Raw genomic sequence first — 144179 nt, forward strand, 5'->3', positions numbered from 1 at the left:
CCTTGCTGAGAGGTGCTCGCCTGCTCTCAGACTCACGCTGGCTGCACGTTTGGTTTGATGAACTGTTTTGTGCCAAAGGACCAGCCTGTGTAAAGCTTATGTGGGGCTTATTGCCTGTTTCACCATGTGAGGAATTTATGCCCACAGCAGCCTTATCATCTACAGATGTGGTTTCAGCATCTGTAAAAGCCCCTTATTGCTGGCAGTGTTAGAAACTCGCACACCTTCTATGCGTGACTGTTTTCTTTAGGTTTCACTTCAGTGCTGTGCTTTCCGAAGCGGATCATTAGCTTGGCTGGTTCTGATGTTCAGGGGTGAAGACCTGGCTTTCCAAACACGCAAGGTTTTGTGGCCAGTAGGTTGTTGTATCCAGGGGGAGTTTGCAAGTGAGGGGAAGAAGAAACGGATCATTTCAGAAAAAGAAGTTGTATGTTTTGTCCTAGATTGAGCTTTTGATGTGGTATTTGAATGCAAGGAAACACAAATGAGAAGGGGGGAATGAAGGAAATGTGGCAGGGACTTCCTTCCCATGTACTATTGAAAAATCAGTCTGCCTGAACTTGTCAGGAATGAGTTCAAGATGATGATGTTTCGTTTGAGAAAATGGCATAAACTAAATTTTTAAAGAAACTAGCGAAGTTTTATTAGCTCAAGGGGAAAGCTGATTTGCCCGTCTGATAGAAAAGAAAAGGATTTTTGAAGAGCCCCAACCCATTCTTCAGGCTGCACAGGAGCCAGACATAATATTCTGTCTTGGATAAACTTTGAGATCACTGGGACCAAATGCTCTGTTCTACTGGGTATACTGCATTATTTATTACATTTATTTCAGTGGCATCTATTTCAATTTATTGCATATGTATTTAAAAAGAAAACTGACAGCATTGTTAACCATTTGCTATTTTAGATACAGTTAAGCTCTGCAAATGTAGGTTATTTGTACAGTAGATAAAGCAATGAAATATGAGCATGTAAATTACTACTCTACTCTTCTGAGAACTTTTTAAAAGTTCTTTTTTTTGTTAAGGTTATATAGACCTAATAAAGCCCATTTTCCAGTAGCAAATATCTTGTATTTTTAGAGAAATCAAATGCTTGCTGAAAGTGCTGCATAATTGCATTGTAAAAACCAATGCAAAGTCACCTCAGTTGTAGTACCATACTGATTCAGCTGTGTTGCTTGCTGTACACAGCAAATTCTTGCAAGAGTCCATGTGAATTCAGTCTGACCTTGGACAATTACGAGGATTTCATGTGTAACAGCTTAAAAAGAACTAAAATTGTGTTTGTGAGATCCCAGCCGGAAGTCATGGGAATGACTAGCAACAATCTTTAGATCAGGCTTTTGATGAGAACTACTGCAAGAAAAAGAATTACATTAGACCTATGAAATAATAATCAAAGACTATAGTACACTTAGAATGTTCTCTTTTTATTTTAAATATACCTATTACAATAATTTTTAGGCTTATATAGAGCACTATTATTTACATAATTTAGTGTTTATCCTTTGGGGAGAATTCCAGTGCTCAATAAATAAGAGTCAGAGAGCTGCTTGTTAACCATCTTGGAATCAGAGTTCTGAAATATTAATTTCACATAAATGATGAAAGTCCTTGAAATGGTTACAGTTACCTGTAGTTTCATACAGTAGGTATCTTCTGACTGCTGTCAAATTTTGTTGAAAACTCTGAACATAGTTATAGGTAATCAGAAGAAAGTTGAACAACAACATCAAATTAAAAAAATAGTGAAAAACATCAGTGGTTGAACCTCCACATTTTTCAGATGCATCTCAGGGTGATGATATTCTTCAAAGGGAACAAAAAACCAGCTTGGTAGAATCCCTGTTATAAAATGTCTAGGTCATGGGGCAAAATATACAATCACTAATAAATAAAAAATACAGCTTTTTACAAGATCTCCTTTTAACATGGCATCTTAAAATGTGCCTGCAGGTAAGAATGGTTTTCATTATTTTTATTAAAATTCATTTTTCCATGGTTACTATTTCTTACACATGAATTTATGCATTATAGATATACTATATAAAACACATAAAAATTAAATTGTCAGTACAAGGAATATCATTAGCTGAGAACAAGAAGCAAGGGTTCCTATCAGATCCCACTCAATGCTATGCGTGTAAGCTCAAATAGACAAGAAGGGGACTTTGGTCCTGATCTTGTACTAAGAGGGTGAATGTGGTCTCATGTTTCTACATACAGAACTCACTATCTTTACTGAGATCATATCAGTCCTGTGTGTGTCAACCATCCCATTTTAATGTGACCCACCACAGAAAGCGGGTTTGAATCAGGACAAGCAGCTTGAGGGTTTTCCTCCTAATTCTATCAATATATTTTGGAGGTCAAGTCCATGGCACATTATGTGAGTGGCTGAATATCTATGACATTCAGCTATGGCACCCAGTTTTGTTTCCACAGCATACAGAATGACAGAAGGGAATGCAGCTCATAACTATGAGGCATTTATCCGAGCAAAGTAACATTATCATCATTATCACAGGATAGAAACTCTCATTTATTGACAGTGTGTCTGCTTGTTCAACAAAACATCTTCGATTTCAGTAGCATTACATTTTGGCAAAGAATAGTTTCTGAATTATCTTTGTTACAGTTTTGAGTCTCTGGCACACTTAAGACACCCACCCACCTATTCAAACAATATTTTAAAGCAAAATTAATGTTTGATATAAAATAACAGCTGTGTTGTAAATGTGGAAAAATAGTCTACAAAAAATAAGTATAAAAGAGATCTCAGATTTATGAATGTGTTTCTTATAAACAAGTCCAGGTGACTAATCTGTGTGTTAGAAATGGCCCTTGGTAGGCTGTGTCACAACAGTACATCACATTTTTCACAATTTACAATAACACAGTTAGATTCACAATGTGATGACACCTTATATAAGAAAAATAGTATTTTACAAACTATACATTTGGCATCTATTTTTAGATTTTTTTCTGTTTCTTTTCCAGTTCCTTTTTTCTTTTTCCTTTTTTCTTTTCTTACAAAATAGTGCAAAATTACAGTGCGTTAATAGAAGATTTTGCAAATCCTAATAAAAAGTCAATATATTTAACTGTTTTGTTCATTCACTGGAAACAGTTTGGCACATTAGGATTTTGTATAGATGGAAAAGCTTCTCACTTTCTTCATTTCAGTATATCCACTGAATCTTTAAAACATTAAATTGCACCAAGGGAGTTAACTTTCCAAACTTTTTAATCTCAGCTCTTAGAACGTGTGTGTTACAAAACAAAACAGCAATGGAAAATGCAGATTTTATGGTTAATTTATTTGCCAAACAGCATTTATCAGACTGGCTTTTCCTGTCACATTATAAAGAAAAGAATTGATGGGAACATTTTTCATCTGGTGACTGCTAAAGTGTTTAGTTACAGATTCAAAGTTCTATGGGAAATTTATCCAAACGTTATATATATGTAAGTGTGGTTTACCATATATCTGTCAAATTTTGCTATCATGCATGACCCTGTATCTGGATCCAAACAGGCTGTATCAAGTCAGGGGGATAAGGTTTCATCAAAGCCTGTTTTCCGCTGGACTAATTCATATAAAGAATAACAAACAATTGCATTTGCTGCCAATTCGCAATGATTAAATGATTTTCCTACTAATTATTTACTTAGGAATGTTAATGAAGAGTTCCCTCATGTATGAATATTTCGTTTGTACAGACTGGCACCGTACTTCAAAAAAATGCCAATACTCTTACTACTTGGAACAGCAAAGTCTTCTGCGTAATCATAAACGGGCATGGTACAGGCTGCAGGAGTGAGACCATCCTAAGCCACCCTGTGAGCATGCCGAGAAATGCTCAGAAGACGTCAGATGAGTCTCGGTTCAGTTCTTTGCCTCCTTGGCTAAAAGCAGGAATGAGAAACCTGACTGAGATTACCGAGTCATCTACTAGAGGTTCCCAAACAGCGATCTGGACCAACCTACTCATAATTCAGGCTATTAACCTGGAGGTGAAAGGCTCTCTGCCACATGAGCAAATCTCTGAACTATTCACTGCAGAGAGACTGTTGGTTTCAGTTAATTGCATAGAGAATACGGCAACGTAAAAGATTCCCAATTAATTACCTTTCCAATAGAGTAATGAAGTGACTTTTTCCAATATGAAAACTGCAGGGTGATGTCTCTAGGCCTAATTATTTCTCATGAGTTTGTGGTTTTATCATCTGTATCACTCTGTGGCATTTGTGCCATGAATTAAAATTACTACTGCATGGTTTATTTAATCAATTTCTTGGCATTTCTGTAGCTTTTATGAACATATCTAACCAGTATGAATTTTAAATTGATTCTCTAAAGGTAGAATTGTCTATAGCACTCGTTATCCAAGTATTAGAAAGGAAATATCCATGAATAAGAACGTTGTTTTTTACCCCAGACATTCCAGTCTAGGCTCATTCCTGTACTACTGGTATAGGAGTCTCCCAAATCACCTGCTGACTCCAATGGAAGATTTGCCTGAGCAAGGAGTGAAAGATGAAACTGAAATAACTATTTTGTATGAATCATATTGATGGATTTCTGACATGTAAAAATCACTTATATTAAAAACAAATAAACAAAACAGAACTGTCAGCCAATATTAATGAAAAAGCCCACCAACTAGTAGATAAACAAATACTTATCCTGGACTCTTTCCTGAATAATGTGCTAGTTTTGACCAAGGAAACACTTGAATATTTGATTAACTTTCACCATTAGGTTTAAATAGGTCAGAAGGCTCCTTGTCAGCCTGCACAGACACAGCTCTTGTTCCCACTTTGCACACACCGTTGTTCACTCCCATCTAGACTGAAACAAATATTTCCCTCCAAGAGGAAAATCAGGTATGTCTGAGAGTGACCCTCTCTAGGGCACACTCAGTCCAGGTTACAAGGATGCACGCATGACCAGGTTTTATGCTTTCTTCCTAGGACAGTCCTCGAAAAACTATCTCAGCAATCCTCAGCTCCTCTCACCTCCTTATATCACATGCAAGTTCACTCACCCCGTGCAGCAGAGGGAGGCTGTAAGGTGCAGTGCCATTGCTGTGTGGTAGCGTGAAGCAACGGTGGCACATAGAGTGTGCTGAAGCAGAAGAGTGGGGCCAAGGCATACTGGATATACGCTAAGCCAGTTTTCAGTGTAGAGTAGCCACTCCACTCACAGGATGGGCAAAAGAAGCCACACAAATTGGCCTTTGTTGGCTACAGGCTGTGCTCTTCGGCACAATTCCCAAAGGCAATACAAAACATACTCTTTGAAGCCCCAGTGCATGAAAGCAGTTAAGATGCTCTTAAATTTAAGCGTGTGCTTGAGTATCGTGGTCATATGCATGTGCTTAAGGTCTCTCTTGAATCAAGTCCAGAAAGTACTGTTGCATGAGGACATGAAGATTTACTTCAAAATCAAAAAAGAAAAGAAAGCAAGAATAAAGATTCTTGAATTCAGATAAGAACTATGACTAGCTTACTAACAGACTTCACTCTTCCCCATGAATGTTATATTTTAGCTAATAGAAGAGCTAATACAAGGCCAACAGGAGTCCCATGCTTGAATAATCTGCAACAGTTATTGGTTATTTAACTGAAGCTTGCTTGATTAGAGATGTGAGAAAATTACGTGGTGTTTGGTTTTTTCTTTTAATGCCCAATTTGAGAAACAGTAAGTAGCTGTTTACTGTGCTCAGTAGTGCCAATTTCCCATATCTAGCTCAGCCTGCATGTCCCCACATTCATGGTCTCTCAGTCCAACTTCCATTTTACTTGATCTGTTTCTTAAAAGAAAAATATGTTGCTGTCTGTCTCTCGCAAATTCTGTGGGCCTCGCTCCGGCTGCTTGTTCATTGTGGGTACAGCCTTCTTGGGTGGTAAGAGGTATTCAAAGAAACTGGCAACCGGGATTCGCTAAGGGATGGAGATCTCATACTGAGCAAGACCTGCTGTGGTCACCGAGTGTCTGTGAAATGAAAAGAAAGCTCTGCTTTAGAAGGATCTGCTGCCAGTTGCGTCTGATGTGTGTTCACATTCACTGGGGTAGCAATACACCTGCAGCCAGTATTTTATCTGTTTTGGGTCTTATTTTCCACCCAGAGAAAGGCAGTAATGTTGACAGCTCGGTGCATGACGGAGAGCCTAAAAGCATCCAAAAGAAGCCATTGTGAAAGAAAGAATAATGATTACTCACTGTCTTCAGTGACTGCCAAGTTAACTTGTGACAAGTGCATATGCAAGATTATTGTGGGCTGGCAAATAAAATAAACTGAATGCCTGAAATAAAACTGTTGAGAAAATAGTAAGAATTGGCGTGATTTCTCATCTTTCGTTTCTCTTTTCTTGTACAACTATCTTCTTTTGCCGGTGGTACCAAGGCTTAAATAATACAGTCTTCTCTGTTTTAACTAATTCCATGTCATTTGCCCTTCCATAATTAATTGGTTTTGCCCGTTCTCCTCCACAGCGATTTACTATTTGAGTCTATTTATGCTAGCTGTTCATGTAGGGTAGCCCACTGAAGGAGCACAGCCATCACAATGCTTAATGTTATATATAGACTGGGATCAATCTTCCGTGAGTCAGGTGTGTCGGTCTAGGTAGAGTGCCTTTACGCATGCATGGAGTCCAGATGTTTTACATCCATTGCTTTGCATCATTTACCACCTAGGCTGGACATGCCTGAAGATGCTTCATCTTCTGTCAGCAAAGCTCTTTATGGCCAGAACTGCTTAAGGCTCGATACCTGTAAATCACCTTAAAATCTTCATAAAATGGCTGGCTCACTTATGTTCCAGCCCACACACTTCAAGAATTTCAGTGAGGCATTAGGGTCATGTCTCTTGTTTAGGATTTTGTCATGATTTTTGGTCATTTCCATCTGCATTAGATTTGTCTACTGTTTTATTAATCTTTAACACAATTTTAGCAATTCATCCTGAATGCAAAGTATACAAGCCTTGTATGAAGAGAATAACTCTCTTTCCAGTTCCTGCAAAAGACTTTCAAATCACTTAAAATTCAGCACAAGATTAGCCATGCTGACTGTATCCAGTACTCACAGAGGTAATGCCATTACTTACAGGCTTAAAATTTAGTTTATATTTAAAAACTTTCCTGTATATATACTGATTGAGAATTATAGTAACAAGTCTTATTATTGTGCTTACTTGTTATTAACATAAGAAGTTATCGTCTGAATCTTGATGCCAAGAAACCAGTCTGATTTGACATAAGGCCTTGTAACACACAGCACAACTCCCACTATTGAAATGAGGAATGAAATAAGGGACTGTGCACGTTTACCAAGAGGTGAATGTACTTCCACTGAGATCAATGTAAAGAACTTCCAAATTCCAGCATCAAGGGTATCAGATTATCCAGCCGAAGCAGTGGCATATTCAGTGACTGAGAATTTCACAGCCTCCTGAAAACAAAAAGTACGATGTCCTATAGGACAGACTGTAGGCAGTAGCCACTTGCCTTCAAAATGATAGAGATACTACTCACATTACATCCATGTCAGGACTTTGTTTTTATAAGACTGGGTTTCTTTATATTGCATTAATTTGCAAAGTAAGCTCATCTTGTTTCGTTCTGGAATGCTGGTGAGGTTAGGAGGTTCACCGTATATTGCCAACTAGTTTTTAAGGACAGCAATAAATAGTATAAATAAATATCTGATCAGAAAACAGCTTTTGAAGCCTATAACCTTTCCTTGGAGTTTCCTGTTCTAGAAATGTAACTACAATAGTCTTACAACCTTCTGTGTTTCTTTTCCAGCCTGGGGTAAAAAAAGGTATCTGACAAATGACCTTATCTTTTGTTAAATGTTTATCATTGCTTATCCCTTATTCTCTTATTTCAGCAACGTTGTTGTCTGCAAGTTTAATCTTAAGTACTTGATCAACTACTTTCCTTGATCAAGGTCTTACACATCACATAAGCTGAAGTTTTTCCAGTTAAACTCTTTTTTTTTTTCGTAGAAGGTGTGATTTGTAACTTTTTGACCTGAAAAACCAAGCTGATTGGCTTTCACTTGATACCAAAAGATATCCATACATTTATGTCATTAAACCAACCTTGTACGTATGAATATATAGGGCAATCAGATATTTAAGACAGCTGAAAGAAAAAAGTAATAAAATCAAATGACGTGTTAAAAGCAGACATTTTAAACAATCATGACAATCATCCCCATTTTTGTATTTGCTATCAGAGCAAATTTAATACTTAGGAACCTATGTATATATTTAAATTTTGATAGCAACTGCTGCTCTTAAGAGTGCAAGAGTGCATTCGTTTATATCTTTCACATAAAATATTTTCAAAAAACAAAACTCATTAGCTTAATAACTTGAATGGTTGAATATGCCAGCCTGGTAACTTATTTACTGAATTTCAGCATATTTCTTTCAGAAAATAAAGTTTGGACATTTTGTTCCACATTTGTAAGCCACAACAAATTTTCCAGATACAATTACAGTTCAACAGATCTTTACAGAATTGAGGACAAAGTCACAACTATTCAAGAAATTATAGGAGAGAAATAGCTAAATTTTCTCAACAAGCTATTTATAAAAATCCATTATACCAGCTGATTTCAGTGCAGGAGGCTGATGTAATCAAATGCCTGTGTTAAAAATCTGTTTATCTCTGTATCAGTATAACACCACTTACAACCCTGGTTCCTGTAAACAATACTTGAGACACAATGAGACTTAAGGACATGCTACATTTAAATACACTAAAAAATTGGATGAATCTGGGCTTTGGTCACTAAGGTTGTTCATCTTTTCTACATCTGACTTCTTCATTCTTCTAAGGGTAAGAAAAGATATAATCCTAAAGTAATTTAATAGACCTATTGGTTAAGAAACATCTTATTTTTAGAAACAAAGACTGTCTACAGTTGTAATACCTTTTAAAAACTGTATTTCTAGGTTCATCACCCTTCAAAAGGGATGCAATTGATCACACTGGAATAATGGTAGGTATTGAACTTTACTGTGTTCTTAAAATGTAAGATGAACCATAAAAAAATTTACTGTCTTTTAAATATTACACACATTTCAGACTGGAACAGCAAATTATGTTCTTAAAATTCTCTCTGGCATTTAAAACTTGTGTCCTGCTTTTCCAAAGAGGTTAAACAGTAAATGTAATGTTAGAAATAAAGAAAAAAGAAGTGTTAAAAATGACTACTTTAAGTGTACAACGGGGACATATTTCACAGAAAATGTGGAAAACCTTGTTTAAAAATTATAGTAAACAATCAAATATTTTTCAATGCACATAATTAGTATGTGCATTGTAATTTAAAACTGAGTATTGATTACTGCTGCTGATGATCCTTTAAAATCTTTTACAAAATATAAATAGGATAGCCAAAAGAGGACAGCTGATAAACCATGACATAAGGTTCTCTTTTCCTTCTGTTTTTTTTTTTTTTTTTTCTCTTTTTCTTCTTTTTTTTTTCCCTCTTTTCCTTTCCTCTCCACTTGGACCGAAATTTCTTCTGGCTTCTTCAAAAAAGTGCACACGCACACGCACACGCACACACACACAAATTAATTCCAGAACCATGTTTCTAAATTTCCAATGGACTTGTATTCCTGGTGTCTTTTCACATGATCACAAGCAAGACATGCGTGTGATTCCCAGAACCTAGGAAGATGCACTGAGAAATCCTTCTTCCAGTTGAAATAACTAAGGTACATCTTGTTGTTTTTGTCAAGCATCAGAAGATATTCTGCCAGCTCTCTTGGGGAGAGAAAATCTTCCACGTGTATGAAAGAGTCTGCTGGAATGTAATTCTCATAGTTTTCTCTGGAAGGGCCCAGTACAACTGGTACTGATCCGGCCAGAAGAGCATTGTAAAGTTTCTCAGTAATGTAATCTTTGTGGATTGAATTTTCAAAGGAAAGGTAGAATTTGCAGGTGGAGATAGTTGGAATCAAGTTCTTATCATTGACGTAGTCTCCAAAGGCTTGTCCATAGGTATGGATTTCAATGTATTTGCTAAGCTCATTGTAATACTTGACTCGAGCGTGCTCAGGGTTCCAATTACTTACAACCCAACAGACCAAGTTTTCCTTACTTGGCACTTCAAATGTAAAGGAACTTGTACCGACCATCATGAAGCCATAAGGCACCTGAATATCTGAATCACGCCGATAAGTCAGGGTCAGGTTAAAGAGGTGTTCAATGCCACTCTTTTGTGGAGTATGAGTTGGAGACTCCAAGTTCATCCAAATCCATTTCTGGAATGGTGGCCTGGCTTGCTGAGGTAAATTAGTCAGATCCCAGCTAATGTCCCTGTGATGAATGAGAACAGCATGGGACCTGTTATATAGTGAGCGGTCAATAGTCAGATGGCACCCATGGATATTGAACATTGTTTGGCAGGATGTTAGATCGAATGTCTGACCAAATGGCCAAACCCAGATCAAAACAGTAGTCTCGTTAAGATTATCTGTTTTGGAAGAAAAGAAGCTCTTCATTTTCAAAACTGAGCTGGCTGATTCTATAGGACCAGAGATCCAGCTATTTGTTGGTTTGATATAAATTAGTATAAATGCCATGAAACAACCAAGGACAATGAAGATAATAAAAAATGGCCGGAAAATTCCTTTAGATGTCGATGTCATAATTTGTTCTGAGAAAAAAAAGAGAGGAAGAGAAAGAGAGAAAATAACATCAGGTATTAAATTACAGATATGTGTCCTGTTAAAGCAAGCAGACATCAGACAACAAAATGGGTAGAACTTCAATATCACTGAGCTGCAACCTGAGAAATTTCCTTTGAGTGGAGAGGGCATGGTTTCTTGCATGCTATTTATGACAAAGTATTGGATAATGCTGTTCTTCTCTTCACAATAACAACTAATTAACATAAATTAAATGAAGGATCTTAATGCATCTCATACTTGATATAAATCAGTATATATGTTGAAAAGTCCTTTTGCCTAGATCCTAGGCCTAGAGTTTAAGACACCCAAAACAGATAAAATTACTCTTTGATTCTGTCCTTTTGTCTGTGTAAAGGAAAACATGCTGCAGATTTGGTCCATTCATATCTGAGTGTATATATATGTGTGGAGGTTATAGGATTAAAGGAATGAAAAAGGAAGGCACTGGAACTTTTAATTCTGTAATCAGTAAGATTGTTATAAAACTAGTTCATGCCTGATGGCTATGTGGGGATGAACGTTCATGCCTTCTCCAGAGGACTTCTAAAATACCTAGGGAAGGAAAGCAGCAATAGAGGTTCTCAGCTCCTCCATATAGAGCCTCATGTAGTTACTACATAAAGAAAAATGAGTAAAAAGATGTCCTTAAAGGATTGATTATGTTTTTATGCCACAGCCCTGTGTTAAAAATTAGGAAAAGTAAAGATATGCTGCATCTTAAAAGAGAAGGCTCCGGGGAGGCCTTATTGCAGCCTTTCAGTACCTAAAGAGGGCTTAAGAAAGATGAGGACAAACTTTTTAGCAGGGTCTGTTGTGATAGGATAAGGTGTAATGGCTTTACATTAAAACACATTAGACTTAGACTGGATAGAAGGAAGATATTTTTTGTGCTTAGGAGGGTGGTGAAACACTGGAACAGGCTGCCCAGAGGGGTGGTAGATGCCCCATCCCTGGAAACATTCAAGGTCAGGTTCGACGGGGCTCTGAGCAACCTGATCTAGTTGAAGATGTCCCTGCTTACTTCAGGGGCATTGGACCAGATGACCTTTAAATGTCCCTTCCAACCCGAAGGACTGGAATCAATTCTATGATTCTGTGATCTTTGTGAGGTACCATTTTTTCCATGGGGAAAAAGGGGTGAGGAGTTCCTATAGTCTCCTTTGTCCTCTTTCTGGTTGTTTCTTCCTGACAGAAGTGATGATTCTCTTTCCAGAAGTTCTCTTCCATGTGATTCTTGTGAAACCTGGCAAAGTTAGGGATTACTTATTGCTAACATTTGCTCCTGAAAGTAGCCCTGAAACTCAGAGGTGTTCTAAAAATAAAAAGTTAACCACGTAAAGAGCAGTATGACATACAAGGGAAAAGGAGTGGAAGTTAGTTACCAAAAAGAATTGTCTGAATGTGCTGGCCTGCTCTGGAAGGGTAATTCTGCTGTGCATTTCAATGACTATAAAATTTGTCTGTCTTTCTTCTTCTGCATATTTTTCAATTATTTGAGGGTTTGTTATGTTTGCTAGCCATCTCCACAAATTTTTCTAAAAAAATCCCATAAAATATAGATATAAATATAAATATAATAAATATAAATAATAAAATAATAAAATATAATAAAATAATAAAATATAATAAATATAATAAATATAAATATAAAAATCCCATATAAAATATATAACATATATAAATATATCAAAAAATAAATTCATAGAAAGCAGAAAGAGAATTTCAAGCCTTTTAAGCCAATTTCTTAGCTCATCTCCTCTAACCTGTGAAATAAGTAGTTAAATTCAGAATGAAGACATGGTAGAATGTGATTCAGAGGTCCATTAATGCAACATAACTTTGCTGCTTTGTGAGTGTAAAAGCTAACGTGTGAGTGTAACACTACAGTTACAACAAAAATGTTTTCACGTTCATTGTTGAGGAAAGGAAAAACGGGGGAATGTCATGCTTAGCTTTACTCTAATATCGTATCTCGGGGAAAAAGGAATTTGTCGCAATGTCTCTCTTGTTTTGGGAAGGTAGATGGTCTTAATTCTGGTTTTAGTTATTGTGGTGGGTTAACCATGGTTGGTTATCAGACGTCCACCCAGCTACTCTCTCAGTCCCCCTCCTCAGCAAGACCGGGGGAGAAAAAAGGATACAAATCTCATGGGTTGAGGAAAGGACAGGGAGATCACTCACCAATTACTGTCATGGGCACAGACTCACCTTGGCAAAAATGAATGTAATTTATTGCCAATTAAAACCAATTTGGATAGTGAGAAACAAAGACAAAAGTTAAATTAATACCTTCCCCCGGCCAACTTCTTCCCAGGTTTAACTCTCTCCTTCATTCCTGACTCCTCTACCTCTTCCCTGCCCCCGAACAGCACAGAGGGATGGGGAATGGGGGTTTGCTGTCAGTCCACAATGGTTCCTCTTGGCTGCTCCTTCCTCCTCACACTTCTCCCCTGCTCCAACATGAGTCCTTCCCATGGGATGCAGCCCCTTCAGGAAAAAAACCCTCTGCTCCTGCATGGGCTGTCCATGGGGTGCAGTTCCTTCAGGGCATTTTCCCCTGCTCTGCTGTGGGGTCGCCCCCAGGCTGCAGTGTGGATATCTGCTCCACCATGGTCCTCAGTGAGCTGCAGGGGAATCTCTGTTCCAGTGCCTGGACCACCCCCTCCTTCTCTGACCTCGGTGCTTACAGGGTTGTTTTTCACATTTTTATTCCTGTGTTCGTCACTGCCTGTCCCTTTCTTAAATGCGCTTTCCCTGAGGCGCCGCCATCTTTGCTGTGGGCCTCAGCCCTGCCCTGGGGTGGGGTCCATTGGCACGGGCTGGAACCGACTGTGTCCGGCCCGGGGCAGCCCCGGCCTCTCCTCACAGAGGCCGCCCCTGCAGACCCCCCTGCTGCCAGTGCCTGAGCACGGACACACAATACAGTTGTATAAAATATAGTGGTATGTTGAGTCCGACTCTTTTGTCTCGGCCCCTTTCTTTTGGACGCAGTTTAGCAGGTCCTCTCTGCTTTTAGCAAGTGATCCTGGAGGGCGTTAAGGGGAGGAACTGTTGTGTCCATGGCTTTTCCACTTACCCTGATCAGTTTAAATTCCTCTGAAAGAAATCTGTGGTTTTACAGCAGCAACATCACACTGGGCTTTTTCAGCCTATGTTGATTTTTACTGGAAATATGTCTAGAGGGGAGTTGATGACCCATGAGAGCAGACGGCTGCTTCCCTGCCTTACCACAGTGAAAGTCAGAACGGGGTCTCCGAGGAAGAAGGGATTTAGGTTGAGCAGCTCTAGGAGATGAAGCTCAAGGGAAAAACAAGAGGCTGAGCCGATCTTCGTGTAACTCTGTTCTTCGTTTCTGTGTTATTGAAACCAACAGGCAGAGTAGGTATAACTTTTCACTGAACAGATAACACAAGCTGAGTTTGAACAATAGGTTGGGAAAGGTGTCTGTTCACAGAGACTGTTAATTTTCTAGGGATTGAAATGGATGAGAAATCAGAAAAGGACCTTAACATTGTGCCTTGTAACTTAGTTGCCCTCCAGTTAAAAGCCCTTTGACACAAGCCTCTCTGATAAGAATTATTTTTACACTAAGCTATTCTGCCAACTAATAAAAAATGCTGCATCATCACATGGCAATTCTTGCTACATAGGAAATGACCAGATATTATGTATTCTGTTCTCTGCTTGAAATTCTAGTGTGTCCACGGCTTTGTATTTGTGTAGGAAGCTTTTGAATAGTAATGCCAATGTGAGAATAAACACTTGCTGTTTCTGCTACCCAGAATAACAGTATTAGCATCTCACAACACTAAACAGATGAGTTTAGCTATTTTATCCCTTCCAGATCTGTTTCCTCACATTGGTTTCCTGCCCTGTGAGCTCATGTGTCCCCTACTGCTCCAGGATCATGGATCTTAGGTTTTGCCTTTCACCAAAACGCTAACCTACAGCCAGGATAGTCCTTTTTAGTTTTTCATCCTGAGGATTCAGAGAACTAACTGTTTATTACACAGACTCGTACATCCACTATGATACTTCACTTTGAACCTGTTACTAATGGGATGTTGGAAAATGTTTGTAAAAGAAACGCCCATTAAAACCTGGAATGAGAGGCTTGCAAGGAGGCAGAAGACCTGAGCAGACTTCTAAAGATACCACTTACATATACCCCAAGGAGCTGGACAGGATTTTGCCACAGAATCCTATCTTTCTATTCCCTTTTGTGGTAATCCAGTAGTAACTATTAAGATATGCGCTGGGAACAGCAGTAATTTTTCAGGATGAAGTGCTAACCTCAGAAGCAATAACTTCTGTGCTCCATAAAGCAGATTGAAGAACCTATGGAACAGACCAGCAGATTCTGCCTTTGTGGCTTTTGGGACTGAGTTCTGTACACGGTCAGGCAGCAGCACAGTGAAGGAGTGTGGTAAGCACCTCTTGACAAATACTATTTTCTTAAGAAGCAGCTTGTATTTTTTTGTTTGTGAACTAGAATTAATGGATTTTTTTTTTCACAATATTCTCCGATGTGGAATATTTTTCATATTTATTTATTTCCTTCTTCCCTTCTGTGCCCGAGATAACCATCAATCTTCTGCTGTGATTCTTACTGTAAAGGTGATGCTAAGGAGACATTTGTTACAAGACATCCAGCCAAGTAACCTTAGCTCACCCTTCCTCTTTCATGGTTTTCCTTCCACCACAGAAGCACAAATTTCCTTTTCGCAGATCCCCTCCCCCATCAACCTCTGGCATGCCAGACTCTGAAAAGAAAACTTAGTCAAAGAAATGTGTTTACTGAGACTTTTGCCAACTGGAAGAATTTGGTACTTTTGATAGTTTTGTTATAAAGTACATTTCAGAGTGTTGTGGTATAGCAAGTATTTTCTGGGTGCTTTTTTTCCAAGTTGCAAGTATAGTATTTCATCAATACAAGACCATTTTTCTCAGTACAAAACTTAGCAAGGCTCCTTTTTAAGTGCAAAACTTGGCATTCCATCCGTAAGCCGCTCCATTTAGTAGCAGCACAAACAGGGAGATAGGGTACCGGCAATGTTAACCCCAAGTACACCAGGCAAGGCTTGCAAAAATATATCTATTTTGTCATGTTCACTAGGAAATAAAATGGAATTTTATGGTAACTGTTTTATCATGACTTCATTCCAACAATGACTTCTCAATCATTCCAATCATTTTCTGGTTATGCAACACTGCAGGAGGGAGAAAATGTGACCTTTTTGGTCATTAATCCAATGCCCATTTCGCTGGTATATCTTTACACCAGTTTCTCTGGTATGCTCTCAAGGTTTTGTCAGTACCTCAAAATATATCACTCTTTCCAGAGGTATAACTTTCATTCTCCTAGTCTAGTACTGAGATTTTCCAAAAGAAAAGGACAGTATTTTAAAATTAAGCTGGAGCAAAGATTTTTGAAGTCATGGACACTGAATAATCAATAAAAAAATCACTTGTTACTTTTCTCATCTTAAAATTCGTAAGTGTTCAGGGCTAACTCTTATCTTCATCATCACTCGGTCTCAGGATAACTCAAGAAGGAATACTTAACAACATCAAGATAGTCTCTGAGGATCACTCCTGGGGTCAAACTGGGCATTTCTGGCACAGAAGACTGATTAAGATTGAGAAGCACGAGGACACTGAGGAAAGCAGAGGTATAAGTGGTAGTAGGCCCATTTAGAAGCAGACAGCTTGCTAGGTAGATACTCTATTAAAACTATTTATATATTAAGACTATTAAAAGGACGGTCAAATGCGGTAGGAACTGATAGGAATCACAAGCAAACAATTGTTATTGTTAGAAAAAAGGCTCATTTGAAATTGCTCTCTCTGTCCTCTGGCATGTTTCACAAGCCTCGGTCATGGCATATCTGCATTTGTGATAAGAGCTGTGTTTTCTTAGACCACGCTTCCAATTAGCTGAAACTTTTTCACCTGCAGTATTAAAAGAAAACCTATTGCCTCAGGATAGCCTGAGTGTGACTTCTTATCTCCAAGTCACTGCTGTGTGGACGTACCCCAGCCTGCTTTTGCTTTAGCGTTCTGAGACTGAAAAATGCTGCTTTTTATTGGAATTAACTTTCACCGCTCCCAGTTATGCCTCCTCTGTTGCAACCGGAATGGAGGATTTTTTCCCCCCACTATCCAAACATGGGCTTGCTTCCACGCCTTTCCATGCCTGTCCCACAGATTTCTGAAAGCAGCCTAGTATGAAAAGGCTCAACAGAACTGCATACAGTTAAAGGCTGAAAGCTGAATTAGCTGCTAATCTCAGACTGCATATTTTATTCCAGTGTTTGCAACGTTCTTTTTCTTCCCCTCTCCACCTCCTTTGTTTTCGGGTTATTTGTTCAGTTCCTCAGATTCCAGTTTTGTGTATTTGCACTTTTGAGAACAGTATAGAATCATTTTATTCAACAGTGGCAATTTTTATTTTGAACAGTTTTAGAAAAATGATCTAAGAGCACCCTCAGGACAGGTAGCCATTAAGATAGATTGCTTAGGGATGGTGCTGAACCTATTGCTGGAGACTGTTAAGAACAGGTTAGACAAGCACCGCTAAGCAAGGAGAGATCAGATTCTGCCCCTGGGTCCTGGGGCTGGGCTAAATGACCTCACTTGATTCCTTCCAGCCTGGTGCTCAGTGATAATATTAAACACAGATTCTTGTAAAATGCACCTAATAAAAACACAAGCTGGCAGTCTAAAACTGCAAAGAATTGCTGAATAAATGAATAAAACAATCCCCCATCTTGAAAGTTGTCTTGCAAACTATGAAACAGCCATACTGTACGCAGTGAAAAGGTGAAGCAAACTGAAAAATTGCACGTACAACCAAGAAGTCCCTATTTTCAAAGGCAAAACATAAAGCTTCCTGTCAATTGCTAGCTGGGGTACTGCTGCTTTTTTGAGAATCTCTGAATCTTGTCCCCTCAGGCCTTGCTGAGGAAAACCCTATTCTCGGCTCCCTTCTCTCAATTGCTGTGCAACACACAGCGTGCTGCTATGGCTCAGCAGCCCCCAGCCTTCCCCTGATTGTCATCTATCCTCTCCTTCTCCCCAAGGCAGTCACACACTGTCACTCTCCAGCTGCTTAGGCAACAGCTCAGTGGTTCCTTTCTGCGATCCAACTGTACAGAAAAAGGCATTAGCCAGGAACACAGAGTCTCTCAGAATAACAGAGAGAAATGGCTACAGCACTGCTGTTCATACTGCAGTGACCCTACCTCCACCCACACTGACACAGATGAAAAAAAAAAAAGAGAATCCTATCAGCAAGGAACTTTTCCAGACAATCTGGCATTACTGTCAGGACACCCCACTTCACACTGCAGCTGTGTTGCATTCTGATTATGAGCTTTTAGGTTTGTCTCAAAGGGAACATGAGTACTCTCCATTCCCTCCCTGGCACAGCTGGAAAATACATGCATGCAACGCTATCAGAAACCTCAGCAGCATTGCCAGCCTTGGTAACATGCAGAGGTGGGACCTTTTTTACCTTAACTTCCACGTCGGCTTGTCCACATCACAGCTAGTTTATGACTGATAGCGTTCTGTGAAAGGGGTTGTGGCTTTCCATGCTGTGCTAGCTACAGAAAAGGGAGCTCTTCACCACTGTGGCTTAGTAGCAAACTTTATCTGCCTTGCCAGGAAAGTGCTTTTTATCTTCCTGAAGATAAAGCTCATCCTAGCTATGAAGCACAAGCCAGTCCACACTTCTTTCAAAAAGCTCTGAAAAGGCTCTGCACGAAATGAAGCTGATCAAAGAAAAGCTGCTCCAGAAGCAAGTGGTCGCTTTCACCCTTCTTTCCATGTGGTTTGGGGACAGCAAACTGCTGTTCTCTCTGATTCTGCCAGAACTGCAGAAAGAGCTCTTCAGTAGCTTTGTGGCTGGCTTGTAAAACTGCAGCTGACCAGCTGAAATATGAATAACGTACCTGCACAAGCTATGTATTTGTAATGGCCACCAGCCCACCAGAAAGCCCTAGTAAACTCACCGTAGCTGTGAAAATGGTGTGGGCTAAGCCAAACAGAGATGAACCATGAAGTGGTAGGAGAAGAATTATAGGCTTTGCTATGCATGTGTGCTAAACTCCATATCCCAGAACCACAGTTGCTTCTGGCTGACTCCCTAGTATATAGTTCCCTAGTACAATGTAAAAATACCTCCCCATGCAAGGCAGCCAAATCAGAAACAGGAAAGAGCAGAGGATGCCTGCTTATAATACTGAACTTTTACTGTAGGGGACATTAATTCCGTGGCAAAGCAAGACTTTTGGAGCTCTAAGCACCAGCTGTTTGTGTAGATATGATTAGAGGTTGTGTGCAGTAGTTACATTGCTGAATCTTGCTGCATAGGCAAACTCAAAAATTTTAATTGGGACTGAATGTTGCTCTTTTTGCAGATACAACTGCATAGATCTGGAGGATTCTGCCAGCGGCAGCATAACTCCTGAGACAGCTCTGTAGCCTAGAAAGAAAGCCTGAGAGGCCTCTAAAAAATACCATAAAATCCTCATAATCTGATCTCTACTTAACATTTCACTTCTCTGCCTGCCTAGCACCTTTTCTTTAAGAAACTCATTATACCTCTGGGTTTGGGATCTGTACTGATGTAACTGTGGGTTTTTTTAGGATGCAGGTCAATGTTCTTGCTTTAATTTGCAAAGTCTTAAGTGCTATGGATACTAGCTACCAGAGAGACAGCAACTACCCTAGAGAGAAAAGCAAGGAACTGAAGTGCAATACGCTCTGTGGCTGAAAGGGAGAATGGTATTTATCAGTACAGTCAAAAGGAAACTGGAGAAGAGGGGTGATGGTTTATAGGGCTATTTTTTGGAAATATGTCCATATTCTTTGCAAATAAGACTTTTCTTTTTTTTTTTTTTTCCCCTCACAGGGTGGAAGGATGGATGTTTGTTTTAGAAATCCAGCCAACTGAATTGTATTTCTTGACTATTCTGAACAAAGAAGTAACTAAGTGTTGGTCAACAGGACTCATGATGGCCAAGAGTCCTTATCCAGGTTCTGTTAGTTGTTGTCTAAATGACTTGAGCACAGCTCCTCACTACTCTAGCTTTCATAAAAGAGCACCAGTGACTCAAAGCTTCAGGTTAGAGTCTGTGTATAGAGACTACAAATCCTTCATATCATGAAGTACTGAGTGCCAAAAATGGTGGTTGCTTATCTTCCCACCTGGGAAAAGTGCAATTCAAGTAAGTGATATAATGTAGAGCACTTGTGGGTGTAAGGACATGAGCACTAAATTAATGGACAATTGGCAAAATGGAAGAAAAACACAAATAATTTTCCCATTGTGCACCAACCGCTACGTTTTCACAGACTCACAGAATGGCAGGGGTTGGAAGGGACCTCTGGAGATCATCTAGTCCAGCCCCCTGCCAGAGCAGGGTCACCTAGAGCAGGTTACACAGGAACGCGTCCAGGCGGGTTTTGAATGTCTCCAGAGATGGAGACTCCACCACCTCTCTGGGCAGCCTGTTCCAGTGCTCTGCCACCCTCAAAGTAAAGAAGCTCCTTCTCATGTTTAGGTGGAACTTCCTATGCTCAAGTTTGTGCCCATGGGTGACTTGTGTTTCAAGGTGACTTGTGTTGGTAGTCCTAAACATTTTAAAGAAAGAGGTTGGTAGGTGTAAAGTACAAGGTGATTATAAGACAAGACTCTTAAATGAAGTACTTTGTCCTGCTGGAGCAAACAAATTAGTAAGTCACTATAAAGATTAGCCAAGTTTGGACACTGAAAACAAGAACAGAAGACTTTTAAGAGTCCAGCCCAGGTGGGTTCTTACTCATGCACAGAAAGAAAGAGCAAAATCCATACTAAGTAAATCCATACTACAAAGACAGAAACAAAAACTTAATCCCCCAAACCTAAAACATTCAATAGCAAGAATGAGAGCATATTTTAAACAGAAGTTTAGATAGTATATATATAACAATCCCTAAACCTCTCAAACTGCACAATTCCTCTGAGAAAATAAACTCTCAGTTGAGAGAAACCAGTGGTTAATTTCTTTGAGTGTCTCTTTGTGTACATAACAAAAGGAAGAGCAGAGAGCTTTAACTACTAGTATAACAAGTTGAGAAATACAAAGCTTAACAAAAAGTCACTGAAAAGACATTTTCTGTAGAAAAGAAAAAAAATTAAATCCTTCAGTCAAGAAATAGCGAATACATAAGAGGAATGGGATGAAGGAAAAATAGTCTGAAAAAAATCCTCCAGTAGTTACAAACACCTACATGTTCTAAGATGATGTTTTCTTGTTACTACTTACTGTCTGGGTTAACATATGCACCGATACCTCTGAGAGCAACTCTCAAGGTTAGAGTACAGGAATGAAGAATATTCACAGATGCTGTTGACTGTACATTGTACAAGGCAGATCACTAGTTAGTGCAGAGATCTTCATTTGAAAAGACTGATGTTATTTGCTATTCCTTAGCTTATTGTCTTCCTTTTATGCTTGTTAAGAGAAGTTAAATATTTGCAGCGTAAGTTAAAGCAGTTAATTCTGATGTTCAGTTACTGGATTTTACTGTCATACATTATTCTACTCTTATTAGAGCAGAAATTCCATAACGAATTAATAAAATTTTTACTACTACAGTAACAATTTAATGTAAAATTATTTACGATATCTTGGAAATACAGTTATCCAAGCAGTCTTTTTCCCATCTTAAAGTTTGCGGCCCATAGTCTTTCTCTGGTACAACCCTACTGTACATATTAAAACGAGGTATTTAAACAGGAGAAAGGAGTTTTCATTTTTTCCTGCTAAATAAGGAAGACTTTATATAGCCATCTTACTCAGAAAGTAACTTTCTAAAGAAAGTCATCAGAAATAGCTAGGAGGAAATACAAAGAAAAAGAGAGAGAGCAAGGGAAATAAATTGGAAAAGGGTAAAAAAGGAAGCTGGATATGAGGTCAGCAGCACTCTATTTAATTCTATATTCCTCTGCTTTAAGGACATTGCTGTAAAGAAAAATGATGGCAGGCAGTTGCCTTCGCTGCAGTCTGGGAATCCTTGCAGTTAACACAGCTTAATAAATGTGGGTAGGACTAATTTGATGGTGAGAGAGACCTGAGCCCCTGGTTGATTAGGCTACCCCAAATCCTGAGGAGCCCCCAAACCAGAAACAGGCACTTCTAGTAGAGATCAAGGGAAATGCTGGTTTCTGGCTCCGAAACTGGCAACCCTGAAAAACCTCTGTTCATTTGTCTCTTAACGCTGGTCATGCATAAGCTCTCCCTGTCCCTCTGCCTTTCAGGCTCCTGTGCACTTAGCAGCCTGGTGCCAGCTCATCCCCAGAAGGGGCTCATTCTTCACAGGGAAGGGCCACTCAAAATCGATAAACTAGCTGTTCCCCCAGCTCTCAGCCCTGAGGATGCAGATGTGCTTACAAGAGCAGACTCCATCTTAAATGCAGTGGTAGCAGCTGCTTTTCGTTTATCTGATTTTAAAGAAACAGGCATAGGATGATGTCCCTTTATGAAGCAATTGAAGCTATGGCCTATTAGATATGAATCCTACTTCAGCCTGAAGTGATTCAGACCTAGATATTTCCCTTTCCTTAAAGATGTCCTAGCTCTTAGGTGACAATGGCTGTCGATTTTAAAACATGTGAAGAGCTTTAGGACTAGAGGCGAAGAATCCTTTCCTCCTTATTGGTGCCTTAGCTGCTAATCGAGACACTACCATTTTCCCTTGACCTCTTTCTGTCTTTTGCCTATTGACTCCCTTATGATTTATGCCCAGGGGCACATCTGCAGCACTAGAAGGTGGAATCAGCTTCCTTCCCTGTGCAGTTTACAACCTTGTAAAGGGAAGGTGGCAGAGGTGGTTTGAATCTGCTTTGTAGGAAAGATCACAAACCCCAATCTGTATTCTGAGTGAATCCTCCTCTGGCTGTGTTTCAAAAGGTATAATTCCCTGATTCTTCATAAAAGAAAAGGGCCAACTCCCTGATCTCAAGGGACGATTCCCAGCACTGAATCCGGAGAATGACCCACTCCTTCAGAGCACTGGATGTACCTTGGTGAGGGATGGAGGAAGACACATTCCCGTTCTTATCTGGGCAGCCTCTTCCACTGCTTGTGCTGTGTCCCCCCACCCTTAGGTGCCTAACTAATTTCCCGTGTTAGGTAGGTGGTCTAGGCTCCCTAACGAGGCTTTTGGGCTAACAGCCAGCCTTGCTAACGCTCGATGCACAAGCTGGTTTCTGAGTGCAGCCTTTGGTCTGCATGAGCGCATGCAGTCAGATGTCACACAAAAACAAAGGGGAAAATACCACAAAGTTTCCCTCCCTGCCAAATTAAATGGGATTTCTGCCAGGATATATGTATCGTAAGTTGTCATAAAGGGGGCAAAATCAAAAGTAATAATAATAAAGTTAGGAAATCTTGATCTTACTGACCAGTATCTTGGTTTGATGAAGGACAGCACAGTTTTGCCAGGGCAATTAGACCCTACTGGTGCCTGCCAAGCATCATATATGGGTCAGAGAACAACGTGGTAGGAGGACTTCCCGGCTGTTCTACCAGCTTAACTTGAGTTTAGTTGTGTTGAATTTAAATTGTGTTAATTTAAGTGTTAATCACTTTCCATCTCATTTTCAACACCTATAGCATGAGACTAATGACATTTTCCCTCCTTTAATAAAATGCTCTAAAATCTACAAATTAAAAGTACAATACAAGCAAAATAAAATGCTGCTTTAGTAATAACAATAATTCCACTCCTGAAATGCCTTCCCTTAAAGAATCTTTTGGACTTTTACAAGCATTAATTAAGTTTTTATCACAGCACAGCCAGAAAATTATTACTGAAACTGCTTTATGGGGAGTAAAGAAGGGGTGGAAATGAAGTCCAAGAATGATAAAGTGATTCCTACAATATCATAAAGATTTTAACAGATATTTGACAATGGTGACTTCAATTTACATCAAAACAGTTGAGTCTGTGGGATAGAATATTTTCTTTCAAACAAATGTCACCAGAAACTAGTCATATGTTTATTCAGATCAGATATCTCTGCCATGTATCTTTGTTTCAAATTTCTGAAAACACATCCTAATCTTCTTGATTGTAGTAAGTTAGTAACGGGAAACAGAAGATTTAATCAGATTTAAGTCAATGACCCCGTGATCTGTACAATAAGAAAAACCACAACCCTTTTTCAGAACTATAGTCGAAGCTGTCAGCAAAGCTGGATTTGCTGAAAGACAAGAAATAGCAGAGATGAAATCTTGCTCACAGAAACACTGGAAAACCTTCTATTAATTTCAGTATGGTTAGGGTTTTGTTCTTTCAGTTGATTGCAGCAAGATGTAAGGAGTGAGAAAAAGACCTCAAAAGCTATTCCTCTGTGATTAAAGTTAACGTAGAAATGAAAAACCTAAGGCAACTCAGGAGACAGCAAGACAGATGTAAGTCAGAGCTCAGGGAATCTAAACACTGGAACAAGTTACAAATAATAAACACTCTCCCACATACACACGTATACACTGACACACGATATCTGTAACCTTAGGAAAGATTTAATCACCTATTGCAAGTGTGTCTCAGTTTTCACACCTGCAACATTTTATAAATATAAATATATACTTACATATATATATGCACACACACACATATATTAATACACACCATTTATGTGGTATTTGTAACACACTTAGTTTCTTAGATTCCCTGAAATGTGTCTTATCAGGTCTGCTTTATATTTCTTTGTTTCCATACCCTTACATACAGTTATATGTATGTAAGTTTATACACAAGCACACATATGCTTACGGATATATAGGAAACTGCTGCCCAGCCTGCTGGATGTGGGCAGAGGCAGTGCTCCTAATAAGATGTGCCACCGCTTCGCAATGTGACAGCCAGCAGGTGCAGAAGGCAATGGAGCGACTACTGCTGCCATACTGGCAAACAGGAGGGAGAGAAACAGAGCACGGAATTCACTGAGGCACCGAACCGGCGAGGGGTGGATGGGAAGAGAAGGCGGAAAGTGGAGACGGGGATTATTATTATATGAGAAAAAAAAAATCTTTTTCTTTCTTATATACCTTAACCCTTTTATGAGAGAGGACATGAAAGAAAGCATTGCTCTCAAACAGTTCCTTCAGCAAGAAGCACAGCAGCAAGGCTGAATCCTATAATTCTGAAGATTATTTACAGCATGAGATGCATGAGACCTCTGTATAAATATCTGGAGATGGGAAATCTGCCTTTAGACTTTTGGAAAAACTCTGGCAAGGAAGAGAAGGCAGTCGCTCACACTAGGATGCTGGTGAAATATGTCATGAGGGAATGGTGTGGATTTACTCAAGAATCTTTCCAAATAAGCAAGCAAGCATGTTTATTGACATAGCTGATATGAATAGAAAGCTTTAAAGATAAAGGATTCTTAAAATCCAATTTAGTTTTCATTCGTATTCTGTCCCTTTTTCCCATTTTCAGTGTCAGCAATCATTATCAGCTTCATTTTTATTACCAGTCAGTTTCTTTCAAGTTTTCTGTGCTTTTAGGTTTTGAGTCATGAATATGACAAATATGATAATTGTTTTCAACCAGCTATTTCTAGTGGATTAATTTTAACTGCCAATACAAAGGTCTAAGATTTATGTGTCTGTTTAAAAAAAAAAACAAACAACAAAACATCTAAGAACATTTTAGAATAAACTTTCAAAGGTTCTTTCCACATATCTTCTGTTTATTTTTGAGTTATTCTGTTCAGGTTCCTATGTCATGCCCGACACCTCAGCATCTGTTTTTGTTATTTATTGTTCTGAAATTATGCTCTGCAATGCCAAAAGGGAAGATTAAAATGTAAGTAGACTATGTGGGAATTTATTCTATTTGAAGTATTCTGCACTCATAAGGTGGTTGTTTTGCTCTGTTCTCCATGAGAGAATGAGAGGAGGATGACCGGAGTGCACACATCCAATTTGCTCCCTTAACACTGCTGAGACTAGCTGGGGAAGTGTATCTTCAGCAGAACTCAGCTTCTGTGTAGGACCAGTCTCTTACCGACCTGCTGCTATTGCGGGACCTTCAGCAATAGAGAGGGTTTCTTTCACAGAGCTTTATTTGCCCCGCAGACTGATTTGCCACTAGAGAAAATTTGGCCAAGTCAGAACAAGGCAGGCATTGCATGAGTATGTATGAAAAGGGAGAATTTTGTAACTCAGTCTTTGGTGTTCATTATGGGATAATCAGCAGGTGGCAGCTAATGTGTGTTTAGATAAATACACCGTATGTAATATACATATTAACTGAATTTATTTTGCTTCCTTTAAACAACTAGAACAAAAAAAAATCTTGTTTCAAACTGTTAGAAGCTAGAAATATTCGTCAGAAATCAAAGGTTGAAAACCTAGCCATGAGTCATTTCTACCTTATGTCAATCTGTTCAAGCATGTATTTGAAGTGAATTCATGATTTTATTTCTTGGATGGTGAAGGAGTGGCACAGAAAAGATGCCGTTACTGGTGGCAGCTGGCAGCAAAGAGGAAAACATACATAGCATGTTATAAAGTGGATGTCCCTTTATAAAGCCCAAGAACCATTTCAGGCTGCTGTAGCTCTGTCTGTTTCGGAAGCCTTGCTGCTGAATGCAGGAAGGGTTCACACTGCAGGACCCCAGGGTGGTCCAGCCCTCACCTTGGTTTGGAGCTGAATATCCTCATGAAGCTCTGGAGCAGTTTTGAAACAAAGCCTCTGACTACTTCTTGGAAAGGCAAATGGTTTGCGCGCACCTAAATCTCTTTAAGAACTGGACCAACGGACAGTGAAGGGAAGCAGTACGGGAATCCGTTTCAGAATTGCAATATGGGTCCAAAGCAGATCACTAATGCAGACAATGACCACAGCAACAAAGTCGTAAGAATAATTAACCTTGCTTGATGCTTTTTTTTTTTTCACTCTCAACAGCAAAATATGCCAAGACCTGGTATATTCGCCAAAGGAACAGAAATAACCTGACGTAGTAGTTGTGTGCCTAATGGTATATTAGCATAGTTACTGTATCTGTGAGTTATTTCTGTGCTTGGTTGTAGTTCCTAGTGAGCTCCCAATGACACCTTTTATTAGCAATTGATACAACAGATGAGGAGAAAGACTGTTTAAAAGGTGTCCTTTTAAAAATTGGGTTACTTTTGGTTTTCAGAGGTGTAACTACATGCAGAATACTTTTTCTAGATTCCAAATAATGTAACATTAACTGGAAAATACAGTTTTTCAGGTACTCATGAAATATTCAGAAAATGCCTTACAGTTTAAAGGAAAGTCTTCCTGCTTTAAGCTGTTTGTTTGAATGCCAAGCAAGCATTTATTCAATGTCCGTGGTGTAGGCATTTAAAGAGAAATTAAAAGATTACTTAACAGAACTTGTGTGTGATTGACAGATATTGGAATTTGACTGCACTTCTGTGTTATTTAAGATGATAACAAATGAAATGTTTGCATCCGGAAAAGCTGATTTTGGATGGATGACCTTTACTTGCTGATGAAAGTAAAATGAAATAAATTACATTTCAGCCTCTCTGAAGCTGGCGTATAATGCTGAACTGAACTGTAAGTATTTCACTAGGAGACTTCTAATAGGTTCTCAAAGATCTTTGCTTTTTTTTTTTTTCTAAATAGAGAATAAAATATGATAATCTCCCAGGAGACTTCTGGAAAGATACTTAAAATTGTCATTTTGTGCAAGGAAGCAAGACAGAGTTTTGCAGAGCTGATGTATTGATGGTATGATTGCTCTACCTAGATTTATTTTTCCACTGGGATTTTACATCACTGTTTTATTTAACTGCCACATATAAGGGAAATTACATAAAAGGGATAGTGTTCAGGCAAATGTGGCACAGCATTTAGGTTTGGAATACCTTGATTTACAAAACCTAAGAACAATAGAAATGTTTTCATTGCTATGATTGTTTGAAATGCACAGGAAAGAATTTTTTGTTTCTTTTAAAAATTCCTGCAGTTTATAAACCGTTGTTCGCTGCTAGTGGAGGACAAACTCTGGTTTGGACAGTAACTATAAATTATGGTGGAAATGTCTTTATTATTTTCATTGGACAAGGTGAATTAAGTGCCCTTTGTTTCCTATTCTCTCTCAATACATTGGTTCTCAAATTATTTTGGATTCTTATGCATTGGGCATAAAACTAAATTTTGATCTATGAAAGTTCAAGGAGACTTGATCACAAAATGTTTAATGTATATATGTATATTTTTGTCCATTATCAGGTTGTCAAAACAAGAACTTAAATCTTGAGAATGTCCGGTTCGTTAACTTTTTCTCAGGGATATTTTTTTGTCAGATTTTGAACAAATTTTCAGGGAAGCCCATAGTGGCTTTAATACCAGTGGACCTCATTAGGGAGGGAATGGTTTGAAAGATTTCAATTTTGCCTTGATAAAAATGATAACATTTTCAACATCACACAAATTTGCAGAGGACAAGAAATCATTCCAGTTATCAATTTATGATAACCTTAATGGCTGGAAGATTTCTCCTCCTCTGCCAAGCCTGGAGGACATACATGCTGTCACATGCTGTGAGGATGGGATATGACAACAGCATCACATCTTTCTCCTGAGCTGTACAACTGGATTACCTTTTAAAGGAAAGCAAGGGTGGAAGAAATACATCTCACCTTGATACAGACAGAGTGATTTTCCGTAGGAGACAATCCAGCAACTGTTGCTCTAGTAGCAAGCTCTCAGAGGAGCACCATGCTTCCCAGTTGCCCCTAAACTTTTAGGAAAGGGTACCTCGAAGATCTGTCTCAAAGGGCTTGCACCTGTAACGTGCACATGTGCAATGCTGCTGTGATACCTTATGAGAAGTTCAGTCTCCTCACTCATCCTATACTAGTCACCTCTACTCACAGCATGACCATGGTGAAAGCTTCATGATTCCTACTGAGAACAGCCTCAACCCACTCTTCTAACTGCTTCTCTCTTTTTTTCCCCCCTTCTACTGTTCCTTTTTCTTCAACCTCTGACCCTGTTTCCATGTTTACTTTGTTGCTTTTTGGGGCAATGTCACACCCTTTCCATTTCTCAGAATTAACGACAATTAGGGAAATATGGCAGCTGCAGCAACATCCTAACAGCTTATAGAACTAACCAAATAATACTGCCGCTGTCACTTTTCCTGTCCTTCTTTTTTCATTTAGAGGAAGCAGAGCATTCCTCTGCTCTTTTCTATGCATTTGCCTATTTTAAGGCAAATCAACAGAACTTTGAGTGTTCTTGATAGGGCCCAGCATGTTAATCCAACAACAGTTATTACATAAATGGAAACAGCTGGAATAAAGGTCCATAAGAAGATTGGGAGGAAAGCAACTGGAAGCGGTGCATTTTTTTTTTTTTCTGGCACTCTACCTCTCTGAGAGAGGGGAAAGATTGTCAGTGCTCAGACAACTAATGCTAGATAAGGAACTGGAAGCCTTAGGACTTCAAGTGTGTTCAGGAAAGGCAGGACCTCCAGACTTGCCCAGAGTAGAGGTTGCAGAATAGAGGCAGTTTCTTGATAGTGTTATTTGTCTGTTGAAGACATTTTATTCTATATACATGTCCTACTGTGTTATTTCAAATCTGTTTGGACTTGAAGAACCATGGCTTTACTGTGTTATTTGCTATGCAGAATTAATTTCCAAGCCTACAAGTGTGTACTTGACTAAGGGTGCTACAGTTACCTTCATGGAGGCATGGTACAGCATGTATTACGCATCTCTGACATTTCCTGAAGACTTCTTTCTTAATCTTACATGCATTTCATACCAGCCTCACTCTGCTCATTATTCATTACTGGAATTATTCTTTGTTCCCCAGCAGCAGACACTCCGAATTAAAAATGTCTGCAGGATCCAGATCACTGATGCCTTCAGGTGAAACCTTCGTCCTATTAATGAGCATGAATTTGGTTATAACACTGGTGTTTTGCATATGTTTTCTGGACCTATGATTGCAGGCTTCATGTAGATTACTGGGTAAATACCTCGTTTAGATTAGAGGCATTATGTTCTTCCAGCTGTGTTCAGCTTTCTGCTTCTAACCCGTGTTCCCTTCCTGCCCTGCTTCTCAGGTCTTCTGGAAGACCTTCTGGATGCAGGTGACAGTGCTGCCACCAAATGATGCTGCTCTGAACCACCAAGTCACTTTTCCCCATGTTCCTCAGCGTCCCTGTTCCAGAGCCCTGCTCTGGCCCGACATCCAGCTGACATGGGTCCTTCTCTGATGTTTAGTGGGACTCCACGCTGGCCCTCACTTTTAATATATTATTACTTTACCAATTGGGAATCACTGTTCTTGAAGTTTCCCTAATGGTTGGCCACAGTATAAATATGACCGCTAAGCTATCAAGACATCTATACTCCAAGCCAGTCAGGCTATAATGCCATAAAAAGCAGCATAATAAACAAAGCCACAGAAGGATATAGAGAATAACTGATACTAAACTGAATACAGCACACTAAAGCAATTCCTACTGTAGCTGTTGAAGAGAAAAATCACTTAGATAAAGCAAAGCAAGGGAGGCTTGGTAAATAAATGATACAGTGAAGGCAATGCTTAGCCCTCTGTCTTTTGACTTGAATGGAAAAGCCTCCTAAGCAGAATAATTCCAAATGGAGGGCTGAGGAGGGGTAACAGAAGGACTTTCTTCTAAGGGCAAAAGGATACTGACACATATCCCACAACTGTGGGTTTTCCTGGTCCTCAGTCATCAGCACTTTGCCTTTTGCTTTGCAGCTTTGAAAGCTGTTATTACTCCCTGAATAATAAGTCCCATTTTCTCTGTAATAACGGTGGCAGATGTTTGCTACTGTGCATCATAAGTCTGAAGGTATATTTCCATTGTAAATACAAAGTATGAAACCCAGTATTTGAATGTCATTCCCACAGCTCGACTAACGCTCTGTCACTGTCATTTTAGCATCCTAATTACATCAACATTGTCCTTTGTGACTCACACTGCAGATTTCCAATCAAAATGTCTCTGATGAGGGAAGTAGCATTATGGCAATCAAGCAGCAGAACAACATCTCTAAATAATCCTAGCTTGTTCAACATGCCAACTGCACTGTAGAACATAGATCTGAGCAGCTAAACGTGGCAGGGAAGTACACAACGCTGTGAACTGCTCTGGCTAAGATAGCCATTGAGGAGCAATTAAGTATGAGAATTGCCAGACTTCAGTGCACCTCACCCCTGGAATCCTGTAACAGTAACAATGAAAAGAAACAGCAAAACAATGTAATTTAGGCCTGTTAGTATCTTCCCTGTATGCTTGCGTACGTGCATATGAATTCACACACACAAAAATCCCCACACCATAGGCTTATTGGAAATGTTTTCACCGGTTGTTTTTTATTCGATTGCGTGGTAAGCCTAAACCCAGGAAGCCTTAGGTTCCTGCATACCACAGCACAGTGATTGCACAGAGCTTCTATTTTCCCAAGGAAATACATTTCTAGGAGTCACAGTGTAGAGCAAAGCTTGAAAAAGTAACTCTGTGTATTCCAAAAAATAAGATGAAAAAAACACAGCACTCATTACAAGAAACCTTATTACGGGGAGTTTCACTCTTTGGTACTTCCAATACAGTTTACAGAACTCACTTCTTGTTCTCTCGAGGCAGAGGACTTTTAATGCAGAAGGTTTGAAATAGTCTCAAAGAAATGTTCTTTTTTTTTAACCTTTTTTTTTTTTCTTTTGATGCTACACAGATCCAAACCATGACTGCAGACTACTTTGTGTTTGGAGCAAAATTATGCTGAATACACTTGGCTGCAATGCTTCATTAGGAACTGATTTACTGGTTTAGCAATTGAGGCCCAGAGCAGAAAAATGTTTGGGTGATATTCTCTTTATTTTGGAACTCATCAGAGATGTGGAATGGATATGGTCTGAACTGCTCTAGCTCTATTACTATCACAGGATGACTGCTATAATTTAGAGAAATTTGCCATTGATTAGATGCTCCTGTGCTGTTTTACTGCATGCTAGGGCTATGCTAGATAGCTGTGAAGTATTTTCCGCACAGTTTTGAGGGTTTTTTTGTTTTTCTCCTAAAATGATCCCATCCTCTGTTGAGTACTCCAGGACTAGGACACTGGTAAAACAAAGGCTCCTGCTTAGGCTTGTCTCTTCCCTCAGAATGGTATACAGGGTTGCCATTTGGTAAAGAAAACAACACCTGTGGTTTCCCAGCAACTCTAAAATCGCTGCCCCCCCCTGATAAAACATGAAGAAAGATGAATAACAGATTTATTTTGTGGTAGTGCAAAAAACCACGGAACTTCTATTCTGCTGGGGAAAGATATGCTGAAATGAAAAAAAACACTTTTGCAGAGCTACTTATGCTATAAACAGTGAAAAGTGTCTCTTTTCTTATTTTGTTCAAAAATTAAGCCAGGATGCTTACAGAACTCTCAGATAGGGGATGTGCTTTCAGGCAAGAACCTCATCCATCAGAACTGTCTGTTCAGAACAGGACGCTGATCTGCAGCAAGTCTTCCCAAATGCACATGTACTCCCCATTCACATTCTAGTGTCTTCCGCAGGTTTTCCTCTGATTCTCAATCTTAATACTTAATCAAGGTATCATTATTTAACATTGCTCCCAAAGGGCTGTGGACTGTTACAGCATAGGTTTGGAAATGCCGGTGTCTCTAAGGCATAGTTAGACAGAGCTGTTGCCTGTAAACAAGCATCTTTTTCAGAATAACTGTGGAAAGCATAATGACTAGGTTGGTATTAAATTTTGCTATGAATGAAAGATTTATCTTATATAAATAAAATCTCTCTCCAGACCAACAGGGAGAGGTTTATCTCAGTGTAAACTCATCTACACATTTAAAATACCATTTAATCTCTTTACATAAACAAGCACACTTTAGACTACCATGAAAGAGAAGCTATGATGGTAGTTTTGACGGGGATTGGCAATGAGAGCAACATTTGAGGAGGATACTCAAGAGTTTCAGTGTGATGACATTGTACCTGGTTTGCCTGAGGGATGGGACAGGTGACGGTGACACTGGCAAGTCAGATCTTATGCCTGATTTAGTTTACTCAACCATAAAATGGAGTTAAAGAGACTCACCTTCTTTGTACAGTATTCTGAAAGTACGTACAGAAATTATCATGTAACTAAGACCGGTTCCCTTGTACTGACTGAATCCTCTGTTAAGTGAGTAATTAGGATCTGTGACGGCTTTGGGCTTGCAAGTCAGCACAGATGAGATCCAGCAGACTGGAAAAATAAAAAGTGAAATGTGATCTATCAGATTACTTCCTACTACCAGTGTCATGTCAAGTGCACAAAGTTGGTTGTACTGATTGCAGAAGAAACTCTGATTTGCACCGCTGGTAGGTCCATATCATCAGGATATAGCCTTGGCATGTTTGCCCTCCAAATCAGCCCAAAGTAAGCCATTTTAGTTCAGATATCATGTGAGCACAAGCTGTAATCTGTCTGAGCTAATGTACCCAGCTTTTCAGCATGACTTCGGAAGGGCTGGCTGCACTGATACTCTCAAAACACAGCTCAGAGCAGAGCTGGTTCAGTTCTTGAGACTGGCCAGAGCAGTTGCACAGCATAGATCTTACACAGCATAGACATTGTGGCAGTTCTTACGAACCGTAGTTCCTTAGCACTTCTATTAACTTGTGCGAAAGGACAATGAGGTCAGAACTTTGCTCTGACCCACAGAAGGCACATACGGGTAATAATAACACATTGCACTTGTGTGCAAAGGCTTTGCCATCTGAAAGATTGCCATGCACTTTTTTTGATGGACAGCAAGCTATTTAGTAAAAACCAACCTCTATTCTGGTATGACTTGAATAGCTGGAAGAAGCAGTTCTTAGTCTCTAGATGATATAAAGAAGGGATGGATGGAATTGATGGACACAGAGGAAGAGCAGGGTAGGTAAATACACTCCAAGCTGATACGCAGTACAGCTATTATTTTTACATTTCCTCTCCTTTTGTATATCATATGTTTAGAGACTTTGTGAAAAGACAATCAATATGCTATAAAAAAAGCAAATGTTAACTAAAGATATATTCATCACAGGAAAATGACCCAATCTTTCATTCCATTTTCTGAAATAGAGGAGTAGGTAGTATCAGCAGTCTCTGTTCATCTGTTCATTACTTTCAGAGATGTTTCAAGTGCTTTTTAGCTGGCATGGATCTAAAAAAAAGTAACAACAACAAAAAAAAGACGACTGTGACAGTTATGCATAAATAAAAAAAATATGTATTTATGGAGCTCTGTCTCATGTTAACTCCTTACTGCATGTTACTGTTGTATTATGCCATTGTGGAAAGTTGGTATTAAGACACAATAACAAAGAAATATTTTTGGAAAGGATTATAAAGTTTCTGCTTGTGATGGACTCTACTATCCCCCAGGGAAAATTTACCCTTCCTTCCTTCCTTAGTTCTCTTCTCTCAGATACTTCCCCAGATCTTGGTTTCCAATTCAGAGCTATTTTTTATGACACACGAATTACAGCTGTGATCACAGGTAACGCCTTTTTCTGTATAGTAACTTTGAAATTGTCCTTTGCAAATCTGTAAGAATTGTAGGCTCTTTGTAGACTCATTGTTTTATAAACAGTCATAATAACAATAAGGATGAACAAAGCCCCTTATTTCTATTTTCTTCCAGAATCCCTCCTATATTGGAGCTAAAAACCAGAAGACCTAAGAAAAAAAATGATGTTGTGACAACCAGGTGATTAAATACTGGGGGTCAGCAAGTGTTTCCATTCTTCTCTGCAGAGACTTACACATAAAATTAGCTTTTTAAAGCTTCTTATATAGTATTTTATAAAGGTGTTTTGCATAGTATTTTGTAACAGTTTTACACAGAGTATAAGTAAATCACCGAATTTTAGACTAGAAATTAAAAAAAGGTAATTAATTTTCATGGAAATCCTCAGAAAAAAATTGTTAACTCTTACAATTTGTGTCTCATAATGATGGCCACATTGAAATTCCTCATTTAGTACATCCAAATGGTTTTGAAAACAGGTATAATTTAAGCTATAGCTATATATCTTAGCTTTCTCATAGAATTGTTCCTTGAAAAATGGAATGACTGAATTTAGCTTGCAGAATATGTTGAACAATTCTGTACAGTCCCAAGTTAAAAAAGTGAACTCAGTGAAATGCATTAGGCTCCTATTTGCAGAAGTGCTAAGGGCACACTTTTCAAAAGCACCCATCTTCTGTATGCTTTAGAAGTCCATCACCATTCTCAAAACTAACCTAGGCATTTTAATTTGGACTTCGATGTCCTAAAAGTTTGATATCTGTTCTAAGCTGGTTGTGTAATCTACTTCTCATATTAAAGGACAGAGATAGACATCCCAGTAAATAATTCCACTCATCGTAAGATAAATGTCTGGGAGGAAGAGTAGATGCTTATTTCTTATTTCCCCTTGGGATGTAGAGTCATTAATCCTCTTTTAGAGTCAAGTGGATAAAGCAAGGTCAGTCCTTTCTGGAATGGCAGGTGGGGGATGTAAGGAGCAGCTGCCTATAACACTGTTCTGGAAAATAGGAGAATCAAATCCAAATCCCTTCTGTGTTTGATCTGGTTTTCTATCTTCTAGGAAAGAGGCCTAACAACTAAGCTGTAAGGAGGCATTCAGAAATGAAGGTCTTTGTGCATCCCAGGGTGAAATTTAAATACTTGACTACTGTAGCAGAATGTGAACCTGAACAAAGCACTGTGGTTGTGGAGACAACCGTCCTCCGTCTGTGATGCATCCTAGAATATTGCAGCTTCACATGAGAGCATACAGAAGGTGTAAATCCCTGCTTCAAAACTTCAAACAAAATACGTTTTAACCACACCTTGTGACATCGTCCGTGAGTACTTTCACCTTTCCCTCTCTCCATGCTGACTCATGAAGTTCAGGCATGCTCCAAAAACAGTGATGGGGTCTGACTAGCTAGGTAGCACAGGGAAAACACATTTTGATGTGAGGATCCTAGCAGGGTAATGAGATACCCCGGGGCTTTGGACAGTTCAGTCATGGTAGAAAGCTACGTGGTTTCCTCAGAACTCAGGAGATCGTGGACTTTTGTGCTGAAGATTTCACTGACAAAAACTTGGATGCAGAAGTCTCCAGACATGTGAAGCCTACCTGGCAGATGAGAGGATGTAGTGCCTCACAGGGGCCTAAATGTTTGTATTTACGAACATGAAGTAGATGCCCAAGTTCCTGTGTTGTTTTGGTTTTAAAATCACTCATTTTCAATGACACTTTACTTCTTCCAGCTCTATATGACAAATTTCTGGAAATGCCTATAGGTCAAATGTTTTCCTTTTATGTCAGAGCCCAAAAATTGTGCTAACGTGCCAGGGGAATTTTTTAAAGTTTCTGGGCATTGTTCAGTGATTAACGTTCATCCCTTCAAATTATCCCCTCCCTACACCTTGAACTTGCTTTTGAAAATGAGATTTTACAAATTGTTGTATAAGGTGCTTTTAAAAACTACCCTCCCATTTCTCTAGAAAAAAACTAGTTTTTGTTGGTTCAAACAGTGCCTTAATTTTCATAACAACAGGTTTGCTTCAGATGTCATGGAGAAGAAATAATGAAGGAGAATAGAAACGCTAGTCGTTTAGGGCTTTGCTATGTTTGAAAACGGAATCCAATTAAACCCCCATATTTTCTAATCTTTGTCTGAATAAAGTTGCTGTGGGTGTTATTGGCTGTTTATACCATGAAAACATGGAGAAACAGCATGATTATTTTCAGATTTGTGTTTAGATTTTCTGCCATCATAATTGCATGAGAAAACTGCTTGAATGCATTCAATATTAAAATCAGCAAATAGTTTTTAAAGGAGAGAAGGTAATTCACTTCTTAATGATGCTTCTAATTTAAACTGCATGAGATGTATCATGAATGAGAGAGATGTTGCAGAAAAAGACTGTTCTGTGCCTAAAGAACCAAACTGGAAATCAGCAGAGTTTGATTTCATTTTCACATCCTCAGCAGACTTACTGTGTGACCTTAACCAAAGTATTTAATTATTCTGCTCCGCAGTTTATCTGTAAAATGGAAATAATGACAGTCAACTTGCTGAGAGGTTTTGGGGATTAATTATTTAATATTTATATCTTCAGATAGAATACAGATAGTGTTGCAGAGTATGATGAATGATTAACATTATTTTGCTATTACCAAGCTCTGAGATTATAGCCTGGCTATTTTGTTGTATGAAAATCTTCACTTTTTGTAGTCCTGCATCCGACAACCACCCTGCCTGAAATGTATTGAGCAACAAATGTAAAGTCCTTTTTTTGGCTCTTACATCTAATTAATGCCCAAATTACTCTCAGAAGTGGCAGAGAACAATAATGTGCAAGTGCACCTCTGTTGCTTGCACCTGCCAGTTCCACAGAAGGATGAGTAAAGGGTACTTTCCAGATGATGCATATTTATGACAATCTAATGGTTTTAAAAAAACCACCAAACCAACACAGAGCACATTGCCTGCAGCCTTAGCATGCAGGTCCTGGAGATTGAAAAAAAATAAAATACTTTCTGCTTGTGGTCAGAGCTGGAGAGTATGCTCATGGGCAACAGACAAGATTTTTTTTCAAGGTGATGGGCTCCTGAAGCACAGATCTGGCCCGCACAGCTGCTGAATCTGGCTACCTCAGAGACCATATGAAACAAACCTCTCAAGAAGTAATTAAAAGAAAAAGGTTGCATATATGCCCCAGAGGTGTGCCAAATACACTCTAATTGATGCTGATGAATTGATCAGAGAAATTACAGAGTAATATTCATGATGTACAAGTACTGCCATTTTGAATCAACAAGGAATTACCAACAAACGTCTTTAAAAGTTTCCCATGTAGTTCTATTCAATATACAGAGGTAAATTGTCTTTTTAATTCAAACACTTTCTTACTGTTCCTGCTCTTACTGCCTGAACTTCATGAGTTATTACTTTGATTTGGGGTGTACTGACAAAGGTCTTCAACTTCTTTAAATGTCTGAGGCAGCTGAGCAAGTTGAACTTCCCACCTGATTTATTTGTCCACACAAACTAGAAGAAGGTGGCATGCATCCTTTCTGGTATTGAAAGGAATGAGGCGTTGAGTAGGTGATCACTATCCCTGTGACCGTATCCTGAGGTGAGTCCTGCATACCAACGTCTGCTCCTGACCACAGGCAGGGCACACAGCGAAGCCCGAGATGGCTCACAGCTCAGCTGTGGTTTCTCCCTACATATGTGCAAGGAAAAGAGATTTTAACTGTAGAGCTGAGGCACGGTTTGAAGAACAAAGAGCTCACACAAATATTTTGGAGAAAAAAAAGGGAGAGTGAAACTCCATTCTTTCCTAGCAAGGCACCCAAGAGATTTAGAATTGACAAGAGAGAAATGCAATCATTTTATCTGTGCTATTCTTATATCTGAGGATGATGCCACTGAAAGGGGAGTATATCAACCTCATAGCTTAATAGGAAATTTTTACAAATGCATTTGATTCATGTCTTCGTGAACAATGAGGTCCCCTGTGAAAGGAAAATTAATTGCCTGAGCCTTGGGAGACCATCCACTGTGGCTTTTAACCCAGGGGTAATAGTCATGACTTAGCCTATGATCTTCCAATGACGCTAAAAGCAAAGATTACACTATGTGAAAGAAGCAGTCTGTAAGGGTTCCTGAAGCTTGAATAAACTGTCTAAATGACTTTTCTTATTTCCTCACTTTCTGTGAACTCTGTTTCTGAGTGTGGCAGTATAAACACACATAATTTTAAATACTCTAACCTATGCACATGACTTACAGGAAAGATCTTCCACCTGTAGCTTGAATCTCTCCCCATGGGTTATGTATCTGTATCAGCTCTGGAGTTGGAAAGTTTGTTTCTGAGTAGCCCTAGATCCTGCCTTGCTGTAAATAAGCACTGTTACCCCGACCTGCCTGGGGAAGTTTGTGTTTCTTGGTCTTGATGAGCAAATAGAAGTCCTGCTACTTCTACAACATGAAAAAGAGTAAAAGCAGGAGTAGCTCTGAAGCAGCTCAGTTCTCGTATGACTGCTACTCAGGGACAGAATCATACATTAACACAAAATTTCACTACTTTTTCCTCACATAGAACAGAAATAAATGTTTTGAGGGCAGCTAAACCCCCTACAGAGCCTTATTCCAACTCATAACAGAAAGAAAAGCCTGATCTGCCAATCCAAAATAAAAGTAACCCCCCCTCTGAACAATTATCTTAAATGACAGAACCAAATTTTCTGATCACGCTCTAGGTCCCAATCAATCACCTTACAAAATCTTACTATAACCTGACAGCATATATGAAAGGCAGAGAAATCAGAGGATAAAAAACTCTTAGGTAAATCTTCCTGCTCTTTACTTCTGGAGAACAAGCTCCTAGATGTGATGATCCCCAATGTGAATAAGTCATCCCAGGGCTAAGGTCTTTTTGTCCAGTAAAGAGAAAAAGGAATCCACATGTTCATGCAGAAAAGCCTAATATAATTATAAAAAGCATTTCCTTTAGCAGGGAGAAAAATCTAATGCTATCACACAAAATATGTAACAAAAAATAAAACCAGTGGATTAGGACATTTTCCTATCTATGTTTAATTTGTGCTCTGTGGAATTTGCATAGATGTGTTGTCATGAGCAGTAAAATGGGATGCAATGACATCAGAAATGTTCTATGCCTCGTCTGCACACTTATGTTGGACTCTATAATTTGAACTGGTATAAACAGGGCGCAGGGCAGTCTATATACACCTCTTGTCTCTTCATGTCTTCTCTACCTTCCTTCACAATAAGGATCTTAAGGACAGCATCACTAGCTAAGACATTGCAGACTACGAGGAGTTCTTTATTGGTCAACTGCCAACACCAAGCCAGGATCTAAATTCCATCATGCAAATAGGCTACTGCTAACATGAAATGAAAAAAAAAAACAAACACCAACCAAACAAAGCAACCAACCCAGGAAATATAATCTGCCCACAATAAGCATAGATTTAAACATAGTTTATAAAAGTGTTGTGGCAAATAAAATATCGGAATACAATAGTGAAGAAAGTAGTGAACAAAGGTTACTGTTTACTTATTTGGTTAAAGTGAAAATTTAATCTTTGTCATTTAAAGTGGTATTAGTAACATGCAAAACTATAAATAACTTATACAGTAATGAAGAAAAATAATGTATTTTAGGGATAGAATCATAATCTCTTCTATCAAGCTCAAAGAGAACTAAACATTTGTCAATATGAACATTCTTATATTCACAAAAAAATGATACAGGGAGGAAAAAAGTAGAGTTTCATATTATTGAATGACAGCTACGGACATCACAGCCACTGGCCATGACAATTGAGAATGACATATCTGAACCACATAATAAATAAAATCCGAAAGTGTTGGGTAATCTAAGAATGCAAAGAAAAAACCCCCCACTATTTCTGACTTACAGGTCAAAAAATTGAGAATGCCCTTAGGAGGACAAGATGCAGATACTTCAGACCAATATGATTATATTTTTAACACATGTCAATTATATTTACAGCCCTGAATACACATTTGCAATCTATCAGATTAATCTCACTAAGTAAGTGTCAGATGTGATTTGAAGCAACAGAAGGAAGCAATGCAATTAGAATACCAAAAAGGCACAACATGTTTAGCCCTTTTTTTCCATGCTGTTCTATCCAACTTGCCCATGTGTTTGTCACACCTCTCTGGTCTGAACTCCAGGAAAAACAACCAAATATGCAAAACATGAGGTGTCTTATTTTGTAGACTTACAGACTTTTTTTCCCCTCTTTCCCAGCTAGTTTGAACCCATTAAATATTTCAGATGTGGTTTAGGTCTTTTCAAACTTAAACAGAAGTTTCCTTTTTTTTTTGGTAAAGTTACAAATGTGAAAAAAGTTGATTTTTATATGCTTCATACTCACTGAAATATTTCTTTTAGTTCACTGTCATCGATTATCTCAGTAAATGCCTCAGCGTTGCTCTTGATTAGCCTCTGTTTTTCTCTGGATTATGCCACGTTCTCCTCCAGCAGTGAGGCCAAAGCCTTTTGAATATTCCCAGCTTGCGGCTGTGCAGGGCAAGGATTTCCACTGAGTGTTGTAACTTGCGTTAAAACTCTGTTTGCTCTGCTAAGGATACAGCTCGGCCTGTGCCAAATACACAGCAGGCTTTGGCGCACAGCTCCGAGAGATAACGATGATGCTGCACACCCTTACCTTCAATCAATTGAATAACTCCTGGGTTAGAACATTGATTAGATATGTACTTATAAGGCCAAAATTGTACTGCAGGAAAACACACTAACTTAAATTGTAATTAACGGCTACTACTTGCTACAGTGAGATTTCCCAGTGAGGGACTCTCCTGGATACCCTGAGCAGTTTCTTACAGAAAATATTGAAAATAGCAGAACAAAACCTCTCAACTCTCTACACTTACCGATGGCATTTTTTTCCACTCCCTCTCGTCCAACAGACTTTTCTCTCGGTGTCTCTGTTTACCACCTCAGGGAAATGAAAAGTGAGTGCGTGTGTTTGTTCTCTTTTGCTCCATCTCATATCGCATTAGCTCTCAGTCACCCACATTCTCATGATCTCTCAGTCTGATCTCGTCTAGGACTCGTACTCATTAACTCAGCTGAAACAACAGTTTACAAAGACATCACTAGTATAATGTATGTAGTACAGAGCCAAGGTCAGGGTTGCTTAACATACTCATTTGTTCAGGTGTTTTAGCCTTTCTTCCTGCAAGCGTGAGCTTGGGGACTGGGTTAGCAAGCTCGATGCGCTCAGAGATCATAAATGGAATAATTAAAGGTAAGTTTCTTCAACTGCAACTGCAAAACTGGCTTTTCAGACTGGGCTTTTAAGATTTTTTTTTTTGTTTGTTTGTTTGGTTTTTTTTTGTTGTTGTTGGTTTGAATACTTAATTTTTTTGTTTGTTTGACAATGCTAGCTAATATGTATAGGAAAGCCAGAATCACAGAATCACAGAATCACAGAATCTTAGTGGTTGGAAGGGACCTCTGAGATCATCGGGACCAACCACAAAAAAAAAAAAAAAAAAAAAAAAAAAAAAAAGACAAAAAAACCACACACCAACACCCACCTACTAAACTCCACACCCACAACCCCACACACAACACCCCACCACAAACAATAATCTTGGGCACTAGAGCATGCCCTGAAGAGCCATGTCTACACGTTTCTTAAATACCTCTAGGGATGGTGACTCCACCACCTCCCTGGGCAGGCTGTTCCAGTGCCTGACCACTCTTTCAGTAAAGTAATTCTTCCTAATATCTAATCTAAATCTCCCCTGCCGCAGCTTCATACCATTTCCTCTGGTCCTGTCGTTATTCCCTTGGGAGAAGAGGCCAACCCCTGCCTCTCTACAGTTTCCTTTCAGGTAGTTGTAGAGGGCAATGAGGTCTCCCCTCAGCCTCCTCTTCTCCAAACTAAACATGCCCAGCTCCCTCAGCCTCTCCTTATAGGACTTGTTCTCCAGACCCCTCACCAGCTTGGTGGCTCTCCTCTGGACACGCTCCAGCACTTCAATGTCTTTCCTGTAGTGAGGGGCCCAAAACTGAACCCAGTACTCGAGGTGAGGCCTCACCAGTGCCGAGTACAGAGGCACGATGACTTCCCTACTCCTGCTGGCCACGCTATTCCTGATACAAGCCAGGATGCCATTGGCCCTCTTGGCCACCTGGGCACACTGCTGGCTCATGTTAAGCTGGCCGTCCACCAGCACCCCCAGGTCCTTTTCTGCCGGGCAGCTTTCCAGCCACTCTTCCCCAAAATTTTAGAGGGCATTACATTATCTGAGAAATACTGAAATACATGTAAAACGTGGCTGTACTATAAAACATATGTGGAAAAAAGTAAGGTTAAGACTGCAAATGGAAGCTGTCATTTCCTGATGGCTCCAATCTATGCTGTTATATATCACCAGAAAAATTGTTACTTTTTTTTTTTCCCCTAATACCACACAGAGAAGATTTAGATCATCTGGAAATCTGAAATACTTTTCTGTATACAATATATTTTATTATGAATGCCATTAGTTCAGCGGAATTTATCTCACACTTTTCTGTTAAGAGTGATGTCTGGCTTATGTAATAGATAACTGACCGAGCCTACTCCACAACTGAGTTGATTTGGGTCATGAGGGTGCCTTGAAATTCTTTAATATTTTGCAAAAAAACCACGTGAGTACAGAACCCTCTCCTCTATAAAGGTGTACGGTTTTGGCTGGCTGGTATGCTACTTAGTTATAGTTTCTGAAATAGTATAGAAATAACATACCCTTTGTCAGGTTCCTGGAGGAACCCATCAGAACAGAAATTTGTATTTACACTATGAACATTCACATGCAGGTGGAAAATTTGCCACAAGGAGTATATTACCTGAGCGGAGATACAATAAATGACTGCAGCAAAAGATAAGAAGAAAGACAAAGGCAGCAGAAGTAATATCATGCATTTAAGTATGCATGTCAAGATTGCTTTAGAAAGCTTAAAATACACCTATATCAGCCATCCTGTTTCCTGGTGCATTCATATCAGAGTACTCTTTTTTTTTTTTTTTAATCTTTATTTAAAAAAAAAATTATTTCCAAACAGTGTGTCCTTAGATATTAATGGAAAAATTAACTTTAGGAATATATTGTAGCATTAAGGGGCTACCTAGGAGGAGCTTGAAAGATGTTTGCTACCATAGCAGCAAAGTGAATAAAGATGGACAGGTCCCAAGGTGATGTGCAATGACAGAAACACACAGGCTGACTCTGATGTGGGAGGAAACAGGGCAAGAAGGTAGAGCTTCAGAGCAGAGGCAAGCCTGCCACAATAACTGCCATGACTGTTTAGGCAGCTGTGTTTTATACGAGCAGTAGAGTGCAGTGAGGAGGCTGGTTAAAACCCCAAGAGAACAGATGAGGGCTTTAGCAGCAATAGCAGCAAAACACATGTAAACTCCTTTGGAGGAACAAGTGGCCGTAGATGGCCTTGTCATGGCAACAAAGGCAATGCTAAAAGGAGGAACTGAAAATTTTCTCTGGCACTGTTTTTTATACCATTTGGATTGTCCAAACATTCTGCAAGTACTGCCTTATGGCAATCCAGTCTAATGCTGAGAAGGGATGGGCCATCTGGGTAAGAGAAACATAGAGCATGTCTATGCCCCCACACTAAGTCAGTGTTCTCACTACTGCTCCTTGGTTTATTCCTTTTCTTTCCAGTGTACTTTCCAATTGTTCTCTTTAGCAAATATTTACCAGCACGGTCTTAAGTCTCTCCAGGATCATTTCTGTTTGCTCAGTGCTTGCTGAATTCCCCAAATGATCCAAATTCTTTAAATCTAATTGCATTATTTATTAGCTTAGTGCTTTTTGAGTAGACGACTAACTTTGCACATAGCTTCTGAGGTGTTAGAACTCGTGAGGATACTGTCTTGGCTGCCACGAGGGCTGGCATCCTCTTCCCTTTTGCAGCGTGGCCTCCACAATGAAGGTTCTCTCACCTTGACCCTTTTAATGAAGGGGCTTTCTCTACAGGATGTGTCCTCTCTGAGCACAGGTGAGGAGGGAGCTTTATAAAATGCATTTATACTCAACAAGTAGAAGTGAAAAGGCACATAATGCCAATCCCAGGGATGCTGCTTGTATGAATTATGTCTCAATAATTGCATTGCTCTTGAGTTAAATCATTTCCTTACCCATTTTTCTATCAGTTTTCTCCATCAAACCACAGGTACATTATCTAAATGCAAAATAGCCCTAAAATTACCCTAGCATACTACAATCCTTTCCCAAACTGAAAGTTTCCATCCGAGATTACATTTCACAAATCAGCTTTGCATCCTGCAACAACCCCGTTCTCTTCACTTTAAACATTAATCTCTGAGGTGAAATCATCTTAAACACTTTTTGAAATAAATCCTGCACAGGAGTTAAGTGTAATTTCTTCTGCTCTGACTTTGCACATAGCTTCTGAGGTGTTTTTTCTGCTCTGAATTCATATAAATCTTCTATGCATTTCTGCAGGCAGCAGAGTGGCCACTTTTTTCCAGCTTTTCTCAGCAGAATTATGTTTTTTCTTTCTGCAGTAGGTTGATTATAATCCAACTCTCATGCAATTTTTGTGATTATTTTTTCTAGCGAAAGGGAAAACTGGAGAATGGGAGAATACAGTGCTCAGTGTCACTTGTCTTAAGAACTAGAAAAGGGTTCAGGCAACTAGAGTTTAATGATGCAATGCCTAAAACTTACAAACTCAGAGCCAAGTATAATGTTTGCACTGGAAAGTGCACTGTGCTACTGAGAAACGGAGCACCTGGAGTGGCATTCACAATATCAAGTCAGGTGTCCACGTTCCCTTGAATGAATGGGACATCTGGAAGCCTACAGCAGGGATTTGCACCTGTCAGCAGGTGAAACACTTTGATGCTCAAGTCCTGAGGAGCGTGAATCCACAACTCCATTTCTGTTACAAGTAGGCTTCTTAAGGTGGTAGGTAGTCATGTCTCTTAAACTAGAATATAGACCCTGAAGCCCAGCTCCTGAACTTGTCTGACAAATTGGGTGTTGACTGATCTTCGCTTCCTATGATGGGAAGGGCAAGTGACTGTTCAAGTACAACACTCAATTGCAGTGTGTAGTCTCAGTAGAGTGTCCAAACCAACAAGCAGTAAGTCATTGTGGAAAGATGTTGGTGAGATAAATTTTCTTTTGTTCCCCACTGCAGCTTGTCAGACAACAATGTGAAAACATGGAGTCAGTTCAAGACCAAAGCCTGAAAGTCTTGTATCTTGTGTGTCTTGGGAGCACAGAGCTTTGTTTACAACATTCACCTGAGAAAGAGTGTGCTGTAGGTCTCCTGACAATGTGCTTAATTGTAGTTACTCGGGAAATACAGTGTTTGACCTGGAGATAACTGAAAGGATAAGTAAATTCTCCTTGTGTTGAGGAGGCGTAAAGCCAGCATAGTTGTGTTGCCTTAAAACATTAATCTTCAAAACAGGAGAAATCTTCTGCAAATCTTGGATACTACCTTGAGTTTAGACTTAGAAATGTTTTTTTTTCCCATTTGAACCTTCTGTGTGTTCACACTTAAACTCAGCAGAACTATTAATGAACTTAGCACTGAGTGCATGCAAAGTATTTGGATGGCCACGAACACAAAGTCAGATAAATGGTGATGTCTAGGTGCTGAGCAATGGAGAGGGGATTTTCAGTAACACCTATCCAGATAGTATAGACTTTTCTCCCTTACATTCTAACTCATATATACAGCTGGCATGGCTACTTTGGCTCTAAAAGACAAGGTCCCTAGCTTCTTCTGGTCTGCTGGGAAAGCCCTTCTCGTCAGGAAAGATTTTTGCAAGTCTTCTATCCCTTTTTAAACTTTCTCCAGCATCATCCAAGAAAACCTATTTGGTTTTGATTTTGACACTATGTTAATCCTCTTGATGGGAAGCAGGCTACCCGATACTTTCTAGAATGTGACTAGTCTCTTGAGACCTGAAAGCCCTTTTACAATAAAGTGCTGGTTGTTGATCATTTCTTTGTTGGGTCACATAGGCACAAAAGTACCAATGAGCATCTCTGTAAATTCCAGCAAGGTTCTAAACATCACTGAAAAAATGATCAAGACTTACAAATGTTCTATTATAAAAAGTTACACTACACTACATAATTGTCTTTATTAAAAACTAAAATGCTTCACAACTGCCTGATACTTTATCTCCTTTAGCTGCCTATAAGTTCAACCGGCATGTAATACAATTTACGGCTAAAGTGAATGTCTAGTCTTTTTATAAAACAAATCTGCTGCTTCAACCTCAGGTAGTTTCTGCACCCTTAAGCTGATTGACAGCCAATCCACATTGTTCATCAGAAAAGCTGAGAGCCATTTCCACCACAAGTTGTTCTCTGTTACTTTTGAAAGATCAAATAACTTCCTTTACCTTTCTATCTGAAATGGCATTCACCATATCTAAGATTTTTTTTTTTTTTGGTATTTGTTATCCACTGGTGATCTTAATTTGACTCTTTTTTTGGTCAGTGTTCTGCTTCTTTTGCATTGTCCCAATTTATTCTGATCCTGCTGTTGTGGCTTTTTCCCTAGAACTCATCTTTTTTGCTATTTCTCTTAGTCTGTAGTATATTTTTTCTTATGCTCTTTCATATGCTTTTATTTAACTAATTACGATACAAATCTGCTCAGCTCACCAAAAAAGCCAGCTTAACAATACTTTCTTAATTGACTTACTTCAAGACACAAAATAGATTTTAATATAGTTTGCAATATAAGCCAAAAATTTTGTATGAAATTAATAACTGGAATCACTCTGTTTCTCTACAGTTGAAAATGCTGTAAAGACGTTAGTATTCCTTAATGTACTAAGTTTCTAAATGAACTATAACAATCAATTACATTATTGTATGTTGGTAATTCTACTGAACTGTTACTCACATGTAGAGTTAAGGACACGCAAAAGCGTTTCACAGGAATAATTTTAAGACAATAATCATCTTTGTACAGATATTTAGATAATATTGTTCTGGAACAGTTTGCATTCAGCTTCCAGAGTTTTGGTTAGTAAAAGGCAAAACTAAGACCCATGCACATCTTTCTTCACCCCTGCATATGCGTACTAAAATTTTTGGCACCTCCATCTAAATAAAGTGAACATCAGCTTAGGTAGCTCTAACATGGACATTCTAATTGCAGCTTGACTATATAATATATTAAAAACATGATATGAACCTTCTGAAAGTTCTGCTTGAATGAAGAATTCATGATCAATTCCCAAATCACGACCCAGTGTATACTTGTATCCTGTGTACTTTGAAGACGCGGCAGCTATGTGTAGGTAAATATGATAGATAGCAGAACAGGCTTAATAAAAATCAACAACAGATTTGTTTGAATAAGGATTGCATGATCAGGTTATTTACTAGCAGGCTGGCAGCTATCCAAGGCTACAGGACCTTAGAGGAAAAGAATACTCTACGCAAATAGCAAAGACAGGGTGAGATTTATGGAAAATATTATTTTAGAATTTGAGAACTGTTGTCTCGGGGATATATAGCAACGTTATATTTCTGCTATATTTCTGCAGTGCTGCACGCTACAAGCCTGACCTGTGTTGGCCCAAGAATTTTCATCTGTATGTATTAGGGCAAACTATATACCTCACAGCTATTCCCTGCTCACTGTTCCCTGTTACTATTCCTTAAAACAGGGACATGTGACACACATAAGTTGGCAGTATTAGAACTAGCACAAGGTAAGTGACTTTTTGCTGCATTTCTCTCTCATCCATGAAAGAAGATTAAATGATGTAGCATAGATTTTATATGCAGAAGGCATTTCTTGCAGGGAATTATAAAATGCTTATATCCACTTGTACGAAACTTTTCTGTGAAGTGAAATGCTCCTAAAGTTGCAAATGGGAAGTTCCAACCAGCTCATGTTTTCCCTTTTGTTAGTGTGTCCTTCACATAGAAGTGATTTATGCCGCCAAAAGAATGGTACAGCTAGTGCAGTCTTTAACACTTATCCAAACAAAATAGTTGCACTTAACATTTAAGTTAAAAAAAAAATATTGTTTTGAAAAATTGTCAATTTGGTTTTAAAATTACAAAATAAAAAAAAGACACCAGCTACAAGAACTAATAGTAAAGACCTCTATGATTCAGCTTTGCAATTCCACTTGTAAGCAGCAGTTTTCTGTATCTGTCAACTCTTTCAGAGAGGGGAGGCTTAGTTTTAAATAAAAGAATTAAATAAATTTTTAAAAGTCCTGTTAGTTTATAGATCATATCTTGATAGATTTAAACTCACCAGTATTGACAATACACTACCAAGCTGCAAATTAATAATCTAAAGTGTCCAGTGGTTGCATGAAATGCCGGTTTGCACCTCTTTGTAGTTATACCACTCAAGTCTCGTTATCTTCATAAGCCAAGATTATGATTTTACACTTCTGCTAGAAATTAAGAAAAAGTTAAAAACCAAAACAAATCCCCAAATCTAATTTCACTAGCAGTGGTGTGTATTTTCCTTCAGGCTTGAGTGAGAAAATCATTTGGCTTGGCTACTAAACCCTTCCATCTGCTACCTTTAAGCTACTGAGAACTGATCAGATGTAAGCAGGAAACTACAGAGACTAAGCATGGTCACAATCAACGCTGTGACAACCTTTGTCTTATTTTCGCCAAAGTAAAAAAGACTCCTTTTCTTGAAAGCAGACCTGTTCATTTTTTGCAATGACCCAAAGCCCGCAGGAATAAATGGTTTGCCTGACTTAAATTAGCTTTGCATGAGTTAGTTTTCATGAATTTCTCTGGACCTTTCAGCGGTGCCCAGCAACAGGACGAGGGGCAACGGGCACAAACTGCAACATGGGAAATTCCATCTCAACATGAGGAAAAACTTCTTTCCTTTGAGGGTGGCAGAGCACTGGAACAAGCTGCCCAGGGAGGTGGTGGAGACCTCTGGAGACATTCAAAACCCACCTGGATGCGTTCCTGTGCAACCTGCTCTAGGTGACCCTGTTCTGGCAGGGGGTTGGACTAGATGATCTCCAGAGGTCCCTTCCAACCCCTACCATTCTGTGATTCTGTGGATGAGAATTAATGGTTGAAAAAAATCAAAAGCCATGTTGTGGTGAACAATTCTTGTGTGGAAATACATCATGAACGGTGATGGTCTCTTAAATACCATATTCCTTTTTTTCCCTTCAAACTTGGCCTTTTTTAATCTTTAACAAATAAATAACGAGCTGAGAAGAACTTGGAGTTCAGATTAACATGTGATTTCCATTCCTTTCTCTAAAATATGTTGAACAGTGACACTGTGGCCTTTCATGTGAAGTTTTGATTATAGGCACATTTCGGCTACGGTATTAGAAAAGTGTATGCACCTGCTTGCCATTTTGCATTGCAAAGAGCCTCATTGATTTTAGTGAGTTAGGCTAAGCCTCTGAGCATGCCTTTGCAAGATCAAAGCTTAGCTGCTTCAATTTTCAAACAATAATGAGATGCCGAGGTCAAACTTCTCTTCTGTTTCAACAATCTGTTTCTGTAGTTGTTTTTGTTAAGTATTCTGTTCTTTGTCCTACCTCGCATAATTAAAGTTGTAGTTCAAACTCGCACTTATTTAGTGATTTATTGAAATAAAACTGAAGCTAGCTATGCTGGGTAACTGGTTTTGACAGAAAAACACAAAATGACGAAAGCAGGTTGAAATTTTTGCAGGCAAAATAAACCCAAACCAACGGGTCAGGTAGCAATACAGAAAGCTTGCGACTTTTTTAAAGACATGCACGTAAGAAATCTTAGAATGAAATTGGAAAGACAGAAACAAAATTGTTTTCCCCCAGATTAAGTGCCTATGAATTGCACAATGCAAAGATTGCCCAGCTATTTCAACTTAGAGCATAACATAGCTATATTTCAAAGCCTGAAATAGCTCCATAACTGGACGTAAAATAGTGCACAGTAAAAAAGTTTCCTCATTTCCCTCTAACAGAGTCTGAAAGTGCAGGCGGCCCAATGAGATTTATGTGCTTTATATTTTAAATCACTTACAGGAACCTTACCACATGACTATGTCACCTCAGAAGATTTTTCTTCCTTTCATTTAGACCTACTCTGTGCACTCGTACTGTACTGGTTAACTTGGTGGAAAAGTCAAAAGTTTTTAAAACTGACTTCCTGATTTGGGAGCTTTGTTTCATAGGTACAAGGGAGGGTAGTCAGACTTTATGTCAGGCAGTCATGAATCAATTTGACCAGGGCTGTCTACGGTGGAGGTTAAACTGCTAATTAGTTACAGATAGAGGTGAGCTTTATTGGCTGGCATAGTAGCTAATAGTTTAAAAATGTCCAAGAAATCTCTAGTTTACAAATGGCTGTAATAATCCAAGGTGGATTAATCTTGTCTCTTTTTTATTCTGATCAGCCTTCAACTTGATTATTAGCTTGGATAATATTATGCACAAGAGAGAGAGTCTTTGTCCTCTTGGTCCTGGTGTCAGGGCAGAGAGTGGCTTGTAGCATCTCTCAGAAAAAACTATAGGGAAAGTCCTTTTCAGTCTGCACAGGTCTAGCATGTCACGTTCTCAGTTTAACTAGGTTCAGAGAGGTGAGTAGCTAGGCTATTGAGCATGTATGAACTGAAGCATTTAACAGAGAAAAATCCAGTTCAAATGATCAAAATTTCACAAAGTGGCAAGGAACTGAAACAAGAATATTTTACCTGAATATATCAAGTGTTAGCTCTGCCTATCATAAATAACATGGCTGTGAGAGTTTGGAAGCTGACTTTTAGGCCACTTCTTCACCTCTTTTTTTGTGCCTTGAGAAGACATTGTCAAAAATCCTGGGTGGTGGCACTGATTGCTTTTGATTTATCCAAGATTTCTTCTAGAGTAAGTCAGCTACATACTTGGGATTCTTTCTCAGATCCTGCCTCCTGTCTCCTGGGTTCGGTGATCTATGGACTCTTCCAGATGGTGAATAATCTTCATAAGGTAAGACAATAAATCATAATCAGAGAAAAATACTACAGTCTGAGGCTGAATGGGAGCAGTGCAGTTTTCTGTGTCTAATGATCTTCCAGCTATGCTCCATATACCAAAAATACCTGATCATCCACAATACACTTATTCTACTGTTGCCATGCTCTATCTTCCTAGCACTGAAATTAGCAGCACTTGTTTTTCCAGCTGCTGTACTGACTAGCAATTAAATACAACTAAAGACAATTACTTACTTTATAATTTGTCTAACTGGGCTGTCTTATCAGTTGTTTCAAACTGTGCATGATAATCTTTATTATCAAATGCAATATGGAGGAAGATCTGTAGTGGTGCAGAAGAATTTAGTTGTGCAACTACTATTGACATTAATAGAAGTCACACAACTTGATCCTTTTAAAGCTTGCTGGAATTTCAGTGCTTAAATATTCTAAAAATTTTTTAGGAAAACAGGATACTTGTAATCAACTTCCATATTTATCAGTATTTAGACACTTTGATGCCACCCCTAAGTATTCTCCCACTTCACCTCTGTCATCTGAAAATCAATTTCTTTTGTATCAGTTTTGTAGTATTGGCCAAAAATTCTCTAGTTTTCTTTCAGGATAACAGTGCCTTTTGAATAACTGATCCTTTATTTTCCTCATTCACTGAGAACTTTCCAATTTTTGTGCTGAGTGAGTCAGAGGTCCTGACTCTGATCAGAGTATGTGATCATGTAATTAAAGATTTAATACGCACATTCACACAAGGGTAGACTGAAGACTGACAAACATCCTTGATTCTGGCATTTTCTAGCTCACAGTTTTTTGGCTTTCCAGCCTGAGTAACATTCTTCAATGTATTTTTTGTGGGTGAAGAACTGATTTATGTGAGTGAACATTTGTCAGAAGTGTAATTCAAATAAAGAAAGAATTGTCTGAACTAAATTCAAGTGTTTCACAACTTCCCAAAGAAAGTGATTTAATTGTGCATCACGTAGACTAAGAAACTTTTTCTGCTTTGCTCTCAAATGCATTGACTTGACATCATCCTGTTGCTTTATATCTTTTTGTGCCTCTGAGGCAACTCCTCTGCTCTTCATCATAGCATGTAATTATTTATGTTCCTCCCAGGTATGCTTATCTATGGCTATCTATAGAGTCAGCTTGCACGGTAATGAAGTGACTTGATTGAATTTCCAAGTTAGTTGACAGTAGATCAGTATTTGGACTTCTGTAGTTTAAAGACAGGGCAATAGCAACTTTGGAGGGACTCTTATATGCTGTTACTCAGCTGTGCTCGTTTTTGGTAGATGAGAGCCTGTTTGCTGCAATTGGCTGCATTTTGAAGTAAAAAATATAATCCTAAAATATCTATGGAAGCTAGGTCACAAGAATCATATAATCTCCCATTTCTTTTTCAGTTCCACTATTGGATCTATCCTGCCTTGAGGGAACTGAGGTCTTTTCTGATAAGGAGCCCTTGTTCAGTTCTCATCACTCATCCCTGCAGCTTGATGGATATTAACTGAACATGAGTTCATTAGCTGTGAATGTACACCTACGGGATGGGATTTTTTGACTGCTACCATTCTGAAATTATGTTTCAGTCTGCAATTGTCTTATTAAAATTAAGTAGGAAAATAAAAGCACACAGGCAATTGCACACATAAACCCAAGCTACTGGGTCATAAAAAGATGACATATTTACCATCATTTTAACACAGCATGAAACAAGCAGCAAATACTAGTCTCAGTGAACAAAGATCCATCCTTTTCGTAGCATCTGGACCTGTAGATTTCTCAAGCAACAATGGCATAATAAAGACAAAGGTGCCTGCCATCTGTTCTCTTTTATGAACATTATTTGTTGCCCTTGTAATCCTGGAAACTTTCCAGCAAATGCTGCAGCAAATTTGAGCACAGGAATAATCAGGTATGAGGCATATGACCATTATTGTGCCTGATGGGCTATAAAACATGAAGCCCCAAGGAAACACAAAAGAGAAGACAAAAATAGAGCACCAAGCAGAAGAAAACAAATGTTAATAGAGATGAAGGATATTTGACATTTTTTTCCATTTTCCCTGAAAATTAATAATTCAATGCTTAGAAAAAGGCAATGTTAAGGTTGTGATTTCAAACACTTAAAAGCTAGAAAGTATGCTGTTGGTGAACTCCTGATCACCAAGAGTTCCCTGGTGGCTTTGGGAGAAACTGCACTGCCTGAGAGGAGCTCAGGTGACTGTGAGGTCTGGAGCTTGTGAGAAAAATGACAAAGTACTGACATCATGTGTAAAAAGGATGACAGCAAACAGCTCTAAAAAAGGAGATGGAGTGAATAAATGGATGACACTTTAAACTAGGAAGACACTATTGTAAAATCAGTAGGTTTGGAAGAAGAATTGGAATTTGGATGAACGTTTCTATCTCATTTTGTGAGACACTGAACAAATTTTAGCTTTACTGTATTCACTTGAGTGTCTGAGGTTGTCCAGTCCTCACTATGAACTAATAAGGTGGTCTTACTGTCATCTGTTAAAATACGCAGCAGGAGCATTTCAGACTTTCCAATAAAATGCCTTCTAGAAATAAAAAAAAAAAAAGAGAACCGTGTACAAAAGATTTAGAAAGCCATTGTTCTAGCCAGTAGATTCAGATTAAGAGGAATGGTGAATGAATTTTGAATGAAATAGAGAGCTAGCTGTTCTGATTTCTATTCATGGCTTCGACATGTGCTTCCTATTTGATCATGTAGAAGACTTATACAATCCTGGATAGTCTGCCAGCAGCTGAACATCTAAAGATGACAGACTCCCTTGGAATCTTTTTCATTTGGCCTTTTTGTTTGTTTGCTTGTTTGTTTTTTTAGTTTGATTTCCTTGAAATTTTAATTGGAACTCTATGAAAAGACAAGATAGAAATTTGACAATTCCAGCCACTCCTCAAAACCTCAATGGAAAAAGGGTCTCAGGATTCTTTTTCACTTTGTTTGAGTTTTGTGAGCTGGCATTACATGTTTGGTTAGTGGTTCTAGAATCTGAAATAGAGTTAATGCAAGATCCTGGTTAGAATGATCATGCAAACTCAACGCTGCTGTCTCAGTTCTCCATCAGTATAGCTGTGCTTACTCTTGAAGCATTTTCCTGAATTGCTATTAACATGTTTAACTGGCCAAAAAAACAAATAAAGTGTTTATTTTGAAAAGAAAAGAAAAGAAAAAGGCTGGGTCCATGGTGAAGACAATATAAGCTGCCAGAAATTTTCATTGTTACAGAGAACTAAGAAAATATGCTCCAGCTCAGGATTTCTTTAGATGTTTTTGGTTTTGTAGTTAAAGCTTTTTTTCATGTTAAGATATTAATAAATAAACTCAAATAAAATATCACATAACAAAGGGCTGCATTTGAAGATGCATCATAAGAAAGAAGAAAAAAGAGACAATACCTCTCTGTACCACCCAGGGGAGGACACAGTCCCGGACACGAAGGCTTCAGAGGATATTGATGAAAACAGAGTGAGACCATGAAATGGAAGCAAAGCGATAGAGTCCAGGAGGAACTGATTTATGGGAAAGATCAAAAAGGTAAACCAAATCTACAGCTAAGCAGTGACTAATGATAAAAGAGCAATAGAAGTTGGCATGCTTTATAGCCATGCAGGGAAATGTTGCTGGAATAACATGGGGGTTTTGGGGAATGGTAGCCCTGTGAACTCATTCCAGGATGAGCTGGTAGAAGAGCTCAGTAGGCTGACTAATGTTAGAAAAACAGTGGGAAAAAAAAAGGTAGTTATTGGATACAGATGACAGAGACAACGTGACTAGATTTTTAATTTCAAGCTTGGTAGCATATTAATTTTAAACTGGAGTTGGGAGAAAGAATTGGTGGTGCTGGCTGCTATAGTGACTGGCCATAGCCTACATCATTTTCCTTTTTTCGGTGATCACCTCTGTCACGCTGGGCAAGGAAAACATAAGGGTCATCTATACCTGTGATGCTAAGTTGCTTGTGAGGCAGGAAAGCTACAGAACTTCCATTCAGCCTAAATTCAGTGCATGGGTCTGTGGAAAGAAATGAACCTTGATCACTGTGAGTAGTATCTGACCCTCTGAATTCATCTGCTGTAATCGGCCATTGTATGAGGACAGATAAATGACCTCTCACTCTAGTGACCACAGACGCACTGCCATCCACTTGGAAAAAAGCCTTTTGTTGACCTGAAAGGAAATACTGAAGGGCTTTTCTGGTGTGTGAGTTGATGGTGTGTGGTCTCGATACCAGCCTCCAAAAGAGCACTCCTGAGTTTATCATATGAATTCCAGAGTTTGGCAGGTTCACTTGGAGAGGAAAAAAGCCAGGAGGAAGGTGTTCACTTTTTTCTCTTTTGGATGAGATGAAATTCCATGGATACTCTGGTGAGGGGAAAAATAGAGCACGTATATGAGTGGACCTGCCTGCCAATGACAAGCCTGGCTCTAGGATTTCTGGCACTGGCAAACAAATTAGTGGGATTTAGCATATCAGGAAAGAGAAATAAAGTGTAATCTGAAGATTCAAGCAAACTCGATACTAATTTCAGCAAAGGTTGTGGTTGTTCAGATCCTATGTTCTTCTGAAGCAGCCCTATTCAGAAGCAAAGTAAGCCCCAAAGTTGTACTAAATCAGCAGTGAAGGTCATGTGAGGGCACCAAAAATGGCCCTTTCAATAAAAATTGATGGTAGTGTGGACTAAGAATAGCTTAGCTTTCATGAGCTCTCTGGTTCTGACTGTTAGGTTGCCTCATGAATGACCATTACCCACCTGTACCAGTTACACCAGCTATGAGGCTGCTGCACCTCACACACAACACAGCTCCTTTTCTAGGAGTCTCTTGTGCCTGTAAAGCTATAAAACCATATTTATGCCCCAGACCAATAACCTAAATAAAGTTCTTTCAGTGCTGAACATTTTCACACTTAGCACACAGAATCTGTATGAGCTGGGTGTCAGAAAAGCCAGACACTTGACCAAATTTCATGTGAGAAGATCCACTCTGTCATCTCTTCAACTGGAAAAACTTTCAAAGACTTCTGTATTTAGATGACTGAGGTGTTTCTTGGTGAGGGGTGTTTTGGTAAGATTTTTTTTTGCCTTGGGGAACAAGTAAATGTGTACTAATGGGCAGGGCTGCAATTCAGAGGGACCTAAAGAGGCTGGAGGAATGGGCCAGCAGGAAGGTTTTGAAATTCAAAACCAAATGCCAAATGCCTGGGAAGAAGACTGCTTTCAATGATATAGGCTGGGGACTGTCTGGTCGGGGAACAGTTCTGCTGAAAAGGACCTGGGGATCTTGGCAGACAGCAAGCTGAACGTGAGCCATCAGTGTGCCCTGGCAGGAAAGAAGGCTAGCAGCATCTGGGGCTGCACTGTAGAATAGCCAGTAGATCAAGGGAAGCGATTATCCCCCACTATTCAGCACTCAGATGACACCTAGATTCTGTGGCTCAGTTTTGGCTGATAAACTGGAGTTCAGTGAAGGACCACCAAGATCCTCAGGGGGCTGGAGCACTTGCCCTGTGAGGAGAAGCTGAGAGACTGGTGCTTTCTGACCCTGGAGAAGAGGTGGCTTTGGGAGCACTTAGCAGCCCCCCAGACCTATGAGGAGGTTGTTGAGAAGACTAAGCCATGATCCTCTCTAGTGGTACATGGTGAGAGAACAAGAGACAGTGGGCAGAAACTGAAAAGAGAGGTTCAAACTAGATATAAAGAGAAACTTTTTCATTCTGAAGACAGCTAAGCAATGGAGCAGGCCACTCAGAGATGTTGTGCAGTCTCTGTCCTTGGAGGTTTTCAAGACCCAACTGGACACAACCCTGAGGAACCTGGCCGTACCTCACATCCGAGAATGTTTTTAGCAGGAGATTGGACTACTAATGTCATGAGGTCCATTCCTACCTGAATTACCCTAGGGTTCGTACTCAATAAATATCGAGGAAGTATATGAAGTGCAGGAAGTATTAGATGAGAATATTTATGGTAAACCCACAAAATAGTCTGTAGGCTGAGTCCTGTAGTCTTCATTCAGGTGAAGTTGCCATTTCAGTTGGGTCATCTTGCATGTTCTAGACAATTGGAATCTACTGAAGGATTTAAATGGGTACTACATTGAACTGAAATCAGAGAGGAGTGTATCTAAGGATTTTACTAGAGCACTAGATTTAATACCCAAATCTGCTGAAATGTATCACAGACTTCTTAAATAATTTCAGCAGGACTCCAGTTCCACCTTCCGCTCACACTTACACTGACTTAAGTGCTTGCTTTTCCACATTTTTGCATATGCAAAGAGGATTATGTTCACCGATATCCCATAACAGTAGCAACTAAATATATAATCATTCAGTGTGCAATCAAGGGAAAAGGAACTGCACATGGAATTGATATTACTTTTTTTCTGGTTTACCTGTATGATTTATAAAATCTCTAAAAAACAAACAAACAAAGTCTTAGCAGAAAAACAGAAAAAAAGTGTACTTTTTAATGGATTGCACCCCAGAACAAGACTCATCCCATTAATTCTATGTATTATTTAATCAAGCAACACAGAACTCTTGTTATGCTACCAAGCCATTTTAAAAAGCAAGTTAATCATGCTCAAGTGACTGACAATACAGCAGCACTTTCCCCAGGCTTCATTTTGAAGCTAATTTATTTAATCCAACAAGCAGAGCAATGCAGCAGGCAAGGTAGTGTTTTCTACTTTAAGTAAAGATGTGGAGGGGAAAAAGCGTCCATACTTCAGAAACTATAAAATTTAACTTTTTTGCTTGATTTGCCATCCACAAAATTATTTTAAAGAGGAGGACATCAATTTTATCCTGTAATTACCTTTGTCAAGGTTACCAATTTTATACCTGGGCTTAGCCAACGAGAAGCTGCTGATTTATTTTGCTGATTATCTTCTCTGCTGACAAAGATATTGTATTTGAAATGAAAGGCACTCACGGTACACCTGGAAAATCTACATTTAAAATCTCTACACACTGTCTATATTAACATACAGTCTTGTTATAACAAAGATACAATAAAAGCAAATTTGTTATGAATTGGATTAACTTGTTGTTAGAGTAGATGCAGATTTTCATTTATGTTTGTTGTGCTGGGTTAAGAATCTCTGTACAAATAATAAATATGGTTTAGAATTATCTTTTTGTGTATTCACTTTCCTTTTACCTTCTGAATGCTTCCTTTGTTATGTGCGTGTCCTAGTTTCAGCTGGGATAGAGCAAATTTTCTTCTTAGTAGCTGTTGTGCTTTGGTTTTAGTATGAGAATAATGTTGACAACACATATTGTTTTGGTTGTTGCTAAGTAATGTTTATATTAAGTCAAGGACTTTTTCAGCTTCCCATAGAAGCTGAGAGGGAGCATAGTTCCATACCACAGACATCAGGCTCAGTGTGCAAATGGGGGCTGGCTGGGGGGCAGGAATCCACGCTCACTGCTCGGGATGGGCTGAGCAATCGATCATCGTGTGGTGAGGACAATTGTATTGCATCACTTAATTTTGTATATTCTTTTACCATTTTTATTATTATTCTCTTCCATTACTGCTCTATTAAACTGTCTTTATCTCAACCCAAGAGTGTTTTTTTTCCTCCTTTTTCTCCCTCTTCTCCCTGCTCTTCTGGGCAGTGAGGGGAGCAAGTGAGTGGCAAGTTCCTAACTGTGGCTGGGGTTAAACCACAGCAGTGTGTTTTCTCTCTTCCTCCTTTTACTTTCTGGACGTTATCCCAAATTATCTTTATATTAGAACTGCATATTTCTTTTCTAGTTATCCTCTAACTCCCTCCTTCCTTTCCCATTTTGGTACAGGCTCATCTCCTTTTTATTCTGAACGATGACTTCACATTTCTTACTCTTAGGCGTGGATGTCATGGGATCTGTAATATCTCATAAGAGATAATAGCATGGAGCAGGAGAAGCATGCAACATAATGAAAAGAGGAATGGAAAAAAATTCTATATGGGAGGGTGGCTGAGCTGAGAAGAGAACATGCCGGCAGTCCTCACTGTCCCTTAGGAATGAGGAGTCTAAGACTGAGAGATGGCACAACTGGGAGCGGCTGTTGCGATGGCCTTGTTCAAGAGAAAGAGGAGGAAGGCAATGCCATATTATAACAAAAAAGTTACATATACATATATATATATGCACACCACCATTGCTATTAGATTTCCTTTCTTTGTGTTTCTCATTTTAGAGCTAGAAAATCTCTAATATTTCCTTTCTGTATATTTTGATATCAGAATTGATCTCTTTTTAAACACTGTGTTTTGGTTATCAACTGCATGCTTTCACCACAGGCTGCATAATTAAGAAACTATTGTGACTATCCTAAAATAATGAGTAACGTGCAAATTAAATTGTCTGTGGAAGATGTTAAAAATTTATAATTATAGAATTCATCCCCTTGGAATATGAAAACATAAAAGTACTTATACGTCATAAACAAGTTATTACAGAATTACTGCATGCTTTCTGATTAAAATACTGAAATAAACCAAGTTAGAGGAAAACAGGTTGTACTGGTCACCATGTGTGATTTCTGTCTCAAACTGATGGTTTTTATTATATTAACCTGCTGTGATTTTAAAACATAGAGTGCTGTCTTCCAAGTTTGATATTAAGGCACAAAGATCTGGATCCTTATTTTTGCTAGTTTAACAGAACAGGTGGTCATGCCCTACTGCCACGGGTATAACACTAACCCCTAGGTCTAGGTATTAGCCAGAATTTGGGATCATGCTTCAACAAAATTAAAATAAGGTGGCAAGCACACAAGAAATACTGCCCTTTACAGGTGCACTATGTACTGAAATTTCACAATAGGAATGAAATTTGGTTTTAAAAATGAATGAAATGAGTGGGTGTGGGATAACATACCATGAACAGAAAGCTTTTTAAGCATGAAATGCTCAGAATAATGAGGAAGTTACAGCTCAGAATGGAGAAACACAACATAACTCCACAGAGACGTTTGCAAACAACTGCCCTGCTCACTAGACCTTAATCAAATATGCTGTTCGGCTCTTGTTTTTATGATCCCATCTTTTTTCATTCATTAATATTCTATGAACATATTTATAGAGGAGGAAGATGAGACATCACTGTGTACCATCGTACACAAATTATCCCAGACTCTCAACAGCTTCTTTGCTTTTGGTGCTTGTGCATAGAGTTTTGATATTCTGCCAAGAGCTGCTGCTTATATGGGAGTCCAAAATACCTCAGTTTCCCTTTCTTTCCATGCGTTTCTTCCCTCACAGTTACTAGGGATAACACAGACTTTTGACAATGCAAGGGAGGAAGAGGCAGGTCCTGTCCTGTTGACTAACAGATTCTGCAAAAAACATCCCATTGGCAGTCCACGCTAATGAAAAGCCGGCAAAGAGAAAGAGACGACACGTTTGTTGTGTGACTCAACACACACTTTACTAAAAGGAAAATTACCTCTTAAAATTGTATTCCTGACACATTTTGGAGTATGTGTAGGCACAGGCATTTTAATTAGGATTTTGTGATCCCAAAAGGGAAAGACCTCCATGAGATGAAGTAGTGCTTCAAAAGCACTTTCACGTTTTGAATCGGGGTCTTGGAGTTAGGTGGTAACATTCTCACCATGTTCTCTGAAGTGCCATGATAGGTGTCTGCCATTTCCCAGATAAAATGCTATTATATCTCCAACCCTGCACAGATGATCTTGTAATTATGTCATTTATTTTTCTTAGTTCCTTTTTTTTTCTTCCCCAATTTTTAGCCTAGTGCTACATTTCTGAATGTCATAAATCTAAATACATTTTATACTGAACCACATTTTTTACAATTTATATGGATCTTGCTTTTAGGTGATTTTCCCTTTGTTTTAATGCATGTGTTTTAGTAATTTTCACTATGTACCTTTATTACACCATTAGCAGAAAATGTTTCTCTTTTGCAGGTAAGTCCCTATCTGACCTGTAATCTATTCATATACTATTTCATAACTCTTTTTTTGTGTAGCTCAAAGCCCGAGTATAATGGTTTTGTGATTCTTTGCCGTCTGTTCTCTAGACTGAAAACAGTAGATACTACTTTTTCCAAGTACTGAATATGTCTTCAAAATATTATTAAACTATTTAATTAATAGAAAATATTGAAAAATATATACTTAGTACCATATTTATATCTAGAGGAACACAAACATAGGGAAAAATGCACTTTTTCATCTTTGGAAGTTGACATATGTTTGTGCTTCCAATTGCAAAAAACTAATTAATATTGTAATTTAATGATGTTCAATAACAATCAAATATCTGTGCTGAAATGCAAGAATCCTTAGCCAAAGAATATACACCAAATTATTCTCCTGTAACACAATACATATGAGAATAAGGAATGAAGGCAGAAGGACAGAACAATAGAAGTAGAGGAGTTCCCTTCGTACCAGGATCAGACCCTTATCACAACTTGGCTAATGTTTGGCAGGATCCATCCAAGTCAGGATTATTTATTGTGCTATCTAGATAAAAGTATAAAATATATTTAAGTAGATAACAACTGATGAGATTCTTGTGGGCATCACAGAAGATCAGGCTATTCAGAAGGGATTTAAAGGAAAGTGTAGAAGATCTGTAGCTATTTCTAGGATGATGTATAGGCAGAACACAGAGGAGGGAAAAGGGCACGGGAGAAACAAGAACAAGAGGTTAGTTGAGGTTGAGATACCCACGTTGAAGAAGTTGAGGTACCTGAGAGCATGCAGACAGAATTGCCACTACATTCTGCACCTGAAGGACTGGCTTCCTCCAGTGAAATGGAGGGAGTGTACACGTATGCATAACCCTAATGGCAGTGAAAAAGAGCACAAAACTTGGGAATGGCAAAGAGAAATTAGAACAGAAGGAATAACAATAAATAGAGACAGTGGCAAATTTTTAACCTGTACGAACTAAAACAGAAACAGAAATAAACGGTGCAAAGACACAACATGATTACATTTTCAGGTTTTGGGAAGAAAGTTCTACCAAGGAAAATAGCTCCTGGGAAAGATACAGTTGCAATTTATTTCTAAACGCATTGCTCTCTGTATTTAAAGTGTGCTGTCATATAGATACTGTGTCAGAGGTCCATATGGTCACCTGGAGCTGTGATTCACTTACAGACTGATGATTGAGGTTTTTCACAGAATTGGTTTACTAGGCACAGAATAAGATCCAGTCCTTCAAGAACATGTACATGTGACTGCCTACAGGGCAGAGGAAATAGTGGCTGAGATACTGTTTGATTTGAGCAATGTAATTCAAATGCAAAACATTATGAGAACACACAACACTTGTAATGAGAGAATTCTGGCATGTGTGAGTAGTTTCAACCTATGAAATCTTTACAACTGTAATATCTAATTTAAAATAATTTAATTTCATTTTCTATGTTAATTTGCCAGAGAACAGTAACTTAAAAAGTATCCAAAGAAGGGACTTTATCTAGGGCTGTGCTACTTCCCGAAAAAATAAAGAGCAAAGGGACACAGTCCTGTGTTCATTCAGGTCAGGAGCCTGAATTTGTGCATGCAGACAAGCATCTTCATACCCATGTGGATTCTGCACCCACCTTTGCTTTGCTGCTAATGGGGATGAAGTTATTCGGCTCCTCAGTGAACCCCAGGTGCAGAGGCAACGCCTGGTCCCTGTCCCAGCCCCCCTGAGTTGTGAGTATGGAGCTACGCAGGGCAAACCTAACTTGTGCACCTGCTTAAAAACTTTCGTTCCAGCAAGTAAGTTCTATTAATTGAAACAACATTGTTAAAGAATTCAAGAACACATTTGCTTTTGCTCAAAGGCTCCAAAAGCCTATTTCCTCTTTAAGTCTGGTTCTGGGCCATAGGACGTCACAGGGACTGAGCAATTTACTGAGCACTTAATTATTGAGTGCAAATTTTCTCAAGAGCCTAGCTAATGAGTCTAACAAAAACAAGCAAAGGAATAACCACAAAGAGGTTCAACACGGGCTGAGTTTTATGAAATTAATGTCAGTGCCTTAGGCAATTTGCAGGTGGGTAATACCTGTCTATATTGCTTTTGCAATTCCAACTGGAAAAGACATGTTTCATCTTTCACCTTTGAACTTCTCTATTTTGTTGCTATGTGCCATTGAACTGATGCTGCATTTTAACTCCAAGCTGATTTTTTTGTAGCTTCAGTGAACTCTGTTCATTAAATAAGGGGCTGATCCTTCATCTTCCGTTCACATCTATAATTTTAATTTGATTCACATCTGTATTCTTTACTTATCTGGGCCATCCAGTCATAAGAGTAGCAGTTTGCAAAAATGACCTTCACAACTCTAAAGCACTTTCAGATGAAGGAGAAATTACTGTTCTATAGCAGATTCCTAGGCACTCTACTGCAATTTGTTGCTTCTTTTTGTAACCAATGCTGTAGCACTTAGAGAAAAATTTTAGAAACTCCCATTGTTTTTTCCAAATATGTGCTTTTCTCAGTTAGGTCTTTTCTCCATATCTCACAGCTAGAGACTTGTTTAAGCCTCAAAACGTGAAGCCTCAGGACTTTTCATAATGTTTGTAAGTAGTAAAGGTAATAATTATGGCAGCTCTTGGTTTTTATGCCCTTTTTATTGAATGACACAAGATATAATACAAACAATCTCAAGATTGTTCTCACTATATTACATCTCGTGTAATGACTCAAAATGCTGCTAAGTTGGTGTAAAAACCTACAACATCAGAGCCATGTTGGTCTATGTCCATTCCGGAATTACTGTGCACTGCTAAACACATGGGAGAGAAGAAAGAGAATCAGACCTCCCCAGTTTAGATAGAGTTTATCGTAACTGAATTCCTGTAAGTTACGATCCAAATAACCATAAGATCCAGAAAGCTAAATGCCTACTGAATTCTGTTTCTTGGAAGAAATTTCAGAAACTGATTGCATTTTGCTTACAATACAACATATATATTTCTAACTTGATAGAAATAAGATTCCTTTAGTAGTGTGGATTATTAAAAATATTTTAGACTTGTTGTCAAATAGACTCCCTTCACTATTCAAAAAGCCTTGCAATTTTCATTCTGCATCAGGAGAAAAAGCCTTGAACAGTGAAAGGGGTGGGCAGATAGGGAAGTGCATTAGTTGAACATGCCGAAGGGTAACCAACAGAGAAAGAAACCACTCACCCTTTAAAATTAAATCTCACTGTGCATGCTGTGTATTCTATATCCAGGACTGTTCTTTTTGCTGTTCTTGAAGTTCTCTTCCAGTCCAGAGCCAACAGTTATTAGTGTAACTGATCTGGGTTAATTTACACCATATTTCATAGCATATATTTTGACAAATAAGGTTTTTATTCAAATAATCCATATCAACATATAATTATCAATCACAATTTTCTCCTGGAATATTATCGGTAAATTTCAAATAAACTGGCTCTCTGAGAAATAAATATAAACTAAACTCTGAATAAATATAATGTAAACTCTATTTCCATAAAATTTTGAGATCAATACTTCTGAGGCTGTGGAATACTCCAGTTGTATGGACATGATGTGAATTAAGTTACTGCCATGACTGATGTGCTAAAATGCATTATTTATTATTTCATTACAGTCTCATTGAAATCTTTGGCCTGTTCTGATATGTAACTCGAATTCTCCTCATTTTCCCCCAATTACTAACTGACACAGCCTACAGAATTGCTCTCGGGAGAGTATAAGGCAAAACTTCATTTTCTTCAGTAGTGCAGGGTAAATTCTATCAGTCATAAAATAATAAATTTGTTTAAGATAATCAATTTCTGAACTGATCTCTTTTATGGTTAATATATATTCTCTCTAGATGTGTGTACTGATAAAAGATGCATATGAAACCAAGGTATGTGTACTGGTAAGTTTATTATTTGAATATGAAAATGGGATTGGAGATTAAATGTGAGAAACTAGGATGTGTCCATAGTTCTCTATTTCTGGGTATTTTCTGAAGCCTTGAGCCATGTGTGAATATAAATTCCATCATCTTTGGATTAGCAAGTACCAGAGATAAAGCTAATGAAGATGTGAAAGTTCAGAAGGTTCCTTTTCTATACCAGCTATGCTATGCTACTCCTGGCAAACCGCATCTATTTACCAGGACTCCTAAATACACTACTTTTATCTATAAAGAGACTTCAAAGCAACAAAGATTTCAGCTCCTCAGAAGGAGGAGAATGAAGGAAGTACCTGTCCAGGGTGATCCATAGACAAAAACAGATACAAGTAGAACCAACCACAATATTTTATTTTTTTTTTTTAATCTCATGGAAATTTAGGGAAAGAATGAGGAGAATCTCCTGAAGTGGAGGAGGAGACATGCTCCTTAAGAACCAACATTACGACCAATGTTGGCTGGCAACCAAGGGAGTTTAAGTTCAGTTCTGAGGCACCTAGGTGGAACTAGATGTAGACTGTAGGTCTTGTAGTTCCACTGTAGATCTGCTCTAGATCTAGATCTAAACTGTAAAGTGACTTCACTACAAAGGGTAGAACTTGATTTAGAAACAACCTAGTATAGTTTTTGTGATTACCAAACTACTTTTAACAAGACTTGCCGTGAGTAGTAGAGTCAAGTAAGTCTTGTAAGGCAAGAGGAAAGAACTAGTAGATAAAAGAGATGGAAAGGCAGGAACGAGAACTGCTGGAGGAGGTATGAAATACTGGGTCACCAGAACAAAAGAGACATTAGAAGAGAACACATGTGCTACTCTAATTTTGGATGCTGTGTATTGCAAATGCTGGTAGATAAGGATGTTGTCCTTAGACATTAAGTCAGCATTAGGGCTGTGTAAAGGAATGACCTCTGACTTCAACATAGCAGATTAATGGAAGTAGTTGTTGGACTGGACTAGTATTTTCCGTATTTCTTACATTAGAGTCATATTTGACAGTGCACATGTAAGCATATGCCTATGGCTTCACCAAAATGGGTCTTAAATTAGGACATGGTAGTGTTGCAACAACTTTGAAAGCCAGCTTCTGACTGTTGGGTGTGTATAAATGCTCAATCATAAAATAGCATTAGTGAAGACCTTATGTATTTTATTTCCTTTTTCAAAATGATGAGCTGTGGCTGAGCTGTTGCTGATCAATAATACTTAGAAATAAGTGTATAGTGCATGATTCAAAAAAAGATATAGTGAAAAATACCTTTTTGCTTTCTGCACACAATAAAACTAGAGTAAATATGGACAGAGAGAAGGAAGAACCTATAATTCAAAGGTAAGTAATGTTTTGCTCTTGGAACAAAACAGGAAGCTCTTTGGAGCAGATCTGGATTTAATATTTTTCTTTAAGAAAATCAGGAGTTGTCAGAACCAAACCTGTTTGGTGAAACAACACATTCAATTAAATGTTTTTTTAGGGAAATGCTCTGCATTCAGGAATGAAATCTCTGGTCAAAACCATGAGCACAACCAGATTCCTCCTCTCCAAATGATCTCTAACCCAGGATGGGAGGAATAAGGTCAGATTTTGAAGACCCAATTCAAGTATCTGATTCAAGAAAGAGCTGATGGCAATGAATCTAAGGTCACATGTATAGAACAAAAACCAAGCCAAAGCCTGAAGATGGCTTATACCCACATGGCTATGCACAAACATATTTCTCCTGAAATGGGACAGATTTATCAATATGGTCAGCTGAACTGATTCTGTATGTTTTGCAAGACCCTGAACCATGTTTCAACGTTTCTTAGCACCAGACAAAATCAAGCCAGGGAACATGCTAAAAACTGAGCAGTGAGAGATGTGACTTTCTTGTTTTACTAGGGCTGATGTGTCCTGTATTCCAGTCTTCCCTTCATTTTCAGGATTATTATTTTTGAAGTTCAGCAAAACGTAAATATTCCCTCTCAATAGAAAAGGGCATGAGAAGATCAGCTCAAGACAGTTCAGTACAACCAATTCTGAATCCCCGAGTACAAAGGCACTGGCAACAAAGCATATGAAGCAGAAGCAAAGAAGAAAGGTGGTGTTCATTTTGACCAGAGTAAGGTCAGTACTAAGAAAAGCCTTAGCCTAGTTTTTGACAGCTGTTAGAAAAGAAATCTGTGGCAAGTCATCAAACACCCATGTGACTCACCTCTCTCCTTTGTTTAGTGGTCTTAGTTTGATGCTTTCAATAGCACAAAACATCCCCAGGTGTTTTTACTCTTCTGATTTACAGTGATAGTTACTCAGCCACTTGGCTAAACTGATGCTGCCACTCCGGTGCTTCCTGTTCTGGAGCTCACCTGTTGGAGCGGGAACCTCTCCGTGATGCAGCAGGGAGCTGCAGACATACCCTTCCTAGTGCTGGCTGAAATAGCGCTGTGACACAGATGGCTACCCTACAGCGCTATACAGCGTACAAGGATGCTTATGCTGTTTTCTCCTTTGAGTACCAATATCTTCGTAATCAAACACCCAGGACTGAAAGCACTGTAGTATGCTTTAAGCTGGGGCTACTGCTCATGCGTACAGTAAGACAATGTGTTCTCATTGGTCTTTAAGCCCCTACTTTTGGATATATGACCCATCTGAAACTGCTTTTTAAAAATGGGTATCATATTTAAATTATTGACGACTCGTATTTTGATCGCACAACTTTTTAAGTATTTCCTTTCTACTAAGTAATCTCATCTAGGGTGATGTCTTCTTAGATCATTTTTTCTTCCAAGAAGAATTTATGATCTTTTTTACACATTTATCAGCTTTCACAAGGTCACAGTTTCTCTCTTGATACTCTTGATAGTAACAGCTATGAATATCTCGTTTTCCAAATCATTATTACAGATGCTAAGTAAAGTTATGATTACCAACAAAAATTATAGAAAGTATTTGATAATTTATTAATTGATGTACTTTTGCGTATTCTTTGAGCTTAGTCCTTCAGAATTTGAACTATACGGGTTCCTAATCTACCAGGACACAGATCACGGTTTTATGCAGCTTTTTCATCCCTCTTTTCTTTTTTTTTGCAATCCATGTTGTGGAAATAAAAAGGTTTTAAGATTAAATGAAGGCAAAACAATTCTGCCCAGCTTTTCACGGGGTTCTATGAATTCTTTTGGTGTGAAACCAGGCAGAGGAGCTACATCTTACTTTGGCAGTTTAATGGCATGTCACTCTATGTAGATAGTAACAGCATAGATACATACAATAACTTCATAATCCTTATAAGAAGACCTGTCATCATGTACTATAGCAAAGCATATTATTAAGAATCGTTTAATCTACACATCTCTGATACAATGCCACAGAATAATATTGTAGCATTTTACCTACAGTTATATAAATCATGTCTGAATTGTCAGCTTTTTTAAGACTGACAGCATTTTGGTGTGATATAACTGCACATCATGATAAGAATGTAATCTAAAGTAATTCCCAAGAATACACAAAATCCTTTTATACAGCTGCTTCAGAATTTTTTTTTGAAGTAAACATGAAAAGAAATCAACTCAGAGGGGTAGCCTATGTACTTAATTTTTGAAACAGAGGTTTTTGAATGAGATTGGGCCAGAAAGAGTCTTCCCCATCCAGCAACATGTTGTCACAGAGACAGATGAGATCATAGAACCATAGAATCATAGAATGTTTTGGGTTGGAAGGGACCTTTAAAGGTCATCTAGTCCAACCCCCCTTTGGATGGATATTCCTTCCATCCTCCTGTCTCCTTTCCCCTCAGGATCCTGGAATTATATATATTTAAAAAAAAATTAAAAAAATCATCTTCCACTAGCGTCTTGTCACAGAGCTCTGCACTCAATAAGAAAAATTGATATTCATCATGAAAACAAAATTGAGGTTGCTCACAAGTAGCATCCAGACCTTATTCATATTTTTAAAACGTGCACTTCCCTTAAACTCCACGTAATACATAGTTCCGATGAGAAAAATTGGAGTAAATGTCTCAAAGGAAGTCCAGTCACTTCTCACTACACAGCCTACTGTACGTAGAATAGCTAAAGAAAAGAGAATTTATTAGTATTCTACTGACCTTTTAGACAGACTGCATGGAAATCCTGAAGGCTAATTTACAGCTAAATTAATTAAAATAGCACATAATATACAAGGTCACCCAGTGGCCTTTTCAGAGTTTTTCTGTCTGAACAAGACGCTAATTCTTAATTTTATTCTTCAAAAAAAAATAGTACTTCTCTGAGTCCCAAGACATGCAAAAGATTTCGGAAAGCAAAGAATAATGAATCTCAAATGCAACTTTAATTCCAACCTCAAAACAAAATAATAAAAATTTCTTTCATTTGTTTCTTGGAGAAGCTATTGGTGTCATGTAGCGTGCAAAAGAGATCATACTGCACTCATGACTGCAAGAGGTGCTGAGTTCCATCATTCAATAATAAATCTCTTTTTGTAATTTTTCAGCCGTCTTTTCCTTAAATCATAAGTCAATGCAAAGTTGTTAATAATGCATTAGTCCAAAGGTTGTTGGGGGGAGGGGGAAATGAGAAATGAGAAACGTTATTCAGAGGGAAAAGGACACATCAGAAAACTGGTAAAACAGAGCGGTGATCGCAAACTGCAGGAAGGAAAAGCACCCTTTGTTTATACATATTAAAATGCCAGAGTACTTGTGTCTATTTCCATTAAATGAAATGACATCTTAGCCGAACACATTACATTCTATGCCGGAGACTGAAAATGATAAAATACTGAATTTGAATCTAAAAGTGGAAAGCACAGGGTGGGGAGATATGGTCACTTTTTTGCCTTATGAGTATTGGAAGTCTCCATAGGCTGGTATTGACTGAATGTGCCTATCATATCACATCGCATCTCTTTTTCCTTTCCGCCATAAGTAATCATTACTTTTTTCCACGACTGCCATCCTGTAACAGTCACTGATCACTTCATAGATTTTAAGGGCAGAAGAGAACAGTGCAGTCCTTTAGTGTGACCTGTGATGTGACACAGGCGGTAAGACCTCACCCAGTAACATCTACATGAAGTCCAATAATTTGTGGTTGAGTACAGTACACCTTTTAGAAAGAAACCAATATTGATTTTAAAATGTATGATGGACAGAAAATCTACTACTTTCCTTCATAAATTGACATAATGGTTATTTTCTCTCACCGATAGAAATGTGTCTCGTATTTCCACTTTGAATGTGCCCATCTATAAACGGTAGCCAGTGGTTTCTGCTGTAGTTATAAATAACGTGGCATCCATTAGCCCTCTCTTATTGCATACTCCTATTTCATTATTATGTTATAGGTCAGCCTCTTTACTTTCCCTCTGTTAGATAGATTACTTCCTCAAATATTTCCTTGTGAGGGAGGTTTTGAGCCCCAGTATTAATTCTTTTGGGTAACAGAGCTAGGAGTTGCGTTTTCAGCCTACCCCTCCTTGGAATTATGAACTAGACACCTTTGATGTATAAAGACAATTTAAGCTTTTGAGTCTTATTTGGTACTTAGCTGCATATACACAAAAAAATTAAGTCAATATCTGTTCTAATGATCTTATGAAGATGATTGTTTGTCTTAATAGGGAAACAGCACCTGCAGACTGGCAAATGGGATAGAACTCAGTTTGCTGAGTATGAAGAAAACAAACTATATTAAAGTTATATAGTCTGAAGAGGCTTCCTTACCAGTCTGACCTATCCAACAGCCTGCAGAAACAGAGATTCCTGGGAGAGATGAGGTTAGAGAGTCCAAAATATGTAATATTTTCTGGACTGTAATACCTACTGCATTGGCACTGGCAACATCATTCTGATTGCAGGTTATTTTTGTCTGTATGTAACATTTTCAGAAACGCTAAACCTATCTTTTTTATTAGAATACAATTTGGAATCTGGGGGGTTTTGTATTATCAAGTGCTAGAAAATAGGTCTAAGCTTGAAATGTTCTTAACAACTTCTCAGATAAATGCACTGGCTAAATTTTTGTCCTTACACTCTCCTCAAATGTATTACAGAGATCCTATTTCACAAGGGCAAATAAATTCTCTATTCTAGACTTGGAAATTAGTTTCTAGATTTTGAACAGCCTTTTTCTGAGTAAAGCTGTCTCTGTCCTTTCAGAACAACCCAATTTCCAGTTTAAGCCACTGTTCTCAAGCCCCTCAAAACCAAATGAGACATGCCGGATTTTCTGAATTGTTCTAATGGCATAACCTAGTTTCCACAAAAGGCAATGGGAGCTTTATCAGTTGTTCTAATGGAAGATAAAGTGGCAAACTTGAAAAAAATTCTAACCATAACTAATCAGCTTTTGTGCCTATGCTAGCTCTGCCAAGTTGAGTTGTATTGAGGAGCCAACATAGAACTGGCAGGATACCTGATGCTGCAATTACTATCCAGTCTGTCAAAAGCCCTTCTTTTTTGAAAGCACTGCCACATTTTATCACTTGAAACCTCTTTATGTCATTTGCTGTAAGAGCTGATAGACAGTGTTCGAACACTTGGTGAGGAAAACAGTGCTATGTTTACAAAGGGCAACATGAATAAAAACTTCTAGAAGTATGAAAGACCAATTTTAGAATTTGTTTAATCTTATTTTAGCAGTATAAAAGCATCTAATCTAAGCAGTAATCCATGTAAACTTCTAGAGCCGATGGAGGGAAATGGTAAATCAAGCGTGACTGACCTGATTGCCTTCTATAGTAAAGTGAATGGATCTGTGGACAAGGGGAGAGCAGTGGATGTCATTAGCATGGGTTTTAGCAAGGCTTTTGGGAGTTAGGACATTTGTTAGGATGTTAGGACATTATGTCTGTTTGGGTGGAAAACTGTATGGATAAAAAGATGGCTGGAGGGTTAGACTCAGAGGATGGCATTTGATAGATCATACTCTGTTTGAAGGACAATAAAAAATGAGCATCACAGGGGTGTAAATGGGGACCTGTCCTCTTTAACGTTTTTATCTGTGACCTGGAGGAGGCGATGAGGTGCACTCTCATTAAATTTGCAGATGGCACCATACTGAGGACACTTGACAGCGGGGCTGCCATCCAGAGGGACCTAGACAGGCTGGAGGAATGGGCCAGCAGGAACCTTTGAAATTCAATGAAAATGCTAAATACTGCACCTGGGAAGGAAGAACCCCTTACGATGATGCAGGCTGGAGATGACTGGCTGGGGCGTAGCTTGTGGAAAAGGACCTGGGAATCCTGGAAGACAGCAAACTGAACGTAAGACAGCAGTGTGCCCTGGCAGCAAAGGCCAACAGTGTGTGAGACTGTATTAACAGGAGCTCAGCCAGGAGATCAAGGGAAGTGATTACCCTCCTTTACTCAATATGTAATAGACAACATCATCCTTGTCCATTTTTGAAGCTTTTCCTTCTCCTGCCCTCTTTCTCCGTACCCCTGTCCAGGAAAGACATCAATAACCTGGCGAGAGCCCAGCAGAGGCCACCAAGATGCTCAGGGAGCTGGAGCACTTTCTCTGTGAGGAGAAGTTAAGGGACCCCAGCTGGAGAAGTGGCAGCTTTGGAGGGACCAAACAGCAGCCCACAAGTAGCTACAGGGAAATCATTGAGAAGTTGGTGCTAGTGTCTACAGTGATGAACAGTGGAAGGATGAGAGACAACGGGTGTAGGTTGAAACAAGAGGGGTTCAGACTAGTTATAAGGAGAAATATTTTCTGCTGAGGGCAGCCAGACTGTGGAATGGGTTGCCTGGAGAGGTTGTGCTGCCTCCATACTTAGAGGTTTTCCAGGCCCAGATGGATAAAGCCCTGAGAAAGGGTAAGTTGGACCGGAGATCTTCTGAGGCCCCTTCCATCCTGAATTATCCTATGATTTGAACTCTTTGTAAGAGCTAATTCCCCTCACAAGATGTCTAAACTGCTGCGCAAAGAGTCTTGCTTGGATTAAGATGCCTGATTTTTAAGGCACCGATATTAAATAGGAATGTCAACCTATTAGGGAACGTAAACACCGCTAGTGAACTGACTAAGTGATAATACAAATCATAGAAAAGGACTCTTAAATGACAAGCCACTTCTCCAATCTCACCCTTATAACAGTGATTAAAAGCCTTTTCCATTGGAGAAGCCATTTTCTGTAAATTCCTATCATAGTTATTTATATAGCTTCCTCCCTCACCCACACATTCACACGTACAGTAACAATGCAGGAGCAGTATCAGCACTTCCCCCTAGTTTCTGGACTGTATTTATGCCTATTTTACTTATCTCAGTGAGCAGGAGCTTACTATAAGTCCCTGTTTATGGGTAGGAAGATGAGACCCAGAAGGACTTTGCTTTCCTGGTTTCTAGGCTACTTCTATAGACACTGGACTATCATTCATCTCTATCAGATGGTCTTCCTTGAAAATTATCATCCTACATAACAGTCTAATCATATTAAAACATCAAGGACCAAGGTGCTGCTGGTCTTGCTTTATTCAAACAGGGTCTATTTCTCCCATATCTTATACGCTACCTTCCAAAGCAGTACTTGGCTTCAGATCCAATGCTCTTACAGACATCTCTGACTAGCATTTGGCTTCTAGCCCCTTACAACTATAAGCTATTAATTCATTAATAGAGGAGTGGATAAATTACAAATGCAGTGTCCTTTAGTGTCAAGAAAGACAAATGTCTTAAGTGGCAGCAAAGTCAAGGATAGTTTCAAGGAATATAGAGAGTTATTGTCTGGAGTACAGATGTGAGATGATGAGATGAACACAACAAGGGGAACTGATAATCTGAAGGGAAACCTGATAGGCAAGGATAAATTACGCATGATTAATTCTTAGATGAGCATTTTCCTATCTCTATTAAAATGTAGGATAAATAGATATAAGATGGAGATAACCTTGAAGATCTCTGTGAAGAGTCTAGTAGGAAGCGGCAGGAGCAGACATGTAGGCTGCATGTTCTTCTTTACACTCTGAAATGAGCAGGGGGAGCCTGCAGAACTGCAGATGTCTATAAACAATATGAAAATTTTGAAGAAAAAATAGGGTCTTTTGTTCATAGGAATGGAAAAAATTCATGTGTATCTTAAGGCTCTTATCTCCATTCTTTCCCTTCAGCAATTAGGAAATTAATACATTTAATTTATAAATAATTAAAGCGAACCTTTCATTTACATGATTCTAGTATACATACATGAACAAATTAATACAGCTATGAAGAACTCTGTCCTTTCTTGTTTTTAACCTCCCAGTCATGCCATCTGGTCCTGTGCAATGGCTGCTTAAATTGTTCATTTCCTTTTTGAGCTGACCTTGGGTTGACTTCTTCACATTCCATGTAACTGATTAAATTTAGTGGCAATTATTTTCAGATATTCTAACACATTCTCAATCCTTTTTCATGTACTTGCCAGAAATCTAATTTTAAAATAAATTTGCACATGTAACATTTCACTATTTGCTTTGCGTGTATAATTGTACTTGCCCACTGTGCAGACACCTTCAGTATGTTCAAACTAGGTGTAAAGATCTGCCTGTAGATGTATTCCCAAAGGTAATTTTGGTATCATCTTTCAAATGTACAGGTAATGATGAAACAAGGGCAACACACATTCTTTAAAATCAGGCCTGCAGTAATATGTATGTTCCAATAGATTAATGTCTCAAGTAGTGTAATGTCTAAAACTCCATCTCAGTCATCTATTCTATGCTGGAAATTTCTTGAACCTTTGCCATATGCTGAGACAATCCCAATTCAGTAGGCCTGTCAAATTACTGAATAAAATTCAAACGGCATGCAGGCATTTTGTCTCAATAACTTGATTTTGTATTGTCATTTGTACTCAGAAGTTATTATGAATTAATTAAAAGACCATCTGAAACCCCTCAGGTAATTTTCAAACACGAGGAGAACCTCCCTTGTAGTGATACTGCTGTCCCTGTCAGTCTGTGAAGATATTTTAATCAGACACATTAATTTACTCCACTAAAATGAAAGGGGGAAATATATGATTATGATCTGCGCCTACTGACAGTAACGCATAAATCTACTGGCATGAGTAGGATGCACGGGGTGTAAGTCAATGGCACAAACCCGGTATGTTTTTTCACTTGAAGTATAGCAGCCTATAACAAAGTAAAAACACATTCTGTGTAGGCTGTCGTGTTGAAGAAAGCCAAGATGCAGAAGGATTTATTTGACACCTTTGGCAATTAATATACATATGTGCTATGATAGCTCATGGAAGCGGTTGACAACAGTAGCCCTCTAAAATAGCGGCTCAGCTGAGATGCTCAAGGATTTCAGGTAACCCACTGATGACAAAAGATGTCTGAAAGCTGCTTCTTTCTCCACATCTCTCGCAGTCTTACTCCTTGAGGTTCTCAACATGTAACATAGTTTGTGAGCTGTCATACAGCATGCTGGGTGGACTGCGATACGATTCTCCTCCTTCTCCAGTTTTCTCTTGTTTTGATTTTGTGCATGTGAGACACCCACCACTTCTTCTCCAGGCAATTTTGCTCCCAGATAGAATCATAGAATGGTCTAGATGCCCAGTGTCCTCTGCTTTATGAAAATATTGTTCGTGGGATGGGTCTTTTACTGCTTTCCTGCTCATGCTGCCTTCTCGGTATCAGTAATTAGCCATTGAAAGACGTGCTTGAGCCTTATTTTCGTTTCATTATATCAGTATGGAATCAAGGCTCTAACCGATTAACAGTGGCTTTTGAAGGTGTTCTTGCCTTCCTATACATAATGACCTACTGCTGGCTGTTACTGCTAACACAAGTGAAAGTGCATCGTCTTCTGAGTTCCTGCAGTTCACAACCTATGACATTAACACAAAAGCCATTCATTTCAGTTTAGGATGATATGCTGAGACACAGGGTGTCACAACTAAGAGGATAATATACATTTACTTCTGCTACTAAGGCAGAAAAAATCTGGAAGTGATAAATAAGGATGGTAATTGCTTCAAATATGACACCAGGAATCAGGAGACCTCATTAATCACAGCCATTTGAATTTTTCCTTCGGAAACTATTCCATCTTCCACAGGTTTGGCCAGAAGAATTAATTTTTTTAAGAGCTGTTCTTCGAGAAAGGAGAATGACAAGGAATGGCTATCAGCTTGCAAACTAAGCTGGAAAGAAGTAAGATACATTTTCGTTAGAGCTGGTCTATAGTTTGGCGGAAGCTTTTCATTTCTTCGCAGGAAGTCACGTTTCTTTAGATATTCCAAATAAATTATACTTCTTATTGCTGAATCTTGATTCCCTACCATGGGTGTTTGAATCTACAATCTTAGTAAGTGAAACAAGAGTAAAGTAAAAAATGATGAAAAAACTCCGTTCTCTTATGTGCTTTACCGTTTTGTATTCTTCATAAATTTCTTTTAGGGCAAAAATCCCAGTGTTTCCTGTTACCCACATGAAAATGAATATGACAGTAAGTGTTAGTGAACTGCTCCACAGAAGAATCAGTACTGACTTGGGTGTTTGTTTTTTTTTTTTTTTCTTCTTTTACTGTACTGCAACTGTGCAGAAGCAGTGCAGAGAATGGAGGAAAGCAAAAGAGAAGGGGGCTCACTTTTTAAAAGCTGATCAAATCAACTAACTCTAACATGGTTTAGTGTTTTAAGGAAAGCAGGTATCTTCCAGGCATGGATACAATGATTGCAGTTCTGGTCCTAGGCTCTGATACTGTCTTTAAGTTTAGATGTTCCTAAGGTCAAAGTGGAGCAGATAGCAAGCTGCTTTAGGGCTGTTCCTGAGGCTGAATTCCATGCTCACTCAAAATCAAAAATACTGTACTGTATACTAGACATGCAAAGTCTTGTCGTTCTTGCTTTAATTACCTTTTAACCACTGGGTTTTAAAATTAAGAATGTCATTTTCCAACACAGGGCTACAGCCATTGCCTTGTAATCTACATGTTTAAAATTTAGCTTGAGAAGAGTGTGTTAAAGAGTCAAAAATAAAGTAAAATGAAATAAAGCAAATATAAAATATCTAGATATCTACAAATTAAAACATCTACAAATATATTGCTTTGGATTTTTTTCCTATTTACTAAAAAGTTTTTTTAAAATTCTGCATAGTATCTTGGTTTGGGTTTCAAAGCAAACATAAATCAGATCAGTCAAAAGAAATATCCAATTATGAAGAATGCTGGTGATAGTGCCTTTATCCACATTCACTAAGAATCTTCTTTGACAAGTTCTATAACCAGATTTAAGACTGCGGGAGTTTTTGCACTTACGGTTTTTGACCAGTCAAACAAAGCTGCAACCTGTGGAATATAAACTTGTTTTATCCTTTACTAAAGACAAGGAGAGGCCCTATAATCAATCCACCGTAAGTGGAAGACAAAACAGAAATAAATCTCCGTCAACTACAACACACCACACGCAAGGGTGCTTTAAATTAGGGTCTGGACCGTGAGAATCCCAAGCTTCTAATTAACTCTCATTTTGCTTGCCTCAAACAAACAGGAGATCAATACTTTAAAAACAACAGCTGGAACCACAAGAACAAATTATGACCATTTCTCTGATCATGCACAAGAGCATTTCCACATATCTCTGGCAACCTTACAGCAAAATTAGCTGAGTAGGTCCAAATTACGCTGCTAATAAATTTTTTCACCAGGTAGCCTGGAGAGAGACAAAGAAAATGAACAAAGGTAAAGGACAGAGAAAACAACATATGGTGAGGAAAGGAAAAAAAAGAGGACACAAAGACCACAAAGTAAGGGATAGAACTGGACAGGGAAAGAGAGAAAGGAGGGAGATGGAAGGAGGATGAATACGTGTTAGAAACAGGGAAGTTTTTAATATCAGTATTCCCTGAGCCTGAATTTGTTCTTTCTTTTTACTCATAAGAGATTTAAAAGTATGACCTCACATGGAGAAGAATCATACTATTTTTTCAAGGAAATTTTATAACTGTTATTGTAATTTACCCAATCCAATAGATACATAGGTCACTATGTAAAACAAATTGTTGTCAGATTCTATCTTGAATATATATGGAATTGCAGATGAAAATACAGAGAAGAATTAAGCTTAGCACAGCATACCTAAGTTCACACTTTATGTCTTCCATGGAGTGACTTTTCTTTCAGTGGCGCTGAAGACATTCATATGAGCCTGTCATTTACCAGTGCAAGGTTATATAGAAATGTTTATACACTTTTATATATATATATAGTATATAAATGACCATGCACAACATGTAAAGCCTAGCTAATCATACATGGTACTGCTTTGCCTGCATTCTAGTAGCTTTGGAAGCAGCATCAAAGCAAGCATCACCGTACGGCTCTCAAGCTATTTAGAGGGATACCAACCTACTGACAGCGTCTGATTTGAAGAAAGAAAACTGCTCAAACTGCCCAACTGGGAATTCAGCTAATTAGATCGTGTGGAAGCCAAACAGATGAGAACGCTTTTCTTTTAAAAAGCTCTAATACTTTTTCACTATTTACTCACAAACCACAGGACTGGAAGAAGGCAATAATTCCAGTCTGAGTCAATTCAAGTATAGTTTATTCTTTCGGGGACCAGTGATGCTCCCATTATCAGCAAGAGAAATTAATTTTTAAGAGGTAGTTTAACAGCCTCAATTACTCAGAGGAACTGATAGCATAATAAGGTGCTGGTAGAAAACCACTCTTGCTAAAGAAAAGTTACTTTTAAAGGTTAATGGCATATCATTTACAATAAATTTCTTTCCTTGACTGTAGCAAAAAGTGCTGAACTCTCCCAGTGCTCAGTCTAAAAAGCATACTGATTCACAATTTTTTTCCCAGGTCTTGAAATTCCTTCATCACTTTCCTCTCCTAGAACTTCTGCTCTAATGTGACATGCTGGGAGAGCTATATTAGTGAATCATATCAGCTATAGCAGTACTTACAGTACAGTCTGGGTGTATAGTCTTAAGTAAGGAAGCACTGGGTCATTTTAAAAATACGTTCTGTTGCTCTGCCACTTTTGTCCAATTTAGAATGAGATATAAAAAAGAAAAAAAAAGGAAAAAGTTATGCCCTTTCATTCTTAAAACGTACTTTCTGGGAATGAAAGAATCTAACTGAAAAAGAATTTCTTTTAATCTTGGGGCCAATTTAAGTATCTGCACTTAAATTTAGTGAGTCGGTTAATATCCCTCCAATTGGATCTCAATTACATACACTCCAGTTCTTGCATTTAGATCATTGTTCTCCTTAACAAATCAATAAATAATTCAGCTCCCTAGGGAATAAACTATTAAACCAAAATCCAGTGGACTTTAAGAGAGGTACATTTGAACTTTCTAAATAATACTGGAAGTCTTTCAGCAATTATTGTGTAAAGCTTGTACAAAATAATGCGAGAAATGTCTCTTTAGCGAGACCACCTTGCAGTTACATTGACATCACATCCATTTTGCCAGAACAAGCCATTCTCTTATAATTTATTTTTTCTCAGAGTTTATTTTGGTTAACAAAAATGCAATGGTATTGCTCAATTTTCCTCAGCTTGAGTGGATGCTCTTTTACTTTGCACCCTCCAATTATCATTAATTATTCACAACACATCCCAAAGTGGGCTGGGTGCCAAAGAGAATCTTTGTCAGGGCTGTGAGAGCATTGGTGGACCTGCCTGTCCCAGCCCAACTGCGCCAGGGCTACCCCCACCCTGCCCACAAACAAGGACTCCATTTTAGCATCTTCTAGAGATGCTGCAGGGTCTCCAGCCCTGCTGATGAACAGTTATTTAGATTTCCTGGCTTGTCCTTGGCCCTGGATTTTTGTCTTGGATTTGGCTGATGTTCATCAGCCTGTCAGCAGGGCCTGTTGCCATCACCTTAACTCAGCTGGCTTGGGCTCTGCGGGGCTGTACCCTGTCAGTGTGGGCACTGCCCCCCTGCACCATGGCTGCCTTTGGCCCCCAGCACTCTGGCCCACATTGCCAGTGCCCTGGCAGTGAGCTCAGACCTCCTCGAGCCCTGAGCTGGGCACCACGGAGACTGGCCCCCATGGTGGTCCCCTACCTCCTGCTGTCCTCCAGACTCACAACTCTGCACCCAGACCACACAGCCCCCAACCCTTCCATGCTGACTGAGCAATGGTAGGGGGGGTTTATCAGTCAGATGTGGCTAATACTCCCTGCTTTACCCAGGGGATAACAAGTATCAGCCCCCCGTTCACACCTGACTCTCAGGAAAGGCCCTACACTGGGTTACCTCCTGTATGGAGACAACGGCTGCCTGTGACTGAGCCACAAATCCTTACAATGGAAGAACGTTTGGAAGAGTTGGGCATGGGTGATGTGCTTGCAATGCTCAGAGAAGGTGGTAGTCTGTGATCACAGTTACGGTAAAGGAGGATGAACCTGAGCAGGCGATTTGGACTAGGTGTTCTCAAGAGGTCCCTTCCAACCTAAACTATTCAGTGATTCTGTACAAGAGGCAATTTAAAGATGTGTTACAAAGCCAAAGAGGGTAACAAAACCAGAACTGGCAAAGAAGCAAGAGAAATCCAAGGCTCTTCATCTTGGCCTACAGTTTTCTACAAAACCTCCTTCTCAGAATTTGCACCTTTGATATAAACAGTGTATACGAATAAAAAGTGATATAACATTAATTGAAAGGTAAAATTAAGCCTAAAATTTGTGACTCACTTCATGCATTACAAGGGAGGGGTATAACATTTTACCTACTCAAAGCCTGAATTACTGCTTTTCAAAGAGAAGCATTAATTCTGTGGCGCTTGAGATGACTTGATTAAATCCTGGAATCCCCAAAGTCTATGAAAGGTTTGCCACTGACTGGCGGAGTTTTGCATAATTTACTGTCTTTACAGTGACAGATTGTAAGAGTCATTACACATATGTATTGAAATTCCTGTAGTGCACCTGTAAATATTATAATGAATTGGTTGCTCCCATTCCCCTCCATTTTTAAGTTGTCTTACTAGCGTGTGTATCTTCCCTGGTGGAAAGTACACTTGCTGACCCGCTCTGTCTTTTCCATAGCCTCAGGAAAGCTCTGGCCTAGTCTGTACAAACTCCTGTGTCACCACTATAACACCATCAGCACCACAATACTGAGTAATTGACTGAACGCATAGCCGATAGAGCTCAGCACTGAAATGAAGCCCTGCAGCTGCATGATACAGCTGGATTCTTCCTCATACCATGGCAACAACTCTGCCTAGACTTCTCAACCACTCAGCAAGGTCAAATGGGCAGAATCAAATGGGCACTGGAGACACCACATAAAATTCTGCAATTCTGATCTATGAAACACAGGTGGGCCCCTAAACTGTGCAGTCAAAAAATTAGGTCTGTATCTCCATCATGCTGCAGAGTGTGCAGGAACGCTTAGAGAAGCATGTCTGGCTGCATGCTGCCCTTGTGTCCAGTTCTGCGAACGGCTCCTGGTCTCTGTTTGTCCCTACACATTACGACAATAAGATACTAAACAACTTCCAGTGACTGTAGTGGAACCAACATCAGAAGTTAAATTCTATTAAAGATGACACCACACGAGCAAGTGTTAGGAAAAGTAGAAAACTGTGACAGGTTGAATTCACTCTTAGCAACATGTGACGTGCTTCACCTATCACCACTGACTGGCCTAAAGAAGGAATTGTGACAGAGCTGACTTCCCTCTAATGCAGTTTGATAATCCCATACCACAGGGTAAGGAGCCACGAGAAACAGAGAAATAGTCCATGTAAGAAAAATAAATAAGCAAACAAAGGAACAAAAAAATATACAAAATAAAAACATTAAGAAAAAATGTCTCTATTCTAGAACCTAGTTACTGCAAAACTGCTGCTTTCAGCGCAAATAATCTTTACCATTATGTCAGAAAATTTAATTCTGACAGCAGAGCACAGTTACAGACCACAGTGTCTATCTGTTACCACCTATGAATTTTCAATACTCGACACCATCAACTTGCCTTGGTGTGACACAGGAACTCAGGATGGTGAGGGGTTTATTTAATCTCTCCAATTCATATGGCCAAAGAACTAATCTGTGTTTCTGAAAGACCGATGCTTACCATACCTATTGCACTGTCTAATTAACATGAGGTATGAAACACTTGTGTAATGGCCTGGCGCCCATTATGTACAAGGTTGGAAGGGCACTCCCCAGGCCAGCTGAAGAGCGCAGGGGTTTTATTTGTGGATGTATCTAAATAATAATTAAGTATCATGAGCAAGTAGTGCTTATAAACTACAGACTGCAAGTGGTTGACTGTAGGTACGAACTTTCAACCAGAGGTGGCAGCTTCACCTGTGTAGCAGCATTGCCAAGAACTTTCTGCTGGGCACAGAAGTAACTTCTAACTTTCTTCAGTTCAGCTTCCACTGCCTGCTCTCCGTTCTAGGCAGATTGTGTCTACCTGCTGCAGTTGTTAACTGTTCTTGCCTCAGTCCCTATGGAAATGGAAATAAAACTGAGACGGTACTAAAGGGTTGCTAGGAAACAGCCAGATGATGATGATGATGAGGACAGTATCCTGGCCTCTCTTCTTCAGGATATTTCTCTACTGTTTGTCAATCGAGATTGCCTTTGATGATTTGCCAATTCCAGGTGCTGCTAAGGAATTCTAATAAAAAAAAGGTCAGGAATGCTTTTTGTACCTGCGCTTTGTAAGACGAATGCAAAATTGTCTTTCTGACAAGATTTTGCTGCCTTCCTCAACTGTACGTGGAACTAGTGTTAAAATTCATTCTAACTTGGTGTGATTCAGAATGCAGTAGATTATCTGACAAGTTATATAGTGCATTTATTATACTTTATATTTCTCTTTATAGCATACTCGCAATGAATATTTGACTGTCTTCCAGTAGTGCATTAAGCAATGTGACTAATGCTTGTTACATGTTTATTCTTTCATTCCTCTCCCCAGGGGAAGATGTGTCTACTGTGCAATGTTTTGTTTTACAACATATAATGCTTGTCTGACTGTTTGTCTAAATGTTTATGTTACAGAAGGAAAGGTTAAGAAAATCCAATTTGCACTTGGAAAGGAAGGTGGCACTCAAACTTGTGCTGGTCCTTGCCTCCTGGAGGAGTCGATTTCTCAGTCTCAGAATGGCCCTAGCAAAAACACTGTTTTCTATTTAAAAAGATTTACCATCCCTGTAAAGGTTTCCATTTGCCAGCACAACAAAATCGTCAATCACTCTTTTCATTCCGGGACTTCAGTTTAGATACCCTGGGCCCCAGCCACCAAAAGACTCAGAAAAACAGCCCGACTTTGAATCCAATTCAGTAGCTGCTGAGACTGGAAATAACGCTCTGCAAACCACAGTAGCTGCTTGTCAGCTGGAAGAGTTCACAATGCCCCGCAGCTCACCATTTTCCCGCCAGAAAGACCGTTCCTCTTGCCACACAGCGTTGCTGTGACCTGCAAAGGTCATTCCTGCAACCAGGAATGACGTTTATCAAAGTGGGTTTCTGATGGCATGTGCTTTGGGAGTAATGCTTATTTGTGCAGGAAGCTTCTGAATATGGAAAATATAAGGATTGGCAGCACCTAGCCCCCCACAGGAAAATCAGATTCCTGGAGAAAATAATACCTGGGAAGAAAAAGAAAGGCTTTGTGGTGCTGTTTGTTTTGATGTGTTGTTACAGCAGAAAAATCTTTGAAAGACAGTACACCTTCCCTAAATGATCTTTTTTTGCTAATTTTTCAATAAAATGTAGAATTATTTAATAATTGACTGATTAATGTAATAAACTTGAAGCCACTAGATTCTGATTTTAAACCTTTTCTCTGCTAAGTTTTTAGTGAGCTGCAGGCAATTTTGTAAAAAAAACCCAGAGCATGAAAGAGATATTGATTTCAGTTTTATCTTTATTTTACATGTACTCTATAAATAGTGGAATTTTCTCATAAAATTCTTACTTCATGCTTTATGGTATTTTTATACTTTAGTTGTTTTACTGTCATTACGGTATATTTTATATTTCAGAGAATATAGTGTTTCTGAGAGCAATAGCAATGTCTTTCCTGGTAACAGGCAGTATCACAAAGACCCCCGGAGGTATGGCATAACTTCTGGAGATCAGCTTTGCAGCACTCAAGACCATGCGCCCGGAGTAGAACATCTGGAATGGCCAGGAGGCTCATAATTTACATATCGGTGAAAGCGAATATAAAGGGTTTGAGGAGACGTTAGAAAAATCTGGAAAAAAGTGCTTACAGCAATGAGTGGATCAGTGGGTTTTTTTGTTAATACACGTCACACTTATTTGTCTTCCTTTGCATATGGCAAGCAGCTTCTCTCTTCTTCTTTTTTTTCTTTGCAATTTGCAAGAGTAATGGATCAAACCTATTTTTACAAGTATTTTCCAGGGAAAAAAGTGATGACTGCTCTAAGAGATTAACATTTTTTTTCTTCTCTATGCTCCCTTTATATTTTAACGGTTATTAATTATAGTTTGTCAAAACTGTATCTGAAATACCTGCTCTTCTGAAAGAATATAAAAATAAACCTTTTGTCTACCATACTCTATTACAAAAAAAAATGCATTCTCTTTTTACGTTCTGTGTTTAAAAACATAACATCAACGGAATATATGTAGGCAGATTAGTATTCTTTTTTGCATTCTCTTACAGCGTGAAATAGAATTTGATGTTGGAAAATGTATCTAAGAACGTAGTTTTTGTAATCTCTCCAGTTAGTTATAAGTAAATCAAACAAGGGTAAGAAACCAGACCCTGATGCCATTGGTGACAGTGAGTGACCTGTCATTTACTACAGCAGGGCAGATGGGTCCCGTGGTTTAAATAAAGTTACTGTGGGCCACAGGGTTGAATGGAAGTGTTGAAAAGAGTTTACTGCGACTTCAGTGCTACAGAACTTGCTGCTGAAAAGCAAATTGCCAAGACGGTTCCCTTGGGAAAAAATTAGGAGAAAAAGTAGAAAATTCTCTGTACTCTACGTTTGAAAAAGAAATCTACTGAAAATCTGGAAATCTACTGCTGTTCTTTTCCTTACCTGACTATCTTTTTCTCTGACATTCCTTTATACTTAACTGCATTCTTAGCTGGATGAATGAAAATAAGGTTCTTTCAGTTTTCTCCTATTTCTTAGCTGATTTATATCATTCATAGCAACATCAGTCTCAGAGGAGAAAATCTATCTGCTCTGGAATCTGTTTTATAACACGCACCTTCAAAAGCTTCCTTGTAATAGCAGCTTTTGTAACATCTATATAACATCTGACACTGCTGCATTTTCCCTTTCTAGGGACTAGAAGAACTGGAATTGAAGATCACCTAAACCTCCTGTGTTTATTTATCTATCATCTTTGGGTTTGATCCTTTGCAGGGGAAACCTGACACCATATTTACCCCAGTTTGAAAAACAATTAATATTTTTAGCGTTTTTTTTTTCCTGTTTATATCAGGCCATATTTGTATCTCAGGAAATAAAAGTCTCCCTGGTAAAGTTGTCCCCACATACATTTGAAGCCTGGTAGAGATTTCAGTCTCTCCCATTTAGGTAGAATTTATTCAGTGAGGAAAAGGATGTGAAAAGCCGAACTATGATGATCTGAAGAGGGTTGGCTGATTTTTAGGAAAAGTTAAGAGGCCTAACAAAGATGAGAGTGAGAGGGCTTGTGGTTACTTTTTACAAATATATCAGAGTAAAAATGGGAGATAAAAGAAATACTTAAACTGAAGGATGATAGACATCTTGATAATTTAGTTAATGTATTCCACTAAGTACCTATCATATCCTTAATTCAAACAGGAAAACTTCTACTTTTTTGCTAATTGAGGTTCCAAGCTTCTTCTCAGTTCAGTTGGGAATTGGGCTATAACTTTGAACTTGAGTCATGACCTCTTGCTGTAAAAAACATCTTTCAAGGACTCAGTCAAATATTATTAATTATAACATATTTTGTGTTTTATTTTGTCATTAAGTTTATGAATAAGAAGTTATATTATTATTCCTGCCTTCTTTCTTTCTCCTACACATTTCTCAAAATTCAAATGAGATTCTACCTTTCTGAAAGAGGCTATGGATATCTGTTATTCAATCAGAAAATTAAAATGTATGCCACAATCAAGTACTATGAAGGTATTTTTCAAATCAAATGGTTCAGCCATGATATGCTACAAACAACAAACTCCTGCGAATCCTTGCAGAGTCCAAACTCCTAGAACGATGTTAGCTGTGAAAAGTAGTAAGATAAAATGACAGGCCTTCAGTTATTTTTCTAAGTTATCCAGTTTTCACAAATTTTTAATGGCAGTGCAACTATTCATGCATACGATTATATTCATAATTGCATGCGGTGACAATTGATATAATTGAGATGTTAGTGGAACATTTATTCATCAACAGATAATGTCTCAATTTAAAACCTGCACACAAACTGAGTGGGACAATTACTGTCAAGAATTATAATGATGGTGACTAAATCTGTAAGTGCCGTTACCTGTAAAAAAAGTAGTAATAAAAAGTGGTCATCAGCACTGTCACTGTACACGTTGACTGCACGCTAATTTAGTATTTGCTCTGCAAATTTCCTACGGTGTGCATAGGCTTTAGTTTCAATAAGAAAGGGTGTGAACACAATTTTAGATTGCTGGCTAACAGCCAGCCATCTCTTTTTTGGGTTCAGCTTCATCAAAGCATTGTGGTTCCTTGCATGTGCTTCAAAGCGCTCCAGAAAGTGATTTCCTCCTGCAGCCCAGAAATCGAGCCAGACCTGTGGTCACTGCCTCGGAAATATTGTTACTGTTATTAACCCTGGTGAGGATGTGACCAGTCATCAGTGGACTCGGAGTCACTATCATTTCTATTTTGGATTTACCAGAATTCGATGACCTGGATAAACTGAAAACAGTAACGACAGAAGTAAGTAGCTATATGACCATGATCTGAGGGATTAGAAGAAATATGAAAGAGCATGGAAGCTACATGACGCGAAGCACAGAGAGGAAGAACTGACAGAAAAGCATGACAGAGTAGAATTAATTATATAATTTAATGGGAAAACGGGATGGAAGGAGAATAAGAATTCCTGAAAATTAGAACTAAGTAAAGTTAGCATTAGAATAAAAACGAGCTGTAGTTGGAAGAAGTTGTTGATTCATTCAGCAGGGACTCATGAAATATATTTAATTGATGAAAATGGAATCCTGAAAAAACTGGAAATCAGAGTCTATGAACAACTTAAGCTTGCTTTGTGTTGGGGATGAAGGAAAATTATGGGAGGAAAAGACCTTGAATTTTGAAGAAGAAAAGCTATCTATTCTATATGAGCAGTCAGGTGAAGTCTATCCTCAAAACCATTTCATGCAGAAGGCAGCCCAGACAAAGCTTAATCTGTGGTGCTTAAGCCTAAATTTGAAACAACACAAGAGTAAAGAGTGTGAATTATCTACAAATTATTGTTCCGTACTGGCTTGCTTTTTTTTTTTTTTTTTATTACTGTTTGTGGAAAAAGGCAGATGGATGAAATAACGTTTCATTTATAAGAGTCAATTTTGCATGTAGGGCCTTGTAAAAGCTGTGTAAAAGTCAAATGCATTGAAGGATCACTGCTTAGACCCTGGGAAGTTGGGAAGCAGAGCAAGTATTGAGCTTCTAAATACCATCATTAAGCAGGAAATACATATGCAACTAGATCACCTAAATTTATGTACCAATTACAAGCAGTGTTTGCATGCTTAGCTGGCTTTCCTCAAAGGCTTACCCACCTCTTTTTATGCTCCCAATTACACAGACAATTGCTGTTATTAGGCAAGTAGTACAGATGTATCTGTCAGAAAATTCATCTTGCAAAACTTAGAAGGAGAAAAAAATTGTTGGGGAGTGGTAGGTTTTTTTACTTTCAATCTCAGACAATAGGCTCTGCAGAGTATGTATGCTCTTCTATGTCACATATCTGCCACGGAATTCGAGTTCTTCTAAAAACGCAATCTTACTTCATCGAAATCCATGGGAGCTACACCACTTGCTCCCTGTCTCTTCAGCAGCAAAGCAGGACCTTCAGCAACATTCTGCTGGAGAGGACGCTGAAAGTTGAGTAATAAAGATGCCATTTTTTTGTGTTAGCTTTTGTTGATCTTTATGCTATAATCAAACAGGACTAACATTTATAAACTTACAAATATAGGCTAATCGCCAAAAGTTTGGCAATATAGTACAGAGATATTTATGAATGGGATTGTATCTTATAAAATTTTGTATAAGATGTGATTGCTTCCATTTCCAGTGAATTTGGGATGACTTCTACAAAGTATGGAAAACTAAAAATTCAGGGCCTTGTGGAGAGGATGGCAGTTTGTTAAAGAAAACAGTTTACCTGGTCTTTTTACATTTATTAGATTAACTTTGCAATTATACTGGTTAGTTTGAAGAGCTTCTCTTCACAAAAGATGATATACAACAGTGTTTCCATCTGTTCAGAGAATCAGAGCAATTGTAATTTGGGTCAAAGGTGCCGTATTCAGCTTATATTGTACTTGGTAGCAAAGGGAGCGTGCTACAACAAGCTGAAGCAAAAAGCCACTACGTATTAACTTTAAAAACAGATACAACATATTATGAGCACTTGAAAAGGAATAATAAAATCTAAGAAGTGGAAATCATTTGTGGTATTTTCATACTTTGTCTTTGTTCTTTGGAAAAGCGCAACCAAAGGGGGACTTCTCTGAGGGATTGTGTTGGTTTCCTGGCCACTTCCAATCAAAACAAGATATTTATTCAGTAGCAGCAGATAAGACAGATATCAGCTGTCTGGATCATTTTCCCTGCTTATTATCTTCCCAGTGCTAGTTTGACTTCATCCCTTTTTCACTGCCAACAGCTCTTCAATCACTTTTCCTTGTCACACATTCTTCTGTGCTATGTTTCCTGTTGTATCATGAACTTTGTAGTGAAAATACATTACAATCCAAGAGAAGGAGAAAGCAGCCAAAGGAAGCAGTCTAAGCAATAACACAACAAATCAAGATAACGCCAGCTGTTCTGTTTTACTTCCTCTTGTAGAAAGCCATGGAAGAATAAGAAGTGAGAAGGCTTGGTTGGGAACGAAGAGTTTGGCGTTGCCGCTATGTGTACTTTTCTGTTATGTCCCAAATCCTTCCCCTTATCATTCTCTGCTAAATACCTTTTCAACACTCCAGTCTTATTCTTGCTGTAAAAAGCCCTAATCACCAGCAGAGAAATCTCTGTCTCCCCGGTGACATAGACCCAACTTCCCATTTTGGTGTTGACCACCCTTGAAAAGTGTTTTGACCTTTTCCTGCAGTCCGGGCATCGCACAGCGCACAGGTTTTCAATATTTGGGAGCACGCAGCTATGCCAGGCCCGCTTGCGAGAAAGGAAAAATCATACCTTAAAATGAGACAAATATTGCCTGTCACTTGACAGTCACTTCTACCTATGCTAACTAAAAACCTCCATTCCCAGGAGAAATGCTTTACATTAATCACCCTATGTTACACAGTCATCTGTTATAAAGATGATGAAAGTTGTGGCCTTTGCGAGGTTGTTATTGACAAGTTTCACTGTGCCTCGGTGATGAATAGCTCTAATTTTTTGCCTCCCATGCCTGTTTCTAGGCACACAAGAAGATATTTAACCTCTGGGGTATGCCATAGATTCAGCTATGATTCTCTGTTAATTAGACACTTAGTATTTATAGGAATGTCCCTTTTTTATTGGGTTTGAATATCTTTGCTTAAGCATGCTTTATGTAGCAATTATGGAATTTGAGTTCTCTGCAAACTAGCCATAATTCAGTTTCTCTCTTTTCTGTGCTTACATAAAATACTATTAGTGGCTTCTTGAGGTAAACAGAAAAATGTGTAAAATGTATCATTAACTGGGATATAAAAAAATGAAATGTTTCTGTAGAGTAACTAGTTTTGATTATGCCTGCTTTTCCCACACATTTTTCAATCTATTTTCAGCTCTTTTCTCATAGGCACAAGGGATTCTGCGCTATAATAGCTTCTTCGCTATCCTCAAAGGAAATAAAACTGATAACACCCATTTCTATTAAGCAAGCAGTAAAGTCAGTGTGCTGACAAGATGTTAATTTTTTGTAAAGTTTTCTCATTTCCTTTTTCTAATGCTACTTCATTGCAGATAATTGGCCTTGCGTGCACGTGTTTGTAGTTTTAAACCCAGATGGCAATTGTGTTGTCGCTTGTTTTCCCAGTTTAAAGTATTTGTAAATGCATCCGTTAATACTTCAAATATGCACATGTATTTTCGTACGGGATTATTATACACTTAGGTTTCAGTCATTTAAAGAGGTTATGCTGCGTTAATTCTTCAAAGTAATGCCCAATCATTCAATTATGTCCTTAAATGTAGCTTTTTCTTGTTCTGGAAGAAAGCCAGTTTCCCACCCTTTGCTGTCTCCCTCACTGTCCCTGTCCACTAATTCCAGTGGTCATGAAAAGAGCTTTTCTTTCGTGACTGCTTCAACATTGAGTGCTCCTCTCTTGTTAAAAAAGTCAAGCATTTCCTACTAAAAATTAAACTGACATTTTTATTATGCTGCTGATTCCGCTGAGTGAGAAGACCTCAGACAAAGGGAGCTTGTATAAGGGAACTATTCACAGGAGGCACTTCGTTTCTTGGGAATGTGAAAAGCTTTACCTAGTGACAACTAAGGGCAGCAAAACAGAACAAAACTGAATGCAGTAACAGCGCCTCAGATTTCCCAATCTGAAAGCAAGAGTGATCAGTTACAGGCTCTGGCATTGACCCTTTAAAGGTAGGAGCTAATGAAGGTGAATATCAAACCATAGAGGGAGGTAGGTCAGGCTAGATGACGTGATATTTCCTCTTCTTAGCTTTTAATGCTATGATCGTTAAAAAAGATACAGAAAAAGGAAGACTGAAAATGTCGTAACTGCAGAAGAAACATTAAACAGATTGTTCCCTGCTAGTAAAAAGATCAGCAAGACTCAAATTCGGATGAAAAAATTTACGTCTTTGCTAATAAGTCAAGACTTAGAAATTACTATTTTGCCTAACTCGGTATCCAAACACAGCCCCTGCCTTGAGCTAATTTAGGATTAAAATGAAACAATTCTCCACTGGCCATATTTGGCTTTAAATAGAACTAGTGGAAATTATTTTTATTATCCATTAATTTGTTTGGCTACCTTTAGTCCTATGGAGTTAGATCCCGTTGCAAGGAGCTAAAGGATAAAATCTCATGGGGTCAAACACAATCTACTGTAAATGACATGGACACGACCACTTGTGCTGACAGTCACACTGATTTTCTTTTTTTTTCTTAAGCAAAGTCCAGCTTAGTCTTTTCAAGTACTTAATATGTGACTACGCTCAGAAGGAGATTTTAGCTGGAATTTGGGGGATGTTTGCACTTGTTTACTTCAGAAACCAGGCTGCATAAGCTAGGTATGTGGCATTTATCTCTTCAGAAATCATTTTTCCCCGAGAACTTATGCTAACAGATCAGGGGTTTTTATAGATCTACTTTCCTTTCTTACTAATTTTAAAGGCAATTTCTATTTCTCTAACTGGAAACACATTTAGAAATTATTTTTGTAATTCAGCCATTGTGTTTCCAACAATTTATCTGCAGTGGCTATTGCAGTCTTCAATATTTCTTACTCCTTTTTGCTAAGTATAAAAATGTTTCGTTTCGTTTTTTCTGTCTTTAATTGTTTTCTTTAAGACCCTTCTCTGGATGAACATTCTTGCTCTGTTACATGCTGCCATTATGTCTAGTCAGTAAAAAAATCTTTTTGTCCCTACATCTTAGCACAAAATTGAAAGATCATTAAATCACCCACTTTGAATGATAAGTGCACTGTAATTTCTTACTGATAAAAATCTTTAATCATAAAGAGACAAATCCTCTTGGACATAAAGCTGTCATTCACGAACCAAGTTTCTCTCAATCTTCTTAAAAAGCAGACAAACCAAACCAAACCAAACCAAACCTTCCTCAGCCTGGATTCACAGGGAAATGCTACCTCCCGGAGAAAATGGCAGAGCAGGCATGTTCATAATCATTTAATTACAGTACAATTTGAGGAGTCCAGGTTAAACTACAGGGATCTGAAAAATGAAAAGTCACATCTTAAACTTGCCTTTATTCACTACAAATTCTGTTCTTTGCAAAAAAATAGCCCAAGCAAAAGCACCCCCCAAAATCTATTCAGGACAGATGAAGAGTAAGAAAACGTCTATTCTTTTAATCATTGAAGCTGTACTTGCTTTTCTTCTACATCAGTCGATGGAGTTCAAAGGTCTTGGAAAACAGCCTGTGTGAATAGCAGCATAAACTATCTCCATTCAAAAGGAACTCTGTAAGAAACTGTTGTTTCTTAATGATGTTATTTGTATAAATAAGAAAGTTCTAAAGTTAGAGTTAAAAAATGAATTCTTAATCACTAGCGCAATAATTTCACCCAGAAAACAGTCGTCTTACATTTAGTATCACAGCAAGAGCTTTTTATACTACCTCCAAAAATATATGCTGGACTGAGTTTAATTACTTTCTTAAATAAATAAAAATGATTGCTGATGTGAAAAGATAGTGAGAATCAAAGCCAGAATAAATTTGAACTGCTGATAAAAAATAGATTATGCTGACCATACCCAAGCAATTATCTAAAATTAGCGTTAAAGATCTAATTATATGCATGCAAAGTTTCACATTATTTAAAGCAAATATATGTATATTCAGCATAATTCAGTTTCATTTAGCACTCACCACGCATCTATATGAAGAAAAACTACTTTCTCTAACCAATGAACACATCTTGACACAGTCATAAAAAATAATCTTAATTTCCAAGGACTGAAATCTCTTTTACCAAGACTTGGCAAATTCTGGAGAACGGACTGATAACTGTAATACACTGAAATCAAACGTCATTGAATGCAACAGTTAAGTGCCCTTAAACCGCATATAACAAAGATGACAAAGGCCAATTGTGCAACATTTTGGCTAGGAATTTGGGAGTGGGGTCTCTTTTGTTTTGGGGAAAAAAAAATGCTTTTCTTTAATTAGAAAATAGTTTAGAAAGCCATTTTATTCAAGAGGGGTGAACAGTAGACGATTTGGGGATTTCTTGGAGGACAGGCGTTACAGGGGCCTTTTCACTCGCCTTTGAAAACAGGCTTAGACACCAGGGCGGGTTCTGCGCTCCCTGTGAAGAAGCAGATCTATTGCCCCAGACCTTCCAAGACTATTTTGGGAGCCTGGAGTGGTGTTAGTGAAGGACTGTGAGGTTAAAACTTCTCCCTTCATCTCTGAGGCGAGTTCCTCATGACAGCTCCCCAGCTGACGGGTGTTTGCAGACATGGCCCGGAGGGGCCGTGCTGGCTGCTGTGACCCTGCCTTACCGGCTTCAAAGCAGCAGGGAGTAGCAAATCTTCGGCACATCAAGAATTCTTTCTTTCTCTGCATGTTCCAGCACACCTGTGATGCTCCAACCTTCCACAAGGCTTACACGGAGCCATGGGAATGACGCTGTGAAGGTATTTCCTAGAGGCCCGGCATTTATTCTATGTGTTTGTAAGGCTCCCTAAATAGAAAGCTACTAAGCTGAAATAACAGGAAGAGTATGAAGCAAAATACGCCTCCTTTGATACTATTTGACAATGTCTGGAGAAAAATTATGTTAACTGCAAACCACAACTAGCATTGAAGAAGACAAAACCTTTCAAAATACATATCAAAACTGAATATTCGTCCCGTTACTCTGAAGTCTGGTCTCCAGCGTTTGTGTTCTGAATCTCGTCTAGTGGCATCTTATAAGAATCGGCTCACAGAAGGATGGTAACTCAACAGTCCAGATTCTTGAAGGTCTTTCTCAGTCTTGTACCAGAACTATAAGGGTGAAATCTATCTAAAAATCTAAGTTTACCTGCCTAAAGTCAGTTGACGATCCTTCAACAGATATAATAGGGCAAGAGCCCAGTGACCCTTGAATCATTTAAAGGATACACTGTTAGGCTACAAACTAGTTAGGTATCACATTAAATGAATCGATTTTTTCTGCTTCGAATATCCATTTGCCAAAAAAAACCCAAAAAACAAAACCAAAAAAACTGTGAACCCGAGCCCATTTTACTGAGATTGTAACAAAAACCATAAAAAAATCAAACACAGTTTGACCTAAAATCCAATAATCTGGATAAAACACAACAACAAAAAAAGTTTTCCTGAAAATATTAGAAAGGAACAAATTCCAGAACAAGTTCCTGTATTTCATATGGCCATGAAATCACTGGTTTTATAAGTCTTTAGAATACCATGGTCTAGAATGTAGTATGGGAACAAAATTCAAAATGGGAATGATTACTGTTTGTAATTATTGGTATTGGTAATTATTGGTAAGAAAATACAGATGCTTGCGGAGTGACAAGTTCCTAAAACAGCAAAAAAGCACATAAAACTAGAACTCAGATAAACCCCATTGTGACTAATGATAAAAGAAATTACTTAGTAAACATGAAGCGTGACACTAATACTACTACCTTTTTTTCTTAGGCAAAACTCAAACAAGAACATCTCCTGTGAAAGTGGGAGATCATCAGATGCACAAGATATTAAACAATCCCTTCTCTGTCCATATGGAGGGCTCAGAATGAATGTTGGCAGTACACTGCCAAGGACTTGAGTATTTTCCAAGTGAAAGCGATAGTCAGAGGAACAATTTCTAGTAAGTGGCATGTGCTCATGTGCAAACCTTTAGCTCTTCATAATACAGATTTAGCTCTTAAAACTGCAGCAGCAAAGTTTATACCTCTAGTATTCGGCCCCCCTGCCCTGCTATTTTTGTTACAGTTGAGCATCCAGTGATTCAGGCCCCATTCTCCCATAATTTTCTTAAAATATAATTAAAACCTGCATCCATTCATGCTGATCAAAACTTTCAGCAACTTCTGCAAAGGCAAAATAGAAAACACAGATGAAAATACTTGACCATCTGGGAACATACAGTAGAATACGAACAACGAATGAAGCAGTAATATACAAAGAGCAAGACCTAATGAGCAAGTAAAATATGCAGAAAATCAAAGGCCTAGTGTAGAGCATTATGTTTGTCAGAAAAAGCAGCTGTTCTGGGAAAGCTGCAGCTCATGGCATCAAATCGTAATGAGTCAGCATCACCAATTCCCCACACCCTATCCCACAAGAGAAAGACACGCAGACTAACCAAAGATTCAAGTGTAAGGCTTAACTTCAGGTATGAAGCAAGAAGATGAGCAGTCAAGGGGAATACTACTTTGCAAAAGAATATAATTATAGCATTAGAGGTTTCCATGCTGATTACTCACCCTGATTTATATTCCTACTGGTGAGTAGTCACACTGATGTCAATAGTACTACCTACTAGCTTATGATCATCAAATTACGGGAGCTAAATTGGGTTTAAGATTCACCAAGGTTAAAGTAGTTCAAATCATATATAGAAACGATAATTTCTTAACAGCTAGTGCAAGAAAGCTATTTTGTGTAGAGTGGTTTTATTCCTACTGGCCTTGTTTTTTTATCACAAGCAGTAAAACTTCTATAAGCCAGAAAAGAGGCCTTTATTTCTGCACAGCTTCATAGTTCTCAGAAGCAGTGAGAAAAAAAAATTCCTTGGAGATTTGTCAAATTATATAAAGAATGAATATGTGTAAAGTAGAAAAGTTCCGTACCCCCGCTCCCATTTCTGAAGCAAAAATTTATCTGACTGCAGTGGATTCACTCAAAATCATTGTCACTCTCCAGGCTCCATCTTAACTGCCCCAGTGGTATGGATTGTTTTGTGGAACTGCCAAAAGAGCTCAAAAATGGTAACTCATGCCATATGAGACTACAAGGTGGGCTTGAAATTTGTGTTATTAAAAAAGAAAGATATGTGGATGTTTTTAAAATACGCTTTCCTTTTGTTTTGCTTTGTTTTGTTACGGGATGTGTTTTTCGAAGCTATGGTGTACACTCATGATATCTAGAAACTTGGGATTTGGAAACACAACATCCTACAGCTCTGGTTACAGATCGGATTAACTTGATTAACTTCCACCTACCCTCATCACCTTGGCAGCTGAAAGTTATAACATCTGTGATCTAGCAGTTCAGCTGCTCACGTTAGTATATACTCATATAACCTGCTCATCATTTGTTTCAGGCTAAAACATCTAGTCTAACCTAAATACTTTAAATAGTATCTGTTTGCTAACAGATTGGAGAAGAGAATAGTATTTACTAGGCTTAGAAGCTGGAAAGGACTTTGCATGGGGAGTGTACCGTGTATGTTCCTAGCTTTCTCTTTTTTTTCTGTCTAGTGGCATTTGAGATTTTCATGCAATGCTCTAATTTTCTAAATTGGAGCATTAAGAGAAAAAATTCACAGCACGTATAAAATAATGAGATTAGGTATCACCAGCCCTTTCATGTGCCCATAAGCAGTAGGGAATTGGAGCAATGAATTTGGAAGAGTAAAGTGAATGTAAAGATATTGCTGCTATAAAACCTATATTAGTTCCTTTTTGGTGTGTGCCTTGTTACAGTTGACCCAAAAGTACAGCAAGGGACTTGTGTATATATAAAAGAACTGAAGTCAGCTTTCTGCTCCAAGAAGACAGAGCTGGACCGACCTCAAACCTGCTGTCTCCGTGCTCTTCTCTTGGAGCAAAGGCAAGTTAGGGAAGTAGTAAAGTTCAAATGCTCGTGCTGTTCTGACAGGTCACAGGAAGGGGCACCTGCGATTCCCTCTCAGCAGAACAGCTCCCAACTCATCTCTGCTGAGAATAACAGTGATAAAGTTATTGAGCCCTACATTTAATTGGTTTAGGATTTCCTTACGCGTGGATTTTAATTTCCCAAACTAGAAGGACTTCTAGGTGAAAAACCATACAGCAATCCTTGTGAAAGAGAGTAGTAAATCAAAACGGGGAGCAGTCTCCATCCCAACATAAAAGACATTTCCTTTGGCAATGACAAATTTGATTCTTCCCAGTCAAAATACTTCCCCTACAAAACAGTACGTAGCACTAATATTACAGGGTCTAATTTAAGTGACATCCATTCAGTTGGCAAAATGATAACAACTGCACAGAAAGTCAGACTTTCTTTGCAGGCTTTCAGAGAAGATTGCAGTTTTATCTTCCGTAGCCTTGAAGTTCTAAAAAGAAGTATTGATATGTCATGAACAGCTTCAGAAAACCTTCTTTGGAATAGTGCTGTGAGCATTTATTGCCAAATTTAGGTTGTGTATCCTTTCGTTTTAGCAGTAATTAATGGTATGCACTCATCTATTAGCACTCAGCCTGTATTCATTCACATAAATTAATGAAAGGACTTTTCTGTAATTGAATGAAGTTGCATTACTACTACTGCTACTCCAGAAATGAGTATCAGGATGTTCTCACTTTTTCCCTGATTCGCATATTCCTTATCATAGATGTACCTACATATAGAAACGGCGGGACAAAGCGAACGATTCATCAAGAGAGCATGTATTCTGTAACAGAAAATGGCTTGTACAAGATGTCTCTAAGCTTGATGAATTTTTGTGATGATTTGTTCAAAAACCAAGTAAGAAACTGGAAGAAAGACGTAAACTGGAAGAAACTTGTTAAACATATAGACTATTCTACTGGTCTATTTGCTATAAACAAATGTCACATAAATTCAGGTATTGTGCCAGTGAATTAAGCTGGTTTCAGCAACGTTTCTTAACTCAGTGTGCAGTGTCGCATGAACACAGCCGTGCTGCTCCTAGCCCCACAACGGCTTCTGTGCTGCCAGCTCAAGTAACCCCGTACCATACTCCCCCTCTTTCCCAGTTGCAGGGGTAGTCAGCAAGCTCATCTGGCTCCTTTCCTGCTCTCACATTGCCCAAGTCAAATACAGATGATATTGGAAACTGAAAGTCCTCTAGAAAAATAATTTATAGTCTTAAATAATCATGTTTTAAAATATTTAATATTTAAATAATAACTTTTTTTTTAAAAAAGGTTAGACATACTCCCCATGGCATTTACTGAAGCTCCTTTTATAGTCTCTTTCCTATATAGAGGGAAGGACAAGTCCTTTCACAGTGTAATTCATCCCATTCTAAGAGAGTTGTCCAGAAAGCGTGATGAATTGCTCTCTGGAGATGTTTTTCTCTCTCCTAACTAGAGAAGCCTTGAAGGTCAGCTTAGTTTTTGGTGGCTGAAGTTAGGTGAGAGGAAAGCCACCTATGAATATGTTTTGAACTTCTCCAGGCTCACAACTTTGGGTTGATTATAGGGTTACAAGTAGGATCATGACCCTGAGGGATAAAATACAGCCAAAGAAGATGGGAAAACAGAAGATGAGAGGCAAAGGTGCAGATTATTAGTGACAAAAAAAGAGAAAAAATACAGAAATTAAAATACATTGCCATATCTGTACTTAAGCCTAAAATTTTAGGTGGCTTCACACGGAAGGGTAGGTTGTCTTCTGAATTAGTTAAATACTTCCCAGTCATAGGCACATCTCTAGCTTCACTTACTGCCTTTCAAGAAAACTCAGGGATTTCAAAAAGCAAATATTTAAAGTTGGCCTTCCCAGACGTATTAATGTGCAACCGATCAGTAGCCGAGGATCTGAGTCTAACAGGAAACAATGCCCATTCAAGAATATCTATGTTTCAGAAAGAAAAGCTAGCCTTTCCAGAACTCAGAGACAGACATAAAATCAAGAATAATTTGTAAAATTAAGATATTGTGGAATAGATATATTCTGGTCACTGGACTGTAATTCTAGGAAGAATGCAAGTCAAAACTGCTCTATCAAAGAACTGCAGGCTAATCCTCCAAAAGGAACTATATGTGCAACTATGAAACTACACATTATAATTAGAGAACTAATCTTTTCCAACTTGTTACAATTTTGGCAAAATTTTTGCACGAAAAGGCTTTACTTTGAGTTGGAGGAAGTCATAAAATGTTAACAGGGAAAGACAACCTACCGCCTGCCTACCACCAACAGATTTGCAGCCATTAACAAAATAATTATCTGGGAAATACTAATGCTCTTGTCAACTTACTCCTGCTTCAGTCAGATTTCGGTCTAAACAGGGAGTAATAAATTTCAATGGTTTGTTCTCTTCCATCATCCATACCCGAGAAGACTTACCACAAACATTGGGGCTTTCACTGAAATCACTACAATTTGATAACGGCTCAAGGAGCATTAGGAAGTATGAATGCCTAATTCAACTTGAATAAATCAGATTTTTAAGGACTTCAGCAAGGCTCTTCTAGTGTTATAGAAACCTACATAAGGGTTTGCTTTGTAAAATAAGGTGTAAAAGCTAGATTAGATTAAGTTGAGTTATCGTGTTAGTGTGTTGTTTCTTTCAAGAATACAGGAGCAAACATGATAAAAGTCTCTGCCACAAAGACTTAAACAGGAAGAGCAACAAAGGACTGGTAAAATAAAGAATCTTTGAAGTAAACAGTATGTCAAAAATGAGTATTTATGGGAAAGTGACAGATATCTGCTTTCATATGAAACATGATTCCCTGAACTAAAACATTCGTCTGCTCCCTTGGACATTAACTTACTTTAGGCCTTTGCCACAGAATCGAACACCTTCTAAAAACAAATGGAGACAAAGTGGTGAAGTGGTGTGGGAAAGCTATACTATTGTTCACTGCGCTATATCTATTACGTGAAAGGAGAGAGATCTTCAGTTTCCCAAGCTGGCTACTTAGCACTTTTTATAAAACATTAAATTCACTGAAGGTTTCTATTATTAGTACCTCTCTCTATTTCTAAAGGCTCCTAAGCGTTGCTTTTTAACGTCCTAAAATGAAGTATAAAGATAAAGCCTATCAAGGGATTTAGTTGCTGCTTTGGATAATGCCAAGTTGAGCGTTCAGGCACCACTAACACGTTCCAGCCCTCGAGCAACTGCAACCCAGTATGTCCAAGCTCATGGTGCTCATGTACCAGGTCCCTCAAGCCCTGACCCTACCAAGGTTCTCGGGGCATGAACTGACTTGCAAGAGGCAGCGGTGTCACCCCCAAGAAAACACCAATACTTTTTCTGAGAACATGCTTACCAGAGCAGATATCTAACATGGGGGAGGGAGGAGGAAGGGAAGAAGAAGGAAAAAAATAACAACAGCAGGAAACAAGACTGTTTGAAGCTGGAGTAAATGAAATTCTCTCTTGGGAGACAGACAACCACACTGTATCTGATCTATAGAGAGTATTAGATTTGAGACTGTCTGCATCCCAGGAGGTTCCCATTAACCAAAAAGCACTTGTTATTTGGCAAGACAACTTCTTCATTTTCCCCTCTTGGAACTCTTCAGTTTGCTTTTAAATATTTATTCAGCCAAATAGCAAGCAATTGACTCCACAGACTGATGTTAGCCCACTCTTCTGTGAACGAAGGGGGTCAGGTTTAAATTCCTCCTCCATTAGCTATTTAATCAATTATCTAAATTGGCAAAGTTTCAAGAGGAGAAAGTCGCTCACTTCATCCCAAAATAACCATTCAGTCAGTAGTTAGGGCACATTTCTGACCTGAAAGTGCCTGTAAGTGAAATTTTTTCTCCAACTTAGAAGTGTGGGTATGTTTTGAAAAGGCCATCCACTGAAACGGTAAGTGCTCTAATTACTGGATATTTGAGCATCAATTAGCAGTATGTTCTAATTATTTTGGAGAAAAAGCAGGTCTAGCTTATATGCTTACTTTCAGGGGACAGTAGGCACTTCCCCAGTGCTGAAAGCAGATGCCTTTAAGGTGGAGGCTGTAGGTGTATTCCTGCCCCACCATATTTCCTTGAAGCTATCCCTCCTTCTGCTTGCTGGTTTCTCCGAATCCCACTCTTAGTCATCTATTTCCTATGCTTTGCACAGGAAGCCTAACTCAGGGTAGAGAACAAGTCTTTATAAACAAAGTACCTGTCAGTTAGACCTTGCAACGCTTGATGGTTGCGTCCAAAAAGAAGTTTGGGTACTAAATAGCAGAGCAATTCATTACTTCACTTTTGGTGTCTTGTCCCCATATTGGATGAAGCATCCATATTTAAACGTTTATGACACCATCCCCCAGGAAGGTGAGCAGTACAGACTGGGTAGTGGGCAACCTGCAAACAGAGCAGAGCGCTATGTATAGTCATGACACTGAACAGGCAGTTTGATACAGAGGGGAATGCTAATCAGAAAAGTCTGTTATTTTTAAACTATTTTTTTCAATTTTTTTAATTTTTAAAGTTTTAAATTTCACTTAGCCAGAAGTTAAGCGCCCTGCTTAGGATTTGAAGGATGTGCATCTATCTGTCCAGGCTTCAGATTTTGTTAGTAAAGTAGATATTTATATTTCTTTTTTCTTTTTAGAAACTGTAGGGAAGACAAAAAGAAATTAAATAAAGATTTTATTTTAAAATAAGAAAAGTGCTGGTGCTCCCCTGATAACACTGTGATTAGACGTGCTATCCAAAATGTTGCCAGCCTGGGTTCAGTTGTGCTCATTCCCTGCTCTAGCTGTGGCACTGCAACCTGCTACTCCCAGAGACTGTTCTGAGATAAAACACTGGCCACAACTGTAGGAAGCCTTAAAAATTTATTTGCTTACACAGAAGAGGTGAATGACTCTTTAGCCTAGTGCCTGACAGAGCTGCCAAGGAAGGGGTACCTGGTTGAGGTACTTAGTCCATGAGCTGGCACAATGAAAGATTTACACAGTCCTTGATTTTTTTCAGTCTTCAGAAGACTTAAGGTTCTTATCATAGAATGATAGAATAGTTTGGGTTGGAAGGGACCTTTAAAGGTCATCTGGTCCGATCCCCCAGCAATGACCACAGACATTTTCAAATAGATCAGGTTGTTCAGAGGCCCATCCAACCTGACCTTGAATGTTTCCAGGGATGGGGCATCTACCACCTCTCTGGGAAACTTTTCCCAGTGTTTCATCACCCTCAGCGTAAAAATTTTCTTCTTTCTGTCTAGACTAAATCTACCCTTTTTGAGTTTAAAGCCATTACCCCTTGTCCTATTGCAACTGGCCCTGCTACAAAGTTTGTCCTCATCTTTCTTATAAGCCCCATTAAGTACTGAAAGGCAGCAATAAGTTATCCCCAGAGCCTTCTCTTCTCCATGCTGAACAACCCCAACTTCTTTTCGGGACATACACAAACAAAAATTTTAAGACTACAAACTGAGTTAGGAACGGGCAACTCCAGGGCAAGGTGGTGGTGGAGTTTGCTGTTCAGAGCCTAGGAGACTGCCATTTGACTGGGAGAAGCAGTGTGGGTTTACAGCGAATCCCAATTACCATACATTATTTTGGTTTGCAAAGTATGTGTGAATTAGATTTCTTTTGAAGCAAGGCAAATTGAAAGCTCTGCTTACAGTCTGCACCGAATGTACTATAACCTGCAGTGGGGACAAAAGGATCTGAACTACTGAGTCCTTTGAACAGCCTCAGACTACATGCAGGGTATTAACATTTGGTCCAAGACACCAAACTAAATCTAGTCCATGGTAAAACACATCGATCACATACCTTAAATATACCTCTGCACCAGCTGCTTTGATCTACCGGTCTGCTCCTATTGTGCTGAATTACTCTCTAATACAGACAAATACATCCAAGTCACATTTCTGTTGCCTAAAACCATTAATGTGTTTAACTGTAAGTCTCTGCGTGGATTTTACCCTCAATCATCACAGGTAATTTTTAGTGAAAACTTCAAATTCCCTCTTTTTTTTTTTTTCCTGGGGCAAATAAAATAACTTTTCAATAATTAAGTAAGAAGCGATGATTTGGGAAATGATGCAAAGGAAAAGATGGAAATTAAGAACTGAAATAAAACGAATCTGAGGAATAAAAGAAACAAAGGCAGGAAGAAAGTGTCACACGAGTTAAGGATAGATCAGTAATGCCTAAGATGGAACAGATTAGAAAGGAAAGCAGGTGGCAATGAAGCAGGAAGAAATACTATTTTGAAGTAATACTTTGCAGAAAGCTTAAAAAATATATGTATCAGTAGATAGTGTAGTTTACTATCTAGCCCGATCAGTGACTATTCTCTTAATTCTACACCAGCCTTTTCTCATTGCTGCTGAAATAGCCTGTGACTGTGTCTTCCCTTCATGGCGTCAAAAGTGTTGTCCATATTTTGGGGAAAATCTGTGTTAAAACAATGCCGTACTGTAGGAAGAGGCATGGCTGGAGCTGGGGACTGTGAACCTAGTGCCTCAGCTTCCATTTCTGACCTTCAGAGAGGCATAATTCTGGAGTCATTTTTTCTACTTACCTGAAAACTACAGATAATCCATACCCATTACACAGCATTAAGCACTTACAAAAACGGGGCAAAAACATCAAAATGACTTATTCCATAACAACCCAGGGAAAGGAACAAATATTACCTGCATAGTAATGTGAGCAAAAAGAATTACAAATTGGGCCAATCCAACAAAGTTCAAGAAAAGGGATAAATTCATAAATCCACCACAGGAAATTGCTCTATTAGGGAAAAAAAAAAAATAAAAAAAAATAAAAGAAGCTGACTTTCAGGGAGGAAGATTTTAACCAGGTAGGGTGACTGAGAACAGCTGCTATTGTGGACGAGGAGGAATAGGAGTATATGTGTATGTAAGTGTGTGTGTATATATATCTATATGTTTATTCTTACTTAAGTGTGTGTGTGTATGTATATGTATACATACACTTAAAAACATATAGTTAAGACACAGTTCAGCGGGTTAGACTATTGTCTTTATATACCTTAACACAGAGAGCTGCAGGTTTTCCTGCAAACATCCAATAGGATACCATATTTTTTCCTGTAGATCTAGAGCTTTCCTGTAGATCTAGATCAGAGGAGGATGAAAGACAATTTGATATTTTTACATCAAAACACCTCTCGGAATTGTGCAAATTCCAAGAAAAAATTGTTTTGAAAAGGTGAAAAATGTATATTTTTTCAAGTTTCTATTCTGAAATAGCTTTCCACTGCAGTGGTTTTTTTCATCAAAGTAACACAATTATTTTGGTTTTACCATAGTCAATCTTCTAAATGTATCTACAACTAGATTGTCCTACAAGCAGAAATGCTGACTGAAAAAAATAACTCCTTTATATGTAGAAACGTTCAACTTATGTTTTTGTTTTTTTCAGAATAGAAAACCAGTGAAACTGTAAAATTTCCCATAAACAAAATTATATTTTCATATGTCTGAGTGCTTCATTACTAACTATGCAACAGACTCATAACATTTTTTTTTCCCTGTGTATCTTAGGTGTTAAGGAAAACAGAATTTGTTCCTCAGCAATGAACATTGTGCATAATATGGTCGCAAAATCATTATTTGAGAAAGTGAGTTGTCTCCGCAGCTGGTCCGTTTTGCCTCATAACCAGATTGAGAGCAATGTAGTGATCTGAAAGCTAATTAAATTTAGACCTATTTGAAAGTGTCGAGATGATGTGGGAATGAAGCAACCTATTTTAATAACAGGTAGTCTCACAGCTTCAAGTTGTGCTTCTAAGACCGGCATTTGTCTCCACATTTTGTAATCATATCTTATAAATGTGAAAAAAATGGTGACTGCTGGTATCTTCTCTGGTTACCCACTGCTGCAGTTCACAGGTTTTGGTCAACTACTTATTTCCTTTTAGTGAATTAAGTTGACTTATTCATACTGTGGTTTATATGTCCACACACCCCCCAAACATTTTCCTAATTATTTAATTGATTGCCTGAAATTAAATTACTCCCAGGCTTAAGATGAATATTATCAACTGGGTAAAAATTCCCAGCCCCGAGTTTCATTGCATTGCTGCTGTGTTTCTCCTCAACACGCAATTAGTTTGGAATTCCTTCCCATTGACTATTGGTACCACTATTGGCTTAAACGTCTCTTGTCTGGAAAGATCTAGAAACCAGATATAACTTGTTATTATAGTTTTTGTTGGTTATGATCACTTTAACAACACAAATGCTCTCAGCTGCTTGCATTTGCCTGCTCTAGGATACCTGTGGAAAGAAAGAGGCTCTTCATCTCAGTGGGGCCTTAAGGAAACACATTTAATCTAGCGATGTGCATTCTAACTGCCAAATTATTTTAAAATGTTAGTTTGAAATCTTCTCGTTGCTTTCTCCTTAAATATTCTTTAGTTAGAATCTCAAATAGTGCCAGCTTGCTGCAAGAGGGCACGCTGGCCAGTGCTGGAGGCCCAGAAGTTATGGAGGGAAGAAAGTGCAGGAAGGCAGGTACAGGACATCCCAGCTCAGAGAGGTCAAGTAATGGGTGATTTTTGTCTGTGTCCCACAAGAAGCTTTGCTGGGGAGGCAGCTGGTCATTCCTCGGCTCCCCACACGGGCTGCACAGCAAGGGTGGCTGGCAAGCAGCCGTAGGGGAGGCATGGAGACCATCCGAGAAGTTGTTTGATTCCTTCCCTGAGCTCCTCACCTGCAACTCTTGTATCAGTGCTAATATAGGACATTAGTTGTTGCTTAGTGTAGGTGGTTGAGGCGGATGTTTTTTGGGGCAAGCTTTCTCACTTAAAATGTTCCTAATTACTGCAAGTTCTAGAATGAGCAAGTTTGTTATACCCCAAAATGGCATTTGTTGGATATTATTGCATTTTCTTTCTCCATTTAGCTAAATGGTGTTGCTTAAAGGCCCTTTTTTAAGTCTGGTTATTTGCAAGAAAGTAATTAGCATTTGTGTCAGACCAGGTTTACTTCGTTATACTTAAACATTGGCCTTTAAACTATGGGTATTTAGAACTGCTGAATAATAGTCCTAGGCAGTTAGTTTGGGAAAATCTTGTATTGCCAGCTTAAATAAAACGTAAAATTGGTATAGCCTAGGTTGATAGCCTTGGCTGCTTAGCTGATAAATTTTATTCCAAACATAAAAATATAGTCAATAATAATAACTGGATTGCTTTCTAAGTGCTGTTGGATGTCCTCCCATTCCATTTAAATGCAATATTCAGCAGTAATGACCATAAAATATTTCCCTTTTTGAATTCTTAATTTCAAAAGTTTATGATTTTCTATTTTTTCAAATTAAATTAGGGATCTTCTACTATTGACCCATACTAATCATAGAATCATAGAATGATTTGGGTTAGAAGGGACCTTCAAGAGAATCTAGTTCCAACCCCCCTGCCATGGGCAGGGACACCTCCCACTAGACCAGGCTGCTCAAAGCCCCATCCAGCCTGGCCTTGAACACCTCCAGGGATGGGGCATCCACAGCTTCCCTGGGCAACCTGTTCCAGTGCCTCACCACTCTCGTAGTGAAGAATTTCTTCCTTATATCTAATCTAAATCTTCCCTCTTTCGGTTTAAAGCCATTACCCTTTGTCCTATCACTACATGCCCTTGTAAAAAGCCCCCCTTCAGCTTTCCTGTAGGCCCCCTTTAGGTACTGGAAGGTCGCTATAAGGTCTCCCTGGAGCCTTCTCTTCTCCAGGCTGACCAACCCCAACTCTCTCAGCCTGTCTTCATAGCAGAGGTGCTCCAGCCCTATGATCGTCTTCGTGGCCCTCTAATGCCACTTTTGATTTCAAAACATTAATTATTTCTATAGAAAAATAATTTTGATGGAGAATTCCAAATCAAGTTTTACCATCAGTTCTACCCTCTCCCTCTAAGCCAAGACTTCCACTGCTTTGTCAATTCTCATAAAGTCAGAGTACTTGTCACATGAGTAACTTGATGTATACAATCAGCCAATTTACTGGAATACACACAGAAGTCTTTCTTCTTCTGTAGTTTAAGTCATTGAAGAAACTTCACTGAAATCCTGTTCGGTCGGAATATGCAGTTACACTGAAATCACAATGCCCCACAAAATTGAACTAATTTTGCAGAAGTCTTGGTTTGAAAGAAAAACCTCCAAAAAAAAAAAAAAAAAAGAAATAAAATATTCAAATTGTTTCTGACATGTTGGGATGTGTATTACAATATTCTACATTTCAGTCTATCCAAAACCATTCGGGTAAGAGACTTTGTTTTTTGAGGACTTGTAAATTTGTGTCTTTCATTTCAAAAGGAGGCATTTGTAATTTCAAAAACCTCTGAAATGTCGCCCTGATAAGCAGAGAAAACTGGCTTTGTTGCTTTATGAGCCTGCTTCACCCCGTGGTGTCTGGCATGGTCTACTTGCCACCTGCATCCATCTGTCCTTGGTTAGTAATCTGCTCTGGGTACTGCTGTTGGTACCTGACTTCCTAAGATGTGGTGACTCATCTGAAGAAAGTCTTAGAATATACAGGGAGGTAATGCTGCTTTATTATTTAGAAGCTATTTTAAAATAATTTGGACTTCCACCCATTGTCTCCATCTGGGGTGAAAATACGGGTGAAAAGAAGCCGCGGGAGGAACTGTGGGGACATGTAAAGACAAAAATGTAAACAAGATGTGTAGTGATTACCTTATCTTAAGTACGGGCAGTTTCAATCAACGTAGTTTAAATCACCAACTTGAATTGTAGTTCAAATGAGTAAGAAAGAAACCATGTATTAAATGACTCTGTTTAATTGTGGACTTTATTTATGCCTTTTAGTTAATTTCTTAAAGGATATTTGAACATCACTAACTCTTAATCATTAAAACACACTAATCAACAGTCAAATATAAGTGTTATACAAAATTTGGAACCAGTTTTTGCTAATCACAAAGCCACCTGCCTCTGTCATTTGTTCAGATTATTAATTTCTGCATTTTAATATGAAAAATGATGACTAATGTTTTAATATTAGCTAGATACTTTGGGATGGGAACTGATATAAAATTGAAGTGCAGAAAATATTTTCTAGGATTTGTTTATTAGGTAAATAAAGCAATAATAAAGGTGCTAGATAAATACAAAATTTAAAAAATACTTGCCATACTTAAAAAACCCACACTCACTTCCTAAATGAAAAAAATAACTTTGAAGGAAGTATATCTTTTACGTCATTGTGTCCTTCAAAGTTTAGACCTTATAGATCTCTGATTCTCACTTCCATTCTAACACTGAAATGGGAAAACAAGTTTTCCTGCAGTTTCAGTTCTAACACACTTTCTCAGTTTGAAACTGCTGTATTTGCTGTCCCGGATAAACTAAAAGGAAGAAGACATCTGCAGAAAATATAAGAGACCTTTGAACAGCTGGATTATCACTTAAATATTCATTTTCGGTATTCAATTGGTGGCTTCCTTTAGTTCAGTGCCTTTATTTACACAATAGGTTTAGGTGTAAAAACAACTGCAATAGTTTAGGTTTATTTTTTTTTCTTCCAAAAAATAAGCCATTATACATAAAAATCCATTATAAAGAATAGATTTTTGTTTGTTATTTGACATTTTTTTTCCCCTGACATTTTCTGCTGCTGAGTGGCAGACATTAGGGGGGAAAAAAACCAACACCCCAAACATTGGTATTGGAATGTTTTAGTTTAGCCAGGTATGGGAGTGCGCGGTTAAATCATTGTCTAATGTCAGATCAAAAATGTAGCAAAATATGGTCACGAAATATGAACAAGTATGAGGCATTTTGCTCATGGATTATATATGTATTCCAGAACCAAATATCTGACAAAATGGAATTGACAGTCTCCCCACAAAATATTAAAAAGGAAACAAGCATGAAAGCTTCTTTCAAAATGAAAGAAAAATATTGGTGTGTTATTAATTCATTTCTCTCTGCTCCGGTTTGTGAAATAGAAACATGCATTTCCAGTAAGATATCCTTTAAGGACTAAATGTCTCAAGGGACTGGTAATCACATTTTTGGAGCCTTTCACCTCTAGTTCACTGATTCAAATACAGCCAACATGCAGTAGTGACGGAAAATCATTGCGATTTGAAAGCTGGTTTGTGGCCCGTGTGAAATGAACTGGTTATTTCACTCCATTTCTTAGAGGATCTTGGAAACACACGCGGCACTTTCGAAAGCAGCAGCACTGAGAATACCGAGCTCCTCGCAGTATCCGGCCAGGTCCCCACGGAGCCACAACCGGGGCCTGTTTCTTTGAGGACGGCAGAGGCCAAGGCTAACAAATAAAATCCCACTCCAGGCAGATTTTCTCAGTGCGTTGGCCACCTGGAGCAAAGAGGTCCTTGGCCACCTGGAAGATGTCGGTGGGCAAACATTTTCTCCGTGTCGAGTACCCAGCCAAGCCGGGCTGAAATGGCAGCTCAGTGTGGGGCCACCGCACTGCAGTGCTGCTCCCTGTGCTCCACAAATGCTGGGTATGAACACAGTCTAATTTTCCATTGCTGCCAATCTGGTACTTTTCATTAGCATTAAAGATACTTAATTTAGGGGGAAAAACAGCAGAAAGACACCACAGAAATGACTGGTTTTTGAGAGCGAGAGTACATTGGTCTTTTTTTTTTTTTTTCACTCCGAGGTACATACCTAGTAAGGAACAGTTAATAAATCGTCCTTTGTCAAGATCATTCCTATCATATTCTAGCAAAACCTATCTGGCAATAGTTTTCCTCATTAGCTACAAATTATCTCAGTTCTGTGTTTCCCAGTGAAGGCTTTCGATTGTCTCCTTTACGATTTCATTTCCTTTACGTTAGGGACTTTTCTTCACAAGAGGTATATCTCTTTTCAAGAAAATATACACATCATCTTTTCTGAGCATTTAATATGTTGTATTAGGAGCTTCCTCAGAGGAAAGAAAGAAAAGTCTGTCTTCATTAACCACTAAGTATAAAGTGGGGAAATTAAAACATTCGGATGTCATGTCAGCTATATACATTGTCTTCTATGATGTCACATTTGATTTTCTTTTTTTATGACTTTGACAGCATCATATTAAAAATTTGATTGCACAATGACAGTACAGGCTTTGAATTATTCAGCTTACGAGTGCACTCTTACAGGAAGACTATTTTGTATTTCTTGCCATTTCTGAAAAACTGACATTTTAAAAAAATGTAAAAGGAAAGGGAAAATGATTGCTAATAACTAATTAATAACTCACGCTTGGCAAAGGTAACCTCATTTTAATAGAATATCACACAAATTAAAACCAGATTAAATATAGCACGCAGCGTATTTCAAAAGTCACTTGAAACATAATTCTCAGGATGACATTTTGGCCCCAGTGAAATCGATGGCAAGACTCCAATTCCGTTTCGGTAGAGCCAGGACTTCCTCCTAACCGAAGAAAGCCCATACATTTCCAATCTGGTTTTAGTAACTAACTGTCAAAATTCTTGTGGTATGCAAGAAAATTTTCTTTACCCATCCCTTCTCCCAGCATACGCTCCAGCTATTAACGCTTACTGAAGGCAGTGGGGCTTTTCCCATCCAACTCCCATAAGGGAGTCAGACCCTTAAAGCTGGAACCTCTTGGGTAATTTTCGCAACAGTCTAGCGGCGTTTATACTGTCTACTTCCCTATAATGACTGGGTTCTGCCAGCTTGCTTTTTTGTTACATTTTACCTCCGTCCAATGTTAAATAAGTGCAATCGTTTGTCTCAAATAATTTTGTAGCAAAATCAAATTCATTTGTATCAAATAACTTCATCTGTAACCCTTTTCAGAGTGACCAAATTTGTATTTTCTTCATTGCAATTTAAGGTTATTTTTAAATCACTATGGATATTTTTAAAAACACTAAAGTTGGAAACATCTGCTCTCCAGCTTGATTACATTCAGCTAGACTTTTCATATCAGAACCATAAAACAAATAATGCCATTTTAAGAAACATGTTATTCCTACCACCTAAAATGAAATTTTAGTGGTATCAGATATGAAAACATCATTCAAAGTCAAACTCTTTTTCCAGTAAACATGACTATTATTTAACTAGTTGGGCCCAATAAAACTGCCCATAGCCATACATACATTATTCTTTCTCACAGGAATTATTTCAGCTGAGCTGTCTGGGCAGGTAAGAACTATAGGCTTGAGTACAGCTCGGGAGGGTAAAGCGTGGAATATTCCATACAAGACGCAAAATAAATCCTTCTAGCTATGGCAATGGGGAAAAATACAAATGATCTTTTCACATCCTAGTTCCTCAAAAATGGTTAGCAGAGATGCCTTTGATTCTCCTCACAGCACCGCCTGGGGAGAACCTCATACCGATTTAGCTGGGATCAGAATCGTGACCACAGTTATACCATGAAATGTGCCTGTATTCCCTCAGAGATATCTGAGGTTTATTCAAGAGTTCACTTTGTCATTAAAAATATATATTTTGCTGTTCTTCATCCCTCTCCTAACATTTCTCTATTCCAATTCAAAGATGACAAGAGTGCCTGTTTTCATTACAAGCAATGAAAATTAGTTACGGATCGCTTACATTACATTATTTTAGTTCACCTATTTAACCTGAACCTAGTCTGTTTCAACACAGGAATCATCCTGGGGCATTTTTTCATTCTTAAATGAACAGTTACACACTGGTGTTGCTTTCCTACTGATAAGCCAAACTTATTTCAAAATGTACAATTGGAAACATGATATCACAATTCAGTAACATTTCATCCTGCAATATCTATGTCAGCCTGCAAATATTCTGCCGGAAATAAAAACGCTGGGGCTTGCCGGACAAAATCCTTCTGTTCTTGTCATTTACTGCTCAGCTTCTACTCAGGCAAACTCCAGTTGAAGACAACAAATGGTACCTATACAAGCGCAGAGTAAAAACTGCAAAATAATATAGCCCTCTACCAATTTCATGTGTTTTTAACATCCGCCCTCATCAAAGGCTTCACGGTTTAAACACTGTTTCCAAAAAACACTATTGACTAAATTGAAATCAGAATCAGAGCATTTCCCTTCCAACTACTTTTGGTTGACTGAGAACAGGCTGACCATTACAGGTGACAGAGAAACTTATTTCCATAATAACCTTTAAATCTTACTGTTTCACGCTGCCACCAGCTGTGGCAGTTAAGATGTGATGAAACCTTCCTGATGAGTCTTACACAGATTCCTCTCTGTATTGCAAGAATCATCCTGTAAATTGCACAGAAAAGCTAAATCTACAGAATTACAAGCTTTCCCTTCCCACAAACATTGTGCATTAGTTGTATGTAGAACCGCTTGAATCCCTTTACCCAGTGTAATGCAGGACTAAGCAGTCCTCTGCAGGAGAGAAGGATGCTAGGAAAAAGTACAAATGAAACACATGAAAAAAACCAACGCAAAACCAAGCAAAAACTCCAACAAAATTTAATAAAATGCAGGAATTCTGTAAAAAAAACATAAAATGACGTTTCCCCCCATCCTCCTTCAGTCTTAAGTGTTATCACAGCACCAGCTTCTGGAGAAGGGAGTGAAGATTTAGTGTGAATCTCATATTTGTACTTGTTGGCTATTTGGCAAAGTGGCAAGAGGTTGCTCTTTTTTTTCTTCTTTTTTTTTCTTTCTTTTTTTTTAATTTCTTTTTATTTTTTTTTTTCTAGAGGCAGTTTCCAGGTCTTTAACATGACTCTGAGCCAGAGATGCTAAATAAAAGAAGGGGGAAGCGCTGCTGCCATAACAACCCTTCGACGGGGAACTATTGGGATACAGATAGTTACTACACTACCTACAACCAACCGTGTGCATCATGACACATAAAAACCAGAAAACGCGTTTCAACCACAGCATCCCATCTTTTGCCCTCCCGGCTCTGGGCAGCGACAGCAAAACAAGCACAGACTTCTTCCCCCCTCCTCCACCACCCCGGGCTTTATTTAATTAATCATTGGGGGGGGGGGGGGGGGGGGGGTGATGGGATGGGGGTGTCAACAAAGTCCATTTGAGCGCCGAGTTCTGCACGAAGCCGCCCCTCCCGCCCCCCGCGGGAAGGGCCGAGCTCCGCTGCACCCGGCGAACCCAGCGACGGCTCCGGCAGGGGGGCCAGGACCGGGACCCTCCCCCTCCTCCTGGGGGGCGACTCCGGGAGAGCAGCCAACTCCGGTTGCTCACCTTCAAATGGTCCCTTGCAAAAGTTAAGGCGCTGCCCCCTCCCCCGAGCCGCCCCGAATGGGAGGGGGCTGCGGAGGGGCTGGAGAGGGGGGTATCAAGGGGCTCCTGGCCCCGGCTGGGGAGCGGGGCTGTCCGGGTGTCCGTGTGCGCGTCTGTGCGTGTGCCAGACCCCCGTGGGAATGGGCAGCCGTGCCCGGGAGGGGCAGGGAGGCGGGAGAACCTTCCCCCCGCAGCCCCTGCGGAGCCCCGGGGACACCCCTGCTGCCCCGCGGACCTTCCGCCCCCGCGGGGAGGGCGCAAGGCTGGGCCGGGACCCTCGGTTCCCCCGGGGACGGGGGCAGGGGTGAACGCGGTGCCTCCCCCCCGCGACACCCCCAACTCCCCCAGCGCTCATCCCCGGGGCCGCTCCGGGATGGGAGGCGGGCGGGAGGGGGAGGATAGAAGGAGGGTGGTGGTGGTGGGATGCACGGCAGGTGCTTTTGGCGGGGGGGGGGGGGGGGGGGGCAGGGCCCGGTGACTCACCCGTCCGAGGCGGGGGCTGCGGGTGTGGCGGCGGCGGCGGCGCTGCCCCCGGGGCGCGGGGGGCGGCGGGGCAGGAGCAGCAGCGGGTGCGGGAGCAGGGGGGAGCGGCGGGGCCCGGGCTGCTCCTGGGCGCGCTCTCGCTGCCCATCCCCGGCGCTGCCGCCGCCGCCGCCGCCGCCGGAGGAGGATGCGAGGGAGAGTCAGCCCCGGGCGCGGGAACGCGCGGCGGCGGATGGCGTGGGGGGGGGGGGGGGGGGGGGGGAGGCGGGGAGCGGAGCGGGGGCGCGCAGCGGAGCGGGAGCAGCTGGGAAGCGCGGGCGCTCGCTCCTGCAGCCCTCCGTCCCTCGGCCCTTCTCCCCTCATTTTCTCGTTCTTCCATCCCTTCTCCCTCCATCCCTCATCCCTCCATCCCACGTCCTGCCGCCCCTCCGTCCTTCACCCCTCCATCTTTCCATCCCTCCACCCGTTATCCCTCCATCCCTTCACCCGTTATCCCTCCATCATCCCTCATCCGTCCATCCAACCCGCCGTCCCTCCGCTCCCCCGGCCCCGCGGAGCCGCGGTCACCCCCGCGTTTTCTCCCCGCCCCCCGCCGCAGGGTAGCCCCGGAGCCCCCCGGGGCCGCGGCGGGCGCGCAGGCAGCGCCGGTGGGCGCGGGCGCGCTACTGCCCCGCCGGCGCGTCCCCGCGGCATTCCCCCCCTCCCAGGAAGGGTGACCTGCTCCTCTGAAGGGCAGGAGCTCCCCATCTCCCCTTCCTTGCTCACCGCCCCCGCCCCAGCCCCCCGGGGAAAAGCGCTGGTAGCCCTTGCCTATCCGGCTCTTCCTTTTCTCTCTCTTTTTTTCCCACCCGGCCGGAGGAAACAAAACCGTGCAGTGGTAGGGAAAAAAGGCGGTAAACAAGAGGAAAACAGAAAGAGTACGATAATGATTGACTGTATGAGAAATAAACCGTACGCTGGAGTAGTTATTAAAAGCAGTCTTTCAAGCCTGCTCCTGAAACCTAAAGGGCTTCCTGGATCTTTATTTAGGATCAAGAGTAATTATTTAACATTAAAAATGAAAGAAACAACAGCTCAAAGTGCATTGTCTAAACAGGAGACCTGTAAATCAAGTATGTCAAATAAACGAGCACACCAAAAGCTGGCTATCAACTCTTTATCCTTGCTCTGAACTCTCCCTGCATTATATAATGTTGATAAACTGCTGCGAGTACGTTTGGGGAAAAGATATAGCGATGATGAGAACATCGTGCTATTTATTAGAGTATGTTAGGAGCCTTACCTGCCAAGGAGTTGTTTCAGAGGTTCATCTGTGCGTTTCTCATCAGCCCTCCAAGCAAACAATTTACTAGATGCTCAACGCAGACATACGATTCCCTGGTGTCAGTGTCTCTGCCCTAGATGTTTCTGAATGGCTTGTGGATTATTAACTTACTCTGCTCTTCTGCTCTGCCTTGTACCAAGAGCCGTGCAGGTATCAACAGCTCCCACTTGTGAAGCCAAGGAAGAGAGAGATTGGGTAGATTTCCACGTAGCTCCACATTTCCAACTGCTGATTTGCTGTAAGGGCTACAGTCACTCAGAGAATTGGTCTGGTCTTCTAACAGGTTTATTCCAAAAAAAGAGGCCTGACCCAAAGTTCACTTAAGACAATACGAATATTTCTGTAACCACGGTGGGAATCAGTTCAAACCACTGCGAGCTCACTGTTGGCGTGAAGGTATTTCTGAGTGCCACTGTTTTAGTAAGAGCTAGTAAGAACTAGTAAGAACTCACTGGGAAAAAGAAAAATTACTAAGATGTGCATCTTTTTCATAAAATTGCTGAGAGAAGGTCAGGGACTTGCTTCTGCTCCCCGGCAGCTATTGGCAAAAATATGTACTAGAAGGCAGGTTACAGCCCCAGGCTAGAGGACATCCTCTGGTCTCTGTAGGTTCAACCAAGCCGTCAAATACAGTAGGCAAGGGGAGAGAAAGAGGGGGCGTTGTAAAATTATTGGGTCCAATTTTGGGCACCTGTAAAGCCAGTAGGAGCAGGACTCAATGGTTCGTTTTGAGCCGTTGCTGCTCACAAAGAAATTCTCAACAAATGAATCTTTCAGTGTTTTTCTCTTTCTCTGGTCTCAGTCCTGGGATTAGATCCGAGCACCCCTTTAATTTCCAGATTTCTGTCATTTCCTCTGTACTCGTTGTTCCCCCCCCAGCCATCTTCTGCCTAGAGCAAGGGCTCTACGCTATTGAGATGGAAGTAGTCAGGGAAGGAAAGGGAAACCAGGCAGTGGGAAATATTTGGGCTCTGCATAGATAATGACATCTCTGAGCAAGAATTTATCTAGCAGGAGTGGCACAGAAATTGGCTTATGTTTTTAAACATAGTTAACACAGGGTTTTAGTATATTGAATGCAGTTTTTAACAGAGTTGACTTTTTTTGTTCCTCTCTTGCTCTGTAGTTGCTAATGACCGGCTCCAGCAGGGACAACTGATCCCAGTGTAATAGTAGCCTGGTAGTTAGAGTGATTCCGGAGAAATGGGAGACTGAGTGTAAACATTTTTTTTTTTCTCTGAGATTCAGAATAGGAAATGAACCGCTGAGGTCCTGTCTGTTCTCAGATGAATGACTTTAGCTCTCTCCTAGCTTTGACTACAAATTTAGTCTGCATCAAAGCAAGCACATACATGCCCACAGATTTTTATTTTTTTTTCACCAAAATTATTTTGTTGAAAATTTGTCAGTTCTTCAGGCAATGACAGGGCTCGTGTCAGATTCTTGCATGCTCTTTATGTATATGTACAAGGATTTATCAGGATTTTCTGTTTTTAAATTATAGCAGCATTTTCTTCATGGAGAATACAAACATTAACCCTTAAATTTCAGAGTCATTGTAGTGAACTGGTTTATTCTGGTTAGATATGGTTGAACTGGTTAGATATGAGGTTGCACGTCTTCTATAAAACCTTTTTGTGAGAGCCGTGAACATTTTTTCCTCATTGGAGAGAAAATGTAAGCCTTTCGTGATTACACCATTGCCCCATAAATTGCCTTTGCAAAAGCTGGCTGCTGAGCTTTCCACCTTAGACTGGAAATATGCTCGTGTTGTTTTCCGAAGGTTCCAAAACATTTTCTGAGAGTATAGTTTGATAAAAGGTTTCATTCACATGATGGAAAGCATGTGGATATTAATAGATATTTTAGAAGTAAAAAAATGTAGATTAGAGACTGATTTATTTTTATTTTTTTTTTTAAGCAGGATATTGTAGAGGTCAAAAGAAACAGAACAAAATTACAAAAATAAACCAAAATGAAACAATCCTTTCCCCAAACAGCTCCCCAACCCCAAAAGGAGATATTTATCAAAATCATGTACAAAAGAATGAGGATTTATTTTTTACCTAACATGGTCTGACCATTTATGTGAGGCATGCTTTTAAAGCAAGAACATTTGAGCACGCACTTACTAAAAACTTACATGCGGTACTGAAACGCGTGCTCTTCCACTGATGCTGTTTCCATGAAGTTAGTCCCACCAGCGTTTGCAGCGGGAAGGCTTCTCTTTTCATCCGCATTCATTTTAGAGGACCCGGAACCCGCGCTCATGGGAGTCCCATGTGCATTTTCCCATTTGTAATTGATTGATGGCTTGGGGGGTTAACAGCATCATTTAAAAATCTATCATTCTTTGGCTTACTGTGCTTGACGTTCATTAGTTATGGCTTGCCTTAAACTTGGCCCTGATTCTACAGCTGGATTCACTAATGCCAGTACCTGGTGCTGCGCAATCAGCCTTAGTGACCTTGATGAGTGCAGCGGCCCGTTGCAGTTTGCTGGGTTGCAGGATGAGGAGTAGGATCGTAGATCCGGACAGGAACTGTGTTGTACAGTGAGACCTCAACCCAGGCTGAGGCTTTGGATATGACTGATAAAAAATAACAAAAAATATTACTAATGTTTGAATATGACACAGAACTGTATGTTCTTGGTTTTTACTCTACAGCAGGTTACACACATTATCCGATACCTGAGTGGTTTAATTCTCCATTCTTAGGCGCATTTATAGCATCTGCTAATGCCTTTATTTTAGAGAAAATATAATAAATCACTTATTGAAATATCTGCTATATGGAAATGTAGCTAGTGGGCTTTATTATAGCTTTCATTTATTCACAGAATATTTTGCTTGCTCCATATGGTTTAGCAAGAAAAAACAAAGATTAAGCGAAATTAAGTAATCTGTGTTAAAATAGGGTGGTTTTGGTTTTAGCTTTGGGTTTGTTTTTTTCTTGTGTGTGCATACTGCCATTTTTATTGAGGAAGGCTCTTTGCTAAACAGGAGTTTCACATTATACAGGACAATCTGATTTAAAATTTAAAATTAAATGCCTTTGCACTATGGCTCATAGGACTGATTCTGAAAAAGTGTTTTGCTCTAACAGGCCAAGATAAAGCAAGGACCCAAACTGGTCTGGGGTACCACTATCTAGAAAGAGATGTGGTTTGCTGCATCCAAGCCTCAATCTGCACTGAGCACAAAAGACGGCTGTGAAAAGTACAAGTTCTCTAATTAAGACTTTCTGCCATGAATTTCTTAACAAATTTGACCCTCTTCTCATGCCAAACACAAAGAACTTTACAGGTAAGCCTATATCAGCTGGTGAAAAAAGAAACAAAGTGTGAGAGAAGGAATGAAATACAGTTATCCCTTTTCCATTACAGGAACAATTTAGGAGAGGGAAGATATCATCAGAAATCAAACATATAGGCACTGGTATAACTTTCTTCCCATTTTAATCAAATGTAAAAGGGACAAATAATTGAACTAGAGAACTTCAATATACTTGCAGATTCTCATAATATGCAGTAAATCTTTACAGTTCTACTCTCCAAGGAGATTCTTGAGTAAATAATAATGACTTTGGCCTCTTGGATAAATGAAGATGGATGTACTGAGAAAAATCTAATTATGGATTTCTCCTGCCTTGACTCCTATCTTGTGCACCAGTGTTATATTGTTGATACTTCATATATATATATTCCAGCAGTGGTTTATTAAAATGAAGCTTAATACAGGAAAAAAGGAGCATACACACGTCAACAAATCTGTTTCTTTAGTAATTCAATATTAAATCTGGCGATTTTGGAAACAAAGAATGTAACAATTACTTTGAATGTTAGCTAGCGCTACCAAGTCAATACATCTACCCCGCAAACTTTAGTCTGTTCTGCATGTCTTTAACAGAATTGTTCACTGAGGGCCATATCTTCACTAGGAATGATTTAAAGGTATTCCTACAGTAGTGTACCATAGCAGCAACTCTTTCCTAGAAACAATGCAGTACTGCGTCCAGCTCTGGAGCCCTCAGCACAAGAAGGACATGGACCTATTGGAACAAGTCCAAAGGAGGGCCACAAAGATGCTCAGAGGGCTGGAGCACCTCTGTTATGAGGACAGGCTGAGGGAGGTTGGGTTGTTCAGCCTGGAGAAGAGAAGGCTCCAAGCAGGGGCCTACAGGAAGGATGGGGAGGGACTTTTTATGGCAGAGGGAAGTGATAGGATGAGGGGTAACGTTTTTAAACTGAAAGAGGAGAGATTTAGATTAGATATTAGGAAGAAATTGTTTGCTGTGAGGGTGGTGACACACTGGACAAGTTGCCCAGAGGAATTATGGATGCCCCATCCCTGGAAGTGTTCAGGGCCTGGTTGGACGGGGCTTTGAGCAACGTGGTCTAGTGGGAGGTCTCCCTGCCCATGGCAGAGGGGTTGGAACTAGATTATCTTGAAGGTCCCTGCCAACCTAAACCATTCTATGATTCTATGATTATCTTGTGCAAGCTATATATTGCATACTTTATCTGATTACGTCTGAGTTAAACAAGCTAAACAGCTAAACAAGTTAAACAGCTAAAAGCTCTGGGGTTTTTGTGTTTGGTTTTTTGTTTGTTTGTTTGTTTGTTTTTTGTTTTGTTTGTTTGGTTTTTTTATGCAAATGGGCTTATAACAGGAGCTTCTGGAAGATATTTTCATATCAGTGTCTCACAAAGCTATGCCAGCAGAAGTCTACAATGTAGGCATAGCTTAATTTCAGACTGATAGAGACGGCAGAATATTGGAAACGTTATTGAGTGCATTACTGGAAGAAAATATCCAAGGTCCCAGCTTGTCTTGCAATTTTTACTGCTAACACTGAGGGGGATAGGAATACACCCATTTCATGTTAGAGCCCAGTCTGGTTGGGCAGAGCCTACAGCTAGAAAAAAGAACATTTTTTGTATTTGAAACATGGTCCTTTGTAGATGAAATTGAACTAATGGAGACAAGCAAAGCAATAAACTCTGTAGTAAACCTTTTTATAGTGTCCTTGCATGGACATATTAAGCTTTAAAAGTCTTTTCACCCATGTGTGAGTCAATCCTCTGTTCTCTCTGAGTGTTTTTCTTCAGTATCCATTACAACTGTTAATGATTAATTATAGATCTGTCTCTCTGTTTTGAGCTCTTCTCTAACTTTTCTGGCTTCATTCATTTGTCTGGAAGGCCCTTAAGCTCTTTGGAGTCACAAACCATCTTTTTGTTGTCACATTTTACAGTATGTAGGACAACAGAGTCATGGTCCACCAGTATGGTTCCAAATAACAGCTAGTAATAACAATAATGTATCAGCTCCATATCCTGTATTCACATAGGCTAGACAGCTGGGAGATGTGAAAAGCCTCGAAATCCTTTGATGTTGAAAAATACACAACGGAGTGGGAAGCAGCAGTGAAAATTTTGTGTATGCAGACAGTCCAAATTTAGTAGCCCACAGAGGGATTTGAGAAGCTGCCTTCGTGCTGACTGCAGCAGATCTGGTGAAAAAAAAGCACTTGATACTTTGGAAACTTCCACCTCAAGTATGTATACAGTCAAAAGTTTTCATTCCAGTTAATGATATAAGTTACTCATAGAATCATAGTGTCGTCTAGGTTGGAAGGGACCTTTAAGATCATTGAGTCCAACCATTAACCTAACACTGCCAAAACCATGCTCACTAAACCATGTCCCTGAGCAGCATGTCTATTAATGTTCAAATCTTCTTTACCAATTTGCAGAACAAGTAGAAGAATATTTTGAATTGTTTATGCTGGTTGAATTCAAATACAAAAAATCATTCATATACTTTATGAATCATTAGAGAAAAAACAGTCACAAAATCCACTTATGTCTAACATTGAAAGTTCTAAGAAAGTATATTTAGAAAAGTTTCAGCTTTTTGGTGAGGGCATAAGATTGAAGAACAAGTTGGACAATGATTACAATTTTTGTCACAAAGTTCCACTTGAGTAAAATCCATACAGTAATTAATATATTTTGAGTAGAGAAAAACTCCAGAACTCCATTGATGCATTCAGAACATTATCGATCACACTGGATGTCAATATTCTGAAAGTCTAGTTAAATTCACTTGTCTAAGGAAACGCTTTCCAGAAACCTAACAGTTATTACTAAACCCAAACCCGGAAGATTAATCAGAATATTAAAATAAAAAAGTACTAATTTGCATAATTACTCTTCGGGTTGTGTTGATCTAGGGACATAAGAGAGGCAAGGTCTGTGGAGAGAGGAAATCTTTCTTGCAAAACTAGCTGGTGGATTTGGAAAAGAAGCAGTACTCCCATCCTACCTCCAGTTTATTACCTCCCCTTTATTTGAATAATATTGAATATATAAATACTCTGTCTGATGAATCTGAGTCATGTGACTGCAACGGGACTATTTGCAGCATGAATAACAAGCGGCAAGATTAGGTCCTGTCATGTTCTTTCTAAATGCCTAACTGAATAACCTATTACAAATCAGTCTAGATGCCACTGCCTGAATTTATATGAACTCTAAATCCCCCTCTGGAATTTTATTCAGGGGAAAACCAATGGATATGTGAATATTTGAGCACAAGAAATTTCTCTTCCCTTTTTTTCAGTTGCTACCATCTCAATTATGGTCGTCTTAATTGGCTAAAATGTCCCAGACAGAGTGTCCAATATAAAGTGGCTTGTTCTCTGTCAAGGTTTCCTAACTCTCTTTTAAGACGCGTTGTATTGTAGGAACATACAAATTAGGATGTAAATTCATGGTTGATACGAAGGGATACAACGCCTTCAAAACTAATGGCATACATTTATTTTATATTTATTTGTGTTTAATGCTGGGGAAAAAAAAAACAGTTACAAAATCTATTCTTGTCATCCATATTACTCTTGATGAGGAATATAGTCTCCGGAACACCTAAAACCTTCACTTATTTTGAAATAATGACATTGAAAGCAAATGACAACACAGGCAAAAACCAGAAATGCCATTGCATATGCCTGAATATAAACAAATTTCACACTATAATGTAGTTTACTCTTTCCTTCTTCTTTGATCTGTTTATTATTTAATTTACAGTACAAGTCCAGAATTTTTTTTTAATTTTAAATTCATTAAGGAGCAGTGCAGATATATGATGTTAAAAAAATGATACATAATAATTGCCTGTAATTAATTTTCCTGAAAAAAAAAAAAAAGGCACACTACATGCCCCAAAGATAGCTGCTGCATTTTTAGTTCAGTGGTTGCGTGCTGTACATCTCATAGTACGTCCCCATCTTTGGTTTATCATAAGAGGCAGCCAAGTATAGATACATTCATTTTAAGCCCAGAGGAGGTGAGACTGACTTAGTCTGGATGCCTGCATATCACAGGAAAGACAATGTTCCTCTGCAGGTAGGAATTATTCTTCCCTTTTGCTACCTAGCACCAAAAACTATCGTTTGCATCCAGTTCTTTGGAAAGTCATTCAATGTTGAATTAAAGACTTCGTTATGATAAATTTGCCACTTCCCTTGGTAAGCTGCACCAATGACTAATCACCTTCCTTGCTAAAATTTGTTTCTTCTTCCTAATTTGTACGTTTCTGTCTCCAGCTTATCCAGAAACTGAATCTTGTTATGCTGCTGTCTGTCAGTTTAAAGAGTCCCAAATATCAGAAATCTTCTCTTCTGGGTCCTTATGAACCATGGTTGAGTTGCCTTTTAAACTCCTGTTTGATACACTCAGTAGGTCGTGAGTCAGGATAGCAGACCTGATGATGAGCCTCTCGAGTCGCTGAAGGCACTCGGGCTCAGATAATGGTGTGACGTTTGGAAGAATTTCTTAAGGATGTCTGTATATTTTTCAATAATTTGTTTTAATTGTAACCACACATTCTTAAAGAAAGAAAGAAAGAAAAAGAAAGAAAGAAAGAAAGAAAGAAAGAAAGAAAGAGAGAAAGAAAGAAAGAAAAAAGAAAGAAAAAAAGAAAAGCACAGATCCCATCCCTCAAAATTCTCTTCACAGGCCTCTTTCTCCTGACTAGCTATAGCTCTAGCCGTATTTTGCCTACTTTATCCAAACACTTCACGGTGGGGTAAATCTGAACATGATCAATGCTAAGATGTTTCAATAGCTTTCTCACCCTTGTTTCTGAATGCTTCAAAGCCTTTAGTTCACTGTCTCTTCCTGACAGCCTTGCGATGCAAGATAGTGTTATTATCCTTTTTAAACAAAAGGAACTGAGGCACCGAGTGACTTAGACAAACACTGTCAAAAATATCAATTCTTTTTGGCTGACAACTTTCAGATACTTGGAGGCAGATTTTTGGAAACCTTAAAACAGCATGTAGGCAAATCAGTCCAAGGAGATCATTAGCCTAAGGAGATGCTAACCCCTTTTCATGGGTGTTAGGCACCTAACTTCTCAGGTCCTTTTGAAAATCCTCCTAGGCATGATTTTTTGCAATTTTTTGTGCCAAAATATATTTAAAATATGGCCCTTGTGGCCTTATTTTCAGAATACTTAGGATTGCTATAGCACTTTCTATAGCCAGAACACAGCTACGTATACTTCATTTGCAGATATGAGCACTCAGCACTTTTATAAATCAGTCCCTGTATGTCTTGGGTTGAATATTTACAACATTTCTTTCTTCTTACTTACCTTTCACACATTAACTCATTTTTTCTGCAGTCATTGTATAAAATTCTTTACTTTTCCCCTTTACTTTAATAGTCCAGTTACTTCAATACACAGCATCTCAAGTCCTTTGCCAGGAGGAGAGTGATGTTGGTGGTTTCTTTCTCCTCAACTAAGTGTAAGTTTGGGGCTGTTTTGGCTTTCTAGCAGAGCTACACCTAGCTCTTTCTTCATTGACCTGCAATTTCAAAATATTTCTGAATTTATTCTACATGGTGTGTATCGCATGTGTCAGATACTTGTTTCCTTGTCCTCATGGTGACTCCCAAAATCAGTTTCACTCAGCTCCAGAAGCTGCATTACTTTTGTGCTCAGTAGTTGATAATGGGCAGGTTGTGTACAGCCCTGAAGCCTCTGGGCTTGGGCCCACACCCCTGTGGCCTCTGTTAACATCCTGCACTTGTATTGCGCTACACCATGTTGTTATTCTGGAGTCATAGATAGTTCCTTCTACAAAGATTAACTACCAGAATAGCTACCCGTAACCAGTATGTATTATTCAGAGGAAATACATCAACATTACAACAGCAATAGGTGCTGCAGCGCAAAATTATACAAAGCTAAGCAAGGCTAAAATAAGTCAGGTAATGTCCACCTGGTCATTAGGCAATTGCAGTTTCAGCTAAGCAAGCTGACACAAGCCTTGTGACTGACAAAGGCAAGACCAGACGAGGAGAGTCTGAACAACCCCATCCTGAGTCCTTGCAGTTATTAAAAAGCCTGTAGAGTGTTAATAGCCACTGCATTTACTTGGCTACAGGGACACACTAGTTACCTCATTTGGGAATCTAAAATTAGATGAGGTGAATCTAGGCTTTGGAGACCCAGCTACAACCAGGCTACTGCCAGCGATGAGGAGCAAAAAAAGTGTGTTCCTCAGCCTGCCATGCTAATCATGGCAAAGATACAGCTTCGCAGCTCTTTGGGTTGCACCAGTCATCAAATCCAATGTGGTCTGAACACCAAAAGGAATAATGAGCTTCCCAACATTTTTATTTTTAGTGTTAAGTAATTTCCTATGAATTTCCAAGAGTTAAATTCTTACTGTAGAAGTTGCAAGGTGGAATTGATATCTCACCAACCAGGCTGATTTTTTATTATTTTTTTTTTTTTCTTAGTCTCAATTCACTACTCTAAGGAGTGACTTGTTTGATTGGCTAATGATGGACCAAGCTCTGCTATAAATTAATAGATAAATGCAGGTTGGACCATGATGCTGAGAGGAGGAGGGTCTCTGCTAGGCAACTGGCAGGGGGGCTGAGTGTAAGCCATGTCGGTACATCGGGGTGGTTCCCTGTTTGGCACGGTGTGGGCAGGCCCTGGCTCCACATTTGCATGCGGACAATAGTAATAGTTTATAATAGTAATGGTGACCTCTGTCAGCACTGCGAAATTTTAAAAGAGGGAAAACAAGCAACATGTGCTCTGAGATGTTGCTTCTACCTTGCAACCGTGATTCAGAGGATCTGCAGCATCAATGTTTCCAGGTGCAGTCTTGTCCAGGCTGCACATGGCGTGGAGTAGTTTTCTTTTTGATGTTCACCTCCAGTATGCTGAGGGTACTTCAGTACCGGAAAATGCCTGCATTTGAGAGATAAGGCCATGAGGATGCTGATGGAGCATTTTGATAAGGCAGTTTTGCTGCAGACAGAGAAAGACACTTGAAAACCTGATCTAGGTCTTTGGACTTCCAGCCAAACCATTAAGAAAGAGAGTAAAACCAGACTGCATAGAATTAGATTCTAGGCTGAGGCTCACATCAGCACCTCCTCTTAAAGTCACTGGCAGTTACCTATGTCCAGAGGCAGAAAGTGGTCTTTAATAGTAATTAAATGACTCTTGTTTATTGCCATCAGTTGATTAGTGTGGTCAATTGATGCAACCTGCGGGAAACCACTCAGCGGGCACCACAAGGCACTCTGTGAAATGTCTATGTATTTCAAATCTTGCAAGCCTGCAAATCCCCTGAGGATCACACAACCCCTAACAAACCATTGAGCTGGGATCAAACACTTTCCAGCTGATGGCATTGACTGTAAACCATCTTATGCTGTAACAGCATACAATTCATGTAACGTGTGCTGCTCTTGAGTAATGAACACATATTGTAGAGAGCGCACAGGAATGGTAAAAGGTACTTAATTTTTACACTTTCCACATGGATAACAGAAGGCCATCTTTAACGACATGCAACTGTAAAATAATATTTTGGTATACATGGTAGTAGTAAAACATGATTTAAAGAAATCAATGATTATTAAGAAATTATTTTATTTTAATTCCTTAGGAATGGGTTCCAAAATGAAGTACAAAAGATTTGGAAGTCTGAGAAAACCATTCAGTGCGCGTCTTAAATCTGTTCATAGGAGGAGCTGGAGGTACATCTTTAGAATTTCTTGGGGTTTTTTGAGGATGGAAAATAACATTATCTTCTCTTCATTTAACATATTTTAACAAAAAAATATTCATACCACAAATGAAGCCTTAATGAAAATAGCCTAGGTTCCTGGCTGATGATAGTGAAAGAATGCTTTCTGGCACATTTAAAAAATGCAAACTGGTGTTTTTGTCAAAGAAAGAAGGCTGTTATCTACATTCATCTAACATTATCTGTTCTTTGTGAGCTCTCCTCTGGATCTTCTGCTCATTGTACTGTTTTCTGTTACCAATCAAATCCCTTTACTCAACAGAAGACCATCATTTCACCACAGAACAATGGTGCACTAAATGAAGGTTCGCTTTACTCAGAGCTACATCGCTCCACACTGAAACAATTTAGGTCTGCTCTGCTTTGCTTAATAGCCAACCACCAGGCATTTCTGATACAAAATATCATCAGGCTTAAATTTTTTCAACCTTGTCTAAAGTTTGCTGCTCTCCTTAGCATTTCCTACGAGCTGGTTGGGTGGCTCCCAACTCAGGATATAGCTGTGCGAATGACTTTTTGCTTGGTTTGAAATTACCCTAAATATACTCCATGAGAGCTTTTGAGCTACCATTACCAATTATGGCTTATCAACAGCCAAGGATGGTGTTGGGGGAGGGTGGCTTTTTTGACTTATCAGGGAAATCAGAGATTATTTTGAGACTCAAAAATTTGTAATTTAGTTCCTAAAGCACTACATGGAGGATGTAATCAGGGATAGATGGCCCTGTGCCTAATACCAATTGGTTTTCCTTCTATATTGGATTATTCATGCTGATTGAAACTAGAGTGATAGAGAAGAGTCAGTCGATAGAAGTTTCCTTCTGTCCTACCACAGACCACTGACGAGGGAGGTTGCACAGGGGTGCAGTGTGGCAGTTGTGAATTGAGCCTTAAGCTTTGGTAAAAAAGATGTCAACAGTTTCTTGAGTGTACTTAGATTTTGTTAGGCTGACTTCAAGCATTTGATACTACATTTATTCTCAGCTCATTGGAATGAATTCAAGGAGGGAGTCAAATGACCTTGGCAATTTTCTCTGACAGTTATTTTTGATGCTTTAGATATGTACCCTCATGCCACATCAGTTCAACAGACCAAATTCTCCTCTGAAACAGTCTCAGGACTGTCTCTTTGTGAAAAAGGCCTATCCACTGCATCATCTGAGAGACACTGAAGTCCTAATATAAAATGCACTCTGTTATTAGTTGATTCAGCTACTGTATGTATTACTTATATATATATTTGCAATATGATGTTGATCCATTTTATGATCAGTCTTTGGTTATCTTAGCTATTTCTATTCTTTACTTCTTTCTTTCAGTATAAGTGGCAGCAGAAGGAAGCTTCTTTTTTGCAAAGTTAGATACCACGTACTAAGGTTAAGGTTTTCTTTATTTTTCATAGGATACAAATTGAGCTTCAAGATGCCACTTAGCTTTAATACTTAGTGGTTGGTGAGAGTAAAATTAGTCATAAAGGGCTCTTCTTATAGCCCATTGTGTGGGTCAATATTTCAGAGCATGTTTTAGACATTGAGTTGGCTCCAAAGCATGTCTAAGACAATGAAAGATTTCTATTTGTTGCAGTCGTTTTGGAATATGTCCAAAGCTATATTGACTGGAATCATTAGGAAAACCCTTTCAGCCTTCAGAATTAACCTACCTAAAAACCGCAGCAATGTATAGAAGAATAAAGAAAATAAACAAAGAAATAAATCTTTGACTGACATTGGACTCATACATTTTCTTGTGCAACTCACAGTTCTGTAATTCAGAAAAACACTGTCCTTACTGTTTCTTTATCTTCCAGTGAGAAGCAATGTGGAGACTCAGTTTTCTTTGTATTTGCTTTGTTTTTTATTTATATTTGGGAGTTTATTCAAACTTGAGGTTTTAAAATCAAAACTGGATGTCTTCTTAAGGGCTACATTCTTGCTCAGCTACAAGCTAAGGGACTGAGTAATGCGAACTTGCACTGTAGGGAAGAATATTTCTGTTCATTGCAGGAACTATTAGATGAAATTGTTTGGCCTGCACCAGGCAGCAGGTCAGACTAGATGAGCTTAGTGGTCCCTAGTGGCCCTAAAATACAAGTCTGTAGCTTGCTTCTAGTTGCCACTTAAGTCCTTATCACCATTACTTTGAGTAATTTATAATTCTCAGAATTAGTTCCACCAATGTGAAATTACTGCATGAAATACTACTTTAAGAGGACTTTTTCCCCACTTAATGATAATCTCAGAGGCCTTGGACTCACACTGGGAATTTTGTCTCAGTGCAGCAGTGAGCCAAACTACCTCTTCAGTTCTACTTAGCAGCATCCCCAGCCACAAGTTAGGCAAGTACATTTTCCACGCAATAATTAGAGAAATACTTTAATGACCAGGAAGATACCTCAGAACGGGATTCACAAAACCAGTGTACAGAACTTCTAAAGCAATTAGGAGTGGTTGCTGAAGTGAAGAACTTGGCTTAAAGCCCCCTTCTTTGTTAGACAGAGATGCCTAAATCCAAGCTGAGTAGACACACCTTTGTGCACTCATTAACTCTTTCCTGGGTTTAGGTACTGAAGTCAGTATCTTTTTGTAAAGGGCTAAACCACGCTTAGAGCAGGTGGAAGTTTCAGTCCCCAACTTTGCTATCAAGCTATAGGATATGATTAGTCTCTGGTGATAATGCCATTCTTATTCATATAAATACTTTAAATATTTATTCCAAGCAAATGCTCAAATTTATGGTCTACTAGTTCACGCGTACTGTCCCTGCCTCAAGGTGGTCAGTGCAAAGTGAATGTGTTGACCCTTGAATGGTCAGGGATATCTCCTGCTGTGGGTATATTCCATGTGGTTAGAGCATATGCCCTAGATAAGAGCCCCACAGCTAAAGAAGAGTAAAAGTACTTGTGTGTCCCACTGCGTTTTAGGCACAAAACAGACACAAAACTGTTAATTGTGGCTAAAAATCAAGTAATTAAGATCCACAGGGGATTTGCTGACGAAATGGAGGGTCTTTAAGTGACTCCCATGAGGCAATTTTGAAATGAGGTGCCTGAAGAGGCAACTGTTTGACCAAAACTCCCATTCTTGATTCTTGAATTATTTTTTTCCCCAAGAAATTCTCTTTTAAGCTCAGCATTTTAAACCTGAGATAAACACCGTACATTTACCATCCCTGTTCTGATGAGGGCCAGAGTGCTGCAGGTACGAAGAGGCACTGCGCTAGAAACAGTTCCCAGACACATCCTTCCAGAGGACAGAAGCAGGGGAAAAGGCTCTGGAGTTGCATGCAGAGAAACAATTCATGGGTCTCATTATTGGAGATACAACACACTCTCTCTCTCTCCAGTGGCCAGTTTAAAACATTGGCTGTCAGAACAAAAGGCATCCTCCTCTTGGTACAACCAGCCGTGCCTTTTTGGAATGTTTAGTGATGCTAGTAGTGGGCCGAGTCCCTCTCACCTGAGAACAAATATCATTCTGACTGCTTACATATACATATTTTCAAAATGAGACGGTGTATCTGTGACCTCTGCTTCTTTGAGAACGCACACATGGGAAACTAGACTCTGGCCCATCAAGTAGAATTTGGTGGCTGATTCCCATCTCGCTGACACCAATCCTGGGAACTTTACTGCAGAATTTAGTACAGCAGAATAATGAAGAGCGTGAACTTGAAAACTTTTCTGTTTCTATTCCCTGGCAGAAAATGGAAACCTATATCGTAGACTGACATGGAAAAAAATTACAAGGAAAAAAAAAGTAAGTTAAAGTTAAGAACTATTTTTTGGACAGAATTATGAGAAACACTGGCCATACTCTCAATCAGCCTGTACTGGCACTACTTTGTTGCTGTGACTGGCAGCAGTGAAAACAGACTGACTTTTAACAACAGAGACTCTGACCCATCGTGCTTCCTTTTAATCAGAATTCTGACAGTGGCAAATACAAATGACAATTTTACTAACACAGGTGTATGCATATACATATCTGTGTGTATCTGATGAATAGAAAACTGAAAATCTTTTACGGACCAATTATTTCTAAACTAAACAGAATATGCTTCTAGCTCTTTTTTCTGGCACAGACATCCATCAAACAATAACAGGGCATCTGTTGAATAGATAGGCACATGCAATGCAAGCAGGCTTAATTTTTATTTGTTGCTCATAAAAGATGTTGCCACGGTTTTATATATTCAATTTTGTATAAACATTTAAGTGAATAAATGAATAAAGTACAGTTACAATGAATAAATGCCAATAAAGGTTGTGATTAAATACAACGCAACGCAGCAGGAATTTCAATAGATTAAAACTGTAGTCACTTCTACTCAAAAGGGTGTTAACAGTATGCTTCAGACTCCCTGCCGTCGGTTTGAAGCAGCAAGAATGCCTGTTGCCCAAATCCTTCCCCAAGCAAATAACTTTATAGACTGAATTTCTTCCCGAGGGAAATTCAGGTATTGATTATTATTGTTACGATAGAGGTCTGTTGCATGGTTTATTCGAATGGTTTACGCGTTATTGGTCTTTTAACAGTTTGTAGGGGAAAAGGTTTGATGCATTAATAAAGAACATGTGTAGAAGGGATAGAAGTATGGCTTGACTAATATGTTGGGCATTACACTGCTTTTGATTACAGACTTATTGAGCACAAGAATGGAGACTGGTCCTAATCCTAAACTTATGGGAGAAATTACCACCTATACCAGTGTCGAAACACCATATTCTTTAGGAAAATATAGCATGATTTTTTTTTAGATACAAAATATTTAACAATCTAAATGTTTTTGCCATGTTGTCACTGAATTCTTCCGAGAGTCTTTGCCCCCAAAAAACTATTCTATATACATTTAACTACTCAAAAATTCTTTGATGTACTAGTTATCGGTTGATTTCAGTGTTTAATATACAACAGAACATTCACAACTGAATCTTACTTGGCTTCTATCTCCAGCAAGCACTCCAGTTCTCCCAACCCAGGGAAAGAAACAGGCTGGACCATAGCAGAGCAATAGATAGGCACTCTGAGCTCATATAGAAAAAGATGTATTGGGTCTCTTTGTTCTGTTAATATACTCCTAAATCTTATGTCCTATTTGGCAATTACATGCTACTTTGACTTTAAGATGCTGGTCTTCAGTCATTTTAATCAGCTGCTGCCAGATGCTCAAAGAGAAAAGTCTGATAAGTGTTGGCAAAGGCTTACTAAAATGCTTACGTACTAAAAGGTGTAGCTCAGACAGCCAGTCCATGAGACTACCTCCGGCGCAGGGTAAACTGGGTGAGCGGCACCCACCTGGTTTAGTTTACCACAGGTTTAAACATTTCCTCCACAAATTCTTTCCATGTCCTCATTGCTTCTGCTTACACGCCTCGACGGTCAATTCCACTGTTTTTTGTGTTAAATGTCCTATGAACCCTTTCCCATCAATTGGGTCAATTACAGGACAACTCATTTGTTCCCTGCAAGAATTATGGTATGTTTCTCAAGAAGTAATGGCAGCTGATTGATTTTTTCCACATCCTCAGTTCATGGTAAATGTGCTTCTGTCAGAGCGTAACTCAGGGGTCTTCCCATCACAGTCTTCCTAGGTAGTCAGAGTTTCAGTTAGCGCAGGTTTAAATCACTTCTAAAAGCAGGTTAAAGGTTATTATTTGTTGATAGAAAATGTAGCAGTACTGACTGGCAAAAGCTTCAGTTAACCTTTTAGTGAAGGAATCATTAAGCATGGGCAGGATAGGATGCTTTGCTAAATAGTATATTTGTCTCACCTGAAAAATGCAGCTAGCAAAAAAAAAAAAATTGTTATTAAAAGGACCTTGAAAGGAAGTTCTTATAAGTTCATAACCTAAGTATGCAAAGTGAAAAAGCTATTGTCCCTTCTCCAAAAAAAAGTTTACAATTTGAAGAACTGTCCTTGCTACCAGGGAAGTCTCAGTATTTCAAATATTTTTCAACCAGCAAATCCTATGAACCCTTGAAAACAAATAAAATTGCTTTCCTTTAAACCTCTATCTCTAATAACTGAATTGTTAATGATCTTATTATACTCAAAGGTTTGCACAACTTGCAGCAGTACAACATATATCTCCTTTCATTATAGCAGCACAAAAAGTTTAATGTTGCTGCATAATTATTAAAATTAACATCTTTTATAGCCTTAGCTGAGGATAAGGACAAAACCTCTTGATGTTAAATGCGAATAAATGCTAATGGAGCAATTCTTAAACTTTAGTTCCATCTTGATGTTATTTTGATTACTTAAGGAGGACCTGCCCATATCTCTTTGTTGTGCTACTGCACAAGGTTCTTCGGAATGAAAATCTCTCTGTGTGCATCTGATGCAAACCAGCAGAAGACTCCCCAAACAAGAAACTAATGAGTGGAGAGCAGAGGAAAGAGAAGTAGAAACCCAGATCCTGACACTTGTGCTTAAAAGAATTTGCAAGGGAGCTCCTCACTAGTATGTGCAGGACTCCATATCTCCAGAGAAACTCACTCCACATGGTTATAAGAAGTGATAACGTGAGGAGGAGATGTACGTGGGAAGAAAAAGGACCTAGGCAGGTTCTGAACTAACTGAAGGTGCAACCTTGTATATAGGACTTCCTTTCCTGAAATCTACATTTAAAGATGTTGCATTTGTTTTTAAAGTTACTGGAAGTATACAATCTGTGCCTGCCTGCTGGAATTTGTTTTGAAATAAAGCTCTGGAGACACTGTTAAATAACCAGTGAAGCTGAAAGGAAAAGGTCCCATTAGTCCTGGAGCAGAAACTCCTGTAAAATCTTCTAAATGCAGTTCAGAGATATCTCAATGCCACTGAAAGCAGAAATTAAACTAAAATTAAAATAAACAAAAAAAAGTCATGTGCATGATTATGTCTCCTAGTCCTTTTTGTCAAAGTGCAAGGATTATTGATCCTCACATTTGAATTTCACATGCACAGTATAGCTACAAGAACATACAGTGAAAGCAAGAGAGGACCGAGGTTTTGCAAGGCCTCATAAATGAAAGTGAAAAATGTGGCACCGAAGAGAAAAACCTCAGGAAGGCAATGAAAGATTCAGCACAGAAAAACAGGTGAGGAATACTAGTAGAGCAGGACAGCATGTGTAAAAGTGTTGCAGGGTAAGAAGAGCGTTGTTCTACAATCAGGTAAGAGTTTAAGCAACATCAGAGTAGTGGAAACTGTGAAAAGAAATTGCCTTTATCCTTCCAGAATGAGCTATGAGGGGAGATAGAGAGAGAAGCTGTATATTATATCTAGACTATTCACAGAGGAGACATCACCCTGCCTCTTTCCTCTACGTGTTTATTCCAAATTTGAGTATGAATTGTTTCTAATAGGAGTAAAAGCCCAGAAGGCCAATTTGACACAGCTCAATTAGTTTATTGATCAGAGCTATGAGACCACAGCTAATCAAAACCATAACATATGTGTTACCAACCTCTGCTGGGGTGTTCCAGTGGTTTGGGTGAATGAAAGCATATTTTTCTTGTGTTGAGTGATAGTCTTGTTTTTCTTGTTATGAGGCAAAACTGCAGAAAAAAAATAAATAAATGATCCTTTCGATACTTATCAAAAAATGGGAGTGCTGTCTGCAAACACTGCACACAATTGATATGTTATCGTTTGTACTTTTTTCTTTTGTCATTTTGACCACACAAAGCCCTACTACAAATTTTTGTGCTAGAGCCTGGGAAATCATCAGAGTGTAATCGACAATTTACCAACATCAGCAGAAAGGTCTTTATCAATGAACATTCAAAAACAGCTTAGCTAATAAAAGGTGCTGTTTTGTACTTGTAAAGGTGTAGGTTAGGCATTGTCCTACAGGACCTGCAGGACAGGGAGATACTATAGATACCATTCTTGTCATTTTTGCATTTGTCAGTTTTAGTAATGGATCATTTCCCCCTTCAGCATTACTGACAAGGTTCTACACCTGCTAATGATTAAAGTTTCCCAGTAATTTCTGGGCTAGGACCCCTAGTTGTGAAAATATCACCAAACTTCAAACATTTGTGTTCATGTTATAGGTGGGTTGCTTTGCACGTTCCTTTATTTAGGGTAGTTTCAGCTGAAAAAGTTTGGAAGTTTTCAGAGTACATGACTAATATTATTTCGCACATTTTAAAAGTCTTCTTAAAGGTAGCTCATTAGGTTAGGTCGCTGTGCTATGGAGAAAGGACTTGACATTTGGCAGGGTGATTTCTGAGGTAATAAGAATATGGGGTTTTTTGCTGATTTTATGAAAAATGATCCAAATTTGAATAAACTATAACTTTTGAAATATTATGAACTTAATTTTGTGTGACTTGGTAGAACTCATTATTTCTGTCCTCTGAAGACACTCTTGCTTCAATCTGCTCTTTAGTTGCCTCCTGAGCTATGGCCCTGTCCCTGCCACCCAAAACATCCAGCCATGGTCCAGCCTGGGGACCTAGATGTTTAGGACAGGACAATGCTCCTGTATTTTCAGCAGCACTGTGGTTCCAGTCTCTGTAAGCGAGTTCCCATGTTAGGATTGGCTCTGAGTAATGAGGAAAAAATGTAGAAAAGAGGCTTAACTGAATGGACACAGGGAAGTTGGGAAAGGATAGGAGAGATTAATAAAAAGGGAAAGGAGGAGATTAGAAAAGGAGCAAGAAAGGAAGAGACCAAAACAACGGGGGAAGGGAAAAAGGATAGGCTAAAGAGAAGATGAGTTGAGAGTAGCTCAGAACTACTCTCCTTCAGATGCTGAGCCGTTCTTCGATCACACCACTGGATATTCCTTCACTATGTAACAAATTGCTGCCAGACTGCCAACTGCAAGTCTCTGTCCCTCTCTGCATGGTGACCCATACAGAAGAGAACAACCTTCTGCAGCGCCTGCCTAATCTTTTCTCTCAAGCGTTAAAGCGCACCGTGCTGCAGAGCTGAATCCCTGATTGATCCTAGGAAGAGGAGGCTCATGAGGCAGGGTCCTTCAGGAAAACCCTTTGAATAATGTATGCACAGGCTTCCACAGGAAACCTTATTTCTGTCATTTGCTAGATTTTGAGAAACTCTAATTTGCAATTTTAATATTTTTTTAGCTGAGAATTTTGGTCAGAATATATGTATGTCTGTGCAACTATCTGCATTGTCTTTGAAGCTAGCCTTAGCTGTTTTTTCCAAACAGCTTAATTTTAGGCTCTTCTGTCAATTAAACTAATTGTGTGTGCTTTTTAAATTATTATTTTTTTTACCTAGCAAAGTATCTTGAAAAAAGATGTTTTTCACTGACTTATTTTGTGATCGAGATATTATTCTTTGCCAGTATGCCTGGTTATTTTCCACAGCGTTCAGTTCTAATAAACATAGTCTCCCAAATTTATAATTTCTCTGCTGGGCTGCTTTCAGCTTCTTGTAAGAATACATAAGCAGCACTCCTGCTGTACCAGTCAGATACACATTTTCAGGGGATCTGACACTGAAAAGAGATAATTGTGTTTAATTTCAGGAAAGTCTATTGTAAAAACTGGAATGTAATCAAGTCACAATTAGAAAAGCGAGTGGCTAAATTTCTTCCATTAAAAAAGAAATAAGGAGGCATCACATGGAAATCCATTATTAATGAACTAATACATACAGTACAGAACAGGAGTTTGTAAATTGCTTTTAAATTTTAAACAATTCCATTTATGGGACAGTCATACAGATCACTTTTGAAAACAATTACTTTAAAATTTAAACAAATACAAAGGAAAAAAACCAAGGTTTGTTTACAACAGATCATGTCAGCTAATAGGATTTTTCTGTATCCAGTATAATTTCAAGGATGCAGTAGACAAATGTTGAAAGTAGAGTGATGTAGAAAACATTATAACAGTCAAGTACGAATCTCTTCTGTATTATTAAAGAGAGTGTTATTTGCAGTGACACAGTAATAGACAAGGAAGAAAGAATGGTAGAATATCAGGAATGCCAGGGACAGAGGATGTCATTCAATTATCCGTCTAAGGCCTGTGGGATTGTCTTTTCTCTGTTTTGTTGTTGATGTCTGGTCCCTCCAGCTGTTCCTTTACAACTTCGCCTCACTGTAGCACTTTTAGATATTTTTCTGCATGCCTCTCCTAGGGATCAGGAGTCTCAGAACAATCATAATCCCTGGCATAATGCAGGAGTTTCAGAATGAGGACAGAATCGTTGCATACAAATCAGGATGGCTGGTAAGCCTGTAGAGCATCCATCTATCACCCTGTGCTTTCACAGGACTGCGCCATATATCTCACACTAACCACATTAAAGAGGCTTTGTCAGCAGTCATGTTAAAAATACTTTGCCTATGTTTTGGAAAATATAAAAGGTGGATATTAGTCTGAATCGCAAAGCTTTTCAAGAAAAGTAGATTAAACAGACTAACTTGGGAAAAAAACCTCAAGTTCTCAGCAGCTTTAGGCAGCAAAAACTGAAGTATGAATTCTGAAGCAACGATGATATGGACAGGTTTCTATAATGTCACAGGATTTCCTTCCCCAGTGTTGATGAGAAGTGCTCCTTCTTTTCAGCCAGAGTGTCGGATGGCATTGTTTTGTGGTACTTGAAATTTTTCTGTTGGCCCCTATTTTATTCTATCATTCCTTAAGAACTTGCACAGAGACCTTCTAGAAAGAGAAGGGGGCAGCAAGCCCTCCGCTATGAAAATCTACCAGTCTTTATGAAGATTACAGAAAGGTGCTGAGGTGAATTAGAGTACATTAACTTCACTGCCACCTGCTGGGAATCAGTCATTTTTATTGCTCTGGGTTTGCTGACTGATAATGTTAAATAGTTACAAGTATGTCATGCAGCTCTACCCTGTTTGTGCTCAGATGTTTTTCCTGATTGGACCGAATGCTTACATTCTTTCAGTGTATTCTTTATGCTTGATAAAATACACTACATCATCTGCAGATCCAAATGCCATCTTTGCCCATTATTTTGAATTTTTCTTCCTCGGAGATTCACTCTAGCAGTTTTATTTTTAGGCATGCTTGTATGCATTTATCTTGCTTTGTTGATACGTATCATTCTTATAAGGTGCTTTTAATGAACCACAATAATCCATTATGTATATTTTCCCTGCTTAGACTGTATGGAAAACCTAGTATATAATTTCCCTTTCATGTTTCCCTTAGTTTCCTGTTTTCCCCTATATTTCTTCATTCCTTTCTCTACTCAATTTTTTTCTGCAGGTCATAGTTCTCATAATTTCCCTGTATGAACAGGCTTTTGGCACCTTTTGGAAAGCAAAGCATTGAATTAGACATGAGAGGGACATATGTCTTTCCTAATAGTCCCTGAATGCTACAATATAATTAACTGCTATGATATACCACACTATAAGGAGAAATCATTTTTGTCTAGATGGCGTCCTGTGGAAGTGCTAACTTACATTACAGTGGAAAAATATAGACTGCATTGTCAAAGGACAAAGGGAAAGTTGATGAATGGCACCAGGATACACCAGGAACTTGGGAAAAACTGCAGTGGTTCATCGCACTGTTCAAAGAGTCTGAAGTCACATCCAAGCTTGGAACAGAAGTAGTTTCCAAAACTACTGTCCCGTATCTCCAGTTCTAGTCATTGCATCTCAGCTGTAATGGGAAGCTCTGCCAGTATGGCATGGTGCGTTGGGGAATCGATCACAAAACAAGTGGCCTCAAAGGCTGGACTTGCATGACTGTATTAGCAAGACGCAGGTCCATTGAGTCCAGACAGAACACATTCTAGCCCAGCCCTAGTGCTTTTAGTACCTGCTTTACCCCAAAACACAGGTTAAGGGAGAGCATAATCAGAAACAGTGAAATAGAACAACAAAGGGAAGATTTTCCAGCTGAATACATGCCCCAATGAGTGCTGCTGCACTATGACAGCAGACATCTGCTGAGGATCAGCCATCAGCTAGTGATTACTATGTTTTTCATGCTCAGTGACAGTGAGATTCCTCATATCTTTAAATGGAAGCAATTAAATCTCAGGTGCGATCGGTACCAACAGAATCTTACAAGCATGCCATCGTCATACCACCCTGCTGTTCTCTTGCTTGTTTTAGTAGATCTATCTTCCTCAGGAAAGACTATTTCTTTTACTGTTGATCACATCTGAACTCAGACATTCAAGGTGGGGTGGCTAGGCTCATAGAGGTTGTTATTTTTTTTTCGTATTAATGAGCTTCTGTACCATAGCAAGATTTATGACGTATCTGAAAATGAGAAGGGAGCGTTACTGTGATTTCGTTAAGTTACTGTATTTATTCCTATTATTCAGGGAAATCTGAATCACAGCATTTTTCAAGTAAATGCTTTGATACCCTGTCTGTCAAACACTGACCCTCAGACTTCCAAATAAATGTTACTTAACCAGAGGAAATTATGGTATTTTTACACTTGGAATTATGGATTCTTACATGAGAATATTTTAAAGTTACATAAGGCATTTCAGAATTTGAAGAATATTTCATAGCATGCTATTAAAAATAGAGGTCTAATATTTTCTGCTTGCTCACAGCTTTGGGGACAGCAAACACAATCTTTCCTACATTCCTCTAGGTGATTAGTGTATAAACTGGATGAATCTGGTGGCACGGCAATTTATGCTGGTAGACTGGCCTAAAGAAAGAAGATTGAAAACAGATGCTTCTTAAAAATATTACCAATCTGAAATGTACTCGTTTCCAAAGCCACTTCCACAATTCCTGAATCTATAAATTCCCAAGATTTAACATTCTTTTCTTCCCATTGTACATAAAATCAAGCCATTATGGAATTACACGGCTTTCTAGCATTGCACTACTGCTAACAAGGATGGGAATATTTCATACTAAAGGGCAATCTTGTGCCTCAGACACCTGAGGCCAGTTACACTGAACAATCACAGTTTACTGTGATTTAAACAGGAATCAAAGTCACTGAACATTTTACGGGATCAGGTTCTTTGCTGATAATTCATTCAGTCTTCAAGTGCTGTTTGGTATTTTCTCCTCCACTGGATCTCCAGAGTCTGAATTTGGGAGACCTGAGTTGGCTCTAAATTCAATTAAAATGGTTTCAAGAAATGCAAAGAGGATCATTTGCCCTGGCTGTTCAGAAAGAGAAAGCACTAAAGGTTTCACTTGAATACCTCTAATATCGGCTTCTGCCAGGATTTCGTATTTGTCAAGATACCTAACTTTCAATAACGCAAATGGGAACAACCTGAAATTCTCCTTGAATGCAAGAGAAACCAGCTAACTATTTTTCATCTATCATCTTCTAACAGGATTTGGATGACATGATGCATTTTTTGCTATTAGAAATTATGCTTGCCTGAGAAGACGTAATACAATTTGTGAAAAGCTGCAACCACATGTTACAATGCCATCATCATTTTCTTACCGTTATCCAGTCAGCTGGTTGTGTGTATTTCCTCTGCACATCAAAGTACATCCTTCGATTATAGGATGTGCAGCTGCTTGTACACGGGTACCCTAATACCCGACTGAGAGCTCTAGAGCTACCACAGCACACTTAAGAATCGAAGAAGTTAATCTTTTGGTATTTTAAATAATTACCGGTGACACTGTATGCCCAATGTTAGCTATGATCTTTGCTGCATGCTAGTCACATTTCCCCATCCGTTTGCCATTTGCTATAAAAACTGGTCTGATTTAACAGTACAAACCTCAGCGGGCTACCAAAGATCAGTTTCAGGTGTGAACTGTGACACTCGGCAGGTTTTGCATTAATCCCTTGGATACGCTTGGTATTCATCTCAGGCTGCAGTCTCCGTACTTTTAATATGTGCTTGGTTTGTGACATTAGGTTTGCCACAGAGTGGGTAACTATGGCTTCAGGCTGGTTTCTTTTTTTAAGTTGTGAGTCCTTTTTTATTTTGAATGAAGGGAGTGACAAGTACACGTGCATGTTTTCACCAACTGGAGCTTAGACATACTGCCTCCATCTTTTTTGTTTACTCTTAACACCTTCATTTTTACTGACCTGGAGAATCTTAAAATGTGAAAGTAAAAAAAAAAAAATATTAGAAATTTGCCCAGACCCATGCAATTTGCTCTTTTTGACTTGGCCACTAGAGGAAAAACGCTGAGATCTTCCCAACTCAGATGAAACAGCTGGCATCACCAACAAGAAAAACAGGGCATACTACAGCTTGTCTAATGGTGGACACAGGACTTGGAGCTGGAGTGCACGGTCTGAAGCCGTTTGAGCAGCTTCTTCTGGCAGCTTTCTACCTGTAACCAAGTCATCTAAGTAGGCACTAAGTACCTACACTCTTGTGTAGCATCATGTCTCCAGCACTGATGCACGTGTCTAGAAGAATTTGGATGGGACAGATGATAGGATTACTGCTCCCCACTCCATCTCTCCCTAAAAAGCTGTGCCTCCCTTCCAGCTGCATAACTAAGAAGGAGGAATATCTGCCTTTTAGCTCTTGCGAATTGCAACCTATGATTGCGGTGTGAACAGCAATTGAGAGGAGCGTGGAGTAAGGAGGTAGTCTGCACACTTCAGGCGCAGAAGCAGCGTGCCCTGGGCAGCTATGTCTGTATCTTTCCAGGAGTGGGACCGCACAGAGCCCTGATATGACTCACAGCCCTAATTAAAACACTGCTATCAGCAGCTGTTTGAAATATAGTTGCCATGACTTAAAAATACTTACTGTCGAAAGGATTTGATTACAATTTTACTAACGAGAGAGGGTGAGGCCAGTTCATTTTCTGACCATTCTTGAAAGCAAGTGTGGGAGGGATGCAGTGCTGCACTGAGCTGACCCAGGTCACTGGGGCAAAAAACAGCTCCTATGTCCGTGTTTTGGGATGATCATATTTCCAAGTAAAGGAAGATGAAGCAGGTTTATTTTATTTTTTTTCCTTTTTTTCTATCTGGCAAAACTGCTTCCATTTTACAGTGTTTTACAGTTAGTCTAATTCTACTTATGACTGATCTTTTATAAATAAATTGGCATTTAGCAGAGCTGAAAAATGTTTTCAAACTCACTGAGCACACCAAAGGCCTTGTTTTGGGTGACAGATGCAAAACAAGCAATTGTGTTTTATAATAATAATTACTCCAATTCAGTTCTACCAGCTTACCAGCCTATTTGGGGAACCTTTGAATGCCTCTATCTGCTATTTGGTCAAGACGTTATTTGACTGAGGTCATGAACTCTTCCATCCATAGTGGCTGCTCTTCTGCATTGCCTGACCAAAAGAACAAAAGCCACTAAAAATCCCACCTCAAGGCAGAGGGAGCAGCTGATCAGCACCTGTGTTTGACTTCTTGGTGGATTCAAAGTATTTTTAAGTGTTCAGGTTGTTAAGTTTTCAGGAAAGTTCACACTGCTAAACCTCATTGCGAATATTTAACATTTCATTGCATATTCATGAAACACTAAATATATTTTAGGTCCTGATGCTTCATTAACAAAACAAGAAAATAGGCTGCATAATTTACTGAATATTTAAAATAAACCCATCAAGGTATTTTACATAGGTATTTTTCTTACTCATTATTTTTAAAATACTCTCTTCTCATGTTTGCATATCATTGTATTTTTTTACTATTTTGCATATTTTTAACTTGTTTTGAATTTCTGAGTGCATTTCTTCTTTCTGGGAAGAAACAACTTAAAAATCACCAGTTAAAAATAAGTTGAGGACTCCGTGCTTAGATACCCTCGTTACCAATATCAAAGTTCATGTTTTTTCCCAGAATTGACAGTCATCTGAAAGTCTAAGTTTCTTTTATATCCCTTGAAAAGAGGTGTTTTGATTTAAAAACTAAACCTGACCTTTTTTCCCTTCTCAGTTACAGTTCCAGGAGGTCAGAGCATTTGCCTCTTCTGTCTGTTAACAGAGGAACTGCCATCCTTCTCTGTGGATAATGGGGTCCTCTTTCTGCAACCCTCACTCACGCTGAAATCAATGAGCTACCTGTTTAAGCATGACCAACTGTATCAGCTCTCTCCACAGAGATGGAAGACATTTGTTTCAGAATGATTTAGCTGTAGTTATTTATGCATTCCCCTCCTCTTGTCGGTATCAAGGCAGTATAGGTCTATTGGGGTACAACATATGAAGTCTTCAGTGCTAATCACTGGTGGTATGAAATACTGCAGATTATTTTCCATACTAATAAAGGAGTCTGTGAGCAGCTCATAGCCATTTCTTGGGCTATACAGTATTTATTTGATGCTAGATATCTGTCTATATCTTCAAGCATTTGTTGCCAAATTCTTCTTTCAGTGCCAAAGTACCGAAACAGCCATGACAGAATATTAGGATAAGACCATGGTCAACAAATGTACTTCAACGCTTTGCACTAGGGACAACTTTTTTTTCTATCTGGAGGACAAAACTTAGTGGTTGGTCTGAGACTTTGGATTTAACTCCTCTGGAACTACCGACAATCATCGATGTCATCACCTTTTCATCCAAATGGAAAAATTAAGATGGCAATTACAAAAATATGCAGCAACACGTACCATAGAACAAAGGGCGAAACAGAATGCTGCTAAAGCCTGACACATCTCTGGACATGTTTCTCCTCCTGGGAAAAGACTCAGAGAATCAAAAAACAACACATGACAGATGTATAATACACTGAGTGTATTAGTAATCACAAGATGACTATGAGTCACTGATATGATGTGGTCATGAAAAAAAAAAGACAACGGAAGCTGCAAGATGCAGCAGGTCAGGTATTTCCAGGAGAGACAGGTAAGATGCCAATAGAGACAGCAGTAGGATTTCCTCAGACACAGCATACGCAATTCTGGTCCCCATGTTTAAAAAAGATTATTTTAAACTACAGCAGACACAGAAATGGGCTGTGAGATAATCAGGGAAATGAGTTTATTTCCTGCAAGATAGAAAATGATAAAATTTTGGATTTTTAGGTCAGCAAAATGCTACCAGATATGATTACACTCTATGAGTACATAAGGAGATCAGCCACCAACTTGAGGAAGGTAAAAGCATTTTAGACTATACTAGTGTAAGACAAAAGTGTCAAAAATGGTCAATCAATCAATTTGTGGTAGAATTTAGGAGCAAGTTTCTATGCTTCAGAGCAGTGAGTTTCTGAAGCACCCTTTATGATAGAAAAAGGGGAAGCAAGAAGATAATCAGTTTTAAAAGGGATACATTTAGGAAAGGGATTACCTGACAAAATGATGACTGGACTTGGTGACCCAGACTGATCTAGTTCCATGCTTCTATTTTGTAGTCATATTTCTTGACAAACTAAAACCAGGCTGTCATATATCACAAAGATGAGTACAGTGTAAGGTGGCAGAATAGACAAGGACAGACTATCAATAGATGAACGCATGTTCGTTTTCTTTTTTTTCTATATTTCTTCTTATGCATCGTTACAGTTTTTATTGTTGGGGTTTTTTTCCCTTTTGTAACTTGTCAGTCAATACGTTTTCAAAAATGCCTATTTAAGGCATTCTGAACTCCAAATGTATCCCTTTTTTTCACCGCTGCATGAATTGGTCTGGTAGAAAATACTGCCTCTCCCTATAACCCTTGTCTCTCTCATACCCTTGGACTAGCACTGCTATAAAAGCACTGCTACTCAGTAACTCAAGAGGATAATTCAGTGTTCAGGGCATCCAGCCACTTAGGCTATGTCTGTGCTGGTGAAGCTTTCTGAGTAGCTGAGAAGATACCTGTGGGTGGCCAGCACCCACACTACTGAAACAAAGCAAATAGTCTCCGGACTCTGCTTACTCCAAGTTAGGTCTAAGGGCTGCTTAGGACTGTTATAGCTGGTCTGAGCCAAAGCTCTGCCAGGGACTATTTTAATAAGTGAACAGAACAGAAGATTAATTTCTGATGCCCTGATACATTCCCTTGCACTGCTGAACTTTCATAAAGTTATATGTTTCTAAGCTGCTAATGCAATGTCACTGGAAGCAGATACTTTTTGCATACCTTATCCTCTAAACAATTGTATTTCTTTGCATCTTACATAAAAAATAAAAAAT

The 144179-nt window shown here is 39.0% G+C and overlaps 1 protein-coding gene across 4 annotated transcripts; it reads right to left on the reverse strand.

Moving 5' to 3' along the window:
- Window positions 1-1411: 1411 nt before the first annotated feature.
- Window positions 1412-115204, reverse strand: FUT9 (fucosyltransferase 9). 4 transcript variants are annotated; one of them, XM_063329942.1, is made up of 3 exons: window positions 115009-115204; window positions 72471-72552; window positions 1412-10695 (listed from the first exon to the last, which is right to left on the reverse strand). In XM_063329942.1, the coding sequence occupies exon 3, from the start codon at window positions 10685-10687 to the stop codon at window positions 9608-9610; it is 1080 nt and encodes a 359-aa protein (XP_063186012.1). In that variant the 5' UTR covers window positions 10688-10695; window positions 72471-72552; window positions 115009-115204; the 3' UTR covers window positions 1412-9607. The 4 variants fall into 4 exon arrangements, with proteins under 4 accessions (XP_063186012.1, XP_063186011.1, XP_063186009.1 ...); XM_063329941.1 differs by lacking the exon at window positions 72471-72552; XM_063329939.1 differs by lacking the exons at window positions 72471-72552; window positions 115009-115204 and adding an exon at window positions 113727-114470.
- Window positions 115205-144179: the final 28975 nt, after the last annotated feature.

The sequence above is a fragment of the Chroicocephalus ridibundus genome, chromosome 3 (genome assembly GCF_963924245.1).
Source record: "Chroicocephalus ridibundus chromosome 3, bChrRid1.1, whole genome shotgun sequence".
NCBI lineage: Eukaryota > Metazoa > Chordata > Aves > Charadriiformes > Laridae > Chroicocephalus > Chroicocephalus ridibundus.

Coding starts and splice junctions, on each gene's coding strand:
- FUT9 (XM_063329939.1), bottom strand. CDS start 114,120: ATGGAGGGAGAAGGGATGGAAGAACGAGAAAATGAGGGGAGAAGGGCC. Junction 10,696..113,726: donor GCAGCCCCCGCCTCGGACGG/GTGAGTCACCGG, acceptor TTTTTTTCTCAG/AACAAATTATGACATCGACA.